Source organism: Vipera berus (genome assembly GCF_964194415.1).
Source record: "Vipera berus genome assembly, chromosome: 6".
In the NCBI taxonomy this organism is placed as follows: Eukaryota; Metazoa; Chordata; class Lepidosauria; order Squamata; family Viperidae; genus Vipera; species Vipera berus.
The window spans coordinates 3,793,349-3,937,527 of record NC_138208.1 but is presented as its reverse complement, the minus strand read 5'-3'; the positions used below and the strand labels follow the sequence as shown (position 1 = coordinate 3,937,527).

The window sequence follows — 144,179 nt, the reverse complement described above, 5'->3', positions numbered from 1 at the left end:
CACTTAACAACTGTCTCACTTAGCAACAAAAATGTTGGCCTGCATTTTGTGGTCATAGGCCAAGGACCAATGGGTACGTATGATCCTACTTCTTAGTCTGTTCCCTGTGGACACCAGTGTGTCTACAAAGACCTTTTCTGGTGTCCATAGAGAGCAAATTAGAGAATTGTAATTCAAAGTATTGTTATTACATTCCCTTAAATAAAACAAATTGCATTGAGGGCAATTCTATTGGTTGACCAGGCATTCTGTTTTAATGTCTTGGACAATAGTGTGTGTGTGTGTGTGTGTGTGTGTGTGTGTGTGTGTCTGTCTGTCTGTCTGTCTGTCTCTATCTATCTATCTATCTATCTATCTATCTATCTATCTATCTATCTATCTATATCTATCTCTACATCTATCTGTCTGTCTATCTATCTATCTGTCTATCTATCTATCTCTACATCTCTCTCTCTCTCTCTCTCTCTATATATATATATATATATAGAGAGAGAGAGAGAGAGAGAGAGATGTAGATGTAGATGTTGATGTAAGGGACGCGGTGGCTCAGTGGGTTAGGATGCTGAGCCTGTCGATCAGAAGGTCGGCAGTTTGGCGGGTCGAATCCCGAGTGCTGCGTAGCAGAGTGAGCGCCTGTTACTCATCCCAGCTTCTGCCAACCTAGCAGTTCAAAAGCACGTAAAAATGCAAGTAGAAAAATAGGGACCACTACGGTGGGAAGGTAACAGCGTTCCGTGCACCTTTGGTGCCTAGTTATGCCGACCACATGACCACGGAGACGTCCTCGGACAAGCGCTGGCTCTTCGGCTTTGAAATGGAGATAAGCACCGACCCCTAAAATCAGAAACGACTAGTATGCATGTGCGGGGGAACCTTTACCTTTATCTTAGATGTTGATGTATATAAATATAGATATATGTATACACATACACACACAATATATTCCACATCATGTTTCATTCAGTTGTTCAAGGCAGTGCACAATGCATTCCTTCCACTCCTTATTCCCAACAGGAAGAGACTCACTCTGGCTTTCCAAAAGTAAGTTGGAAAGATCATTTGTAAATAACCTTTAGCAGCTAGCACTCACCTGTAAAGTAGGCAGATAGAAACCTGAGATTACGCAGTGTAGGAAGTGGGACATAACATGGTTGCTGTCAGACAGCTAGACAGAACTATATACTAAATGATCAACTGCAAGCCCGGAGATTATGCCTTGCGTGCAGGACATTCAGACCTTAGCATCACTAGCTGTGGGAGAAAAACAGGCAGAGCTGGGAGACAGAGTGAAACAAGTCATCAGCCTAGTGTCCTTACGTTGTCACAAACAATCTAAGTCTAACTTCTCTTGAATTCTGTCGAGTCTTCTCTGGCACCAGTTTAGTATTGAACTTTAGTTGACTAGATACTTGTATGTAGGCTTGAATAAATCCTCTGTGCTGCAATTTATGCTTCTGATCCTTTGCGCCTGACACTGGCTGAACCATATTGAGATAATAAACACCAATTTTGGGAAGCCAGTCCCAAATTTTCATTGTCTGCTCAGCAAGTTCTATTACCTACCTTATTCTGTCAATACAGGAAATCAGAATATATACGAAATTCTGCTTGCCTTTTTAAACCATGTTTTGTGCCACTTTCACGCATAGCATTAAGCATTCTCTCGCATCATACGTGTTTAATGAAGAATGCGATAGGGACAAAATATTTCAGTACAGGTATTAGAATCAAATTAAATCAATGACGGCATAGAATCGATACACACTATTTTCAAAGGCTAAGGAAATGTAGATTCTGAAAACAGCATTTTCTAGACTGAGTTCTCATTCAGCCAGAAGAACACATTCATAGGGCTGGGTGAAAAATATTAGGATGGACAACCTTACACTAAATGTTCAATAGGACCGACAAAAAATTAACAGTTTCACACGGCATTTTTTTTAAGTCACCATAATACCACTGACCTCTATCTACATTATTCATAGCTTAATAGTAAAGCTTGAAAACTTGTTACTTTTTGAACTGCGTGGCTAAATTATTACTTATCGGTAACATCTCCACTATCTTGTTAATAATAACATTGTGGACTTTTTTACTTACAGTTTTTAACATTTTTATTGTAGTTTTTAACATTTAATATTTTAATACATTGCTCAATAGTAGTAACTGTGAGAGGGATCTTGGAGCCCTAGTGAACAATCACTTAAATATGAGCCAGCAGTGTGCTGCAGCTGCCAAAAAAGCCAACACAGTGCTCGGCTGCATTAACAGAGGGATAGAATCAAGATCACCCAAAGTGTTAATACCACTTTACAAGGCCTTGGTAAGGCCACACTTGGAATACTGCATCCAGTTTTGGTCACCACAATATAAAAAAGATGTTGAGACTCTAGAAAGAGTACAGAGAAGAGCAACAAAGATGATTAAGGGACTGGAGGCTAAAACATGCAAAGAATGGTTGCTGGAATTGGGTATGTCTAGTTTAATCAAGAGAAAGACCACAGGTGACATGATAGTAGTGCTCCTGTATCTCAGGGGCTGCCCCAAAGAAGAGGGAGTCAAGCTACTCTCCAAAGCACCTGAAGGCAGGACAAGAAGAAACGGATGGAAACTCACCAAGGAGAGAAGCAAACTAGAACTAAGGAGAAATTTCCTGACAGTGAGAACAACTAACCAGTGGAACAACCTGCCTCTGGAAGCGGTGAATGCTCCAACACTGGAAGTTTTTAAGAAGAGACTGGACAGCCATTTGTCTGAAATGGTATAGAGTTTCCTGTCTGAGCAGGGGGTTGGACTAGATGACCTCCAAGTTCCCTTCCAACTCTATTCCGTTCTGTTCTATTCTTCATTTCCCTATCCTATCCTATCCTATCCTATGCTATCCTATCCTATCCTATCCTATCCTATCCTATCCTATCCTATCCTATTATTTAGAATTATTTAAAAGTATAAATGACAGTAACTGATTCATCAAATTTATAACTAATGAACACCACATGTAAGTTCATTTTTTCTAGCACGGACCTAATTGTTAAGCATACGTTCATTTGATTTGTTTTATAAGCATTTCTCTTTACTGGTCTCTGTATAGTTCAAATCCAGGAGGTTTTAGTCACTTTTACTTTCCATTTTAATACGTTGTAATTCATTAGTGTTTCATCTCTCCTTTGGCCACAAACTGATTCACATTAAGAACAACTCCCCAATGGCTTGTTTCAATCTGCCTCTACTGAGATGCACGCTATTTTTTTCATCGTCTTGTACGCATTTTGTCATTTTCAAGATTCAGCATGGAAAAGGGGAACCTGTGATTTCCTTGGCTCTTATCAGACTGGCTGTTTCTTTCACTATCAAACAAGGATAAACGTTAGAGACGCTGACCTGGTTCGACCAACATCCAAGCCAATGCTTTTGGACTTGGCGTGTCATGTGAACCCAGGAACGACGAGCTGTGGTTTGTAGTTAGCAAGATGCACAAAGGGGATTTATTTTGCAACGGGACTTCATATGCCAAGACAGCAACTGAACCTGCCCAGAATCCAAGCATCCATGCCCTCTGCTCGTTTACCAAGCCATCACAGTTTACCTGCAACCTTGTTTAACTGCTGATTCCTACTCTGTCTTTAAACTACCCAGAGGAAGAATCAAAGGGGGGGGGGAAACTTACTATCTCACCTCCTTTTCATCCAGCTGTGATGGGAAAAAAATGTAAATGCTTAAAGCAGCTGATGACCGGAGGAATTTGCGCGTTTTCAATTACGTTTCTCTCTCTTTTGTAGCCCTTTCCTCCTCCCCCCAGCCCACCCACCCCCTGGTACTGTGACCTTTACTCAAGCACCAATCTCTGCCAAAGGGTGAATTTCTCACTGCAAGTTTAAGCCCTTATTTCAAGCCGTTGAAAAGCCACCTCTCTCTTCGTCGCGACAAGTTCGTGGGTCGGCGAGCTGGTGAAGAAATCCATTTTTTTCCACCCCTCCCCCTGGCCCAGGTTATTAGGGCAGAGGGCCCCAACCTTTGGGGCACCAGGGACCACCGGTTCTGTGGAGAGAGGTTTTTCCACGGTCCGGAGAGGGCGTGGTTTTGTGTGTTGCCTGCATCCCGCGGATGGGGCTTTGCTTGTTTGTGCGGACCGGATGCTGGCATACCGCGGCCCAGTACCAGTCCACAGACCGGGGATTGGGGACTGTTTGGGGTAGATCAGGGGTCTGTACCTTTGACAGCTTGAAGACCTGTGGATTTCAACTCTGGCTGGGGAATTCTGGGAGTTGAAGTCCACAGGTCTTCAAGCTGCCAAGATTGGAACACTCCGATACAGATGCAATCACAGTGTTAATCTGGGCAGCCCAATAATCAATATTTGAGCACGGGTGAAGAGTTAGACGCATGGCTTTCATTTTTTTTTTAGAATTTATGCCAAACCCAGCATCAGGAAAACATCCCAAATCCGCTCAAGAGCTTCCTTGTGTGCCCCCAAACCCTCCCCAAAACGTACGCAGCTTTGCCTCCACATCTTACACACACACACACACACACACACACACACACACACACACCGAAGATCTCCAGACACTAAGCCCCTTAGTTTTTCTGCCAATCAACGACTTCCCACCCCACAAACCAAGGATCTTTAACCTAGAAAAAGTCTCCGCTTAAACTAGCTGTCGTATTTCGCACTCAGTCCCCTGTTCACAAATACACCCACCCAAATCACCATCGGCCCGCGGAGGCTTTGTGCTTTGATGTCGGACAAGGAAGGAGAAAGTAGAGCTAAAAGCCTGGGGCGGATTCAGGAGGGGTAGTCTTCATCTTACGGCCACAAAACGGGCCCCCCAAATTTCGGTGAGAATGAAGTGAGAGTATGCTTAAGTGACTTTGGCCCCCTTTTACGACCTCTGTCGCTGTTAAGTGAATCCCTGCAGTCAATAAGTCAAGTAACCCGGTGTTTCCCCCCCACACACACACACACATTAACTTTTCTTGTTGTAAGGTCGTAAAAGGGGATCACGCGACCTCCCCCCAGGACGCTGCAACGGTCATAAATATGAACCAGTCGCCAAGCGTCTTGAATTTTGATTGTGTGATGGTGGGTTGCAACTGTGAAAAACGGTCGTAAGTCCCTTTTTGTTCAGTGCCGCCGTAACTTTGAGCGGTCACTAAATGAACGGTTGTAAGTCGAGGACTACCTGTAAGGAGGACCAAGCATGCCCACAGATGGAGCAAAGGTAGAGACAGCTTCCCCAAGGGCACAGCCACAGCTTTGCCCCTTTCTGAACTCAAGACTGTCTAGGCCAGGGGTGGGCAACCTTGGCTCTTTTATGACTGGTGGACTTAAAGATCCACTAAATGGCCGGTGATTTATATATGCATATATAAAGAATAGAATAGAATAGAATAGAATAGAATAGAATAGAATAGAATAGAATAGAATAGAATAGAATAGAATAGAATAGAATAGAATAGAATAGAATAGAATAGAAAATAGGAATAGAATAGAATAGAATAGAATAGAATAGAATAGAATAGAATAGAATAGAATAGAATAGAATAGAGGATGGGATGGGATGGGATGGGATAGAATAGAATAGAATAGAATAGAAAATATGGAATAGAATAGAATAGAATAGAATAGAATAGAATAGAATAGAATAGAATAGAATAGAAAATATGGAATAGAATAGAATAGAATAGAATAGAATAGAATAGAATAGAATAGAATAGAATAGAATAGAATAGAATAGAATAGAATAGAATAGAATAGAATAGAATAGGAAATACAGAATAGAATAGAATAGAATAGAATAGAATAGAATAGAATAGAATAGAATAGAATAGAATAGAAAATATGGAATAGAATAGAATAGAAAATATGGAATAGAATAGAATAGAATAGAATAGAATAGAATAGAATAGAATAGAATAGAATAGAATAGAATAGAATAGAATAGAATAGAAAATATAGAATAGAATAGAATAGAATAGAAAATATGGAATAGAATAGAATAGAATAGAATAGAATAGAATAGAATAGAATAGAATAGAATAGAATAGAATAGAATAGAATAGAATAGAAAATATAGAATAGAATAGAATAGAATAGAATAGAATAGAATAGAATAGAATAGAATAGAATAGAATAGAATATATAGAATAGAATAGAATAGAATAGAATAGAATAGAATAGAATAGAATAGAATAGAATAGAATAGAATAGAATAGAATAGAATAGAATAGAATAGAATAGAATACAAGGGACCTTGGAGGTCTTCTAGTCCAGCCCCCTGCTCAAGCAAGAGAACCTATACTATCTCAGGCAGCCTCTTTTTAAAGACCTCCCGTGATGAAGCACCTACAACTTCTGGTGACAAGCTGTTCCACTGATCAATTGTTCTCACTGGCAGGAAATTCCTCCTTCTATTCCAGGTTGCTTCTCTCCTTGATGAGTTTCTTGTCCCGCCTTCAGGCGCTTTGGAGAAGAGCTTGACCCCCCCTCTTCTTTGGGTCAACCCCTGAGATACTGGAAGACTGCTCTCCTGCCCCCCCTGTTTCTTCTGAGACGGGGGGAGGGGGGGAGAAACGTCTTCAAAAGAAAAACCAGAAAGTCCAGTTGCCTCCTGAAGACACACACAAAAAAAAGCGCCTTGGACCGGGAGGGCTGTGAACCTCCAGACACGTTCAGCAACCAACCCACAAGCTGGGAGAAGGAAGCCTTCCCCCTAAAAAAAGCATCTCTCAGTGGTTGGACTGGTCCCCTACCCTACCCCCCCACCCCTCCCTCCTCAGTCCTTGCTGGCTCCGGGATCCCTGACGCCTGGCATCTCTCGGCGCAGGGGTCCCCAAGCTCAGGTCCGCGGACCGGTCCGCACAAACCAAGAAAGCTCCATCTGCGGGGAAAGCGCGCGTCCTCCGGGTGGGCGGGAAAGCCCTCTCTTTGCACGGGGACCGGGGGTCCCGGCTGCCCCAAAAGGTTGGGGAGGAAGTGGGGGGGGGAGAACCTCCGTGTTAGCGCATTCCGACGGGCGAGGTCTTCCCTCCCCATCCTTTCCCCCCCCCCTTCGTTTCCCTCCTCCAGCTGCACACATACACAGAGAGAGAGAGAGAGAGAGAGAGAGAGAGAGAGAGACAGCCGCCCCCCACTCAACCGACCCCGGGACCGTCTGTACCCACCCACCCCCCCCCCCCGCGCCTTTACCGGAGCTGAGCTGCATCCAGGCGCAGATCTTGTAGACGGTGGCCGTGTTGCAGAAGAAGAAGAGGCTGAAGCAGAGGATGCAGGCGACGACCAGCGCCATGGAGAGGCCGATGAAGAAGGAGGCGGCTTTGAAGGCGCCCGACGGCAGGCTGGCGAAGTCGGCGAAGCTGCCCTGGCAGGTCAGCTCCCGGGAGACGCCGCTGCCGGTGCAGAAGTGGAAGAGGCCGAAGTAGCCCGCCTGCGGGGTCTCCACGCCGTCGCCGATCCAGTAGGGCTGGAAGAAGCAGACCACGTTGACGATGGCGAAGCAGATGGTGAAGATGGCCCACAGCACCCCGATGGCCCGCGAGTTCCGCACGTAGTTGGTGCGGTAGAGCTTGGCCGCCTCTTGGGGGGGCAGCAGACCCCCGGAGAGACCAGCCGACGAAGAGCAGGAGGAGGAAGAGGCCGGCAGCCCGCTCGGGACGGACGCCGCCGACGGGGCCCTGGACGCGCCGGGCATCCTGGCCGCCCTGAAACCCTTCCGACGACCAACGCGCGTCCAGCCAAGAAAGAGCCAGCCCGGGTTGCTCTGCCCAGCTTCAAGGCGGAGGAGGAGGAGGCATCGCCTGCGAGGAGGAGACCCGGGCGGGGACGGGCTGGTCCTCCCGGCTCGCTGCCCGGCGAGGGATGGAGGGATGGAGAGATGGAGGGAAGAAGGAAGGAGGGAGGGAGGAGGCGGCGGCGGCAGCAGCAGCAGCCCGCCGCCGAGTCCCGGCGCGGCACCAGCGCACCGAATGCTCCCCCTAGCGCAGCTCTGGAGCGGGCGAGCCCGGCTGACTCTCCGCTGCTGCGCAATCGCGTCGGGGGCTGGAAGGCGCGCGGGGGGGGGGGAGGAAGAGAGAGGGAGGGGGAATGAGAGAGGGGGGAGGAAGAGAGAGAAAGAGGGATTGAGAAAGAGAGGGGGGAGGAAGAGAGAGAAAGAGAGGGGGGAGGAAGAGAGAGAAAGAGAGGGATTGAGAAAGAGAGAGGGGGGAGGAAGAGAGAGAAAGAGGGATTGAGAAAGAGAGGGGGGAGGAAGAGAGAGAAAGAGAGGGGGGAGGAAGAGAGAGAAAGAGAGGGATTGAAAAAGAGAGAGGGGGGAGGAAGAGAGAGAAAGAGGGATTGAGAAAGAGAGGGGGGAGGAAGAGAGAGAAAGAGAGGGGGGAGGAAGAGAGAGAAAGAGAGGGATTGAAAAAGAGGGGGAGGAAGAGAGGGAAAGAGAGGGATTGAGAAAGAGAGGGGGAGGAAGAGAGAGAAAGAGAGGGATTGGGAAAGAAAGGGGAGGAAGAGAGAGAGAAAGAGAGGGATTGGGAAAGAGGGGGGAGGAAGAGAGAGAAAGAGAAAGAGGGATTGGGAAAGAAAGGGGGAGGAAGAGAGAGAAAGAGAAAGAGAAAGAGAGGGATTGAGAAAGAGAGGGGAAGGAAGAGAGAGAAAGAGAAAGAGAGGGATTGAGAAAGAGAGGGGGGAGGAAGAGAGAGAAAGAGGGATTGAGAAAGAGAGGGGGGAGGAAGAGAGAGAAAGAGAGGGGGGAGGAAGAGAGAGAAAGAGAGGGATTGAAAAAGAGGGGGAGGAAGAGAGGGAAAGAGAGGGATTGAGAAAGAGGGGGAGGAAGAGAGAGAAAGAGAGGGATTGGGAAAGAAAGGGGGAGGAAGAGAGAGAGAAAGAGAGGGATTGGGAAAGAGGGGGGAGGAAGAGAGAGAAAGAGAAAGAGGGATTGGGAAAGAAAGGGGAAGGAAGAGAGAGAAAGAGAAAGAGAGGGATTGGGAAAGAGGGGGGAGGAAGAGAGAGAAAGAGAAAGAGGGATTGGGAAAGAAAGGGGGAGGAAGAGAGAGAAAAAGAAAGAGAGGGATTGGGAAAGAGAGGGGGAGGAAGAGAGAGAAAGAGGGATTGGGAAAGAAAGGGGGAGGAAGAGAGAGAAAGAGAAAGAGAGGGATTGGGAAAGAAAGGGGGAGGAAGAGAGAGAAAGAGAGGGGGGAGGAAGAGAGAGAAAGAGAGGGATTGGGAAAGAGAGGGGGAGGAAGAGAGAGAAAGAGAAAGAGAGGGATTGAGAAAGAGAGGGGGGAGGAAGAGAGAACGAGAGAGGGAGGGAGGGAGAATGAGAGAGAGGGACTAGAGATAATGGGAGAGAGAATGAGAGAGAGAGTGAGAATGAGAGGGGGGAAGAAAAAGAATAAGAGAGTGAGAATGAGAGGGGGAAAGAGAGAATGAGAGAGGGACAGAGAGAAAGAATGAGAGAGAGAGAGAGCGCCGGCCCTGCACGCGAAAGAGACCCCCCCCAGCCGGAGCAGCCCGAGCAACAGTCGTGTGCGTGTGTGTGTGTGGGGGGGGGGGAAAGCACGCCTCTTGGACCCGCGCGATTGTGGGAGCAACAGGCGGACCCGTGTTGAGGAGGGCGGGGGAGAAAGGCGACGAACGGAGTTTCTTGGGTGGGGGGTGGGGTGGCGGGTTGAAAGCCGTCGGGAGTGGGACGCGTGTAAGAAGCGGCGCTGACCCGGGGCGCGGTAGCAGCTCTTTAAGGGCAGGTTTTGTCAAGCTTGGAAGATGGGGGGGGGGCATCAACTCCCAGAATTCCTCAGGCAGCGGGTGCAAGGTTTCCCAAACTTGGAAGAGGGGGGGGGGTTCAACTCCCAGAATCCCAGCCCTGGTTTAGTGAGTGCAATTTGCTACTCGGTCTGCAAGCAGGGTAACTGGTAGCCTTGGAAAGCGGGAAGGGTGCTTTTGTAGAGAGCAGAAGGGTCTCTGGGATAGGCTGGCGCTTGCCAGTCCTACGGAAGGAATTGCAAGATAACGTCTGAACTGCCACCAATACCAGCAATGGCCCCCCCCGTACGGATGCATGACGGTGGATGGCACCCTACTTCCCAATTTTGGCTGGCTTGATTCCCTACTATCCAAAGTTTGTTTGGGTGGGTTGACAAGGATGCCCCAAACTGACCTGCAAGCCCTTTTTTATCAACCGGGTTTGATACAGAGATCTAGGCCAGGGGTCTTCAAACTTGGCCCTTTTATGACTGGTGGACTTCAACTCCCAGGATTCCTCAGCCGGCGTGCCTGGCTGAGGAATTCTGAGAGGGGTCTTCAAACTCGACCCTTTTATGACTGGTGGACTTCAACTCCCAGAATTCCCCAGCCAGCGTGCCTGGCTGAGGAATTCTGGGAGGGGTCTTCAAACCGGGCCCCTTTTTTTTATTGAAAAGTTTTAAAATACATTTTATCTTTAACAATCCTCCCTACCCCTCCCCCCCCACTTCCCAGAGCTAAGTACAGGGTATAAAAACAAAGAACAATCATAAACATCCATATGCTACCAACAATAAATTCTTAAATCTATCACTCTCTAGCTCATATAAGATAACTACAGACAATACTAATATTTCATATAGGGGGAAAAAAGGAAATAGAAAGGAAGACTTATTCAAATGCTAAATGAAACTTTTTAGTCCCATATTTCTTCTGGATATATTCAATCCATTTTTTCCACTCCATAATATAGCGTTCTTGCGAATGATCTTTCAAATAAGCCGAAATCTTTGCCATTTCTGCCAGGTCAGAAACCTTTAAAGTCCATTCTTCTATAGTCGGCAGTTCCTCCTTCTTCCAATACTGACCTATTAAAAGTCTTGCTGCTGTAATTAAATTTAACATCAACTTAGTGTCCACAACAGTAGCATCTGTAATTATACCCAACAAAAAGAATTGCGGACAAAACTTTATCTTTTGCTTGAAGATCTTCTGCATATTCCACCAAATTTTTATCCAAAAAGCCTTGACCTTTTTACAAGTCCACCATATGTGAAAATATGTTGCATCTTCACCACCACACCTCCAGCATTTTGGCTGATAGCTCGGATACATACTTGCAAGCTTTTTAGGATCTAAATGCCATCTATAAAACATTTTATAAAAGTTCTCTCTTAGGTTTTGAGCTTGTGTAAATTTTACGTTCCTCACCCAGATCTTTTCCCACGTGTCCATTGTAATAACTTCTTGGATGTTCTGGGCCCATTTTATCATACAATCTTTAACCAGTTCTGTTTCTGAATCAATTTCTATCAATGCAAGATATATCCGTTTGATATGTGCTGGACCCTGATTTCTAATTTGCTTTATCAAATTTTCATCAGTCATTGCAAAACCAGTTTTCTGATCTTCTTTCCACCTGGCCCGTAACTGAGTATATTGAAACCAGGTTTGAACAATCTTCTCATCTCGCAAGAGATTATACGATTTTAAACACCATACACTTCTTTCCAAGCTTAAAATCTCCTTATACGTGTGTTGTGACTCAGGGCCAGCCTGTGGGTCCGACAGCCGGCTCCGATGTATCGGAGGACTCAGATGTGGGGGAGGAGGGAAACGAACCGGCTGATGATGATGATTTGGAGGCTTTGCAGAGCCCTCAGCCGGGGACCTCTTCTCAGCTGTGTGAGCCTGAGAGTGCGGAGGATGATGACCCACAGCTGGCCCTGTTCAAGGACGCCCGACGCAGGAGGCAGACGAGCAGGGACAAACAAAGAAAGACTATGGGACTCCTCGGGAGGAGGCACAGGGAGACCACGCCCTGAGCTCTCTATAAAAGAAGTGTTTGGGGAGGGGCTGGTTGCTGAAAGCAACCTTTTCCGCTTGAGAAGACAAGCTCTTGTGTTTTTGTTAACTGCGTAATTAAATCTTGGCAGAAGCCTTTTAGCCTTGGACGCTTTCCAGACTCTTCTTTTGATTAGGGGTGCGAGAAGAGGGCTGGTTCAGAACAACGTGGTCACGTCATGTTTGAAACCAACATTTATGTTTTCTATTGCGTGTTTTGGAATTGCCCACAATGGCATCTTACAGTCTAACTTGTATCTATACTTCTTCCAAACTCTCAACAATGCCTGTCTTAAAATATGCACTTTAAACACATTATCTACCTTCTTATCATACAACAAATATGCATGCCAGCCAAATAACAAGTCGTGGCCCTCAAGATTTAATAATCTCTCTTGTGTCAAATTAATCCAATCACTTATCCCTGCTAACTGACCTGCAAGCCCTTTTTTATCAACCGGGTTTGATACATAGATCTAGGCCAGGGGTCTTCAAACTTGGCCCTTTTATGACTGGTGGACTTCAACTCCCAGGATTCCTCAGCCGGCGTGCCTGGCTGAGGAATTCTGAGAGGGGTCTTCAAACTCGACCCTTTTATGACTGGTGGACTTCAACTCCCAGAATTCCCCAGCCAGCGTGCCTGGCTGAGGAATTCTGGGAGGGGTCTTCAAACCGGGCCCTTTTATGACTTGTGGACTTCGACTCCCAGGATTCCTCAGCCAGCGTGCCTGGCTGAGGAATTCTGAGAGGGGTCTTCAAACTCGACCCTTTTATGACTGGTGGACTTCAACTCCCAGAATTCCCCAGCCAGCGTGCCTGGCTGAGGAATTCTGGGAGGGGTCTTCAAACCGGGCCCCTTTTTTTTATTGAAAAGTTTTAAAATACATTTTATCTTTAACAATCCCCCCTCCCCCTCCCCTACCCATCCCTCCCTACCCCTCCCCCCCACTTCCCAGAGCTAAGTACAGGGTATAAAAACAAAGAACAATCATAAACATCCATATGCTACCAACAATAAATTCTTAAATCTATCACTCTCTAGCTCATATAAGATAACTACAGACAATACTAATATTTCATATAGGGGAAAAAAAGGAAATAGAAAGGAAGACTTATTCAAATGCTAAATGAAACTTTTTAGTCCCATATTTCTTCTGGATATATTCAATCCATTTTTTCCACTCCATAATATAGCGTTCTTGCGAATGATCTTTCAAATAAGCCGAAATCTTTGCCATTTCTGCCAGGTCAGAAACCTTTAAAGTCCATTCTTCTATAGTCGGCAGTTCCTCCTTCTTCCAATACTGACCTATTAAAAGTCTTGCTGCTGTAATTAAATTTAACATCAACTTAGTGTCCACAACAGTAGCATCTGTAATTATACCCAACAAAAAGAATTGCGGACAAAACTTTATCTTTTGCTTGAAGATCTTCTGCATATTCCACCAAATTTTTATCCAAAAAGCCTTGACCTTTTTACAAGTCCAACATATGTGAAAATATGTTGCATCTTCACCACCACACCTCCAGCATTTTGGCTGATAGCTCGGATACATACTTGCAAGCTTTTTAGGATCTAAATGCCATCTATAAAACATTTTATAAAAGTTCTCTCTTAGGTTTTGAGCTTGTGTAAATTTTACGTTCCTCACCCAGATCTTTTCCCACGTGTCCATTGTAATAACTTCTTGGATGTTCTGGGCCCATTTTATCATACAATCTTTAACCAGTTCTGTTTCTGAATCAATTTCTATCAATGCAAGATATATCCGTTTGATATGTGCTGGACCCTGATTTCTAATTTGCTTTATCAAATTTTCATCAGTCATTGCAAAACCAGTTTTCTGATCTTCTTTCCACCTGGCCCGTAACTGAGTATATTGAAACCAGGTTTGAACAATCTTCTCATCTCGCAAGAGATTATACGATTTTAAACACCATACACTTCTTTCCAAGCTTAAAATCTCCTTATACGTGGTCACGTCATGTTTGAAACCAACATTTATGTTTTCTATTGCGTGTTTTGGAATTGCCCACAATGGCATCTTACAGTCTAACTTGTATCTATACTTCTTCCAAACTCTCAACAATGCCTGTCTTAAAATATGCACTTTAAACACATTATCTACCTTCTTATCATACAACAAATATGCATGCCAGCCAAATAACAAGTCGTGGCCCTCAAGATTTAATAATCTCTCTTGTGTCAAATTAATCCAATCACTTATCCCTGCTAACTGACCTGCAAGCCCTTTTTTATCAACCGGGTTTGATACATAGATCTAGGCCAGGGGTCTTCAAACTTGGCCCTTTTATGACTGGTGGACTTCAACTCCCAGGATTCCTCAGCCGGCGTGCCTGGCTGAGGAATTCTGAGAGGGGTCTTCAAACTCGACCCTTTTATGACTGGTGGACTTCAACTCCCAGAATTCCCCAGCCAGCGTGCCTGGCTGAGGAATTCTGGGAGGGGTCTTCAAACCGGGCCCTTTTATGACTTGTGGACTTCGACTCCCAGGATTCCTCAGCCAGCGTGCCTGGCTGAGGAATTCTGAGAGGGGTCTTCAAACTCGACCCTTTTATGACTGGTGGACTTCAACTCCCAGAATTCCCCAGCCAGCATGCCTGGCTGAGGAATTCTGGGAGGGGTCTTCAAACCGGGCCCTTTTATGACTTGTAGATTTCGACTCCCAGGATTCCTCAGCCAGCCTGCCCGGATGAGGAATTCTGAGAGGGGTCTTCAAACTTGGCCCTTTTATGACTGGTGGACTTCGACTCCCAGAATTCCTCAGCCAGCGTGCCCGGCTGAGGAATTCTGGGAGGGGTCTTCAAACTCAGCCCTTTCATGACTGGTGGACTTCAACTCCCAGAATTCCTCAGCCAGCCTGCCCGGCTGAGGAATTTTGGGAGGGGTCTTCAAACCGGGCCCTTTTATGACTTGTGGATTTCGACTCCCAGAATTCCTCAGCCAGCGTGCTGAAGCCCACAAGTCATAAAAGGGCCGAGTTTGAAGACCCCCTGATCTAGGCAATTATCCAGTCATCCCATTGAGATAAAGCCAACTTAGGCCTAGGCCGCATCAAAAGAGGGATAATATCCAGGTGACGTGAAGTTCTGGTGCCACTTTATCCTTGGAATACTGTGTCTCCAGGCCACTGGCTCTCCTCCCCTTTTTGCCAGCCAAGCCAAAGGAATATATGGTAAGTTTTTTCCGGTCAGACCGGTCTGGTTGATGCACCTTGGCTTGGGCGCTCCATCACTGGAGGTTTTTAAGAAGAGATTAGACATTCACCTGTCTGAGACGGTATAGGTTCTCCTGCTTGATCAGGGGGCTGGACTAGAAGACCTCCAGGGTCCCTTCCAGCTCTATTTCTATTCTATATTCTATGTTTACCATCATCCAGATTGTCACCTCTGGCACAGAATCATTAGTTACAGAATGGACTTGGGTGTTCTCTGAGTGACATGTCCTGGACAGGTTTTTTTTCCCAGCAGGTTGATTGAAGGTTTGATGAAAGGGCGAGAAAAGAACTGGCCAGTAGCAAAGGATGGAATGAATGCGTGTTGTGTTGTTTTTTTTAAAATTTGCAATAAATAATCAGCAAAATTAAAAAGGGGTACGTCAGTAAGGCAAGGTTTGGCTTTGTGTGCATCATTTTTTTTTATTATTATTGTACTGACACAAAATCTGGCAGCCGTGGGCGGTGGAATGTCTCATGTCTGACAGTATAAAACACATCGGCTCTGCCAGGTAAGAGAGCAAAATAGAGCTCTGAAAATTATAAAGGGAACATAGAATAATTGAAATACGTTGCCTTGTTTCAATTTCTCCAGAATCCCTTCTATATGGGTGACATGGTGGCAGAATCCTTGGTCCTCCTTGTGCTTGGTTCATTATATTCTCTTTTACTTATTCACCTTAGTTCATTTTGAGCCTTCGCTTCCCTCGCTTCATCTTGGCAGGCTCGGGCTATTGGCTGATATTCTGCCTTAGTTATGTGCCCCTCTTTCCACTTTTTATACTTGTCCTTTTTATCTTTCAATTTATCAGAGAGTTCTTTATGCAGCCATGCTGGTTTCTTTGAAGAGCTGTTATTTTTCTTCGTTGTTGGTATTGTGACCAACATTTGTCTGAAAGGGTTAGGGTTAGGTTTAGGTCACCATGTAGTTGGAGAGCAAAATGGACATCGCCAACAAATTCGGAGTGCTTGGGTATGGTTAGGAGGGCACTGACTTTTCTAGGCTGCCCTATCTATGTTTCCTGGTAAAATACATGGGAAAATCCCATTGGAGGAAAATTCCACTTAGGGTTAGACTTAGGTCACCATGAACTCAGAGAGCAAAATGGACATTGCTAACAAATTCGGAGATCTTCGGTATGGTTAGGAGGGCACTGACTTTAATAGGTTGACCTATCTATGTTTCCTGGTAAAATACATGGGAAAATCCCATTGGACGAAAATTCCACTTAGGGTTTCCTGCCTGAGCAGGGGGTTGGACTAGATGACCTCCAAGGTCCCTTCCAACATTATTGTTGTTGTTGTTGTTTACAGTATTTTAAAAGCTTGCAGTCTTTCTTGTAATGGACGAGAGGCTTAAAATCAAGAATAAGTGATTGAGACATTCTGGATTACAAGCTTCGGAGACCCAGGTGAGCTGAACGTGTGAGCTTCTGGGATATTTCATCACGTAAAGAAGTACTTGGGGGCAGCGAGTGGAATTTTTTAAATTAAACCATTAAGGCCATCCTTCACGAATCATCTTTTCTCTAGTGCCCGGCTAATAATTAGTTATACCTGCCAAGACTCTTATTGCTTTCGCTAGCAACCATCATCTTCCCCTGCCAGAGCTGTCACTGAATGATGATCCTGTGCTGGAGGAATCTAATAGAACAAGTACCGTTTTTATTAATCTTTGGCTGATGTGGAAGGTGGAAAGTCCAGTGGATAACCTTGGGTGATGGGTGGATTGATTATGTGCTGTCATTTTTGAGAGACCACCTAGATAGATTTACTCCATAATGAGCTGTCCCCAGTGGTGGGATTCAGCCGGTTTGCACCACTTTGCCAGAACCGGTAGCTAATTTTTTGTTGCCCAGACCCACAATGGACTTCCGGAAGTGGCATCCACACAGAGAACCAGTTGTTCACATATTTGAATCCCACCACTGGATGGATGGATGGATGGATGGATGGATGGATGGATGGAGAGAGAGAGAGAGAGAGAGAGAGATTGATAGATAGATATAGATATAGATAGATAAGATAGAGATTAGATAGATAGATAGATAGATAGATAGATAGATAGATAGATAGATAGATAGATAGATAGATAGATAGATAGATAGATAGATAGATAGACAAGACAGACAGACAGACAGACAGACAGTGGTGGGATTCAGCCAGTTCGCACCACTTCGGCAGAACCAGTAGCTACTTTTTTGTTGCCCAGGCCCAGAATGGACTTCCGGAAGTGGCATCCATACACAGAACCGGTTGTTCACATATTTGAAACCCATCACTGGTTGTCCCCAACCTGGTCTTTCAGGTCTTCCAACGTTGCACCCATTGTCACTGTAGTTGATTCCATCCACCTTGCTGCTTGTTGTCCTCTTCTGCTGCTTCCTTCCACCATTCTCAACATTAGAGTCTTCTCTGGAGAGCTCTTAACAGAATAACAGCCTTGGAAGGGACCTTGGAGGTCTTCTAGCCCAACCCCCTGCTCAGGCAGGAAATCCTATACCATTTCAGACAAGTGGCTGGCCAGTCTCTTCTTAAAAAGAAGTGTTGGAGCATTCACCGCTTCCAGAGGCAGGTTGTTCCACTGGTTAATTGTTCTCACTGTCAGGAAATTTCTCCTTAGTTCTAGGTTGCTTCTCTCTTTGGATGGTTTCCACCCATTGCTTCTTGTCCTGCCTTCAGGTGCTTTGGAGAAGAGCTTGACTCCCTCTTCTTTGGGGCAGCCCCTGAGTTACTGGAACGCTGCTATCATGTCATCCCTAGTCCTTTTTTCAAAACTAGATTAGACATATCCAATTCCTGCAACCGTTCTTTGTACGTTTTAGCCCCAAGGCCACACAATCACCATTTGTGACTTTCCCAGCTGGCTTCTGACAAGCAAAGTCAACGGGAGGAAGGCAGATTTGCGTGACTCGCCACAATTCGTTTAACCACCGTGGCAAAAAGGTTGCAAAATTGGGCGGGAGCCACTTAACCCACAACCCCCTTGCTTCACAACAAACGTACGTTCTGAATTGCGGTGATAAGTCAAGGGCTAGGTCTCTAGGAAAAAAAATGGTTTTCAGTAAAGCGTGCGTTTATTCCTACAGGCGTGATCTTTGAAAAATAAAAAATAAAAAACCACAGAGGTCCAAAACAGGTAGCAATGGATTCAGGTTTCTTGAGGAAATCCTTCATGGCTTCCATTTCTTTCTTTTTTTTAAGAAAAAAACAACACCAAAGTTTCTGATTTAATTCATCTTATGCTGAGAATAAGATGTCAGGCTTCACGGGTAAAAACCCAGATATAATGGCCCAGTCGTCACAAGAAGCCAGGGTTTCTTGTAAACAAATAAGCCAGCCACCACACTTATTAACCCTGTTTAATCTTCCTGTCCCTATTTTAATTACAGGCTAGGCTAGGGGAAGAAATCAGATTTTCCCCCTTCACTTTAAGCAAACCAGGACTGCATTCATTGGATGCACTAAATCCCAAGCCATGGTTAATAAATCCGAAGGGTTATGTTTTCACCCGCTAAGCCAAAACAGTGTGGCTTGTGTTGGAAGAATGGATTTAGTAGGATGAGTTAACTGGGCAATTTCCTGTAAGGAAACCTGATCTAAAATGAAAAGAAGAAAGACTAAAAATAAAGGAGTTAGGAGGCTAAGGGTTTAAGAGAGACCCCCCCTCCCGTTATTCTTCTGCCTGTTATTCTGTTATTCTTCTGCCTGCTTTATTTGGTTTTATCCTGATCCTGTTTTGAACACGTTGCTCTTCCAGTCAGCTGCATATTCATGTATTCAATGCATGCAGACAGAAATATATTCGTTCTTCTGGGGCGCGATGGCTCAGGAATTAAAGATGGTGTTCTTCAGGCACTTACGGAAGGACAGGAGGATGGGTGAAGATCCCACCTCAGTGGGTACAATATATTTCTTTTCTTTTGTTCTTGTTAGTTGCGAAGTCGTGTCCGACCCATCGCGACCCCATGGACGACGTTCCTCCAGGCCTTCCTGTCCTCCACCATCTTCTCGAGTCCCTTTAAGCTCAGGCCTCCTGCTTCAGTGACTCCATCCAGCCACCTCGTTCTCTGTCGTCCCCTTCTTCTCTTGCCCTCAACCTTTCCCAGCATTAGGCTCTTCTCCAGTGAGTCCTTCCTTCTCATTAGGTGGCCGAAGGATTTGAGTTTCAACTTCAGGATCTGGCCTTCTAAAGAGCAGTCAGGGTTGATCTCCTCTAGGACTGACCGGTTTGATCGCCTTGCAGTCCAAGGGACTCGCAGGAGTCTTCTCCAGCACCATAGTTCAAAGGCCTAAATTCTTTGGTGCTCGGCCTTTCTTACGGTCCAACTTTCACTGCCATACATTGCAACTGGGAAGACCATGGCCTTGACTATACGCACTTTTGTTGGCAGGGTGATGTCTCTTGTCTTTACCATCTTCTTATTTTTCTTTCTTTTCTATTTTCTTTTTTCCCCCCTGCCCCTTCTATTTCCCCCCCCCCCTTAGCTTCTATTAATTTTTAATAAAACAACTATTCTCTTAGCGGACAATCAATTAAATATGAGCCAAGAGTTCCATTAACAGAGGGATTCAATCAAGATCACGTGAGGTACTAACACCACTCTATAAAGCCTTAGTAAGTCCACACCTAGAATTCTGCAACCAATTTTGGTCTCCACACCATAAAAAGGATGTTGAGGCTCTAGAAAAAGTGCAGAGAAGAGCAACAAAGATGATTAGGGGACTGGAGGCTAAAACATACGAAGAATGCTTACAGGAACTGGCATGGCTAGTCTAGTAAAGAGAAGGACCAGGGGAGACATGTTAGCAATCTTCCAATATTTGAGGGGCTGTCACAGAGAGGAGGGGGTCCACCTATTTTCCAAAGCACCCAAAGGCCAGACAGGGAACAATGGATGGAAACTGATCAAGGAGAGGTTCAACCTGGAAATAAGGAGAAACTTCCTGACAGTGAGAAAGAATCAACCAATAGAACAGACTGCCTTCAGATGTTGTGGGAATATTCTATTCTATTCTATTCTATTCTATTCTATTCTATTCTATTCTATTCTATTCTATTCTATTCTATTCTATTCTATTCTATTCTATTCTATTCTATTCTATTCTACTCTACTCTACTCTACTCTACTCTATTCTGTCCTTCAGATGTTGTGGGTGCTTCATCACTGGAGGCTTTCAAGAAGAGACGGGACTGTCATCTGTCAGAAATGGTGTAGGGACTCCTGCTTGGGTGGGGGGTTGGACTAGATGACCTACAAGGTACCTTCCAATCCTGTTATTCTATTCTATTCTATTTTAAAAAGTTGGAATACAGTTTGAAAACATTTGGATTCTAAAAGAATGTTTAAAAAGGCCTTTGGCCCTAAGAAAACAGCCAAGCTCTTAGTTCAAATCTCCTCTAAACTGATCTTACATGTATGTATGTATGTATGTATGTATGTATGTATGTATTTGTGTGTGTGTGTGTGTGTATTCCCCCAACTTGAAAAGTTGCGTAATGTAAAACTGAAATCGTTTGTTCTCCCTAATTAACTGTTTCTAAAAGCAGTTTCCCCTTTCCCATCATATAACTGATATAAGCTTCTTGATGTTAACAAGGTAGCTAGTTCCTGGCTGATGTAGGATCTAGTGGCAAGCCAATTAAAATGTGCCAACGTCTCTGTGTTCCATTTTAAAAAAAAAATACAGAGAGTAGGAGAAAAGTGGAACAACTCGTTGCTTCACTTCACAAAGGAGCAGTGAGGTTTCTGATAGCTGAGCTATATCCCTCTTCCCCCCCCCACCCCACCGTGCAGGTAGCTGAAGCATCACATCTATGTTTTTTTTTAAAATCATACTTGGTAACCACGTCCTTTTATGATCTTTGGGGGGGGAAATTAGCGGCAATCGAGGAACGGCGCAAACCGCTTCCGACGGTGCTGGGCAAACCAGCCCTTTGGCAATGCCTGAAAGATGTTTTTTTAAATTTATTTTAATTCCATTTATATCCCGCCCTTCTCCGAAGACTCAGGGTGGCTTACAAGCTTAGCAGTAGCCTTCATTCTATGTATATGCCTGCTTATTAGGGCTTTCACACACACCCCAAGCGGCATTATTACAAAGTCAGCTTAATTGCCCCCAACAATCTGGGTCCTCATTTTACCTACCTGGGAAGGATGGAAGGCTGAGTCAACCTTGAGCCTGGTGGGACTCGAACCTGCACTAATTGCAGGCAGCTGGTGTTACTTAAGGAGGCATTAGCCCACTGCTCCACAGCAGAAGACATTGTGATTTGGGATAAAATGTGAAACAGCCTCCTGACTGTGTGTGTGTCAGACGGTGGATACAATGCTATAGAGCGTAGAAGGCCGAAAGTCTTTGGGTTTCGCATTCGAGAAGGATTTTTCAATATTTTCGTTTGGGCTGCTGAGAACTTTCCTTGCTTTCTTGACGAGAGAAGGACCGTCAAAACCTTTTGGTCACCTGCAAGGAAGAATCTCAGCCAACGAATAAATGTCCTGCCTCAGAGTGTTGTTGAAGTTCCAACAGCTTTCACTACTACAGCCTTCAACTTCCTCCTCGTATTTCCCCCAAAATAACCACCCTGGGAGGTCACTTGGGCTGAGAGTGACTATTTTGGCTGTGGTTTGATCTTCAAGCCAACGAATAAATGTCCTGCCTCAGAGTGTTGTTGAAGTTCCAACAGCTTTCACTACTACAGCCTTCAACTTCCTCCTCGTATTTCCCCCAAAATAACCACCCTGGGAGGTCACTTGGGCTGAGAGTGACTATTTTGGCTGTGGTTTGATCTTCAAGCTTGTTTCAATATAGTTCAGTATAAAACCCCAGTGAGACCCACACCTGGAATACTGCAACCAATTCTGGTCACCATACTACAAAAAAAAGAGGTTGTGACCTTGGAAAAAGTTCAGAGAAGAGCGATTAAGATGATCCAAGGCCTGGAGACTAAAACATACAAAGAACGGCTGCGGGACTTGGGTTTGGCTAGTCTCAAGAAAAGAAGAAACAGGGGTGACTTGATAGCAGTGTTCCAGTATTTGAGGGGCTGCCACCAAGAAGAGGGGGTCACGTTATTCTCCAAGCTTCTGGAGGCAGGTTGTTCCACTGGTTAATTGTTCTAACTGTCAGGAAATTTCTCCTTCGATCTAGGTTGCTTCTCTCCTTGATGAGTTTCCATCTGTTGTTCCTTATCCTGCCTTTGGGTGCTTTGGAGAATAGCTTGACTTCATCTTCTTTGGGGCAACCCCTGAGATATTGGAAGACTGCTATCATGTCACCCATCGTCCTTCTCTTCATTAGACTAGACCTACCCAATTCCAGCAACCTTCGTTATATGTTTTAGGCTCCAGTCCCCTGATCATCTTTGTTGCTCTTCTCTGCCCTCTTTCTAGAATCTCAACATCTTTTTTACATCGTGGTGACCAAAACTGGATGCAGTTTTGGTCACCACGATGCACCACAAATTGCAGCAAACTGCCTCATCATGTTATAATTTGTACAGTTACACTGTTGGAAGAATCTTTTATTCTAACTCCTATTCAATATAACAAACCCATTCTTCGCCAATAGCCGTCCGAATCTCCGTTTTAAAAACATCCCAGTGAAGGAGACCACTCGGCTGAAGCTGTTCTACTCTGAAACAGCCCCTACCAGCAAAGATTTTTCACACACACCACACACACACACACACACACACACACATTTAATTCAGGTTTTTGCTTCCCTGCAAATTTGGGGCTAGTTCTGCCTTTTGTAGCAGTAGATGGCATAAATATGCAGATCTGTTTTCATATTTTCAGTAAAATGCATCAAATTCATGCCAGGACCTTGGAGAGCTCCATTCCTTAATGCACTCGTCAAAGGAGGGAGAATGACGTTCTAGCACAGTGATGGCGAACCTTTTAGAGACCGAGTGGGTGCCGGGTGGGGCATGGCCTGTTGGGTGGGCGTGGCCCATTGGGTGGGTGTGGCCCATTGGGTGGGTGTGGTTACGGCGGTAATGGCAGACTCGGTGGGACTAAAAAGTTCAATCAATCAGTTCCAACTTTGCGAGATCTTTGTTTCCCCCCCATGAGAGGTTGAAATTGATTGATTGATTGAACCTTTTTTTTTTCCACACACGGCGGCGGAGGCCTAAAGGTTTTATAAAACCCAGCTGAAGGCCTGGGACTGGGGCGATGGTGTGCGTGCACACAGAGTGGGCTCTGCGTGCCACCTGTGGCACCCGTGCCATAGGTTTGCCACCACGGCTCTAGCATCCTGCAGCAGACGTTGAAAAGATGGATTTAAGTGACCGAATTCATACGCTTCCTAGGCTAATGCCATGGATTTTCACGGGCTATAGAACAAGCCATGTGAGAAGTGGAACATTTTTAAAAAAACAACAACCCTTCCTTGCCACTGAGAAGGACTCTCTTGCCTCTGATCTAAAACACTGAGGACACATCCCGAAGATGCTTTTCCAGCAGGCAACTGGATTTCCTTTTTTTCTTTGAAGACGTTTCACTTCACATCCAAAAAGCTTCTTCGGCTCTGACTGGATGGTGGGAGCTGAAGAAGCTTCTTGCATGAGAAGCGAGACATCTTCCAAGAAAAACAAGACAGTCCATTTGCCTCCTGGAAAAGCACCTTTGGGCCAACCCAGACTTGGAGGACTGAGAATCCCCATAGACACCGAGGACACACCGACGTTCTCCAAACACGGCATCCTCTGGGTTTGACGTGAAATTGTTTGTGGCATGCTGTTTTATGCCACCAGGTAAAAGGGAATTGTTACTGAGATCCCAGCAAATGCGGCTGGATGAATTCCCGTATCACTCGTGCGAGGATTATTTTGTTGGAATGCAATGAATTGGTGGAGCATTTTTTCTTTTTCTTTTCTTTTTTTTAGCACAGCTAGGCATTTCAAAATGTCTCAGATGCTAAACTGATCCTCTTAGAAAGTCTGTCCCTGCCAACATTGAGATATTTTCTTTGTGTGTTGGGTTGACAGTGTCTGGCGGAAATCATGACTTCCAGAGTTGACAGCAAATCGTTTCGGACACTTTCCTGAATGTGGGGGAAGTGAGTATGGAGCTTTACGCAAAGCGTAAACTTCAGAATCAGAATAGAGATGGGAAGGGACCTTGGAGGTCTTCTAGACCAACCCCCTGCTCAAGCAGGAGAGCCTATACCAGGGTTCCCTAAACAAACAGGTTTCAGCCCGCTACTGGAGCGTGGCTGGTTCAGAAGTGGACCACATGGTTAGCTGGCCAGCACATGCGTGTGCAAGCAGGTCAACTCACATGAGTGGCAGGCCAGCGAGGGCACATATGCCCACTGCTTGCAAGGGCCAGTTCCCCTCCCCCCCCCAACTGGGCCGCAGAGCCATAAAGGTTGGGGACACCTGCCCTATACATTTTGAGACAAGTGGCTGTCCATTGTCTTCGTAAAAACCTCCGGTGATTTTATTTATTTATTTATTTTTATTTAGTTATATTTATATACCGCCCTATTCCCTGAGGACTCAGGGCGGTTTACAGGGAATTAAAAATCCAAAATACAAAAATTAAGAACCAAATTAAAAAATATTAAATTAACCCTGTAGTCAGTTAAAAAGAACCCCAAATTAAAAATTCCTCCTCAGTCTGGGCCCGAGAGCTCAAAGAGCCAGGTCTTCAGGCCCCGGCGGAATGATCGAAGGTTGGGGGCAGTTCTCGGCTCCACCGGCAGCTGGTTCCAGAGGGCAGGCGCTCCCACCGAGAAGGCCCTATCCCTGGGTGTCACCCGCCGGCAGTCTCTTACCGGCGGGACCCTGAGCAGACCCTCCCTGTGGGAGCGCACTGGGCGAAGGGCATTTGATGCCGGCAGCAGGTGTTCCCTCAAGTACCCCGGACCCAGGCCATGTAGGGCTTTATAGGTGATAACCAGATGAAGCCCCCACAACTTCTGAAGGCAAACCTTTCCACCTGTTGATTGTCCTCACTGTCATGAAGTTTCTCCTTAATTCCAGGTTGCTTCTCTCCTCGATCAGTTTCCATCCGTTGCTTCTTGTCCTGCCTTCAAGGTGCTTTGGAGAAGAGGTTGACCCCCCCCCCCACCGTCCTCTTCTTTGTGGCAGCCCCTCAAATACTGGAAGACTGCCATCATGTTCTCTTTTCTGTTTTTCTTCTTTTCATTCAAGGCTTTTCCTTCAAGACTTGGCATTTAACCATTCTTGCTCTTCAGGCTATGGATTATGTCTGTGCCGACTGCAATGAGAATATTACATTGCCCTTCTTTCTGTAGGAATTGTCAGGATTCCGTCTTAAATCCTTCTCAAATGAAAAGAAAAAACCCGCTAGGAGGATCAGGACATTCTCAAGAATCATATACTGAGAAAAATAATACATTTTTTTAAAAAAAATAATATAACGTAGAAAGGCTTTGATATGTGAACGTAATTTAAGAAATGCAATATTCTTCATTCATTTCCCTTTCTGCCTGCAGCTTCTAAAAGTAGAGTCTTCAGATGGCATCCTGAAGAATCAAGTAGAACTGAGTTTTGTAATTAGATTAATAGCCATACCGATAGCACTTAGACTTATATACCGCTTCACAGTGCTTTGCAGCCCTCTCTTTGAAACTCAACATTAAGAAAACCAAGATCATGGCATCCAGCCCTCTCAATTCCTGGCAAATAGATGGGGAAGAAATGGAGGTAGTGACAGATTTTATGTTCCTGGGCTCCAAGATCACTGCAGGTGGGGACTGTAGCCAAGAAATTAAAAGATGCTTGCTCCTGGGGAGGAAAGCCATGGCAAATCTAGACAGCACACTAAAAAGCAGAGACATCACCCTGCCAGCAAAAGTGCGTATAGTCAAGGCTATGGTCTTCCCACTTGCAATGTATGGCTGTGAAAGTTGGACCGTAACAAAGGCTGAGCACCAAAGAATTGAGGCCTTTGAACTATGGTGCTGGAGAAGACTCCTGCGAGTCCCTTGGACTGCAAGGCGATCAAACCGGTCAGTCCTAGAGGAGATCAACCCTGACTGCTCTTTAGAAGGCCAGATCCTGAAGTTGAAACTCAGATACTTTGGCCACCTTATGAGAAGGAAGGACTCACTGGAGAAGAGCCTCATGCTGGGAAAGATTGAGGGCAAGAGAAGAATGGGACGACAGAGAATGAGGTGGCTGGATGGAGTCACTGAAGCAGTAGGCGTGAGCTTAAAGGGACTCCAGAAGATGGTAGAAGGCAGGAAGGCCTGGAGGAACATTGTCCATGGGGTTGCGATGGGTCGGACACGACTTCGCAACTAACAACAACAACAACACAGCCCTCTCTAAGTGGTTTACAGAGTCAGCATGCTGCCCCCCCCCAACAATCTGGGTTCCTCGTCTTACTGACCTCAGAAGGATGCAAGGCTGAGTCAACCTTGAGTCCCATCAGGATCGAACTCCTGGCTGTGGACAGAATCAGCCTGCAATGCTACATTCTAAACACTGCACTGTTGAAAGAAAAATCTTCATCCAGGTCCAGTCCAAGCCAGGAATAAACAAAATGGAGACTGCTTTAGAAAGAAGCTTCTTGTTTATTTAGTTGCCAGAAACTTCAGTGACAGCAGCATGTTTCTGGGGTGGCTGACCACATATTTCTGGGAGTAGTGGGCTTTTATACCTTCTTGGGCTTTTGTGTTCGGAGTGGCTCCTGCGGCATGAACTTTGAGGCTTTGCATTTCCTGTGTCATGTACTTTGACCGGAGTCTGAGTGTGCCCTTTTTGTATTCTGATGGTGGTGGGTTAATCCTATTATGTCCTGAAGGTCATGTCCTGCTTTCCTGGGGCTGGGTCCGATGGCTATGTCCTGTGTTGGATGGGTGAGGGGTTGTTGGTTCTAGGGCTCTTTGTCTTTCTAATCCCATCAGCTCTAAGCTTCCTGGCTCTACTCTTTCTCAAAAGATTATCAAATCTGCATTTCTACAGGCCTGGCTTGCTGAGTTTCTGGCTGGGGCAGAGAGACTTGGGTGTGTGTGTGGGGTGTGTGTGTGTGTGCTGTCTTCCTACAGTGCCATCAGGGCTCATAATAATAGGGGGCATGCTGTAGGAGAAGAGCCGGCTGAGTTGAGGTGGGGTGGGGTTAAATGCGTCATTAGCCTAGAGTCATTACGTGGCCACAAATGGTCCAGCTCCTCTTGAATTCTGTTGACCCTTATCTGGCCCCATTTAAATACTGGACTTTAGTTGAGCAGATTCTCGTGTAAAGGCTTGAACATTAAATCTCTGAACTGCAATGTAAGGTATGGTTTGATCCTTTTCGCCTGACCCATGCCTCTCTGAAAACGAGAAGAGTATCAGCTCTGCTATAGGATAGAAACGGAGCATATTAATTGATGTGTATCCATATTGATCTTCTAGCAGGCCTGTCTGGTCTCCCACAGAACACGAGTCGATCCTAAACAGGATCCTCTGCCAGATTCTGTTCTAGCTCTGGAGATGTTTCTCAAGTGCAGGCAAAACTACATGTTATACTCACTCCGTGGCATGTGGTAGTTTCCAATTTTCATCAATTAAATAGAGACATGGGTGATTTGGAAAATTTATATGCTGGAGGGGGGGGCACAAGGCAGGGACAATATGCCAAGCAGATGTATTTGAGGATTCCTATTGTTTGTAACAGCATAAGAGGCATGCAAAGTATTTCGCTCTTCGATATAATCCCACAGGAATCATTCATCAACATACAGTTGCTATACTTTACGTATAAAAAGCGTAATGCATAATATGGTTCTGATAAATCAACGTAGAAATGCATCCTTGGACTGAAAGTTATATTCTAGAAAGGCTCAATTAATATAAAGTATGTTCTCCAGAAGTGGCATTAAAATGCTATCAAGCCTGGCAAAGCAGCTGAAGTTGTGTTTATCCTGACAGTAAAACATCCTAATTATATTAGCATATCCTGATTTATGGGACTAATAATATCAGCCACATTAAGTGCAACAAGAGACAGTTCAAGGCCTTTACTTGGATCAATCTGTCAAGATCAGGAAGGCGAGGAATTTTAGAAGACATTATGACTCCAATAATAAATATTGCCATCCGGGCTGGAGGGTTGATGTAAAACAAGGCACAGAAATTTAATCTGGAGGAAGATATAGAGTGGAATTGTAAAAAGGACAAAATTTTAGAATCAATATATGAAGTGCCTTTTTTTGCAAGAAAAAAGGTGCCAGAACTCACATCTTGTTAATCTTCTCTCTCTCTCTCTCTCTCTCTCTCTCTCTCTCTCTCTCTCTCTCTCTCTCTCTCTCTCTCTCTCTCTCTCCTCCCTCCCTCCCTCCCTCCCTCCCTCTCTCCCTCCCTCCCTCCCTCCCTATCTATCTTAACTTAATTTATTGTATTTAAGGCAAATGTTCATAGTAAATTCCAAACTTTTGTCCAATTCTCGTCTGGCAAATCTTCTCAACTCCTTTCTTTGCTCCTAGTATCTATGGTCAAATGTTGTCCTCTGAGTAACCACAGATCGACATACTTTGAAGGATCGAAAAGTCTCAGAAGGGGGTCTGACAAGTTTAATGAACAAAAGTGCTGGGCGTCCTTATTTTTGTGTGTTCTGTCATTGTGCCTGTTAATATTCTGGCCTTTTTATCAGCAGGACCGTTGGTTGAGACGTAATTAATATTTTTTTTTCATTTTTAAATTTGGGGTCACACTTTTACACTAAAAATTTTAAAAAAGATTTTCAATCCACCAACGATTTTTTAAAAAATAAATTATTTACCTTTCATACGTAGTCAATCCATGTACACACACCCACACACGTCAGTTGGGTAACAAAGAATAACGGTTGCCGCCTGCAGTAAGCACTCTGCACGCAACCACACAATCAATCACAAGCCGAGCAGTGCCACAAGCCGAGCAGCGCATGCACCATTTTAATAATAATAACAATAATAATAATTTAGATTTAGATTTAGATTTATTTGATTTTTATACCGCCCTTCTCCCGAAGGACTCAGGGCGGTGTACAGGGCAATAAATATCAAAAATACAAGATACAAAAGTTAAAAAACATTAAATAATTGTGCCCGATGCAGTACATTAGTTAAAATCAATGTTAAAACCCCAAACCCATCAGACCAGGCCGGCTTGTTCAAATAAATAAGTTTTCAGATCACGGCGGAAGGAGTGAAGGTCGGGCGCCATCCGGAGCTCAACCGGCAAGCGGTTCCATAGGTCTGGCGCACCCACAGAGAAGGCCCTCCCCCTGGGGGTCACCAGTCGACATTCTCTGACCGGTGGCACCCTGAGGAGGCCCTCTCTGTGGGAGCGCACTGGACGGAGGGAAGTTGACGCCGGCAGCAGGTGTTCCCGTAGGTAATCCGGACCCATGCCATGTAGGGCTTTATAGGTCATCATCATCATCATCATCATCATCATCATCATCATGCCCCGATGACAATGGGTATCACTGTTACACGTTTCATCTGAAATGCTGCGACCTGGCCATCGAAACTGCGCGATTATGGATGAAACATGTAACAGTGATACCCATTGTCATCGGGGCACTGGGAACTATGTCCAAAAACTTTGCAAAATACATCAAGAAATTGCAGCTTCCCGCAATAACTCCAGCAAAGCCAGAAAAAACTGCGCTACTCGGAACATCTTACATTTTAAGGAGATACCTGGTTGATACCTAGGATGCTGGCAGCAACCCGTATCAACCATCAGTGCCAGTCAACTTGAATGTTCAGTTGACTGAGGTTCATGTCTAATGAATAAAAGTTATATAATAATAATAATAGTGATGATGATAATAATAATAATATTCAGTGCTCAAACAAGAACGAGCATGAGGCTTGACCGTACCTTTCTCAGTGGAGGAAGAACAAACGGCGCTACCATATTACCGCGATCCAGTTTTAAACGTTCGGGATTCATTTTGCTAAGCAGATTAGCAGATGGTAACGGTAATTCAACGATACACAGAGCAATTAGTTTAGGATCAAGGAGCTATCCTGGGAAGGAGTGCTTCTTGCTAAAAGGAACAATTATGCAAACAGGTATAGATTTTGCAAGCTGTGGTCGAGATAATTTGCAAGCCGTGGTCAAAATAATCGAAAGCTAACATGCAACCTGCGCCTGAAGCAAAGTAGTAAATGAGTGGGTGGGATAACAAGACTCTGTGACTGGACAAAAGGCTTACCTGATTATTGGGGGTACCCTTGTAACACAGAAAAATGTCTATTCCCTTGAGGGAGACACGGACTCTCGAACAGAGCTCCTGTCAAAGCTTTCAAAATACAGACTTACAACAATCTGTTTAGTGACCGTTCAAAATTACAACGGCACTGGGGGGGGAAGCAACTTATTTCCCTTTTTTTCCACACTTATGACCATTTTAGCATCCCCACGGTCACGAGGTCAAACTTCAGACGCTCGGCCGCTGGGATGTATTTATGACGGTCGCAGCGGCCCCCCGGGGGTCACGCAATCCCCTTTGGTGACCTTTGGACAAGCAAAGTCAACGGGCACGTTCGATTCACTTAACAACCGGATTACTAACTTATCAACTGCAGGGATTTCCCGACAACGACAAAGGTTGTAAAACGGGGCAAAACACACTGAAATGTCTCCCCCAGCAGCAGAAATCTTGAGCGCAATTGTGGGGGGTGGGGTGGAGGACTTCCTGTATTCCACCAGGAAAGTAGAATTAATTGCTTCGCAAAAGCAGAAGACCCTTGTGTTTGTGGCAGACCTAAAGATGCATTTTTAACCGGGCAGCCTTTTAAATTCCGAGCTCTTCCTTACGACACAGAGTAAACAGAACTCTTGGCTTCGTAATTCCATCACCATTGGAACGATCCACTTTATCTCGGCCTGGCCCTTGCCTTCACCAGTCAGCTAATCAAAAGCACCTCACCCACAGCTAGCTCTGTTTGTGGCATTAGCAGCATACATATTAACCTGTTGGAGAGATTCAAAGCATAATTGTGCGGTGAGGTGACTCATACATCACACACACACACACACACACACACCCCGGAGTGGCAGCAGCACCAGATCCAATTCGTATTAATTAGATGGCCAAGCTTTCAAAAGCGCCTTTGGAGTAAGCCATCGGCACTGTTAATTCGCCCGTTCTCCGGCGGCCTTGTGGAGATAATCAAAAGAGATGGCTCTCTTCAATCTTTGCCCCCTTTTGCCTCCGAAAACACCTTTGCGCAGGCATTAGTTTAGAATAGCCTTGCTGAGGATTTTCCTGTTATGCTTAATAATTCTGGACGCAAGGTTGCTGTCGAAGAGATGGCAAAAAAACAACAACAACAACCCTCTAGAATCTGGGAAAGTACTTCACAACTAAAGTGCAATAAAGATGAGAAAACAGTAGCAAAGCAACAATTTATGAAACCAACTGAGATGACACACGTACCTGTTGTAGAGGAGGGTGGTAACAATCCAGGCTGTAGCCACAACCAATTCACACCAAAGGCATACAGGAAAAGCAGATTTTTTGATAGCCTTATTTAATTTTTTAATGTGTGCCAGAAAAAAAGTGACAATGAAGGTTATGTTATCCTATCCTATCCTATCCTGTCCTGTCCTGTCCTGTCCTGTCCTGTCCTGTCCTATCCTATCCTATCCTATCCTATCCTATCCTCCAATTTCTATTCTATTCTATTCTATTCTATTCTATTCTATTCTATTCTATTCTATTCTATTCTATTCTATTCTATTCTATTCTATTCTATTCTATTCTATTCTATTCTATTCTATTCTCTACTCTACTCTATTCTAAAAAAGGTAAAAGGTAACAGTTCCCCCGCACATGCGTGCTAGTCGTTTCCAACTCTAGGGGCTGGTGCTCATCTCCATTTCAAAGCCGAAGAGCCAGCGCTTGTCCGAGGACATCTCCGTGGTCATGTGGCTGGCATGACTAGATGCCAAAGGCGCACGGAACGCTGTTACCTTCCCACCGGAGTGGTCCCTATGTTTCTACTTGCATTTTTACGTGCTTTCGAACTGCTAGGTTGGCAGAAGCTGGGACGAGTAACAGGCGCTCACTCTGCTACGCGGCACTCGGGATTCGACCCGCCAAACTGCCGACCCTCTGATCAACAAGCTCAGCATCCTAACCCACTGAGCCATCGTGTCCCTACTTTACTCTACTCTACTCTACTCTATTCTGTTATCCTATCCTGTCCTGTCCTGGCTTGCCTTGCTTTACCTTACCTTACCTTATCTTGTGCATGAGGATGTTGAATCAAATGAATCTCTGGAGGAAGCATGTTCCATAGCATGATGGCCAGATTTCGTCTATAAATGTCATTTAATTCTCTAATAGGAAATTCAACACTGAAGTGATTGTTTTATTTTTTTATTATTTATTATTTAGCTCCGGGAGGTGTGATGAATACCAAAAAACGCTGAGTAACGAACGAATTTTTCCTAAAAGGAATAATGTAGTGAGGTACAAGGCAACCGACACGGACAAGTTCTAGCTGGTGCAATTCAGTACCGAACAAATGATGAGTAGCGGGGCAAAATTTTGCATCAAAAATGGGTTGAGTAGCAAATTTGATGAGTTTCAAAGCAGTTGACCCCTAAGGCACCACTGTATATGGAATAAGAGGATAAAACACTAACTAGCCTTTATTTATGTTCCTAGGTACGTGGTGGCTCAGTGGGTTAGGACGCTGAGCTTGTCAATCAGAAGGTCGGCAGTTTGGCGGGTCAAATCCCAAGTGCCGCATAACAGAGTGAGTGCCTGTTACTCATCCCAGCTTCTGCCAACCTAGCAGTTTGAAAGCACGTAAAAATGCAAATAGAAAAATAGGGACAACTACGGTGGGAAGGTAACAGCGTTCCGTGCGCCTTTGGCGTCTAGTCGTGCCGGTCACATGACCACGGAGACGTCCTCGGACAAGTGCTGGCTCTTCGGCTTTGAAACAGAGATGAGCACCGGCCCCTAGAGCTGGAAACGACTAGCACGCATGTGCAGGGGAAACTTTACTATTTATGTTCCTGGTCAGGATCAAATCAGTTAGTCACAAAAGATTATGAATAGGAAAAAAAAGTAATATGGGTAATCCTCTCTGATAAATTTAATATGGATTAATTAACACAAAGCAGTGGCGTAGCGTGGGGGGTGCAGGGGGGGCTGGCCACACCGGGCGCAACATCTGGGGGAGGCGCGCTCGCACTCGGGAGGGATGGAAGACGCGCCGAAGCGCCCTTCGCGCGGCTGGAGTCCCGCGGGGGGGATCCGGGGCTGAGGCGCACTCGGGGAAGCAGCAACTCACAACCAGCTACTCTTGGGGGACGGAGGCACAAAGCCGGCCAGACAGGGCTCGGAGCCATCCCAGACCACAGCTGCACTTCCACCTTTCCCAGGGCGGCCCCCGCAGACGGAGCGCAGTGCAGGGCACCAGCATGCCCCACTGCCAGAGAAGCGCCCGCCGGTGCGGCCCCGACTCCCTCACCCCGCGGCAGGTGGCGGCGGCGTAGCGGGGCTTGCGAAAAGCGGGGCGGTCGGCGGCGGCTGCTCCCGGCGCCGGGCAAGGGCAAGCAGGGCAAGGTCGCTCCTGCTCAAAAGCCAGAGTTCAGCGGCTGGCGAGGCGCTCGCGCGGGGCTCTCCCGGGGCTGGCGGGCCGAACGGGGACTGGCCTCCCCCTCTCCGCAGTAGAGCGGCCCCCGCGGTGGCGGCCCGGCGCACGTGGCTGAGGGGGCGGCGGTGGCGGGAGGGGGGTCAGAGGAGCGAGCCGAGCTCTCCCGGGGCAGCAGGTGCGGGCTGGTGCGGCTCCAGGCTCAGCCGCAGCTCCGGCCAAGGGCTGCCAAGCTCACGGGGCGTCGTGCCGGCCCCCTCCCTCACTCCCCGTGCCCGGATGCACCCCCGGCGGAAGCCCCGGCCAGCCGCGGTGCATGCCTGAGCGAGACGGGCAGCTGCGCTGGCGGGTCCCGCTCTCTTCCAGGCATCAGAGGTAAGAAAGGGACGGCGGCGCCCCCAGCCGCCCCCCCCCACCGGCTTCGAAGCGGAGGCTCCGCTGCGCCGCCCGCCTCCTGGCACGGCCTCAGGTCCCGGCGCTTCTGCCGCACGTGAGGGAGGGGACGCCGGGCCTTCCCCCTTTTCCCGGGGGAGGCGTGGGTGGGGGGTGCGGCGGACGCCCAGGATGCGGGGCTCCCTGCGGCAGACTCGAGTGCTAAAATCCACGGGTTAGGGGGCGCAAATTACTTGCCTTGCCCCGGGTGCTGACAACCCACGCTACGCCACTGACACAAAGAATATAAATCCTTCCATTCCCCAACATCCAGTCAGAGCTGAAGAAGCTTCTTGGATGAGAAGCGAAAAGTCTTCAAAGAAAAAAAAACAACAAAAAATTTGATTGCCTTTCGGAAAAAGCACCTTTGTGGAAACCATGACCTGGATTGATTGGAAATCTCCACAGAGACACCCACACAGATATTTTTTGAGCAGGCCACCGGTTAGAATTGGTCAGCCTCACAACTGAATAAATAAAATATCTCATGCCTTAGTCTCCTGGGCTTATTATTCTGCACTCCAGGTTTTTTTCCCTGTGCTTTGAGCAACACTGTTTACTCCCGAAAGGGAATAGCTTAATGGGAATGTATGCATGTTCTTTTTCTGTTAAGATCTGTTCAGGAGTAATTGCTAGGGAAAATACACAACAGGTTTTCAGATACAGACGCTAAGAATCCCCGGGAGAAGATATCTTACAGCTAGGTGACAAAACGTATCATAGCATTTGTTTTCTTTTTCATGCTTGGTAAAAATCATAAAGCTGGTCTAGTTGAGTTCATCCTTGTTTTTCCAGCCTAGACCCACAGAACCGTACATTGCTTTACAGTTTTTCATTTTTCATGATCTTAAAGAATTCATTTATGATGCCTTCCTAATTTTATTTATCACCCTCAGGAGGTTTCTTGACAAAAGGTGCTTTAGAATTGCAATTATGTTATGATGTGGGTATTATATTGCGGTATCGTGTGAAAAAAACTGTAGATGTCTGTCAGAGCATGCACAGTCTTATTGCGCTGAGATAACCCAGGAGTAAACACAGTAAACAGTGGTCTATATTAAATGGTGGTTTATCATACGCTATCTACCATATCGTACACCAGGAACGATATACATGCGTGTGTTAATACAGCAGTCTCGAACCCACAGCAATTACAGCAGGAAACAGAAGAGAAAACTCATCTGTGGAGCCTTCCCTTTTATACAAGGCTCCTAAAGAGACACAGACCCTGCTTGCTTTCAAAGAGCACAGACCCAGCTGGCTCTTAAAGGGACATAGACCCTTCTGAGTCATTCCCATCATTACACCATACAACTTACACCAGCTGGTTAGCTTCTAAATCATCACCTTGACAATGTCTGTTATTGAATTCTAACCTCTAGTGTGGTCAGAGCTATCAGGAGCGAAAGACCATGTAGCTATCATTTCGAATTAGCGCAAAACATAATATGGACCTCCAGTTAAATTTGCTTTTAAATTCCACTAGCTGGAAATAATGACCACTCAGGATCTGAATGATATGTGCAGCTGTGGGCAGCCTCAGACTTTGATTCAAGAGCCACACGGTAATGGCAGCCATACGCTAAGTTGCAGAATACACCCAGCATTTTGTCCAAACACGCTTTTGAACAAAATGCTTAGTTTAATTGAATTGAGGTGGGGGAGACGACTGATTTCAGGGACTGCCCCTCCCTGCAAAAACTGTCTATAGCCTCCATCAATCTCTACTGAAGTTCCCTCCCTGATGTAGGAGAGGGAGTGGAAGACCCTGGGGGGCAGAGTCAAATGAGGAATCAGCCTAGAATCTCTATGTAGTCACCAATGGCCTGAATCCAAACCCTCTTGAATTCTGTTAAAATTTATCTAGCACCCGTTTAGCGCTGTTAGTTGACTAGATCCCTGTGCCTAGGCCTGAGCAGTAAATCAGGTTAACTGGAACTCAAAGGAAGGACACTTGACACCCCTTCTTTAAAAAGCGCTGTTCTTTTCTCATGTCTTTTGTTCTCTCACTTTTCATTGTTGTCACTTTTTTCTTTCCTGTCTCCTCCTCAGCTGACGAGGAAGCCGTTTTTCCAAGCAGGACTGAGTCATCCCAGGGCGAACTGAAGTAGATCCCTAGCATCGGCTGATTACGACAAACCCTTTTAAATTTAGATTACTTTGGAACTGGAAGGAAGAGCGACGACAGAAAAAGCGACGAAGGCTTGTGCTTTGCAGGCGAGTCGGGAATTGTTATACTGACTTAGCTGATCTGAACAGCAAACGATATGGATTTGGGTAAGTCGTTCTGCCCAAACGAGATTGCTAGGGCGAATTGTTAATATTTGGGGATGTATTTAGCAGAAGGGCCTTCTGGTGGAACGAGAGCTCGGAAAGGCAGGAACTGTCGAAATACGACTTTTGAACACACAAACCCTGCCATAACACAGCAACTGGAGCCGAGTTTGTAATTCTGAATATCATTTGCTTATTGTTACAGACTGTCCTCCTTTGCAACATCCCCACGGCCATGTGATCAAAATTCAGACACTCAGCAACCGACTCGTATTTATGATGGTCACCGTGTCTTCCCGGGGGGGGGTCACGTGATCCCCATTTGCAACCATCTGACAAGCAAAGTCAGGGCGGGAAGCCAGATTCCCTTAACAACTGGGTTCCTAACTTAGCAACTGCAATGATTCGCTTCATACGTGCGGCGAGGAAATGGAGCAAAACTCACCCAACCACTTCTGTCTCTCACTTAGCAACAGAAATTCTGGTCCCAGGGCTGGCTGTAAGTTGAGGACTACATGTAGGCAAACGTTCCTTGGACATTTGCATTTCAACTTTGACAAGAAGGTCAAGATCTGTTGAATCTACTTCCCAGCCTAGACTTTCTGGGTAGAAAAACAGAAGGAGAATGAACAGGAAGTTAAAATCAAGATCAAGTGAGGTACTAATACCACTTTACAATGCCTTGGTAAGGCCACACCTGGAATACAGCATCCAGTTTTGGTCACCACGATGTAAAAAAGATGTCGAGACTCTAGAAAGGGTACAGAGAGGAGCAACAAAGATGATTGGGGGACTGGAGGCTAAAACATATAGGGAACGGTTGCTGGAATTGGGTATGTCTAGTTTAACGAAGAGAAGGGTGAGGGGTGACATGATAGCAGCGTTCCAATCTCTCAGGGGCTGCCCCAAAGAAGAGGGAGTCAAGCTGTTCTCCAAAGCGCCTGAAGGCAGGAGAAGAAGCAACGGATGGAAACTAACCAAGGAGAGAAGCAACCTGGAACTAAGGAGAAACTTCCTGACAGTGAGAACAATTAACCACTGGAACAACCTGCCTCCAGAAGCGGTGAATGGTCCAACACTGGAGGTTTTTAAGAAGAGACTGGACAGCCATTTGTCTGAAATGGTATAGGGTTTCCTGCTCATGCAGGGGGTTGGACTAGATGACCTCCAAGGTCCCTTCCAACTACTTCTTCTTCTTCTTCTTCTTCTTCTTCTTCTTCTTCTTCTTCTTCTTCTTATTATTATTATTATTATTATTATTATTATTATTATTATTATTATTATTATTTCATCCGTATCAGGGATAAAATGTGGATATTTTTTTTAAAGCTGCCTGGGATGCTTTTTAATGCCCGAACAAAAGCCACAAGTTTGAATGAAGTTTTTTTCCTTTCTACTGCCGTGTTTCTTTCATTGTACTTAAACCACGTGTAGCAAATCTTCCCAAACCTTTCCAGATTTGCCACCCGAAGGAAAAGGGAGGAGCTGGGAAATGTACAGCGCATGCGCAAAATGGACGCGCACACATGTGCAAACGGGCCACTAACACCCGTACACACGGAAAAACGGGCCGCTAGTGCTTGTGTGATGCTGGCGGTGGCGCTAGTGCCCCACACAGGTGCAAAGAAGGCCACTAGCACCTACGCGGCGGCACTGACGCGAGCAGGGAGGGTGTGTGCACAAACTCGCCAGCCATTCCCACGGACCGGTACTGGGGCACGGCCCACAGTTTGGGGACCCCCGATATATAGGCGCAGATTTGACGGTTCAGCGGTATTGGCCACATTTCCCGTGGCTCGATTATCTCTCTGCCAGAATGTGCCACTTAATTCATAGTAAAACATCTATTTTACATGTCTTCTCCAATGACAGCGTCTCTCAACACTTGTGGGTTGTTGTTGGTTTTTTTTTTGCCTGAAATTGCAAATCGGTGAGGACATTTGTTGCTAAGGGGTTTTTTGGTTTTTTTTGCAAGTCTGGAGAACAAAAGGAACCGTTCTTTGTCTCCGTAATTATTCCGCTGGCTCCTTGTTTCATATTCTTCCGACTTCCGTTGAATGAAAGAGGTGATGAAGGGATGAGTAACAGGGTAGGATTTTCAAGGTTTTTTCCCCCAGATCGTTATCACAACCTCACCGTTCCTAAAAGAAATTGAAGTGAATCTCAGGAAAGGGGGAACAAGCGGATTTGGGCTTCCTTCCTTCTATTTGGGCAAATAGATGGGGAAGAAATGGAGGTAGTGATAGATTTTATTTTCCTGGGCTCCAAGATCACTGCAGATGGGGACTGTAGCCAAGAAATTAAAAGACGCTTGCTCCTGGGGAGGAAAGCCATGGCAAATCTAGACAGCACACTAAAAAGCAGAGACATCGCCCTGCCAACAAAAGTGCGTATAGTCAAGGCTGTGGTCTTCCCAGTTGCAATGTATGGCAGTGAAAGTTGGACCGTAAGAAAGGCCGAGCGCCAAAGAATTGAAGCCTTTGAACTCTGGTGCTGGAGAAGACTCCTGCGAGTCCCTTGGGCTGCAAGGCAATCAAACCGGTCAGTCCTAGAGGAGATCAACCCTGACTGCTCTTTAGAAGGCCAGATCCTGAAGTTGAAGCTCAAATCCTTTGGCCACCTAATGAGAAGGAAGGACTCACTGGAGAAGAGCCTAATGCTGGGAAAGGTGGAGGGCAAGAGAAGAAGGGGACGACAGAGAATGAGGTGGCTGGACGGAGTCATTGAAGCAGTAGGCGTGAGCTTAAATGGACTCCAGAAGATGGTAGAGGACAGGAAGGCCTGGAGGAACGTTGTCCATAGGGTCGCGATGGTTTGGACACGACTTCGCAACTAACAACAACAACCAGCAGTGTCAACCGCTCAGACCTGACCAGGACTGTGGGTGCAGCCATTAAAACCTTCCTCCATTTCTTCTTGGGAAATTGTAAGGCAAGAGGCCGTGAATCTTTAAATGGATGCACAGCAATTCCAAGATCTCTGCTGGAACCTGTAAAAGAAATTGCTCTCCGATCCCATACGTCGAATTTTCTTCCCCCCCCTGTCCCCGCTGATAAAATATTTCTAACTCAGGGTTGAAATGAGAAGTCCTTGGCGCTCTCTGACTTTGCACGTTTTCTTGCAGACGTTTCATGACCTAACTAGGTAACATCTTCAGTGGCTAGAAGGGAGTGGGATTTGTGGAATGAATGAGGAGGAGGAGGAGGAGGAGGAGGAGGGAAAGGAGTGTGGGTCCTTGATGCTCTCGGAGCTTGCTGGTTTCCTGCAGACATCTCATCACCAAACTAGGTAACATCATCAGTGCTAGTAAGGGAATAGGGTTTCCTCTTATTTGTTCATACTATGGCTTGCCCTATTGTTGTTGGTGGGAGCAGTCTTAGTGTTCCTTGATTAGGCTATGGTTTACTGTTAGTTTGTCCATCAGCACTGCTAGTTCCCTGAATTGAGAATTGTTTACTTCTTTGCTTCTTTTCTCCCATCATTAATATTCAGTGACTGAGTCTGCTTTTCTGCCTTACGGTAGCAACAATGGGTCAGAGAGCAGAGACAGGATTGCCAGCGTAGCCTTCAGAAAACCAGTGAATGCATGTGTGTGTGTGTGTGTGTGTGTGTGTGTGTGTGTATTATATATACATATACATATACATATACATATACATATACATATACATATACATATACATATACATATACATATACATATACATATACATATACATATACATATACAAGGGACACAGTAGCTCAGTGGGTTAGGACGCTGAGCTTGTTGATCAGAAGGTCGGCAGTTTGGCGGGTCGAATCCCGAGTGCCGCGTAGCAGAGTGAGCGCCTGTTACTCGTCCCAGCTGCTGCCAACCTAGCGAAACCATGTAAAAATGCAAGTAGAAAAATAGGGACCGCTACGGTGGGAAGGGAACAGCATTCCGTGCGCCTTTGGCGTTTAGTCATGCCAGCCACATGACCATGGAGACGTCCTCAGACAAGCGATGGCTCTTCGGCTTTGAAACAGAGATGAGCACTGGCCCCTAGAGTTGGAAACGACTAGCACGCATGTGCGGGGGAACCTTTACCTTTACCTATATATACACATATACATATATACATACAGATAGATATAGATATACATATAGATACACACACACACACACACACACACACACACACACACTGGTTTCCTGAAGGCAACACTGGCAATCCTGCTACATACAAATGATACGTATATGTATATATGTATATGCGCATCATGTATTATGCTGGGGAAAAAAGCTGGGTGTTACAGGTTTGTTCTGCTGGAGAGGAGAATCTCAGAACAGATGCAACAAAAGCACTACTCACAACAGGGAGTAGCAATGGAGCTGCGCATACGCACGTGCGCTGCCACTTACACACACACCCCTTTCCCCCCAAGCCATGCTGGCCCGCCAAGGTAGTAAGGTTGGGGACCACAGCACTAGGACGCCAAGATCCCTACTCTGTACCTGTGCCATTGTTGTTTTTCTTGCCTAAGTTTAAAACCTTACTTTTAGCTATGTTGCCTTTCAAAGAGACTGAAGGCAGAGTCTCTTTGAAATGATAATTTTTGGGAGCTATACTCCCCCTTCGAGCCAGCTAATGGGCTATTTATGAGGCAATCTGTCAACTAACCCGTCACCAGCTTTCCTCTGTTACCTTCTTGCCCACCCTAATTTTCCCCCGGAAAATTTCTAGCTTGGCCCTGCTTTGCACAGTCACCCTGTCCTCGTTATATCTTTTTCCTTCTCCCGTGGAAGAGTCGAAAACCTCTTTCAAGTAGGTGTAAATGCATTTTAGTCTTTCTTCGTAGCATTTAGTGTTGTGATGATGGCACTTCAAAACTGACAATTGAGATTGCAGCCAAGCCTCGAGCAAAGAGTGGACTACGGAAGTTAAGAGTTAACGTGTACTTAGAGGAAACTCTCTGTAATTTGAGTCCATCAGTTAAGTCTAGCAATTTACGGGAGGCTATTATTGCCAGCTATAAATTCCCACGAATTACTGCTCATTTAGAAATCAAAAGAATGAGGTGTTTTTATATGCTTTATGTTTATTCACTCTTGGGTAAATCAATCCAGGCTTGTAAGCTTCGCTTCTTTCTCAGAGAAATTAAAATAGATGTGTAAATTTTGGGCTGAACTCAGATTCGCTGACGTACTAATCCTTTTATTGTCAAAATTTGTTTGTTTTCTCTTCTTGTCAGAACTGCATAGTGAAATGAATTGCCAGGAAATTCTCAATAGACAAAATAAGATACTCTTTGAAAACAGATCAGTTCAGTTCACGTCATCTATTATCACAAGGTGCAATGAGGGCTATTGGCGTAAGGGTAACCCGAACAACGTTTACAGCTTGGGAAGCCATTGAGGGGAAATGAGGAAGTTTATTTATTTTTTCTTTAATCTTTTTTCCCCTCTTTAACGATCATGTAATCCATGGCATCAGGGTGGAGCCTGAACAACTGAATGGAGCTTGAGCATTTGCTGGCCAGATTCCCTTTCTGATGCCTACACGGAGTTCACAGCAGACAATACCTCATTGTGCCCAGAGAGAGAAATATCTGCCGCTAGCTAGGATTGAACTCACCGACTCCTGGTTTAATCTTCTTTATTATTTCAAAAATCAACAAAAACCTGAACAATTTCCTTTCTGGCATTTGTTCTCCTTTATACTGCCAGCTCCACTCCATGCAGACAAAATTCTGGAGATATATTTCCCTACTCCAGGAGAGATAGAAAGCAGTTAGCTGGTGAAACTACTATCCAGAGCAAACAAACAGCCAGCAGCAACTGGCTGTATTCCCAACTCCAGGCAAAAATAGCAATTTGAATGTATATATTTCCCTCTCAAGGAACTTTGGAAACATACCACCGCTTGCAAGTGGAACAGTTGCAAGCGAACAGAGCTGTCTCGGACTGAATGGGATAAGTTGGTGTGGCTGTTGTTCCCCCGCCTCTCCCCCCCCCCCCCGGTCGGAGGCTGAATCTGCTGAGGAAGAGGAGCTGGAACTGGATCCCACAGAGATTGAGGGGGAGGCGTCGTTGGCTTCAGAGAAATATAGGGAGGAGAAGGCCGAGGTAGGCCAAGGCCTTTCAGGATTGGGATGGCTGGAAGGCAGAGAGGAACAGGGCCAGGATGAACATGAGTGACAGGCGATGAGCAAGGACCAACCCCTCCAGACCCTCAAGCACAGAGAGTGGAGAGAAGGAGGGAACAAGGCAGGCAGCCCCGACTACTCGGGAGGAGAGCACCCCACCGCTGTACACAAGGCACATCTGGGGACTGAGACTTAAGGAGACGCTGTGGGGAGGGGCATTTGCCGGGAACAAACGCTGAATTGTTGGAGGTTTGTGTGCCGTTGCCGACGTTGGAAACAACTCTCTGATCTGATCTGGTCACCACAATGTAAAAAAAGATGCTGAGACTCTGGAAAGAGGGCAGAGAAGAGCAACAAAGATGATGAGGGGGTTGGAAGCTCAAACATACAAAGAACGGTTGCTGGAATTGGGCAGGTCTAGTTTAATGAAGAGAAGGATGAGGGGTGACATGATAGCAGCGTTCCAATATCTCAGGGGCTGCCCCAAAGAAGAGGCAGTCAAGCTATTCTCCAAAGCGCCCGAAGGCAGGACAAGAAGCAACTAATGAAGGAGAGAAGCAACCTAGAACTAAGGAGAAACTTCCTGACAGTTAGAACAATTAACCAGTGGAACTACTCGTCTCCAGAAGCTGTGAATGCTGCAACAATGGAAGTTTTTAAGAAGAGACTGGACAGACATTTGAAATGGTATAGGGTTTCCTGCCTGAGCAGGGGGTTGGACTAGATGACCTTCAAGGTCCCTTCCAACTCTATTATTATCATTATTATCATTATTATTATTATCATTATTATTATTATTATTATTATTATTATTATTATTATTATTATTAGTAGTAGTAGTAGTAGTAGTAGTAGTATCTCCTGTTCTATGTTGTGCTTTCTACTTGTAAACTCTTAAACTCTGTCCATTGGACTGGCTGACAACCTTGATTTGGTGTTCCAAACCACAGATTGATTTTTTTAAATATGTTTTATTGATTTTTAACATAGACCTTAATATTTGGTAAACAGCGTGTTGTCTGGGTTGGTGTTTAAAAACCAATCAATAACAATTCGTTTCTATAATTCTGTACTTCACATAATAGCTTTACTTGATTTCCTCTTCTTCCAATAATATTCTCTTTTGCCAACCTTAAATTAATACAGTTCTTATTTAAATAAATGACAATGAAATATGGACATTTCTCTCGCGTTTCTGCAAACAATAACCACGTCGATACAAAACTGCTTTTCATTGATCATCTTAATTGCCTCATCATAAATCCTGTTTACAAAATTCTTATTTAAATTTGTTTTCAGGTTGAATTTTGGCTTCTCTTCTGAAACTACTCAGGCAGGCTTGTTTTTCCACAGACTCGTTAGATTTGGATGTAATGTTCCTTTCCTTGTTATCTGCTTGGCCTTGAGTAAATTGCTGTTCTAATCTAGCCACCATGTCGAAAACCTGAAAGAGGACTGCTTGTTCCATACAAACACTTTTTCCTGCTTGAGAGAGTGAAAAACTTTTGAAACAACTTGCAGCCAGATGCTGCTGAAGGTGTGTGTGTGTGTGTGTGTGTGTGTGTGTGTGTTGTTACTTGTTCGGGGACTTGCCAGAAACGTGGGAGCATTTGGGGAACATTTGGAGCAATAAAGGGGCAGTTTGAACTGCCAGCTGACTATTGTTGAAGAAAAAGTCTTCATTGCAGTTCAGTCCAAGCCGGGAATAAACAACATGGTGACTGCTTTAGGAAGAAGGTTGCAGATTATTGAAGAGGAGAGCCAGACAGGAAGATGGCTGTGGAAGAAAAATAGAGAGAGAGCACATGTAGAGAGTGGGTTTTTATACCTTCTTGAGCCTTTTGTTTGGAGTTGTTTCTGTGGCATGAACTTTGACCTGAGTCTGAGTGTGCCTTTCTGGTATTCTGATGGTGCTGGGTTAATCCTATTGTGTCCCAAAGGTCAAATCCTGCTTTCCTGGGGCTGTGGCTGATGACTCTTAGATTTTTGGTGTGTGGGGTTGATGATTCTAGGGATCTTTCTTCCTAATCCCATTTTCCTGACTCCAGTCTTTCTGACAAGATTATCACATCTGTAATTCTAAAGACTTGGTTCCTGTTTGGGACAGAGAGACTTGGGGGTGGGGTTGGTTTCTGCTTTTAAAATCCTGCCTTTTAAATATTTCCGAAAATATTTCTTTCTCGGGGTGGTGGTGGAATGACTTCCCACACTGCGTTGCCTCTGCGCCGTGCCTTGGGTCATCACAGTGCCCAACTCACTGCAGGCAGCTTGCCACGGCCAGCTTGCTGAGGGACAATTCAACAATTCAATTATTTTAATTTCTGCCGTCCACATTTCATTTTGTCCCTCCTTTTTAAAATTATTCTATCCCACCATTTCTTTGGTATTGACGTAGCTCTTGTCCTGCGGCGGTTGTGTCAAGTTGTCCTGCAGCGAGTTGACTGTGGCAAGGTGGCTGTGCCGAGTTGGTTGCGCTAAGTTGTCCAACACCCGTCTCGGGTGACCTCTCCTCCTCTAGACTAACTTGCTACTCTGCCTAGGTCACCAACCCTACTCGTGGTACCATAATGCTGCCCCTGCATGCAGTGGTGGGATTCAGCCGGTTCGCACCAGTTCGGCAGAACCGGAAGCTAATTTTTTGTTGCCGAGGCCCAGAACGGATGAGGCCTCCCCAGCCTAGAATGGCCCACCGGAGGTGCATTGATACCACTTCCGGAATTCGTTCTAGGCCTCGGAGGCCCAGGCCCGCATCCAATAAGAGAACCGGTTGTTCAGGTATTTGAATCCCACCACTGCCATTGCTGTGTCCTGAGGTCATGTGATCCCCTTTTGCGACCTTGTGACAAGAAAAGACAACAGAGAAACCAGGTTCACTTAACAGCTGGGTTACGAACTTACCAACTGCAGTGATTCACTTAACAGCTCTGGCAAGAAAGCTCATAAAATGGGGCAAAACTAACAACTGTCTCGCTTAGCAACAGAAAATTTTGGGCTCCGTTGTGGTCATTAAGTTGAGGACCACCTGTATTGTACACAAGGAATTTGTGTAGTTATTTTGTGACTCCAGTCATACACAACGTTTTCCCAATAGCTGGGATTTACAGACCTGTGCGTTTTCTCTCCTTTTCCTTTGAGAAGCTTACAAAGCAATGATTTATTTATTTTTTTTGGCCTCTTTGTACGCTTGTTGGTTTTTGTTCCCGATCTTCACTTTGGGTGAGTTTTATTTTAACAACGAAAAGAAAAGAAAAAAAAAAGAATCCAAGGCTTATTGCATTTCAGTCTTTTTACTTTTTTGCAAATGGATGATATTAAAATAGTCTCTCCTCTTACGATCCTGTCTCAGTACATTTTTTAAAACTTACATCTCAACGGGTGAACTTAATTAAAGAAATAGGATGTGCAGAAATTGATTCAGGTGTCTTTGATTCAGGTTTTACTGTTCCTCCAAGTATTGAACAGTGTCTTCTTATAATATAGACAGATGCTCTAATAACTGACCTCCGTATAATTCACGTTCGGCTCGCAAGGTTACAACTATAACGTGAACGTCTGGATAAAAGTTATCTGATATAATATTAACTTGCATTAATATAAGAGAGCCCAGAAGCTTTGAAAACAACATCTATATTTTTTTAGAGATAAAAGAATCTTTGAAGAATATCATCCAGCCACATGATTCTATAGGAATTACATTAATGTACAATTTATATAACCTTTTTCCCCAATTAGAGCCTCTCTCTCTCTTTTGCTTTCCAGACAGATCCTAAAAACAAGTGAGTTCAGCTAGTCATATTTGCAGAGATAATTCCCTCGGCGTATCAATTGGGGGGGAGGGCTATTTGATGGCACCAATATAATTTCTAGCTTTTTGCTAGGTAAAGGTAAAGGTTCCCCCACATATGTGTGCTAGTCGTTTCCGACTCTAGGGGCCGGTGCTCATCTCCGTTTCAAAGCCGAACAGCCAGCGTTTGTCCGAGGAAGTCTCCGTGGTCATGTGGCTGGCATGACTAGACACCAAAGTGCTGTTACCTTCCCACCGTAGTGGTCCCTATTTTTCTACTTGCATTTTTACGTGCTTTCGAACTGCTAGGTTGGCAGAAGCTGGGACGAGTAACAGGCGCTCACTCTGCTACGCGGCACTCGGGATTCGACCCGCCAAACTGCCGACCTTCTGGTCGACAAGCTCAGCGTCCTAACCCACTGAGCCACCGCGTCCCTTTTTAAGATGCTATGTAACCTAAAATATATATTTTAGTGAATACCCCAACGTTGATGTATATTGAGAGATGGATGTTACAGATGTATGAAAACATCAGAAATATGCTATGACCATGCTGCCACGCTACCAAGGATAATGAAGGCAGATCTTCTTGAATATTATATCCACATATTTTATTCTGCACAAGCAGAGGGGAAAATTTACAATACACCAAAGCTACGCTTCGAGGGATGGTGATGCCGAATTCTTGCCCTGTTTGAAGCATCCATTTCAATTGGGGTTTTTTTCCAAATTAGAAATGAATGGATGGCATATCTTCAGTCTTTTTCCGTCGCTGCCCGGTTCAAAATTTTAGGGCGAAGTTTGACATCAAAGGAGGGGCAAAAGTGAAATAATTTTTATACAGGGTCAAGCTACTGGATTTTACTTTTTTTTTTAGAGAAGTGCTAAAGGAAGAGGCAGGGGAGAACAGCTTAAAAAGTATATCAGCACTCAGCATCAATATCATATTTCTAAGAAAGGCAAGCAGCTCCTACGGGGTTGGGGAAGATTTGCTGATTGCACATCTGACCCGAATGATCCGCCTGCTTTACTCCATCAATCTTCCTGACTTACGAGCTTGGCTGCCGTTGGTTTGATCAACAGATATAGGTCTCCATTCATTCCCCGGTCCATCTTTGTACTAGCTGTGAAATATCACGAACCAGACACCTTGGCCAACCGGAGGAAGACTGAAGACTTTGATGATTATCAAGATGTACAGCCGGCTGGTGTGAGCAGCTGCACTATCTCAAGCTTGCAGGAATTCAATTTTTTTCCACCACCCCCCCCTCGCCTCGTTTCCGTAAAACATCCCAGATTTATAAGGTCTACACTAACTTCCTATTATTTCTGACGCTGGTTTTTTCGCTGCTTCCCCAAAAGATCTGAGTGTGTAAATGTCTATGGAGATTCTCAGTCATCCAGGTCGTAGTTTCCCCAAAGGTGCTTTTTTTCAGGAGGAAACGGGACTTCCTTGTTTTTCTTTGAAGACGTTTCGCTTCTCATCCAAGAAGCTTCTTCAGCTCCGACTGGATGATGGGGAGTGGAAGGATTTATACTCCTTGCAGAGAGCTGGTCATTTGCATCCTTTTTGAGAGTTGTTGAGGCCACTTGGAGGTTTACCTGTGTCCTCAGGGTCACCTGAGTGGCGCAAATTCAGCAATTCCAAGAAGACTCCACACCCGTTTTCACTATTCTGGCATCTAAACAAACTCAACATCAGAGATGCAACAAGGTTAAATCTCTTCTTCCAAATCCTTTCAGCTTCTGTGCAATCAGATTTATAGGATAATATGTAACGGGGTCCTCCAGTTAATGCCGATTGCCACTGAGGAATTATATATATAAAGCACGGGAGTCATGGAACATGACCTACATCAAAATAATCATAATCATAATCATAGAGTTGGAAGGGACCTTGGAGGTCTTCTGGTCCAAACCCCTGCTCAGGCAGGAAACCCTGTATCATTTCAGACAAATGGCTGTCCAGTCTCTTCTTAAAAACTTCCCGTGTTGGAGCATCCACAGCTTCTGGAGGCAGGCTGTTCCACTGGTTAATTGCTCTCACTGTCAGGAAATTTCTCCTTACTTCTAGGTGTGGAGACAGAATGAGTACAGAGAAGAGCAACAAAGATGACTGATGAAACACATCAGTGTAAATAAAGGTAAAGGTAAAGGTTCCCCCGCACATGCATGCTAGTCGTTTCCGACCCTGGGGGCCGGTGCTCATCTCCGTTTCAAAGCCGAAGAGCCAGCGCTTGTCCGAGGACGTCTCCGTGGTCATGTGGCCAGCATGACTAGACGCCAAAGGCGCATGGGACGCTGTTACCTTCCCACCGTAGTGGTCCCTATTTTTCTACTTTCATTTTTACGTGCTTTCGAACTGCTAGGTTGGCAGAAGCTGGGACGCTCACTCTGTTACGCGGCACTCGGGATTCGACCCGCCAAACTGCTGACCATCTCATCTACAAGCTCAGCGTCCTAACCCACTGAGCCACTGCGTCCCTGTTTCAGTGTAAATAGGACATGCTAATATCTGTTATACCAGCAGAACTCTGTTGATCTAGCAGCCAAAATCAGGATTGTAAAGAACAAAAGTCATGTAGCTGGAAACAATTCCACATTTGAACAAATCCATCTGTCATTTAAAATGAGATTCCTAAAACCACTCAGGTCTTAAATTACTTAAATACACAACTAGCTGTTTGCAGATGAAAACAGACAGGCATTTCTCTTTTGTTCTGATTGTCTTGTGTGGTTATAGGCTTCCTCATTTTATTTTAATTAATGTTGTCTGTTCTCATTGATAAGCCAACTATTTTGCAATTTTATTTCATTTTATTTAAATAAACATGATTTACTGACTCTAATTTCCCCTTTTATCTATTTTGAAATTTCGCCTTTATGGAGGGACACCAGTTAGAAAAGAAGATACATTTTGATATTATACATTTATTAAATGTTTGTGCTGCCCATCTCCCTTACATGGCTTGCAAGTTATAAAACAAATAAAATATGAAAATATTAAAGGATTGAAATCACACAGATTAAAATATTATAAAAAGGATATCATTTAAGGATTTTTCATTTTATTTAAATATCGTTCTTTGTACAGCTGGACGTTTTTCAAAATACAGTGCCTCAGAAAAGCCTCAAAGAAATGGCTTTGCCTTTCTGCAGCAACTTTATTCTGGACCAGGAAAAACATCTCACGGGGAAAACCAATTAAATTGTGAAATGGAAGAAATGGGAAATTACACCATGGAATATTCAAAAAAAAATTCAAACTTCACATCTTTGTTGAGAACTTCCCGAGAATTCTTGGCAATATTCTACTTTATTCATGTGAAAATGGAATCAATTTTTTTCAAAACAACACACTACTTCGGTCAGCAGATTGTACAAAAATAACCATCATGGTTTCCTTTCTTTGCGGCTCTCCTGCAAAGCTACAGAGAATGTCTATGCAGTAACAATAATATTCTTAAAATAATGCCCTGGTGTTAATTCTTCACACTCTTAACCAGAAGGTATTACCTTCTAAATATTCTGCTATAGGGCAAAGAATTTAAGTCCAAGGGCTACTCTCCAGGGGATTCGTCCCTATTTCACCTTTGCAACAGGAAATGTTGAAATTGTTGTTGTTGTTAGCTGCAAAGTCGTGTCCGACCCATCGTGACCCTATGGACAATGTTCCTCCAGGACTTCCTGTCCTCTACCATCTTCTGGAGTCCATTTAAGCTCACGCCTACTGCTTCAGTGACTCCATCCAGCCACCTCGTTCTCTGTCGTCCCCTTCTTCTCTTGCCCTCAACCTTTCCCAGCATTAGGCTCTTCTCCAGTGAGTCCTTCTTTCTCATTAGGTGGCCAAAGTGAGTTTTAGCTTCAGGATCTGGCCTTCTAAAGGGCAGTCAGGGTTGATCTCCTCTAGGACTGACCAGTTTGATCACCTTGTAGTCCAAGGGACTCGCAGGAGTCTTCTCCAGCACCACAGTCCAAAGGCCTCCATTCTTTGGCCCTCAGCCTATGGTCCAACTTTCACTGCCATACATTGCAACTGGGAAGACCAGGGCCTTGACTATACACACTTTTGTTGACAGGGTGATGTTGAAATGAAAACCTTTATTTTGCTAATAACTGGATCTGCCTAAAGGTATCATCGGGAGAGTCTATGGATATGACTACTGCCTGGTATGTCGGCAATTAATATGAGATTGCATTCTGCCCTACATGCTTGTTTTGGTGCGTGAATTCATCCACAATTTTGTTGATGCACGAAAAGTAGGTTTTATGGATGTGTGCCTGCACGAAAACCCTGTCCGTCTATCCTGCATGGCTTTCCTAATCCAGAAATTATTTTCTTCCATTTCCCTGTTCTGAGCAAGATGGATTATTTAATTCACAACCCTCAAACGTTATTGGGTGATATTCTTAGGGGGAATGAGACTTTTGCTCAATTCTCAGCATCTTTCTCCCCCACCCCTCCCCTCTCTAGCCCTGTGCGGATCAGAATGAAATTCTCATTTGCAGGGTGACAAACGCAGAACAATTTCGCTTCTTTGATGGTTTTTATTCCAGGCACTGCAAATACTCAATTTCTGTCACAATTGCCCTCTCCCACCAATATAAAACCAGAAAGTGAACAGGTGCTATTCCCCATTGGGGAGAATAATAAGCACCACCTTAATGTTTTTTAATTTTTGTATTGATGTTTTAAACACCTTGTAAACCGCCCTGAGTCCTACGGGGAAAAGGGCGGTATATAAATCTAATAAAATCTAAATCTAAATCTAAAATTACACAACACCCTCAACAACAAAGCCACTTGTGGCAAGGCAACGCGCCGGCGGAGAGCTTTTATACCCAACCGGTCCTCCCACCCCTCCCCCCCGAGATCAACGCGCACTCCTATTGGGAAGCCTGTCTGAGTGACGGCGGAGCGGTTCAATCAAGCTCTTTTATGACGTAGCTCTCGCGCTGTGGGAGAAGCTTTGGCGTTTTCGTCTTGCTTTTTCCCGCACTTTTAGCGGCGGCGGCGGCGGCGGCGGTAGGTTTCTGAGGCGTGGCGGGAAGAGGCAAATTCAGCCCCTTTTCGATCCTGGCGGGGCCTTTCGGGGAGCGTCGCCTGGCTTTGCGCGGTCGGCTTTGCCGCCCAGGTGGCCGCCGCCATCTCCCAAGTAGCGGTGAGGAAACTATGGCAACTTTGCCACCTGTGGACTTCAACTCCCAGGATTCCTTGAGCCGCTGTGGCTTAGCCTGGCTGGCTGAGGGATTCTGGGAGTTGAAGTCCACAAGTCGTAAAGTGGCCTCAGTTTTCCTGCCTCGGCCTCGCAGCCTTTCTGCTTCCATCCTCCAAATCTCTCGGGGTGATGGAGGGAGGAAGGCCTGGCTTGGGGCTGCCCTAACCCCCCCCTCCTCCTCGACCCTTCCTAGAAAGGCCTACGAGCCTGGCGCTGGTATTGGTTATGTATTCAAGATGGACTGTGATTAATATTTATATGTTATTTATATGTAAGGGTGTAGGTTTATACATAGGTTGTACTTAGCATGTTTAAATGTGTGTTATGTATGTTTACACTTTGAGAGCAAGCAACTCAATTTCATTTTTAATGTGTGCCAATGTGCCCACGGTAAAAAAAAGACAAAGGTCTGTCCTATCTATCTATCTATCTATCTATCTATCTATCTATCTATCTATCTATCTCTATCTATCTATCTATCTATCTATCTATCTATCTATCTATCTATCTCTCATCTCATCAATCATATCGCTATAATATCTCTGGTATCTATCGTATCTCCATCATCTCTATCATCTCTATCTACATCTATCTATAATCATACCTCTACCTATATGTATCATAACTATCTACATCTATCTATAATCAATCATATCTCTATCTACCTATGATATCTATCATATCTCTTATCATATCTCTATCTACATCTATCAATCTATCATATCTGATATTTTATCATCTATATATCATATCTCATATTTATTATATATCATTTATGTCAACTATGTCTATCGATAGATTTATATCTATTCATCTATCCATCCATCCATCATCTATGTCTATCTTCTATCTGTCTGTCTATCTCGGTGTGCAAACGAAAGGTCAGGTGTAAGTTTTAGCTTCTCCAGCCTGGGTGTCTCTAGATCTTGTCAGATTACAGGTAGTCCTCCACTTACAACAGTTCATTTAGTGACCGAAGTTATAACGGGACTGAAAAAACTGAGTTGGGATTGGTTTTTCACACTTCTGATCGTTACAGCATCCCCATGGTCATGTGATCAAAATTCAGACGCTTGACAACTGACTCATATTTATGACGGTTGCAGTGTCATGTGATGCCCTTTTGCAACCTTCTGACCAGCAAAGTCAATGGAGGAATCCAGATTCATTTAACAACCGTGTTAACTAACTTAACAACTGCAGTGATTCACTTAACAACTGTGGTAAGAAAGATCCTAAAATGGGGCAAAATTAACTTAAATGTTTTGCTTAGTGACATAAATTTGGGGCTCAGTTGTGGTCGTAAATTGAGGATTACCTGTAGCACAGAAGGAGCCATCCATCCCCCAGTTAGCTGAACTTAATTTTCATTAGAAAAAATTGGCTTAAGTTTTAACTTAATCTATCATGATAATTTCTCTCCCACTATTCCTGGTTAACTTAGCTTTTGAATTTGAGCAGCACACTGAAGTATATACCAGCTTTAGATTATACGTTTGCACAACATATCAATCTAAAATAAGACTTGATTATTATCTTTAAGACAAGGATAGTTTTCTTCTTTTCACCATCCAGAATTTACAATGAGCAATCACTGTAGTGATCACTTATTTTTAATAAAATGTCAAGATGGTAGCCGTACTTACATCTCTTATAATTAAGAGTTAAAAAAATTAATGTAATCTTACATTCAATAAGCATCAAATGTTCCTTTCATCTTTGTTGTCATACTCTATATCCCTACAAGAAAATTTGAAAGTATTTTATGTGTAATGTAAGCAATTAAATATGTATTAAATAAGCCATTTGGCAGAGAAGAATAGAATTCTTAATTTATGAAGGACAGGCAAATAATATAATAGTGCTAATATCAATATTAAATAGCATGGAGGAAGTACTAAATTTCTGAATTTATCCTAGTATGTATGTATGTATGTATGTATGTATGTATGTATGTATTTAACGGATTCTGTGCTGCCTTGATCATAGTGAATTTAGGCAATATACAGAACAGGATTAAAACATGAAAAAATACGGTTTTACTATATTATCTTCAGTACACTAATAACTACCATCATCAATATATATAGTGAAAACCACATTTTTTACTTTAATTTTTAAGAACAAAAAATCACATTAAGAATTTTTTCCTCCTTAAATTTTTCATCTGCTTTCTTCTTGAAGAAATTATATGTTTTTAAACAAGACTGCCCAGTTGCGGTAATATATTCTAGGCTAGGATGTCATTCTGATCGGCCTGTTGGATTATGGTGAATGTGTTATGCAGATTTTGAAATGTGAATCAAGTGTAGCTCACATAATTGTGAGTAAGCCGATCTTGTAAATGTAGCCTTGTTGAATATATATTTAAAGTGCATTAATTGCAGTACTACAGCCTACTTGTTCTTTTTGTACAATACAGTTGTACAAAAACTATGCATTTCTATTAGCCTGTTAGATTACTTACCTTGTGTATACTGGACATATAATTAATAATATAGGGGAGAAAAAAATCTGGTTTTCTGGATTTTCATTGTAGTTACCCTGGTGTAGAGGTCAGAAAATCTTGGTGAGGTCCTGTTCTGCTTTGCCTCAATCTGGCTAATGTTATACAAGTAGCCCTCGACTTAACAACAGTTCATTTACTGAGTGTTCAAAGTTACAGCGTCACTGCAAAAAAATGATTTAGGACCATTTTTCACAGTTGCCGCCATTGCAGCATCCCCAGGGTCACGTGATCTCAAAATTTGGACGCTTGGCAACTGACTCATATAGACAGCGTCCCTAGGGGGGTCACGTGATCTCCTTTTGCGACTTTCCGCCCAGCAAAGTCGACGGGGGAAGCCAGAGTCGCTTAACAGCCCTGTTACTAATTTAACTACTGCAGTGATTTGTTTAGCAACCGTGGCGAGGAATGTCGTCAGATGGGGCAAAACTCACTTAACAACGGTCTCACTTAGCAACGGAAATTTTGGGTTCGGTTGTGGTGGCAAGTTGAGGACTGCCTGTGTTTATGGAGTACTTCGACCATCCCCTCCAAATATTGAGCTAGAAGTGAACGCCTCAGGTGGCCGTAATGCTTTGTTATTTTTAATAAAACAGGTTGTATGTAGCCTGATTGAAAATAATGTCACTTAGTACATAGCCAATATGTTCTGTTTCGTTTCTCAGGTCTTCCTTCATTCTTGAAGCTGCCTGTAAGACGGAGCCACCGAAAGACGCTAAAATGTCAGCTTTGAAACACCCAGAGTATCCCGAAGCAAAATTGCTTCAACTGGAAAACATGATACCCTGTCGAGAAGCTCAAGCATCCACTTTATTGTCAATATTTGGAGAGGTGCCCCTTTTTATATATATATATATAAATATGTATGTATGTATGTATACTTATATACCCTTTTTCTGATAAGATGCTGGGTCTCGTTTTTTGACTTTGAGGCCTCATGTTTCGTATTGTAAAAGGAAGGGTCATTTTTAAGATGCTTTCAACCCCTCACATCTGGGACGAAAAACATCAGTTTAAACTTTTCACTTTCCAGGAAGCTCGTGTAAAAGAAGGGTGGTTATTATGAGGGGTTTTTTGTTTTTAGGGTTGTTATGAGTATTTGGTGGGGTGCGGCCACACACCTCTTGTTTAGCTCTTTACCGGAACTGCCGTTGTCTCTTTACACGAGATTTCGTTTTTCTGCCCCCCGTCAAAAGAATTAACAAGGAACGGACTTGTTACTGGGATTGAAATTGAAGATGTATTATTTTGAAACAATTACGTGTGAGTGAGGTACACGGTGAGGTCTCCTTCTGTCTGCTTAGAGCAATGGGCAGGAAGTGAGAATAAGCAGAGGCAATGCTGTCCCAAAGGTGTTTTTCAGAAAGCAAACTGCATTTTCTTGCGATTCCCCCCCCCCTAATGTTTCACTTTTTATCCAAGAAGCTTCTTGGATGGGAAGGGAAACGTTAGGGAAGAACCCCAAGGAAGTCCAGTTGCCTTTTGAAAAGCACCTTGAGACAGCCTTGACCTGGATGACTGACTGAGAATCGCCATAGAGAGAGAGACCGTGCCTTTCAAAAGGTGCCTTTGAAGATGGCACCTTGAAGACGAGGTTTGGGAAGATCCACTTGCCTGCCAACGTTTAACTATTTGTGATGTTAACGTTCTGGGTTCCTTTTTTCCCCCCCTTCCTTCTCAAGGTCCTTTATTTATTTATTTATTTTATTTATTTTAATTCCATTTATATCCCGCCCTTCTCCGAAGACTCAGGGCGGCTTACAAGCTTAGCAGTAGCCTTCATTCTATGTATATGCCTGCTTGTTAGGGCTTTCACACACACACACACCAAGCGGCATTATTACAAAGTCAGCTTAATTGCCCCCAACAATCTGGGTCCTCATTTTACCTACCTGGGAAGGATGGAAGGCTGAGTCAACCTTGAGCCTGGTGGGATGCGAACCTGCACTAATTGCAGGCAGCTGGTGTTACTTAAGGAGGCATTAGCCCGCTGCTCCACCAAGCCTCATTCAGTTTTTGTTTTCACTTTTTCTCTCTGTTTGTCTGTCTGTGTCTGTCTGTCTGTCTATCTGTGTCTCTCTTTGTACGTCGCTTGTCTTTCCGTCTCTGTATGTCTCTTGTGTCTCTCTTTCTTTCTGCCTGTGTCTCCTTCTCACTTTGCTGTGGCTGTCAAAAATTTGCATTTCTCTGTAGGTATATTTGGTGAGAAAGAGCCATTGGTGCATGCATTTGGAGAATCCATTTTATACAGAAGTAATTACAGTCAATTATTAGTAGTTTTCCCCCCTGACCTTGCCTTAATTTGACCATATGGATAGTGTAGCGATTTTGGAGTTTCGATGCTGACTTCAGGCCATTAATGTTTTTGAACCTTATTCCTTAGTATTTGATGTAATAGGAATGCTTTTGCCCTGAGAAAAGGTAGCTGCTGCATTTTTAAGCAAGATCAATCATTGTTCAGCTAATGTTAAAAAAATGAGTCAAAGTCCTCAAAACCATTTAAACAAAGGATAGGGTATGCTTAAAGTAAAAAACAAACAAACAACCTTCCTAAATATGTATGTATATATTATTTCCTAGCGCCAACATTTTAGCTTTCCAGCCCTTTTCATATATGGACACACATCCAGTGGAAAGACTTATGTGGTGCAGACCCTTCTAAAAATCTTGGAGGTAAGACTGATCTACTTTTATCAGTTTTCTGTTTAAAAAAATAAAAGGATTTTGAAGAAAACCGGAAATGTTATTTTTTTTGTTGCTTCCTTTAAGCAGGGATTCACATTTGATATAGAGAAACATCTTAACATTCTTTATGTTAAGTGGGATTGTCCAGAAACATTTTGGCAGGATGTGGCCAAAGCATAAAAATAATCCAGAAAACCACAGTTCTATTTGTTTCTATTTGGGTGAAGGTGAGTAGGGCAAATGGCCAGCAAATTAACAATTTTCTGCAGCTGCCATTTAGCCAAGTGTCAGTAATTGTGAATTGCGATCCATCTATGCTCAAAATGAGGACCCAGATTGTTGGGGGCAATAAGCTGACTGTAAAAATGCCGCTTGGGGGGGGGGGCTGAAAGCCCTAATAAGCAGGTATATACATAGAATGAAGGCTATTGCTAAGCACATTGATTTGTGCTTCTTAGATTGTAAGCCGCCCTGAGTCTTCGGAGAAGGGCGGGATATAAATGGGATTTTAAAAAAATGTATACTTCCTTGTCCTTAGAAAGAAAGAGTTGTATTTAGAAAAAGGGCAAGCCAAATAAATAGTGTTTATTGTTTACTTTTTTTTACCAGTAGACTCATCAAGTTTCTGATTTTTGTCACATCCTAGTCTGAATTCCCACCGTGGGTCTTCTCGGATGCATTGATGCTATGTTGAATTTTCCCCAGCTCTTATTTATAACGGTGGTTGAATGTGATTAATTTGTTATCTTTTTTCACCGTGTCTTTTTGTACATAACTGCATGCATTGCATATTGCTATCAATTTACAGTAAGTCATTATATTCAAGGTGCTGGTAATGACCTATAAAGCCCTAAATGGCTTGGGTCCAGACTATCTAAGGGAACACCTGCTGCCAGCATCATCTTCCCATCGTCCTGTGCGCCCCCACAGGGAGGGCCTTCTCAGGGTACCGCCGGTTAATGAATGCCGGCGGGTTATTCCCAGGGGAAGGGCGTTCTCTGTGGGTGCGCCTGCCCTATGGAACCAACTACCCACAGAACTTAGGACTGCCCCCGACCTTCGCTCATTTCGCCGGGACCTGAAAACTTGGCTCTTCGATCTGTTTGGTCCAGACTGTGGGGTTGTTAATTTAACTGGGTTTTAGATTTACTCTTGGGGCTTGAATTTAATTTAATTGTTTTAATTGTTTTTAATTTTTTGTATTCATGGTTTTAACTGCCCTGTAAACCGCCCTGAGTCCTACGGGAATAGGGCAGTATACAAATCCAATAAAATAAAATAAATAAAATAAATAAATATTGGGTGGCTGGTTTTGGGTAGCAGTTTGAAAGCATGCAAATTTATTTATTTATTTATTTATTTATTTATTTATTTATTTATTTATTTATTTATTTATTTATTTATTCGGTTTATATACCGCCCTATTCCCAAAGGACTCAGGGCGGTTTACAAGGCAAAATTTAAAAACAATCCAATATAAAATTAAAGTAAATTAAAATAAATTAAATTAAGTCTAGCCACAAAAATTAAATCACAATTTAAAAACATTAAACCCCTCAGTCCAGACCAGATAGCTCAAAGAGCCAGGTATCAATAGGTACCACTTTGGTGGGAAGGTAACAGCACCTTGTGATGGTCACATGACGGCGGGAATGTCTTCGGACAGAGACATGGCCTTGAAACAGAGATGAGCATTGCCCCCCTATAGTTGGCAATGACTAGCGAAGTAAAATCCACAGAGACTCCTTTTTTTTTTTACTTTTATGTAAAGTAAAATACATTTTACCGTATATTGATTGATATATATCAATCCCAATCGTTAAGTACTTAGCAATGAAATGCATTTTAAAGCAGGGCAGTGAGCTGTGCTGAAAATTTGTAAATCTGAATGGGACTTACTTTATATAAGCTGAGAATTTTAGGTTGCAAAATACACTCCCAAAAATTGCAGACCAGAGGTTAGATTTTTTTTAAAAAAAGCCTGTCACAGCCTTAAAATTGCATGGTCTTATAAATGATAAGGTAACAATTTGCAGTTTCTCACCTGTCACTGTGTTTTAAAATTCAGATGTCAGCTTAATTATACATGACACATTTTTCCTGGTACTTCGGTTGTAATTTCTAGAGTTGGCTTGTACATCGATGGACCTATAATATTCATGATTATATATGGTGTTCTCAGGATGGCATGACCATGCAGCCTTCACTTCTGATTTTAGTTCTTTAGTGATTTTTTTTTACAAATCAACTGTAATCAGCGAGTTAACATATCTTTTGAGTCTTAGACGTTGCTTTCTTATTGTTTCCTTACTTTGTAAACAATCCCAAGTTAGGTTTGCTGTGGAGGCCCTTGTAATAATAAACAGAAGAAAACCTGTATTTGTCTTCTCTCTTTTCAGCTTCCCCATGTGTTTGTGAATTGTGCCGAATGTTTCACTTCCAGATTACTTCTGGAAGAAATATTGAGACAGTTGCAATGCCTCTCCATCCAAGAAGAAAATCCTTCCTTTGTATCCTGCGACACATTCAATGATTTCGTGCGTTTATTTAAAAAGGCGGCCTTGACACCCGATCTGCAGAATCAGACGATATATGTTGTAAGTAGCTATTTCACACTGCGATATATTCAGATAAAAATGCATGAATGTTTTGCACAGGAAGCATGCCTACTGTTGTTGCCTTGCAATTGGCTGAGCTCAATTGTTTTGTTATATAGTTAGTTAACAATAATAGGAAGAATATTGTTGCCCTACAGGGTGTCCCACGCTGCTAATAAAATGTAATTAGCTCTAACGTGAAAAGTAAAAACACAGCTTACCTGAAATGCACAGTTCCTTTTTCTTACACATTGAGCCGTGTAGTTCTGAGGACGTCACTTTTTATTTAAGGAAAAATATTTCTTATTTACAGAAATCGAAGCCCCCCCCCTCAAAAAAATGAAAAATGTGTCGTGAGGTTTTACTGATCTGTTCCAGGGAAGAAACTGTGAATAATAAAGCTGGTTTTAGAGAGACGTTTGTTTATTTTATTTTAATAAGGTTATTGATCATTCTCATATCTGAAGTTACTTGAAAGTAGATGATAAAGAGCATTAAATTGGTGATCGTTTTGCATCGGGCAAATTGTTAATAAATCAGAAGAATTAAGAGCGAAATTAGAACTTTCCACTCAGCTGTGCAGGAAAACAGACCCCCGAATAGGAGCAGAACAAATTTGTGTGAATTAACCTGCAATGTGTGGATTTGTGATGGGGCAACTTAAATGAAGATTGATGACAGTCCGTGTGTTTTGGTAGCACAAATGGGCAAAACGTAATTAATTCTGTTTTGTTCCATTGGTGAATAATTAACATATTTCAGCCTGGTTAACTCGGGGAAAATGAAGATAAATGAACGGTCTCTTTCAGTGGGTTTCTGAACGCTTCTTAGATCCAAGCACAGGTACGGAGCAATCATGATTTAGCAGGAGGGTCCAACTGACTCATTCTCCCCCAGAGATCGATGCCGTCAATAAAACTTTGTTTACGACTATCGTGAGAACAGCGTGTCCTTCACGGCTTTACCCACAAGTGTTTCAAATTGTAATTTGCAATTTAGATAAGTGTTAATGTATAAGAACAGATTTTATGTTCCTGGGCTCCAAGATCACCGCAGACGGGGACTGCAGCCAAGAAATTAAAAGACCCTTGCTCCTGGGGAGGAAAGCCATGGCAAATCTAGACAGCACACTAAAAAGCAGAGACTTCACCCTGCCAACAGAAGTGTGTATAGTCAAGGCCATGGTCTTCCCAGTTGCAATGTATGGCTGTGAAAGTTGGACCGTAAGAAAGGCTGAGGGTCAAAGAATTGAGGCCTTTGAACTGTGGTGCTGGAGGAGACTCCTGCGAGTCCCTTGGACTGCAAGGCGATGAAACCGGTCAGTCCTAGAGGAGATCAACCCTGACTGCTCTTTAGAAGGCCAGATCCTGAAGCTAAAACTCAAATACTTTGGCCACCTAATGAGAAGGAAGGACTCACTGGAGAAGAGCCTAATGCTGGGAAAGATTGAGGGCAAGAGAAGAAGGGGACGACAGAGAACGAGGTGGCTGGATGGAGTCACTGAAGCAGGAGGCATGAGCTTAAATGGACTCCAGAAGATGGTAGAGGACAGGAAGGCCTGGAGGAACGTTGTCCATGGGGTCGCGATGGGTCTCGACACGACTTCGCAACTAACAATGTATAAGAACTAACGTAACAGGAATTGGGAAAAGCCACTTCAACTCACAGGATTTCTGCTTGCCATGTGGCATTTTCGTCATCTGATATTACTTAAGCCGCTGTGACTTTGGGAAGGTGCTCCAAATTTTGTATCGTACTGTGACCGAGTTCCCCCTCCGAAGGTTTCCTGGGTCCCTGCATGAAATGCATCATCCTTAGGGCACTGCTGTCCAATGGGCAAAGCAGCAAGATGTCCAGCCAAAGCTTTAGCCGCCCCAGTAGCTGCTCAGGCATAATTTAACATTATTCCTCGTTTTACTCATCCCTCCTACTGTGCGTTTTTAAAAGAATTCACTGCTCTGACATTTAATATTATGACACATATTTTATATGCTATGTCTGTGAATTTTTATATGTTCTGTATTCTGTTACAGTAGAACAGGGGTAGGCAACCTTGGCTCTTTTATGACTCGTGGACTTCAACTCCCAGAATTCCTGAGCCAGCCAGGCTGAGGGGAAAGGGAGAGGTTTCCAAGCTGAGCCATGCTGGCTGAGGAATTCTGGGAGTTGAAGTCCACGAGTCATAAAAGAGCCAAGGTTGCCTACCCCTGGACTAGGCCTAGGCCACTTTATGACTCGTGGACTTCAACTCCCAGAATTCCTGAGCCAGCCAGGCTGAGGGGAAAGGGAGAGGTTTCCAAGCTGAGCCATGCCGGATGAGGAATTCTGGGAGTTGAAGTCCACGAGTCATAAAAGAGCCAAGGTTGCCTACCCCTGGACTAGGCCTAGGCCACTTTATGACTCGTGGACTTCAACTCCCAGAATTCCTGAGCCAGCCAGGCTGAGGGGAAAGGGAGAGGTTTCCAAGCTGAGCCATGCCGGATGAGGAATTCTGGGAGTTGAAGTCCACGAGTCATAAAAGAGCCAAGGTTGCTTACCCCTGCAATGATACATATGGAGGAGGTAGTTCTTGACTGACAACAGTTCATTTAGTTCAAAGTTACAACGGCACTAGAAAAAGTGACCATTTTTCACACTTATGACCATTTCAGCATCTCTATCGTTGTGATCCAAATTCAGACACTTGGCAGCTGACCCATGTTTATGACGGTTGCTGTGTCCTGGGGTCACGTGATCCCCTTTTGCAAACTTCTGACAAGCTAAGTCAATGGGGAAGCCAGATTCACTTAACAACCGTGTTGCTAACTTAACACCTGCGTGATTCACTTAACAACTGTGGCAAGGAAGGTCGTAAAATACAAACGTTGCACCCCTTACTGAGATAACTTATTGAAAGATTACATTCTGGAATTTGTTTATTTAGTGTATGGAAACCTAACATTTTTTTTGTATTCAGCAAGGGCATTTTTGGAAAATTGATTTCAAAGTTCTGCATAGCCCAGCCTCATCAGAAATAAAATATGGTTTTCTTTCCCTATCTTTTTACGAAATCCAGTGCTTTAAAAATTAAACGGCCAATTGGTATAATTTTAAAAGTAATAGAACCTATTTCAATATAGATATAGGAATTTAGTAACTATTAGAAGACAATTAAGCTTTGTATCGATCACTTCCTACCTAACTTTATTTCTTTAAAGCAAAATATAATGTTTTATTTAATTTATTTAAAATATTTATTTATATAGCTGCCCATCTTTCAACCAACTCTGGGTGGCTTCCAATGAAAGATTAAAACATATTTTAGTTGCTTTTAGGGAGATTAAATAAGTTAACTGAAATACTTGGACTTTTTAACCAATTGTGCCTGCTTGAGGGGAAAAAAAACATTTTTCTTAGGAAAATGTAATTTGAGGAACTCTTAGAGAAAGTTTGTATTGGTAAATATACTTGAGTAGTAGAAACAGAACCTTCAAATTATTATTTTTGTGTAACATCTTTTTTTGTTTACAGGTTTTGGATAAAGCAGAACAGCTGCGTGAGCTGGAAGGAAATATTCTGCCAGGTTTTCTTAGACTGCAAGAATTGGTAAGGAAATTAGCCTCATTTCATTATTTAAGAATGAAATCTCCGGTATATCCTGACTGATTTAATGAGTATATTTCTAAAAATTAAAAGTGGCAGGTCTAGGTGATCTGAATAAATTTTATGAAGTTATTTTTGTGAGTTAACAGGACAATTTTAATGTGAAACAGCTTTTTTTGCTAGCAAAATTTGATCAATTGTGTGTCTTTGAGTTTAACTACTGTTATTTATTTTATTAACTTGTTTTTTGTGTTGCCATTTGTGATGTATCAACAATTTGAAAAGTTATGTGGCTAAATTTACAGGATAATTTTCTTAATACCCAAAGTAGCCGAGTGAGCCAGCAATTTTGTTTGAAGTTTTAGTTAATTCACAACTTTACTTCCCATAAGAAGTGTTGCTCTTAAGATCAGTATAAATTTTGCAAAAATGGGGAAGAGAGAGAGAAAGATAAATAGCTCAGGTGATTTATTTATTTTTTTTACATTAAAATTTGATATTTTTTTTAATTTATTTTTTTGCTATTTTATTTTTCATGCTACTGACGTTCCTCTTGATGCAGAAGTTACTTTGCATTTACAAACATGGAAGGATCCATGTGAAAATTTAATCACTTCTTGCATTTTTTATGTGGTCCTGGACTGTCTGTAATGTAATATACATATGTACTGTACGTAAAAAGGAAATTCTTGTTCTGTGCATGACTCTTATCCAAGGATATTTTTCAGTGTATTAAGGGCAAGCAGAAGCTGTTTTACCAGCTAACAAACATCATGGTATGTAAATACGTCAGTAGAGATGAAAGAGGTTCAGAGGACCTAAGTAAGCTAGATTTTAACAAAATGGAAGAATTAGAGGATAACAGCTATTTGTTAACTTTGTACTTAAAGTAACAAGTCAGGATGATGGTAAGGAACACGTGCGAACAGTTGGAAGGCAAGAAAACGATTGTTTCATTTTTACTTCAAGATTGCCTTTTGCTTCCCCCCCCCCTCTGGAATTAAAACTGTAAATCTACAATGAGCTGCAGTATAGAAATGCTGATTTGGGCAGCCCTTCCTTAGGCTTGCTGGCAAATGACATTCGAGAACCTGGTTAAAACGTGCGTCTTTGGTTTTTTCAAGGTGTGCATTAATCTTTGTAGCAAAGCAAAGAGTCACTTTTGACACTTCCATGTGTTTCCATTGCAACCATCTGATGTAATACTTTCGAGTTCAAGGAGAAGAAATGTGTTTGTTTTGGATTAAGGGCATTTGGAGCAGTTCAAATGGATTAGAGAGGCATATTGCGCGATTGCAATCTCTTTCCAGTGGGTGGAGGCTAATAAACGTGTGTGTGTGTGTGGGGGGGAAATTAGTTGTTCTGATGCTTATTTAATTTGTAAATTCACATAGCATAGCTGCTCATCCGGCATAAATGATCCTGGGCAACCTGCAGACTTAACACCACAACATTTGTTCCAATTTTCTATGCCCAAGTGAAGATTTTCCAACGGTGGTTTCACAGCGGCATCTTTCACGGCCTTTGGGAATGTAATAATTTTCAATCTCAATACTGCATTAATCCGATTCCCCGTCGCCCACCGGGATTACCTGGGGACGCCCTGGAATTCTCTGTCCGGTACAATAGGAGTCAGCCATCGACTTTGACCGTGAGGAAGGATTTTAAAAACAAACAAAAAAGCATTGTCGTTGGTCTACCGTGTTTGTTTGCATTCTTGTGTTCGGTTTTTTTTAAAATTAAAATAATATTTTAATTCCGTTTAAACATAGTTTCACCATCTGTACATTTTTATATGTTTTAACCTGCGGTGGAAACTAACCAAGGAGAGAAGCAACCTAGAACTAAGGAGAAATATCCTGACAGTCAGGACAATTAACCAGTGGAACAACCTGCCTCCAGAAGCGGTGAATGCTCCATCATTGGAGGCTTTTGAAAAGAGAGTGGACAGTCACTTGTCCGAGGCGGTATAGGTCCTCTTGCCTGAGCAGGGGGGTTGGACTAGAAGATCTCCAAGGTCCCTTCCAACTTTGCTGTTCGGCTATTTTGAGTTTCGTAGATTTTTAAACAGTCTGTTGTCTGAAGCGTTTTGAGGCTACGGATCAGCCCTTCTGATATTAATAAAAACCAGAATAAACGTCTTGGGGTACAAATATCGACAGCCGTTTTTTCCTGAGGGAGGAAGCGTGAAACTGTTTCTCTTCCAATTGCCTGGATCAAAAAGGAGGGGAATAAAATCTAATCGATGCATGAAGGTCTTTAGATCGAAATTTTAATTTGTCCCTGGTAATTTAAGGAGGCAGAATTTCGGATAACAGCGAAGCTTCAGAGATCAGGAACATGTGGGATTTTTGCTCTTTTTTCTACTCTCCTTCCATCATCACCCCCTACGTGGGTATTTCTCTTCTTTTTTTTTTCTTTCCCAACGCTTCATTGCAGGGCTTATTTTTAGCATTCCTTTTGCATTAAAATAAAAATTCTAGAATGCACAAAAGCTCAAGTCAGGAGGAGGAATCCCTTGTCTGTACCTGGCTTTTCCCTCGTGAGGAAACGGCTAGCACAGGGTTAGGCAACCTTGGCTCTTTTATGACTCATGGACTTCAACTCCAGGAATTCCTGAGCCAGCCACGCTGAGGGGAAAGGGAGAGGTTTCCAAGCTGAGCCATGCTGGCTCAGGAATTCTGGGAGTTGAAGTCCACGAGTCATAAAAGAGCCAAGGTTGCCTACCCCTGCCCTAGTCCCAGGCCACTTTATGACTCATGGACTTCAAGTCCCAGAATTCCTGAGCCAGCCACGCTGAGGGGAAAGGGAGAGGTTTCCAAGCTGAGCCATGCTGGCTCAGGAATTCTGGGAGTTGAAGTCCACGAGTCATAAAAGAGCCAAGGTTGCCTACCCCTGCCCTAGTCCCAGGCCACTTTATGACTCATGGACTTCAAGTCCCAGAATTCCTGAGCCAGCCACGCTGAGGGGAAAGGGAGAGGTTTCCAAGCTGAGCCATGCTGGCTCAGGAATTCTGGGAGTTGAAGTCCACGTGAGGCAGGCCATAAGGAAAAATATAAATAATACATATGGATGCTGTATGTCATAAATGTGAGGTAGGACACAACAGTGAGGCATAGACAATAATGCGTGTATTAGTTAGAAGAAGAAGAACAAGGAAATGGAAAATGTCAAACCACAAGTTCACCTGTGGGTCACATCTAATAAGCTAGCACACAGTTCAGTTGCAGCTAACCACATATGTCTCACTTGTAGCTAACCACATACATGGTACAGGAAACCTAGATGCTAGCAAAGAGACAGGTTTGCAAAACAATTTAGCAATGCAAAGGGGGGGCTAGAAATGAGCTAGAAGGGGGCCTGTAATTCATGTAACCAATCAGAATTAATAATTTACATTTCCGTGTTCTGTGACTTTTGAAGACTATAAATGTACCTGCTTGTTTCCTGGAAAGTTGTTCAGACATTGCCTTTGCTTTCTAATCTGAACCTTTTGCGTGCAAAATAAAACAAACTTCTTTTGATTCCGAGGTCTGAGTCTCTTAATTCTGCAACATTTTCTGGCACCCAGAGATGGGACTTGGAGCGATATTTCGCTGAGGACGGCACGGACCACCTGGGGCCCCGCCGGGGTCGTCCTGTCTTCCTTTAGCCGGCACGGACGATTTCTCCGAAAGGAGGCGGAGGACTCTGTGGGGGCGCCTGGTGGACACCCGACCGATCCAAGAACCCGCACGGAATCAAAATAAGTCATCCACAACCAGAACTTGACGTCTGAGGGAGAAGACGCCTGCAGGCAAGTATATTGAAAAAAGGGTAGTCCCACTCGTTTAAAAAAAAAGTGGATGAAATAGTCCCATTTGTTGTAAAACGTAGGGACTATAGACCCACTAAGAGTGGAAGAGGGGGCCTGATCACCCCCCTGGGTCCAGGATCAGCGCGTCCTAATGTGACCCTAGAGATAGTGTTGTGTGGGTGGTTAAGCCATTGCAGTTCCTGTTGGTGACCGTTGGAACGTCCGGCACCACAGGTCAGTGGCAGTGTCTTAGAAAATGGGTGGTAGAGGAAGTGTCCCTCGGACACCTCTTCAATGTATGCTGAAGAATTTCAAGAAAGGTTTTAGTGGAGATTATGGTCACCCAGATCAATATCAATAGTGGCAAATAGTAGTAAAGGAGAATCCTGAATGGCTCTGCAAATGCTGAGTAGAATTCCTGCGGGTCTGTGTGGCACGAATGAATAGAAATATTAGATGTCAAGGGGGAAAAAAAAGGGTCAGATTGAAACCATACCTGTTTCAAAAACTGATCCCTATGAAGAAGATGCGCCCCTCCCCCATGTCCCTGTGTATCACCCTGTGCCTCAAGTCCCACCACCAGTGGTTCCAGTCCAGCAGCCAGTGGTGAGTCCAGTTCAACCCGCAGATGTTGATAATGACATTAATAAAGTTCAAGGGATAGGAGCCCAAGGAACTCACCAAGAAATCCTATTAAAAGCACTAGTGCATTTTGCTCAAAATATGGAAGTTTTAAAAATTGGCTATGTCAAGCACTAAACATATAGGTTAATAAAAGAAATTTATGTGCCTGATGGATCCCAGGCAGTATATAGTCCATTTTTGTTAGAGGAGTGTGGAGGTAGTGTTTGTGTGTCTGTGTTGTGTCTAATAATAATAATTAAGTGTCTGTGTTGTGTCTAATAATAATAATTAATAAAAAGGCCTTATTAAAAAAAAACAACCAACAAACAAGGGAGCTCATTGGCTTCTGAACAGCTCCTTGTAATTATAATATTAGTTATTGATTTGTCAGAAGAAAGTATGAAATGAAATATCTGTATGTGAAATTGTTTATGCAAGCAGTTTGAATGGAAATGAATGTGTGGATATGATAATCCTCTGTGTGTGTGTGAGAGAGAGTTTCTCCCCCACCACAGACTGTGAAAGAAGCAGTAAACTGCAGAATTTCTTTTGTTTGTTTATTAAAAAGTGAAATGAAAAAGCAATATAAGTGTTTGCATGAAAAGTCTCATGGAAGATGTGTGAGAGAATTCATGGAAATGCATGTGAAGAAGAGAAAACTATTTTGTTAGTGGTGAGATTTTTGTGTAATTCTTCTTTTTCTGTCTTCTCATCTTTGCTGGTTGTGTTGCTTTAAGAGCAAGAGAGACAGAAAGGAAAAGGGGGGTCTAATCTTTTTAACTATTTTTTTCGGTTTAGAATTCTGGTTTGAGGAAGCTGGGATGGATGTGAAATTTAATGTTTTAACCTACTTAATGGAAATTTGTTTCCATCTGAATGGAATCTGATTAAATTGGAATTTGACTAAATTTATATTAAGAGCGAAGAGTTGATATACAGTTTGATACAAAACTATTTCAGTAACTCACAATATCTTATTAATCTTGTTTATTTTATTTATTTTGCTGGAGTTGCGTTTTGTTGTCATTTTATTTTTATTTTTTTAATGTTTTTATGCCTGTGTGTGGGACACACTGATAGAAAACAATACCTAAGAGAATTGAAGGAATTGTAATTCAACCCTTGTTTAAAACGAAGAAGTTGAGAAAAAGTTTGGGATTATAAATGAGTTACTGTATATTGTTTTGAGTGAAGATTTATGTGCAAACAAACTCAACCAGAGTTTGGTGAGGATTGCTTTGTTGCTCTTTACTAAGCAATTTGTTTGTGAATACAGACAAAGGAATGGCTACAGGAAGAGGTTCTTTACCCAGGAGTGGGGAAAAGAAAAGAAAAAAAGAGAAAATAGAGACTGAGGCCAATTTCAAGAAATAGTTGAGGCCATAGGGTTGGCAGCAGCTGAACAATGGACTGAAAACTGAAGGGGACCAGAGTTAAGTCAAGCCCCCCCCCCTGAACCCTTGGTCCGAATGAAGATAGGGGACAATAATGTGACCTTTCTAGTAGATACAGGGGCATCTAGATCTGTAGTTACTAAGTTATTGGCTCCCTTTTCTACTGATGTCATAAATGTGCAAGGAGTTGATGGCTCCGTTAATCGTCATTCTTTTTTGAAGCCCCTGAGATGTTCCCTAAATGGATGGGACATTGAACATCAATTCTTATATATGCCTGAGTATCCTATTCCTTTGCTGGGGTGAGACCTGCTATGAAAAATGGGAGAGACATTGTCATTTGAAGAAGACAGAATGGCACTTGTAATGAAGTACCTTCCAGATGAGATGTGGCGAATGATGGTGGCCCAAGAGGTTCAAGTCCCCGATACGTGGCAGGAATTTGGAGTGTTCCAAGTATGGGCAGAAGATAATCCTCCAGGTTATGCAGCCCAGCATGCACCACTAGTCATCCAAGTGAAGCCTCTGGCAGTGCCTATTCGTCTCCGGCAGAGAAGCTACCCTCGCCCCATTGCATACTGAATTTTGCCCTGCTAGCCAAACCACTCTATGAGTCCACAAAGGGGGGAGAAAAGGAGCCTTTTGTTTTGAGACTTTAAAATCAGTTTTATCTCAAGCTCCTGTCACAGGACTTCCCAATCTGGAGAAACCTTTTAATTTGTATGTGGACTCAAAGAGTAATGTGGCTATTGGAGTCCTGACTCAAGAAAAGGGAAGTTGGCAACAGCCCATAGCTTATCTGTCAAAACAACTTTATGGAGTTTCAAAAGGATGGCCACACTGTCTAAAAATTCTAGCAGCCACAGCCCTCCTAATAGAGGAAGCTAATAAATTGACATTTGGACAACCAACCACAATTTATACAAGCCATGCAATCCGAGGGATATTAGAGACAAAGGGACACTTATGGATGACTAATTCCAGAATTTATAAGTATCAGGCCCTTCTTATCCACAACCCTCAAGTGACCCTGAAACAAACAAATGGTCTGAATCCGGCCACTTTGCTGCCAATACCAGGTCCTGAGGTTGAACATAATTGTATGCAAGTCATAGAAAGTCAATTCTCATGCAGACCTGATTTAACTGATGTGCCAATGAAAAATGTGGACTATAACTGGTTTACAGACGGATCCAGTTTTGTCTCAGCGGGCGAACGCTATGCTGGTTATGCAATAGTCTCTCTTGACGAAGTTGTAGAAAGTGGACCACTCCCCAAAGGCACAAGTGCTCAGGCAGCAGAACTATGGGCTCTAATACGGGCACTGGAGAGGGCACAGGATGAAAGTATTAATATTTGGACAGATTCTGAATATGCATTCCTCACATTACATGTACATGCTGCACTCTATAGAGAGAGAGGACTCTTGACAGGAGCAGGAAGAGAAATTAAACATCCTCTTTTGATTGAAAGACTCATCAAAGCTGTGCAGGGACCTAAAAGAGTAGTGTCGTGCACTGTAAAGGACATCAAAAGGGACAAAATGATGTAGCCCGAGGAAATACAGCAGCTGATGAAGCAAGGTTATCAGCAACTCGAGATAGCCAACCCTACCCTGACATGACAGCTTGTGTAGCATTAGAAATGCCAAGAGGACTGAGCCCTAAATATTCCAAAGCTGAGGAATTACAGGCAAGTGTAGACTTGCAAGGACACAAACAGGGAGAGTGGTACATACTCCCAGATGGAAGGATTTTTGTCCCTGAGAATTTAACCTGGCCAGTAGTAAAAGAAGCTCAGCTAACTACTTACATGGGGAAGAGTGCACTAACTGAAGCCCTCCGTCGTATTGTGTACATTAATCGCCTTCACTTGCTGTGTGCCCATGCAACCAAGAGATGTAATACCTGTGCCCAGGTTAATCCAAAACAAGGACCTACTCTTCCGCCAGGAAGCCAGCCTAAGGGATATCACCCCATGGATTCTTTAGTTGTTGATTTTACAGAAATGCCAAAATGTGGACTATATAAAGCAATGCTAGTTATGGTGTGTAATTATACTGGGTGGCCTGAATGTTTCCTTACCAAGACAAAGCATGCATGAGAAGTGGCTAGAATTTTACTCAAGACAGAATAGAGGAAAAGGTGACTAAGGTGTGCCTTGAAACTTGCCTTAAATGGGTGGATGCATTGCCACTAGCACTTTGGTCTGTGAGATGCACCCTTCAAAAGGGAATTAGGCTATCTCCTTATGAAATGATGTTTGGAAGACCTCCCCCTCATGAGTACTAATTTGAAAAATCATGTAGGGAACTTAAGTCAAATAGGGACTTCATGGGTGAGTCAAATGGTGGGAGAGTTAAATAAGCAAATACAAGAAATCCAACACTATTGTGTGTCCCTAAGCCCACCATTTCTGAGTACTCCCAGTCATAATATCCAAGTGGGAGACAAAGTATGGGTAAAACACTGGAAAGGGGAAAACTTGAAACCTAGATGGAAAGGCCCGTATATTGTGGTCATGTGTTCTCCCCTAGAAGTAAAAGCGTTAGAATCCAAGTCTTGGATTCACTGGACTTGAGTTAAGCCCGCAGCTGATGACTGTTGGGAGGCAGAGCAGGACGAGACCCGTCCTCTAGTGCTACACTTGAAGAACCGCCCCCTATAGCTGCCCTACCGGCAATGGGCAGGCAACATACGGGGGCAGAAGAGGCCCTACTGGTGTCACTCCGGAAGCTGACCCTCTACGTACGGCTGAAAACAAGGAGAAAAACAAGTGTTAATGTGTTAGGGATGGTTTGTGTGGTGTAGGTTGGACCTATCTCGAGAAATGGTAGTCCGACAATATATAGTCATAGGTGTAATGTGTCTGGCATTAGTGATCTTAATTATTTTGATTGTAACCTGCTGCATTGGAAACCTTTTCTTCTGGAATCACCCCACACCCAAAGTAACAAGTGTTGCACCTAAAATCACTAAGTGTGACTAAGGAAAGTGTGTATCTTCTGTGGACACTTATGTTTGAAACACCCTGGGAGTGGGTTCTTTGGAGTCTGTTGGGAGTCTTGGGATTGTGGATACTAAATTTAGCAAATAAGACTAGGCTTTGTGATTCATCCAATACTGATACTGTCCTTTCCCAAATTCCACCTAATCCCCTCCATCCTCCGGGCGTGGTAACCTTGTAATTGTAATTATTCCCCTTGTTGTGACTGTGAGTGTGGAATAGAAATAATAGAAAATGACATTGACCTATTTCAGGTTGTCAACCATGAATCTCCTATGGCTATGGATACTATTTACAAGTGGCCTATTGGGTAAGAAAGCCATGGATGGTAGTCCCAAATGTTGTGAGAATGGTCAGACAGTTCCTTTCACCCTAGAGGAAGGCTCAGGGGCTGTTGAAGAACCTGAAGGGACAAGTAAAGCCCAGGCTTTGGGGCCACTGGAGATACTCGGCAAAGAGGGACCGGAGCAAACCCACTCCTGGTCTTATTTCCCAGTGGGGAGTGCACCCCAGGCCAACCCCAGCTCCTAAACCTAAGCGTGTTATTCCTAGACTAAAACCAGGTTTGGAGCAATGAGTATAATCATAGATTTCATGCCTTTTCCATGAGTATGGCAGTGTGTTTGGAAGAGGATGGAGTCTTTTTCTTGTGTGGAGAAAATGTGTATGTATGTTTGCCTACTACTTAGACTGGAACTTGTACTCTGGTACACCTCTTCCCAAAGATGGGTGTTGTTAATGGGGAACAAGCCCTCCCTGTTCCTCTCATAGGACATGTGCAAAAAAAAGAGTACCTCTAGTGATACCCTTGTTACCTATCCGAGGAATAGGCACTGCAGTTGGAACAGGTGTGGGAGGCTTAGCCCATTCTACAACCCAGTTTAAACAGCTTTCTGAGGAATTTCAACAAGGCTAACTCAGATTGCTGGGACCTTGGTCGAAGTACAAGACCAAATAGATTCCTTGGCAGAAGTAGTCTTGCAGAACAGGCAGGCCCTAGACCTCCTGACAGCTGAAAAAGGTGGCTTGTGTCTCTTTTTAGGAGAAGAATGCTGCTTTTACATGAATAAATCAGGAATGGTCAGAGAAGTGGCAAAGGATCTGCAAGACAGAGCGTCCAGGATTAGCCAGAGACTCCAGGGAACTGACCAATGGTTCTCATGGTTACCAGGAACCGCATGGGTCAAGCAAGTGCTGTTCCTATTGCTCCGTGGAGTAGCGGGGTTAGCCTTCATCCCGTGTGTAATTCCCTTAATGAGGCAATTGGCTGTGAGATCAATGAAAGAGATAAGGATCGAAAAGGAATTGATTATGCTCGAGGGATCTTTGGAAAATGGATACACACCTGGGATTCCAAGGGAAAGAAGGGATCCGGATGGTGGAATATATGTGCGGTTTGGACCGTGGGGCTTAGAGAGAGTGCCTGAGGAGGATGAAGTCTAACTCATGGAATACTTCTTTCTCTCTCTGCTTGTCGCTATCTATCTCTATCTTGATAAGTGTCAGTTCAAAGTGTTGGTCTGTTATACTGTTCACCTATCCTAATATACAATGGTTTTGATCTTTGCTTGCTGGGGAAACTGGAATTGCTTGCCGAAATAAAGGAATATCATGGAAGGTGAGACTCCTTGTCCAAATGGAAATTGAGTCTCAACAGGGGGGAATGAGGCAGGCCATAAGGAAAAATATAAATAATACATATGGATGCTGTATGTCATAAATGTGAGGTAGGACACAACAGTGAGGCATAGACAATAATGCGTGTATTAGTTAGAAGAAGAAGAACAAGGAAATGGAAAATGTCAAACCACAAGTTCACCTGTGGGTCACATCTAATAAGCTAGCACACAGTTCAGTTGCAGCTAACCACATATGTCTCACTTGTAGCTAACCACATACATGGTACAGGAAACCTAGATGCTAGCAAAGAGACAGGTTTGCAAAACAATTTAGCAATGCAAAGGGGGGGCTAGAAATGAGCTAGAAGGGGGCCTGTAATTCATGTAACCAATCAGAATTAATAATTTACATTTCCGTGTTCTGTGACTTTTGAAGACTATAAATGTACCTGCTTGTTTCCTGGAAAGTTGTTCAGACATTGCCTTTGCTTTCTAATCTGAACCTTTTGCGCGCAAAATAAAACAAACTTCTTTTGATTCCGAGGTCTGAGTCTCTTAATTCTGCAACACACGAGTCATAAAAGAGCCAAGGTTGCCTACCCCTGCCCTAGTCCCAGGCCACTTTATGACTCATGGACTTCAAGTCCCAGAATTCCTGAGCCAGCCACGCTGAGGGGAAAGGGAGAGGTTTCCAAGCTGAGCCATGCTGGCTCAGGAATTCTGGGAGTTGAAGACCACGAGTCATAAAAGAGCCAAGGTTGCCTACCCCTGCCCTAGTCCCAGGCCACTTTATGACTCATGGACTTCAAGTCCCAGAATTCCTGAGCCAGCCACGCTGAGGGGAAAGGGAGAGGTTTCCAAGCTGAGCCAAGCTGGCTCAGGAATTCTGGGAGTTGAAGTCCACCAGTCATAAAAGAGCCAAGGTTGCCTACTCCTGGCCTAGGCCTAGGCCGCTTTATGACTCGTGGACTTCAACTCCCAGAATTCCTCAGCCAGCCACGCTGAGGGAAAAGGGAGAGGTTTCCAAGCTGAGCCATGCCGGCTCAGGAATTCTGGGAGTTGAAGTCCATGAGTCATAAAAAAGCCAAGGTTGCCTACCCCTGCGCTAGTGGTATAGAACAGAATGTCTGGAGGAGCTCAAACTTCATTGAGGAAAGCCTGTTTTAACTCAGAAGCTCATTTCCATTTTGTTCTGATGTTCCACATTGTGCTTTTCTGATATATAGTGACTCCTCATTATCTCATAGCTTCTAGCAAGATGTGAGGCGACCAGCTTTCCTTGAAAACTAGGCCCCGAATATAAAAATAACATCAAAGTTTTTAACTGTTGTAAAAACATACTAGAGATGAATAAAATGCACAGGATCACAGAAGAGGAAATTAGCTTGGAAATAAAATAATACGGCTGCTTCGAGCCCCTAACAGTTTTAATGACTTAAGTATTATTATTTTTTTCAAATGCAATCAATTTATCCTCCCTAATAATTAAGATGTGTATCTCTGGAAATCTCAAGTGTCATAGTGCAGAAAAACAGAATCCTGAAACCTATTTTTTAATTATTATTATTATTTAAATGTGCTAGCGGCTTGATTAAGCTATTTAAGGGCTTCTCATTATGCAAATCGTTTTAAGTAAAATGCTGAATCGGATTAATTTCTTTCCGCTTTTTTTTTGTAAAACCTGAACTCTTCTGTGATGAAACATATAACTACAAGGTTATTTTTTACTTTCTCTCTCCTATAACATCGCTCACTTACAGACGGAGAGGAACGTGACTGTGGTTCTCCTTAGTGAAATTATATGGGAACTTCTTCGTCCAAGCACGGGATGCCTTGAGCCGCTGCCTTTATATTTTCCAGATTACAGCATAGGTAAGGACAAAAATAAGTAAACATACTGTGCATCACTTTATTAGTATGTCTATCAAAGAACGAATAATTGTGACGTCTAAATCTTATTTCTATGAACTAGACCAGGGGTAAGCAAACCTGGCTCTTTCATGACTCGTGGACTTCAACTCCCAGAATTCCTCAGCCAGCCATGCTGAGGGGAAAGGGAGAGGTTTCCAAGCTAAGCCATGCTGGCTGAAGAATTCTGGGAGTTGAAGTCCACAAGTCATGAAGGGGCCATAGTTCCCCCATGCTGGCTGAGGAATTCTGGGAGTTGAAGTCCGCGAGTCATAAAAGAGCCAAGGTTGCCTACTCCTGGCCTAGACACATGAGGCTCAGTCTTTAGGTGCTGGATGGTGGGGATGGTTAGGAGCTAAGACACACACACACACACACACACACCGACACACCTGTCAAGGGACTGTAGATAGTCCTTAACTTACAACAGTTTGTTTAGTGACCGTTCGAAGTTATAATGGCAATGAAAAAAGTGACATGATGGTTTTTCACACTTTCGACCATTGCAGCCACCCCAGGGTCACGTGATAAAAATTCAGACGCTTGGCAACTAGCGTGTACTTCTGACGGTTGCAGCGTCCCGAGCTCATGCGATCCCCTTTTGCGACCTTCCGACAAGCAAAGTCAGTGGGGAAGGCGCCTTCACTTGAACAGCCCTGTCGCTAATTTAACGACTGCAGTGATTCACTTAGTAATTGTGGCCAGATAGGTCATAAAATGGGGCAAAGCTCATTTAACAGACGTCTCACTTGGCAACCGAAATTTTGGCCTCGACCGTGGTCGTAAGCCGAGGACTAGCTGTACAGCTAGGTTTCTTAAAGGCGGTCCTTGGTGAGTGACCACTCGTTCAGTGACTGTTCGAGCTTACGACCGCAAGCGAACGAGTGGCACTTAAAACCAGCTCTGGCTATCGTAAGTGTCCCACAACGCATAGTTTGCTTCCTCCAAGCAAAGTCAACGGGAAAGCTAGTAGGAAGACTAAAGTTGGGATCCACGTGAGGTCCTTGCTTAAGGACCAGCAGTAATTTGCGTAACAGGGACTGCTCAACCGCAGCGCGGGTCATTTGACATTGTGTTTCTCTTAGCCACGGAAATTCTGGCCGTCTGCTGTCTTCCTCTTTTCCTCCTCCTGTTCTCGAATACTATCTATCCAGTCCAGTGATTCTCAGCCTGTGGTCCGTGGATCCCTGGGGGGGCTGCCGATATCGTCCCGGGGGGTGTCTGTGAAGACCTGGGGGAAAAAAAGTTATGATTTAAATCTTGAGTTAAGTCTTGGGGGTCCGTGGCCAGAAAAGGTATTTAAAAGGGGTCTGCGGTAAAGAAACGGTTGAGAACCACCGATCTCGTTCATGTTGGTCATTATGGCACGTTTGATTTTCTAGTATATTTAGCTGCCAGCCAAATTCCCAACATTATTCCAGCCAGAATCCTCTGTGATCTTTTTATGATGTCCTCCTTTCGGCCCGCTGGCCTTACCTTCCCCCTCCAATGAAAACGGGTTTCTCTTCCCAGAAAATTATCAGCAAAGTGAATGCAGACATAGCACAGGCGGTCCTCGACTTACAACAGTGGGTTTCGTGACCGTTCAAAGTTAACAATGGCACTGAAAAAAAAGCCTGACTTACGACCGTTTTTCACAGTTACGAACTTTGCAGCATCCCCGTGATCAAAATTCAGACGCTTTTGGCAACCGGTTCATAATTTACGACCGTGGCTGTGTCCCAAGGCCATGGGGGTCACCTTTTGTGACCTTCTGACCAGCAAAATCAACGGGGAAGCCAGATTCACTTAATAGCCGTGTTACTAACTTAGCAACTGCAGTGATTCACTTAACAACCGAGGCAAGAAAGGTCATAAAATGGAGCAAACTCCGCTTAACAAATATTTCATTGAATGGAAATTGTGGTCGTAAGTCAAGACTGCCTGTATCTCAGAAGTTTTAATGGTGGGTATGGTGGCAAGCAGTATATTAATTAGAAGCATCTTTATTTTCCACTAATCAGTCATCACTCTCAGAATGACGTAGTAAGAAAAACATAAAACACATAGTGTAAAATACAAATATGAGATAATAATAATAATAATAATAATAATAATAATAATAATAATAATAATAATAATAATAATAATAATAATAATAATAATATAATTTCTATACCGCCCTTCTCCCGAAGGACTCAGGGCGGAGTACAGGGCAATAAATACAATAAAAAATACAATGTACAAATTTAAGAAAGAATTAAATAATGTAGCCCAATTACAATAAAAATTAATAAGATTAATATTAAAATACCCCACACCCATCAGACCAGGCCGGCTTGTTCAAATAAGTAAGTTTTAAGTAAGATAATCAACAAATAATGTTAACTTGCCTGACAGTTGATAATCACTGTATAAATGAACAAGGACCCTAAGGGACATATTAACAAAATGTTTGCCTGATGTTGTAAAAAAGGTAGTTTCATTGCTTGAGGCTTAGGAGATTGCTTTGATCATTCTGGGAATCTTGATAGAAAAGAAGGAATTGTGGTAGATGCTTTCTTCAAAGAGAATTGTATCTGCAAGGAAATTGAAAGCACGATACGATGATTTTAATTAAGAAGACTTGGGTTGCCTGTCTTTGCCTTCATAATTAGAATGTTACCTGATAAATGAGAGCGAGCTGAATAGCTAAAAGGAAATACTTTTTTTTTTTTTTGCAAAATGGCTGGAGCTGTAACAGCAGGTTTCTTGGTCTTATTGTATATAAAAATATTGTTCTGTGTGATGTCTCCTGAATTTTACTACTGAAAGCAATGCAGTAAGTCACTCTATGAGCTTTAATGGAAAACCGTGCTTTTGTTTTTAATTCAAATAGGACATCTGCAGAAGATTCTGTCCCATGACCATCCTCCAGAATATTCGTTTGATTTTTATGCTGCATATATCAATATTCTCCTTGGAGTCTTCTATCCAGTCTGCAGGGACTTGAAGGAGCTCCAGCATCTGGTGAGAGATCTCTTTGGCGTTCTTCAAAGATAAGATAAGATAAGATAAGATAATCTTTATTATCACTTCTTTCTGTGAACACACTGGCATACATTAAAAAAATGAAATGCTGAGGCCCACTCTCCAAAGACCTTAAAGATCCACTAAATGGCCTGTGATTTATATATGCATATATGAATAGAATAGAATAGAATAGAATAGAATAGAGGATAGGACAGAACAGAACAGAACAGAATAGAATAGAATAGAATAGAATAGAATAGAATAGAATAGAATAGAATAGAATAGAATAGAATAGAATAGAATAGAATAGAATAATAGAATAGAATATAGGACAGGACAGGATAGAAGAGAAGAGAAAAGAGAAGCTGGAAGGGACCTTGGAGGTCTTCTAGTCCAGCCCCCTGCTCCAGCAGGAGAACCTACACCATTTCAGCTGACTCAGGAATTCTGGGAGTTGAAGTCCATGAGTCGTAAAAGAGCCGAGGTTGCCTACCCCTGGTCTAGTCTCTTCTTAAAAATCTCCAGTGATGGAGCGCCCACAATTTCTGGTGGCAAGCCGTTCCACTTGTTGATTGTCCTCACTGTCAGGAAGTTTCTCCTTAATTAAAGGTGGCTTCTCTCCTTGATCAGCTTCCAACCATTGTTTCTCGTCCTTCCCTCTGGTGCTCTGGTGAATAACCCCCTCCTCTTCTTTGTGGCAGCCCCTCAAATACTGGAACGCTGCTATCATGTCTCCCCTATTTCTTCTTTTCTCTAGACTAGCCAAACCCAAGTCCCGCAGCCGTTCTTCGTACGTTTTGGTCTCCAGATCTTTTAAGTTCCAAATGATACCAAATAAACTTTGCCCTCTTATCTTACAGGCTGCGCTTAATTTTTCCAAATATTGTGAACCTGTGGTCCAAGGCGAGGGTGAGTATTTTACTTCCAGTTTTGCCTTGTCATAGATAACACATATGTTGATCGGTGCAGTGGCCTAGAGGTGAAGATGCTCACCTCCCACTCAGAAGGTTGAGAGTTCAATCCTAGGCAGTGGCAGATGTTTCTCTATCAGGGCTTGAAGAGGAAATATCTGCTGCGAACTCCGCATGGGCGTCAGGAAGGGCATCCGGCCAGTAAACACTCAGCTCCACTCAGTCATCTCGACTCCACCCCGATAAAAGGGATTAAAGGGTCCCCCAAAGGGAAAAAATAATAGATACACACATGCTAGTTCAATAGGAGACAAGAATTACACCAGAAAGTAGAGAACACGAAGCTATGTGGGAAATATCTCAGAAGTAAGTAGTGGCAAACAGTTTCCATATTTTGGGCCATAAAACTCCATGGAAATGTCACCGAGAGTCAAACTAGACTGAAATGATTGTTTACCTACACACACACACACACACACACACACACACACACACAAATATATTCTATTGATTTTTTTAAAAAAACATGAATCACTTAATAATTGGTGAACAGTGTGTTGTCTGGGTTACATTTGTAAAACAATCATTAACAATTTCTATAATCCATATTCCACATAATAATTGTAGTTGATTTCCTCTTTCCCCAAAATATCTTCCTTTTGCAAACATGTGAGTTAATACAATTCTTATTGTTTTGATAAAACAACAATTGAATATGTAATTCCCCCCCCAATATTCCTAAAAATAATCATCACATCGTTATAATATTTCATTTCTATTCAGTCATTCTGGTTGCCTTATCATAGATCCTGTTACAATCCTTATTTTAGTTTATTTCTCCCACCAAATTCTAGATATTCTCACTGGTGAAGATTTTCTCAAAAATTAATTACATTTACGTTTACAAATTTACAAAATCTTGTTTTTTTCCGTATAAGCCATCTCACACTTTTTTACATTTCTTAAGAAATAGATAAAATGATGAAAAAAAGAAAAGAGAGGAAAAGAAACATAAGAAATAACATATTACTTAAAATATATGTCCCTCCAAGGCTAATAGATATTTACTTCCTCAATTTCTTCTTCTTTTTAGCCACAATTAAGAATATATTTAATCTTTAAACATTCCATTTTTTAACTTAATACTTAATATGTGGGAAGTAGAATGCCCCTGGGAAATAGACTGCTATCCTTCTTATTCCAGATCTTAAATATGACCCCTGTACTATTGAAATGTAGCCATTTTGCTGCCAAGTTTGCCATTACGGTCTCTGACCGGTGAGCGTGGGAGATTCGCGTGGATCACTTGCTTGCCCACCTGTGAGAAAGCCATGAAAAAAAAAATTTCCAAGTAAAATCACGGACAGACTTTTTTTTATTTTACAGCTCATCTTTCCTGCTTGGAAAGTTCTGTGGGTTCGAGCTTGACGTTTCCTGTGTTAGAAATTGCTGGACAAAGTGGGACCGGTTGGGTCACCATTTCAGAAATATTTCCTTACCTAAACAGCGAAGCGGAACGATCGCGGGCAGGCAAAAAGGCATTAGCAGCAGAGATGACTTGACTATCCTGTTGGTTTCCAGATTGATTTTCTTACGGGAAGCTGGTGGAAACAACAATAATGTGATTGGCTGATCGCCGCAGTACCGAAACAGCCAAACCTTTGCCAAATTTCAATCCTGTGGGGCCTGGGTTTTGAACACATTTAAATTAGCCCATTGGAGGCAAGTTGATTCAAAAATTGTTGACCTACCGCAGCGGTCCCCAACCTTTCCGGCCTTGGCAGATGGACGGGGAGCGAAAGGGCAAATGGAGTTCTGTGTGAGTGGCAGGTGCGTGCGCTCGTGCAAATGGAGCACGTCTCCATCGCTCACACAAGTGGAGCTGCACGCGCTCCCTCGCACGCTGCTTGTGTGACCCAGTTCCGAACGGGCCGTGACTATGGGCCACAACCCGGGGTTGGGGACCCCCCTAGATTCAAAAGTTACTGAAAATAATTTGTCCACGTTGGCTAGATATTCTGGAGCTTCCAAGACAGAATGCATGGAGTCAAGAGAAAAGATGAATAAAACGGGCGGTAACTGTTATATAGCTGGAGGCTTTTGAGGGATAAACCCTGATTAAGTTGTCTTTCCACGGTACAGCGAATGAACGCGACACACGCCGGCTGTGGAAAAATATTGAATCCCATCTGAAGAAAGCGATGCAAACAGTTTATCTTCGAGAAATATCAAGGTAACTGCTTCTCTTCCTTCTCTGTTTTTTGTTTTTTACAGCAACCTCGAACTATCTATGTTGTTGTTAGCTGCGAAGTCGTGTCTGACCCCTCGCGACCCCATGGATGACGTTCCTCCAGGCCTTCCTGTCCTCTACCATCTTCTGGAGTCCATTTAGGCTCACGCCTCCTGCTTCAGTGACTCCATCCAGCCACCTCGTTCTCTGTCGTCCCCTTCTTCTCTTGCCCTCAATCTTCCCCAGCATGAGGCTCTTCTCCAGTGAGTCCTTCCTTCTCATGAGGTGGCCAAAGTCTTTGAGTTTCCGCTTCAGGATCTGGCCTTCCAAAGAGCAGTCAGGGTTGATCTCCTCTAGGACTGACCGGTTTGATCGCCTTGCAGTCCAAGGGACTCGCAGGAGTCTTCTCCAGCACCAGAGTTCAAAGGCCTCAATTCTTTGACCCTCAGCCTTTTTTACGGTCCAGCTTTCACAGCCATACATTGCAACTGGGAAGACCAGGGCCTTGACTATACACACTTTTGTTGGCAGGGTGATGTCTCTGCTTTTTAGTGTGATGTCTAGGTTTGCCATGGCTTTCCTCCCCAGGAGCAAGCCTCTTTTATACCTTTCCCAATCATTACGGGTGTCCCTATCTTTTTTTAAACTCTGCCTAATATGGGTAAGAGTTTTATGTTTTTTTACTAATGAAAAAAATGCAGTTATTCAAGTGGTACCGAAGACAGGGAGGTATGGAAAGTTTCTCGTATGGCTTTGCTATTAAAAGCAGTCGCAGATAAGGGCAAAGTACAGATGAATAATGTTTTGTCTCATTCTTCTGTTGGATTATTCAGCAACACATTTCAAAGGGGTCTTTTAATTAACATCTGTTGCTAACACTTCCTGATATAATTTCTTGTATTTACCTTATGCTGAATCCAGTAAGGATCACACGTAATTTTGAATAATAAATGTTGATCTTAGTTTAGGTGCTGAAATGTGTGAGTGTGACTGATAAATTTCATTTGGTCTTTTTTTTTCCTCCCTTCTTTGATTCACATCTAGTATTGATATAATTTGTACGGTTAATTAGCAAAACTGTTTCTGATTCCCTGCTGGACTTGTATATTTTGAGATAGTTGGGAAAGGTATAAAAGACGCTTGCTCCTGGGGAGGAAAGCCATGGCAAACCTAGACAGCACACTAAAAAGCAGAGACGTCACCCTGCCAACAAAAGTGCGTATAGTCAAGGCCATGGTCTTCCCAGTTGCAATGTATGGCTGTGAAAGTTGGACCCTAAGAAAGGCTGAGCGCCAAAGAATTGAGGCCTTTGAACTATGGTGCTGGAGAAGACTCCTGCGAGTCCCTTGGACTGCAAGGCGATTAAACCGGTCAGTCCTAGAGGAGATCAACCCTGACTGCTCTTTAGAAGGCCAGATCCTGAAGCTGAAACTCAAATCCTTTGGCCACCTAATGAGAAGGAAGGACTCACTGGAGAAGAGCCTGGGAAAGGTTGAGGGCAAGAGAAGAAGGGGACGACAGAGAGTGAGGTGGCTGGATGGAGTCACCGAAGCAGTAGGTGTGAGCCTAAATAGACTCCAGAAGATGGTAGAGGGCAGGAAGGCCTGGAGGAACGTTGTCCACGGGGTCGCGATGGGTCGGAGACGACTTTGCAACTAACAACAACAACGAGGGAAAGGTAGCTGCTGTATGTGTGGATGAAATTTTCTGTTTTGTACCTAGGGCAAAAGCATCACAAGCATCACAAAGGAACATTTTTACAAAATGTTTAAAGTTACACCTGGTTTTGTCTCCATTTGTCAAGCTGTCTGTTCAGTAGAATAATCTCGTATCGTGCCTGTTGTAGATGTACTGTTAAACAATTTTAACTGCCTTACTGCTTCAATCCCAAAGAATCCCAAATGTATCCTCTTTTAAAAGTGAAACATAAAAAAAACAAACCCTTGCCTTTCGCCGCGGCAAACGCAGGGCTTTTAAATGGCTGCCTACCTTGTCTTTTCAGCTCCCAATGGGAACGATTACAGCAAGATAATGGAGAAACTGGACAAGTAAAAGGTACGTGTAGCAACAATAGCTTGGCTGTGTAAATTATTGATGACAAAGAGAGCCTTACAACTCAGAGCAAATCAGCCACCGTTACCGAGCAAGCATGTATAAGTATACCAGCATCTTTAAATAAAAAAATAAAATAAATCCAATGAAAAACAAATAAAAAAAAAATCTTAAGCTGTCGGCAAGAACCTTTAAATTGATTTTTTTTTTTAACGTGAGCTTTTAAGTTGTCAGATTCAATATTTCTTTGTTTGACTGTTTCCCCCTCACCCACCCCCCAGGACTTTCAGCTCATGCTCATGTAGAACTGCCATATTACTCCAAGTTTCTTCTGATAGCAGCTTACCTCGCCTCTTACAATCCTGCCAGGACAGATAAAAGATTCTTTGTGAAGGTAATTAGAGGTTGGTTGTTTTGGTCTTTAAAATGTTGCAGATTCAAATAAGCTACCTAAAGGGGGGAAAAATGAGAAAAAAGGGGAAGTGCGAAAAGCAATGCAGTTCGGAAAAGAACGGGAGAAAAGATAAAAGAAGCAACATCTGATCTCCTTTGCAGAATTTGGACAGAGAGGACCACTGGTCTGAAAGAGGCCATTTACCGTATTTATCGGCGTATAACACGCACCGGCGTATAACACGCACCTCATTTTAAAAAGGAAATTTCAGGAAAAAAACGTAAATTATATCGGCGTATAACACGCACACATCATTTGCCCCCTGTTTTCAGGAAGAAAAAGTGCGTGTTATACGACGATAAATACGGTATGTCAAAGTTGAACAGCCCTCTGTCAACTGATGTGACACCATCCATCACCTGTCCTCAGTTAACTTGACTTTTTCCTGGGCTTTTGGCTGGCAGACTCTATCCCCCCTATCCAGAATATGGATAGAGAGGATAATAGAGTCTGCCAGCCAAAAGCCCAGAAAAATTCAAATTTAACTGAGGATGTAAAAGCAAGCAACTATTTCTAGTAGAAATAAATTTAAATTAAGGCCAGACAGACATTTGGATTTAAAAAATAAATTGGATGGGAAAGACTTACCTCAATAACTTTTTGACCTGACCTGCTGGCTTCCCGGTTGACTCAAATGGCAGTCCTGTGATTGCAGGGCTCTTGGCAACAAGTCATCAGTGTGGTCAGGTTGCTAAGCACCCAGGTCACACAATCCTGTGACTACAAAGGTGCTGGGGCAGCCGGAACGCTTGAGAACCAGTTCTAGCCACGATTAGTTCAGCACCATCCTGGCTGTAGGTTGATAGCAGGCATTCCAAGCTGGAAGCTCTATTGCTTTTTATTGTTACCTCAATAGTTAATGGAAGAAAAATAAAATGAATTATAGTTGAATTAGGCACGCGAAAATACACTGATTCTCCAACGTCTTCTAGCCAGAGGCCAGTTCCGTAAACATCTGCCTGATAACTAATTTCTTCTTTTTGTTTGCAGCATCATGGGAAAATTAGGAAGGTAAACTTTCAGAAGAAACACGAAAAGGTATTTTTAGCTTTGTGTTTCTGATCCATATAAAATTTTGTGCGCTCTGTGTGTGTGTGTGTGTGTGTGTGTGTGTGTGTGTGTGTGTGTGTGTGTGTATATATATATGTATGTATGTATGTATGTATGTATGTGTGTATGAATATATATGTGAGTTTGTGTGTGTATGTATGTATATGTAGATAGATAGATAGATAGATAGATAGATAGATAGATAGATAGATAGATAGATAGATAGATAGATAGATAGATGATAGATAGATAGATAGATAGAATTGTTTAAGGTACAGATGATAAGTATGAAAAGGGTAAATTCGGAAGAATTTAAGCAAATGAAGAGTGCCCCACTTAGAAATGATGTTTCTCTTAAGAGTACAATAGAGAGAGTCCTCTATTTATGACCGGTTGCTTAACTACCTTTTAACATTACAGACTTCAAAAAAAAGCCAGTTACGACTTGAACTTACAACTGCTGTCTCCTCCCCACCCCCCACCCCGTGTTAATGTGATCACATTTTGGGCACCTGGCAACCACGTTGCACTTAACTGGTTGTAGCCTTCTGTGGTCACGTGAGCCCAATGTGTGACTTTTGCCAGGTTCCGGCAAAAAAAACCCGTCCATTCAGGAGAGTGGATTTGCTTCATGACCATGCGGTTTTCTTTTTACGACCCTTGTAAAAATGGTCCTAAAAGCAAGTCTGGATGCGGTGCCTAGATTCAATATGTTTTTAAGGTGCTTTTAATATACGTATTGGACTTGCCCAGAGTTGTCTTGGACTTAGGAAACCTTAAGAAATTGAAATAATAATAATAATTCATAACCATCACTATGTATCTGAACTATGACACTAAATTCATTAAAGCTTATTTCTATGTGCATGTGGGTTTTGGCAGCTGAAGTAGTCAAGTTAACAAAATTAATTCTGCAAGATTCCAAGCAAGTGCCATTAACTATTTCTTTTTTTAAAAAAATAAAAACAGACCAGCAACCATCTTCTGGGGCCAAAGCCCTTCCCACTGGACAGATTGCTAGCCATACTCTACAGCATTGTGGACAGCCGAATCCCTCCGACTGCAAATATATTTTCCCAGGTGAGTGAAACTGTCCTGTCTTTAGAGCCTTGACCCAAATTTCAGACCTCGTTTTCTTATTTAGGAAATAATCACGAACTTTTTACCGCCAATGTTACAGTTGCAGGTATTCTCCAACTTACCGCAGTTCCTTTAGTGACAGTGCAAAAGTTAACAACAGCATTGGAAAAAGCCTAGCCTACAGGCAATCCTTGGTCATTCTTGGTTAATGACTGCTCTGTTTAACAACCATTCAGAGCTAAGATGGCCCTGAAAAACTAACTATTATCAGGCATGAACAATTCAGGCTAGTTACTTTATTGTGTTGAGCCTATAATGCAGGAATTTCCCCAGTCTGGCAGCCTGTGCCTGGTAACAATTAGATAACAATTCAATAGATTTATTTAACTTACATGCAGAGCACATCATGAGAAAGGCAGGGCTAGATGAATCAAAAGTTGGAATTAAGATTGCCGGGAGAAATATCAACAATCTAAGATATGCAGATGATACCACTCTAATGGCAGAAAGTGAAGAAGAACTAAAGAGCCTCTTGTTGCGGGTGAAGAAGGAGACTGCAAAAGTTGGGTTGAAACTTAACATTAAGAAAACCAAGATCATGACATCCGGCCCTCTCAATTCCTGGCAAATAGATGGGGAAGAAATGGAGGTAGTGACAGATTTTATTTTCCTGGGCTCCAAGATCACTGCAGATGGGGACTGCAGCCAAGAAATTAAAAGACGCTTGCTCCTGGGGAGGAAAGCCATGGCAAATCTAGACAGCACACTAAAAAGCAGAGACATCACCCTGCCAACAAAAGTGCATATAGTCAAGGCTGTGGTCTTCCCAGTTGCAATGTATGGCTGTGAAAGTTGGACCATAAGAAAGGTCGAGCGCCAAAGAATTGAGGCCTTTGAACTGTGGTGCTGGAGAAGACTCCTGCGAGTCCCTTGGACTGCAAGGCGATCAAACCGGTCAGTCCTAGAGAAGATCAACCCTGGCTCTTTAGAAGGCCAGATCCTGAAGTTGAAGCTCAAAATACTTTGGCCACCTGATGAGAAGGAAGGACTCACTGGAGAAGAGCCTCATGCTGGGAAAGGTTGAGGGCAAGAGAAGAAGGGGACGACAGAGAATGAAGTGGCTGGATGGAGTCACTGAAGCAGGAGGTGTGAGCTTAAATGGACTCCAGAAGATGGTAGAGGACAGGAAGGCCTGGAGGAACGTTGTCCATGTGGTTGCGAGGGGTCGGACACAACTTCGCAACTAACAACAATCAATAGATTTACAGAGAGTCAGCCGTGGCCTTGTTGTAGTTGCGCAGTGACTCCAGACTAGCCATTTGTAGGTTTCACACTTGGCTTCTGGCAAGCAGAGTAAATGGAGAAGAAGGCAATAAAAAAGCAAGTTGCAGTCATGTGATATCTCACTTACTGACCAAGGTGATTGCACTTAATAAAAATGGCCAAAGTAACATAAGTGACCCAGGCAGAGACTCATGATTTTTCATTTAAGAAGTGCATGCTTCTTCTTTGCCTCCCAAATGTACGTGTGGCTTATTCTGCAATGATTTGATTTTTATCATGTGAATGTGCACTAGATGGCACTGTATCCTCACGAATAAAAACCCACTTAGGGCAATTTTATAAAATAAAATGAAAATTGTAACAAACAGGAGTTGGGGGAAACTAACTGCTCATGGGATATAAAAAAATATCCCCTTTTTAATATCTCCCATAAAGGGACAGTTGAATATTCGACCTACTTAATTGAACGATGAATATATGAATACACACTACAGCTACAATTTTCTGTACAGTTAATATGGCTTTGCTTTTATTTATATAAAGCAACTTTTGTGGATAAGTAAAATGGCTCTGTCCTTTTCAAATTTGTTCGCTCATTCTGCTTTCTCACATCGTCAACTTTTTGTAAGTGCCTTTCTTCTTTCATTTTGAGCTTTTGGTGGTCTTCCTAGTTTGCGCATCAATCTGAAGTCCGGAAAAGCGGAATTCTGTTAACGTTGGAATGACGAGAAATAGCAGTCGGCTGCTTCCAACTCAGCAATTATTTTAGGTCCATTGGAAACACAAGGGTTTGACTTTGGGGTCAAAAATAAAAGGCTAAGATCACAGTTCATCTATTATCAGAGCTTTAAAGAGTAATTTAAAGTGACATAACCAGTTTGGGTATCTTTAAGCTGAAGAAGATAATCTTCCTTCCATTTCTTTGTTTGATGATTAACATACAATGCTCAGCTTGAAATCACCAGTCTGTAATTAGTTTTTTTTTTGATTGCCCTCTTCCTGGGATCTTCTGATTGATTGAAGAAACCCGTGTGTTTTATTTGGACAACGTGGAAATAGGAAAGCCTGCTTCTCAAATAGGTGAACACAGCCCTGAACACTTTCAAAGCTAAATGATAACTGTCTTTGTTGTGTTGGGAGTCATTGCAGAATAACAGAAATACAGAGTTGGAAGGGACCTTGGTTGTTTTCTAGTCCAACCCTTAAGCAGGACAGGGCTTTTCAACCAGTGGTACGGGTACCACCTGTGGTACATTGGCACCTGGCAGGTGGTACGCAACCATCCTAGAAAAGGTAGCGTGGGAGGGGAATGAGCTGAACCGGTGGCAGCACCGCACAAGCCTGAGCGAGAGGCGGCTGGAGCTGCAGGGCTGTCAGGGCTCAGCGGAAGTGCCAGGATCAGTGCCAGGCTCCAGCTGGAGCTCGGCGCTGATCCCGGCGCTTCTGCTGAGCCCAATAGAAGCGCCGATCAGCTGGAACGTTGCAGCATCTCCTGGGTCTTGTGATTTACATACAGATACTTGGCAACTGATTCATATTTATGATGGTCATAGTGTCCCAGGGTCATGTGAAGTGACCAAAACCTGCTGCAACCACCCAGCAGATGGGGGGGGAATAAAAACCAACCCCCCCACTCCACACCCGCTGCCAATCCTCAACAGAAATGCTCACAACAACGAAAACCTCAGACGAGGAGGAAGAGCGCCGCCAGGCGGGCGGGCAGGTGTCTTGCTCGGTTGTGGCTTGGGGGGGGCACTTTTTTCAGTACCATTGTAACTTCAAACAGTGACTAAGTGAACTGTTGTAAGTTGAGGACTACCTGTACTTCATCACTTTTTTCCTTTTTGGGGGGAGGGGTCATCGAGTTTTTGACACCTTGCTAGGCGACTGGTGGTACTCGGATGTTGCCATATCCTAAAAGTGGTACAATGGGTGAAAAGGTTGAAAAGCCCTGAAGTAGGAGACCCTATAGCATTCCAGACCAATGGATTGTCCAATCTCTTCTTCGAAGTCTTCAGTGAGGGAGCATCCACAACTTCTGGAGGCAAGGAGTTCCACTGGTTAATTGTTCTGTCAGGAAATTTCTCCTTAGGTCTAGGTTGCTTCTCTCCTTGATTCGTTTCCATCCGTTGCTTCTTATCCTGCCTTCTGGTGCTTTGGAGAAGAGCTTGACTGCCTCTTCTTTGGGGCAGTCCCTCAGATATTAGAACACTTCTATCATGTCACTCCTAGTCCTTTTAATTAGACAAGGTAAAGGTTCCCCCCCCCCGCACATGCGTGCTAGTCGTTTCCAACTCTAGGGGCCAGTGCTCATCTCTGTTTCAAAGCTGAAGAGCCAGCGCTTGTCCAAGGACGTCTCCGTGGTCATGTGGCCGGCAGGACTAGACGCCAAAGGCGCACAGAATGCTGTTACCTTCCCACCCGAGTGGTCCCTATTTTTCTACTTGCATTTTTACGTGCTTTCAAACTGCTAGGTTGGCAGAAGCTGGGACGAGTAACGCGCTCACTCTGCTATACGCACTCGGGATTCGACCCGCCAAACTGCTGACCTTCTGATCGACAAGCTTAGCGTCCTAACCCACTGAGCCACCGCGTCCCTAACTTAATTAGACTAGACATACCTAATTCCTGTCCTTCAACCTTTCTTCATATGCTTTAGCCTCTAGTTTCTTAATCATCTTTGTTGCTCTTCTCTGCAATCTTTCCAGAGTCTCAGCATCTTTTTTACGGTATACCGTGGTGACCCAAACTGGATGCAATATGCCAAGTGCAGTCTTACCAAAACATTACCAAGTGTTGTACAACGGTAGCCCTTATTTCTTTGTCACAATACCTGTGTAGAACAACTTAATTTTTACAGTGTTTCAGACCGTACACCAGATGGCACTTTTATCAAAGAATTCTTTCAGACAGCTTCTTTCATGACCTGACACTTATTAAAATCTTTTCAAAAGCCAAGGCTCCATTCAAGGACTTGAAATGGAGCGTAACAAAGTGTGCACAACGCATGTTATCATTTCCCATGAGATTATAGCAAGGGAAATAAAAAATGGGAGGACAAAGCAGTAGCACGTATGTTCATTACCTTGAGTTACTTAGAAAGTAATAAAGGTGGGATTTTTAAAAAGTCTAATAAATAAAATCAATAAAAACTGGGCTTGACTATGCTACCGCTAATTGGATATCAAGAAAAATTTCCTAATAGTAAGTAAGACTTACTATTTAGGACTTCTTCAGTATGGTGGATTCTTCTGCTCTGGAAGTACAGTATTTGAGAAGAAATTGGATAGTCAAGGCATGGACTAGATCCGTGGTGGCAAACCTATGGCACGCGTGCCACAGGTGGCACGCAGAGCCCTCTCTGTGGGCACGCGCACCGTCCCAGTCCTAGGCCTTCATCTGGGTTTTATAAAACCTTTTCACTTTAGGCCGCCGCCGCTGTGTGCAAAAAAAAAAAGGTTCAATCAATCAATTAATTTCAACTTCTCGCGGGGAAAAAAAAAAGATCTCGCAAAGTTGGAATTGATTGATTGAACTTTTTAGTCCCACCCAGTCTGCTGTTACCACCGCAGCCACGCCCACCCAAAGGGCCACACCCACCCAAAGGGCCACGCCCACCCGGCACCCGACGATACATAAGTGGGTTTTGGGTTGCAGTTTGGCCACTCGGCCTCTAAAAGGTTCGCCATCAGTGGACTAGATAATCTCTAAAGTTCTTTTTCCTCTGAACTTATGGGATTATCACAGAGTTTCTCAGAGGTTCATTTCTGTTGCACATCCTTCTCCCTCTACTGAAATATAGGGGTACGGTCTATTGTGCCCAATCGCCATCCTATTAGGCTGGGGGACATGGAATATTTCAATCAATAAGGTGAACCTTCCAGGCGTGCCTTTGTGATATTGTGTCTCTTGCATGCCTGCACATGCTTTTACACGCGCCACGCCCAATATTTAATTGCCCAGGTATAACGCGGGTTTGAGATACACCCGTCCCGTTAGATGTCAGCTGGTCAGGCCTGGACAACTAGTAGCTCTTGAAATTCAGTCTAGATACCTTAATATCTGCATGGCAGCGGCAGCATAGTGCTTAGAACGCAGGATTGCTGGAAAACTGCCCACTGCCAGGAGTTCGATCCTGACCGGCTCAAGGTTGACTCAGCAGCCTTCCATCCTTCCGAGGTCGGTAAAATGAGGACCCAGATGGTTGGGGGGCAAAAGGCTGACTCTAAACCGCTTAGAGAGGGCTGTAAAGCACTGTGAAGCGGTATATAAGTCTCAGCGCTGTTGCTATTGTTTGATTCAGATTATCAGCTGGAAGGAACAGAAGGGAAAGCGCTGGTAAAAAATGAAGTTTTTTTTTCTTTGTTCTTACTCTCAGTGGGGGGAAAAAACCTCCCCCCCCCAAAAGACCCATTTTTCCCCCCTTTCCTTTCTTTTCTCTCTTTCAGAATAGTTGACAAATCAACCTGAGAGGAGTTTCATACCCTTTCCGGGTAGTCCTTGACTTACGACCACAGTGCAGCCCAAAATTTCTGTCGCTAAGCAGGACGGTTCTTAAGTGAATTTTGCCTCATTTTATGACCCCCCCCCCTCGTGCCGCAGTCGTCGAGTGAATCACCGCAGCTGTTAAGTCCGTAACGCGGCGGTTAAGTGAATCTGGCTTCCCCGTTGCCTTTGCTTGTCAGGAGGTCGCAAAAGGGAATCGGGTGACCGCCCCCTCCCCCACTAGGACAGCGCGACCGTCATAAATATGAGTCAGTCGCCGAGCATCTGAATTTTGATCACAAACTACTGCTAAGTTTGTAATCTGCCCTGAGTCTTCGGAGAAGGGCGGGATATAAATGGAATTAAAAAAAAACACCATGACCACGGGTTGTAAGTGTGGGCAATTGGCCGTAAGTCATTTTTTTTTCAGTGCCGTTGTAACTTTGAACGGTCACTGAATGAAATGTGGTAAGTCGAGGACTTCCTGTGTGAACTTCACTTTTCTATTATTTTCTGTTGGGCAGTAAGCAGCCTCTGTTCCTCCTGATGGCCAAGCATGGACCCTGGCAGCATATAATTTCTCTTTAGTGCCACGTTCTAGTTTTTATGTTCTAACCTCCGAAAATCCGTTTTTTTTCTTTGAAATTGGAGAGGAGGAGGAGGAATACTATTCAAAAGTAGTTTTTCGTCTCCTCGGTTTTTAATTTAATAATAATAATTTAATAATTTAATTTGTATACCGCCCTTCTCCCGAAGGACTCGGGGCGGTGAACAGGGCAATACATAATAAAAAACAGGATACAAAAATTAAAAAAGTAATTAAACAACAATGCCCGTAATAAATTAATACATATTTATTTATTTATTTATTTATTTATTTTAATTCCATTTATATCCCGCCCTTCTCCGAAGACTCATATTAAGAGTTAAAACCGATTTATAAAACCCAACCCCATCCCATCAGACTTGTTCAAGGGTTTTAATGCAGAATACGGCCTGCCGCTTAAGACTTAACTCCTCAGAGCAACTCTACAGCAATAACTGTTTTTGACCTCTGCTATTGCTTTGCATTTGAAAGGAGTTTTTTTTTATTGAGGTAAATATTGTGTTGCAACCAACCTGCAGAGCAAGAGACTGTTAACTTGTAAGAAATGCAGACCAGACTTGAATCTGTTTTTGCTGTGTATCCTAGGAAATACTTAATTTTGTTGCCAAGCCGGTCTTCATTACATTGCAACAGAGAATAATATCAGGTAGAAAAATGTTGGTTTGCCCATATAGATCGGATGCATTTCATTCACTTTAAAATTCTCATTTGAATAAGCTTTTTTTTTGTTTGAGCGGCAGTTTAATTAGCAATTTTGCATGCTTTGCTAATTCTCCCAATCTTATAAAAAAGATGATCTTAAAATGTCTGCACCCCATTTTCGTCTAAGGGAAACTGTCTTTGTGACTCAGACGTTTAGATTGGTAAAGCTCCGTGCACGTATTTAAAACTATTTTTAATAGGCCATTTTAATACAATTAAAAATTGTATGATGACCAACGTGCAAGCCATGTTTGTTATATATTTTGGCTACTAAAAATGTGCATTAGATACATTGTGAGGATCCTTGCCTGCAATATTTTATCGCTCTGATCTTATAGCAAGCACGTAACATTTACATTTCCCTTGAATAGTATTTTGTTTACGATTGGTGCTGCCTGTCCCAGTGGAGAGGCATAAAGGAGTTTAGGATTCCCATTCCTGATTATTCTACTTGATTGGTAACTCTTTTATTTTTTCCCCTATTTTGGCTGAAGAGAAGTCCTCTTATAAAGTAAATTTCATCTCCTAACATTCAAGTGTTAAGCGTAAAAACAATTCACATTCAGCTTTTTCTAATAAACTTTTTTTTCATATTTCAAGATTCTAAATCGTCGAGAAGCAGTGTAACAATTTATATTCTCATTGTTGGGCAGTAAATGATTTCACATCATTTTTTTTCTGCAAGTAAATTTTTCTTTCTAGCAGCGTATGTACATATTTCTGATTTCAGGTGGAATTGCTTCATCCTAAACGAATGGGATTCCCAACCTTATTATTTCTGTATGTCTTAATCTGCTCTGTGCTGAATTTTTGATCTTTATAAACCAGGTTTTTTTCTCCTGCTTTGTGGATACATCCATTAGATCAGGGGTGTCAAACTGCTGGCCCACGGGCCGGATGCATCACGAAACTGCGCCCACCCCATTGCCGGCAATGGGGAAAAAGCTCTTGATACGTCGCATGACGTCACGTGATGTCATGAGTTTGACATGTCTGCCTTAGATGGTCTTATCTTTTAGATCATAGCAATCTTAACATGAATGTTAAATGCACTAAACTTCAATTTTTCAGCACGGAAACGAAGCAATGTCTTAACGACAATCTTCCCTCCTATCTTTAACGAAGCTCAGTTTTTAGTTTTGTCAAAGATCCTTGAGTGACACCTACTGTACACTGAATTTTAAGGCTCAAATCCATATAAGCATACTCAAAAGAGTTTCGTATGTTTCCCTAGTTAAATTGTGAGGCTCATTCGTTTTTGAGAATTCTGTTAGATATCTCCTAATGAATTAGTTGTTAATCTAAGTAATTGCTAGGGAAGAGGAAACAGCTACTAAGATGATGTTGTTGACTAGGAGATTCAACACATGTTTATACTCAAAACCAAGCTTCTCAAATAATTTCTCGGCAAATTGGGCCGTGAGGATAACTTGGAATTTACTGAGATGCATTAAAGGCAGACCGGACAATGTTTAACAGAAGAAAAGAAGTTGGAATGGATCTCGCTCAGGAAGAAAACCCTATACCAGATTTCCTCAACATTTCCAGCTTTGTGGACCGACTGGGGGCAGAGGGGATGGTACCGTGTGAGCGGCTGACAAGTGCACGCACGCGTAGATCCACTTGCGCAAGCAGCGTGCATGTGAACTGCCGCTCACATTAATGGAGCGAGTGAGGATGCGCCTGTGCGTGCTCGCCAGCCGTGTCTGCGGCCCGATCGCAAACCCCTCACAGCCCACTAGTGGGCTGTAGCCCACAGGTTGGGGACCTCTGCCCTATACCATTTCAGACAAATGGCTGTCCGGTCTCTTCTTGAAAACTTCCAGTGTTGGAGCATTCACACCTTCTGGAGGCAGGTTGTTCGACTGGTTAATTGTTCTCACTGCCAGGAAGTTTCTCCTTAGTTCTAGGTTGCTTCACATCTTGATTAGTTTCCATCCGTTGCTTCTTGTCAGGTGCTTTGGAGAAGGGGTCCCCAACCCCCGGGCCGTGGACCAGCACCGGGCCGCGGCATGCTAGCAACCGGTCCGCATGAACAAGCAAAGCCCCATCCGCGGGATGCAGGCAGTGCACAAAACTACACACTCTTCGGTCCGTGGAAGAACTTATCTCCACGGAACCGGTCCCTGGTGCCCGAAAGGTGGGGGAACCTCTGCTTTGGGGGATAGGTTGACCCCCCCTTTTTTGTGGCAGCCCCTCAAATATTGGAAGACTGCTATCATGCCAGACCTTGAAAATGAACAAATAACCAGGAAGTGAAAATGGCTACAGACATTGTAGCAAAAAAAAAAAAAAGCCATGGGTTAATCATGTTTCAGAGTGGCTCTCATTCGTTCATTCATTTCCATTTCTAGAGCCACCCATCTCAGTTAGCGACTCTGAACAGCTTACAATTCAAAATGATTTTTTTAGCCTTTATTCTTTCCCATTCCAATCCTGTTTTTTTTAACCCTAATCCTAACTTTTAGTGCGTCTTCCTTTTTGCTTTTTTTTTTCTTTTTGCTACATCTGCTTTTTTTCTATAAAAAAAAATTGCAGGTTGATATTTTTATGTGTGCGAAAGTTATGATGAGCTTTAATTGCCCAAACACTTCTATATGCAAATAGAAAGTTAATTAATTATGTAAATGGGACACCTATTTTTACAGGCAGTTAAGCTAACCATTAATTAAAATAATATTCAACTAAAATTTGCCCTTATGCAGCTTTTTGGCGTGAGCAGGGGCTTTTGTAGACTCTGCACGCATGCAGGCACGTGTGTCATATCACATGCCTTTGTTGAGGGATGGCCTGGAATTTTTTATTTTTAGGATGGATAAAAATTAAGACAGTGGGGTTGTTGCACAACATTTTTCTCTGCCTCCCATTTTTTTTGGGGGGGGGGGTTTACTCTTCTTCTTTGGGAAGGGTAATTTTAAATTAAGTGGCATTATCCCTTTCAGTAAATTAACCCAGTTTAAAGCTGGCCTAGCCTACCTAGCCTATCCTAAATCAGGATGCAGAGGGCTAGACGCTTTCTAGATTAGACACTGATTTGTCCACAGGTGGTGCTTGACTTACAATAATTCATTTAGCGACCGTTCAGAGTTACAACGGTACTGGAAAAAAGCGACCTATGACTGTTGCGACATCTCCATAATCGGGTGATCAAAATTCAGCTGCTTAGCAACCAATTCCCCTTTTTTTGACGGTTGCTGTGTCCCAGAGTCCTCTGAATCCTCTTTTGTGCCTTTCTGATGAGCAAAATCAATGGGAAAGGCAAAATTCGCTTAATGACCACGTTACACTAACTTAACAACTGTGGCAAGAAAAGTTGTAGACTGGGCAAAACTCACTTAACTGTCTCGCTTATCCACAATAATTTGGGGCTTAATTGTGGTCATGAATTGAGGACTACCTGTATTTTGTATGAAGATCTATAGATGAGCCTCTTATAATTTAGGATTCTCCAAATATTTCTGACATATCAGAGCCTAATTCTGTCATTTCTAGCCAATTTGGCTACTGTGGCCCTAAAAAATAGATAGTCTGAAAAATCCTACGATAATCGATTTGCATACCACATAGTCAGTGGTGGGATTCAGCCAGTTCGGCAGAACCGGTAGCTAATTTTTTGTCGCCCAGGCAAAGAACGGACTTCCGGAAGCGGCATCCATACACAGAGAACCGGTTATTCACATATTTTTATCCCACCATTGCACAAATTATATATTTTTGTGGTACAAGTCTTGGTAAATTTTTCTCTGTGATTATGTAGGGTTGCAGTAGCCTGACTTGTAAATATTATTTGAGACTATCATTACAGCTAATAAGAAAGTCACTTGTCTTTGGAACTGAAATGGATTTTTTAAAAAACCGTTAAATAATTTTGCATTGCTTGTGGGACCTCCCCAATGTGCTGAATTTCTGTGAAATAGTTGAAACTGTTTTTCAGAGTTGTCAATTGCTTAACTTATAGAAAAAAGGAAATTTTATATCTGTTTTAGAGAAATACATATTAAAAGATCAGTTCATTATTATTATTATTTTGCACTTATAGCCAGCCTTAAAGGAGTTCTATATACAAAGTAACCTTGGTGTTGGTTTTTCTTTTTGAAAAAAGCAAGTCCATTTGATATATCTTAATACATCTTATTAAGGCTATAATAAACTGCTTTTCACAGATGCTATAAATTATTTTCCAAATGGATTTCAGTTCCATTTTTCTTTATACAAAATAAGTGTGATCCCCACAAGGAATGCCCAAACCTTTGTACTTTCTATGATTTCAGTGGGGTTTCTGCAATGAATCAATCCTACGTTAGGCAAAACATTGCTATGTTTTTAATAGAGAAGTAGGCCAGTCCTTGAAACATTTTCAGAAAACTGTAAGAGAATTTTGTATGTTGGATATTTTTTAAAAAAAATAATAAAACTTTTAAGGTGACAACAGCACTACAAGCGTCAACTGCTCTAATAAATTACTGGAATGGAAACCATTTAAATCAATTAAAAGCAGAACAAAATTCTCTTCTGTTTCTGACACAAAACATATTTCATGGAAATCTTGCTCTTGATAAGTTGCTCATAAAAATCTGCCCTTGACAGAATGAATTTGCACCAATTTGTTCAAGCCTAAGTGTGCCGTATATGTCAGGGGAGTTAAAAAGCCATGATGAAAAAGGAAGTTTTAAAAGCCCCTAATTTTCTCGTTATTTCTCAAAACTTTTCACTCATGACAAATATGGCAAGAACATTCAAGTTAGAAGTGGGAACGGTGGAGAAAACACAGCATGATAGCTTCGGTTAGCACTTCAGTATGAAATATGGCACTTTGCAAGAACCTGCTGTTGCACTAAAGGAAAAATGAGCAGGCTGTACTTTTTATAGCAAATTACTGATAAAATAGAATCAAGCCTTGTTATTAGTGTGAACAAAAAGAAGAAAAGAGAAAAAACGCCATATTTTCCTCTTAAAAAGCTTTTAAAAAGAGTAAAGGTGATAAGCAATCTCTAATAAGTCACATTTCATTTTAATTGATTTAAAAACATATTTCCTTCTGGTGATGAAAGCGTTTCCCCCCCCCCTCCCCCTTCATTCCATTTAATAAATACGGGCATTTATGAATATCGGTTTGCTTTTTTTAAAAAAAAAAACTTTGCTGAATAAGGTGAAGGAGTGTTTGGCATGTGTTTAAATCCAGCCAAATTCTGAAAAATTCCTGGTCTGTAGTTTTTTTTTAAAAAAACAAACGTGTAATTGAAATGTTTTCATCCGTTAAATGTGGCAAGTGCCCGATAATTGGAGAATAGTAGAAATAGAAATAATAGATTGTGAGAGACAACGCAATGATTAAATTCAGGTGAATTTCTGTCTTAACTCTATAGAAACGTAGTGCAGTGTTCAAAAGAGCCGCTTGCTCATTAAAGATGTGTTTTGAAGTCTAAGAAACTTCTGGAAGTTTCCCTAACACACACACACACACACACACAGAGTTTTCAAGTTTGAGGCGTTTCAAATTAAAAGTGTGTTGCGCAGGGCAAGTGAAATTGTTCCAATGAAAGTCAGTGTTTGTAACGTCGGGTATTAGTTCAGTCTGGATATTTGCCTTTAAACTGAACGTGTTCGTGCAGCTTTATGAGAGGAAATTACAGGCAGTCCTCGACTTCCGGCCACAACTGAGCTCCAAATTTCTGTCGCTAAGCGAGACAATTGTTAAGTGAAATTTGCCCCATCATATGACTTTTCCTGCCACGTTAAGTTTTGATCATGGGGACCAGGGGGGATGCTGCAACGGTTGTTAGTGTGGGGAAAAGGTACATAAGTCAGCTTTTCCAGTGCTGTTGTAACTTTGAGAATTCATTAAAAGTTGTAAGTGGAGGACGACCTGTAGAACACGGAGTGGAATCTTTCACGTGTTGTTTTTTTTTTAGAGTTTATCTGAAGGACAGCTATTTGTCAGTCTCCAAAGCTACAAAGGGAAAACCTCTTCGGCACAGATCTGGAAAGCTTATGCCTAATAGACAGAATCTTGCCAGATTAAAATTATAATCTTCTAACCTAAGAGATGCACACCTGAGGAAGAAGAAATAGGGGAGACAGGATAGCAGTCTTCCAGTATTTGGGGGGGGGGCTGCCACAAGGCAGAGGGGGCCAGGTTGTTCACCAGAGCACCAGAGGGAAGGAGGAGAAACAATGGTTGGAAACTGATCAAGGAGAGAAGCCACCTTACTTAAGGAGAAATTTCCTGACAGTGAGGACAATCAACAAGTGGAACCGCTTGCCACCAGAAATCCTGGGCGCTCCATCACTGGAGATTTTTAAGAAGAGACTGGACAGTCACCAGTCTGAGATGGCATAGGTTCACCTGTTGGAGTAGGGAGCTGGACTAGAAGACCTCCAAGGTCACTTCCAACTTCTGTTCTGTTCTGTTCTGTCCTGTCCTATTCTATTGGCTCGAGGTTAGGGTTAAGCAAATTCACTTAACAACCGGGTTGCCAACTTATCATCTGCAGTGAATCACTTCCCAACTGAAGCAAGACAGGTCACAAAAGGGGGCAAAACTCAATTAACAAGTGTCTCACTTAAACACAGAAATTTTGGGCGGTTTTTAAGCCGAGGACCACCTGTAGTGCTGTACTGTAATTGTTACTGAAAAAGCCTGAAATTGCAGATTATTCCTGTCAAAGTGGGAAGATAGACCAGTCAGCCTTGTGAAGGCTAGAGCCCTAATTGTCCATTGGTCATTGTTTCCCACTAGCTTACGGCACCCTGTGAAGACCCAGCAATAGAGGGGTCTAGGACAACTCATTGCAGCTAACCTGCCATGGCCAACTCGCCATGGCCAACTCACCACAGCCAATCTGCCATGGCCAACTCAACTTGGCCAACTTGCTATAGCCAACTCAACACGGCCAACTTGCCATGGCCAACTCAACGTGGCCAACTTGCCATGGCCAACTCAACGCGGCCAACTTGCCATGGCCAACTCAACGCAGCCAATTCATCTCTGTCAACTCGCCACAGGATAGCTTGCTGTGGGACAATTTAACATGAAATAACTGTACTCTAGAGTAGACCCAATCCTCTCTTAATAGTATTAGTAATATTATTAGCAATATTAATATTGTCATTAATATTATAGTTATCTCCCACTGAGTTGTCCCACGTCAAGTTGGCCGTGGCGAGTTGGCCGTGGCGAGTTGTCCCATTTTGGCAACAGAGACAGGGTGAAATGACCCACTCTACTTGTAAAGACTGATATATTCAGAAATCGGAACACAATTCAACAATGGCTCCGAGTAAACATGGTACTATAGAAGAATTAGCAGCGGGCACAGCAATGTTTATGGTGGCACCATTTGTGCCAGCTGAAAAAGAGGTGGATAGCACCCTTACAATAGTGAGCAAAAGGACTGGTATTGAGGACACATCAGCATGTTAGCTTTTTTTTATAATTTTGAAAAATTTGCTTTTAATTAGACAAGCTTCTGTGTCTTTTCCCATTTGGATCATTTAATTGCTTAAATCAGAAGTGCCCAAAAGGGACCGGTTCCATAGAGAGAGGTTTTTCCGCGGACCGGTGTGTGTGTGTGTGCGCGCGTGCGCGTGCGTGGTTTTGTGTGCTTCCTGCATCCTGCAGATGTGGTTTTGCTTGTTAGTGCGGACAGGTTACTGGCATGCCGCGGCCTGGTACTGGTCCATGGGCTGGGGGGGTTGGGGACCCCTGGCTTAAATTATAAATTATCATTTTACAAAGTGTTAACTACGGTTGGTTTTCTCTTTATTTTAAGCCTTTCATTCTCCAGCTGTTTTTCTACTTCTTAAAGCGATTTGAAAATAGGATATTCCTACGGAGGCCTGCCGACATTTTTTTATATGAAGCAAATCCAGCTGAAACTTGTTACTTCTCCCCATTTTAAAAGAATTTGGTTGTACACAAGCTCCTATTGTTTGAAGATAAATAATTGGCATGTAGACAAGAACAAAGACCATAATAGCACATCTGCTTTTATGCAAAGATTTATTAAGTGGTAATGGTGCAACTTTTCTGAATAGCTGTTCTGTACAAAGCAAGCTGGGAGAGAGAGAGAAAAAAAGTCCTTGAAATGCCAGTTGTGCCGGAACAGTGTTTTCCCTAAACTGCTCTTAGGGATTTTAATTTGCATGCTTATTTTATTTTATTTTGCAGGCACCTGGCGCGTGCACACGCACACACACACACCCTAAATAAAATTAAATATAAATGTTCGGTTTCTAAAATGAAATGAAATCTTATTCCTTGAATTCCTTTTGAGTCACTTGGTTGAGTTGGGCGGCTTTAGAAGTCAAATGGGAGGGGAAGGAAGGAAGGAAGGAAGGAAGGAAAGTTTTGTATATCAAAAAGCACGAGGGAATGGGGATTTCTAAAAAAAAACCAAACCCTACGGCTCATAAATTTTATTTATTTACATTCCACTGCAATTCTGCAACTTACCCGAGATGCAGAAAATTAAAAATCTCTACGATTTAAAACAACAATAAACTAAATCATAAAATTAAAAGACCAAGTAGTCTTAACAATGAAAATAGCAAAACTTGAAAGTACGGCATAAATTCAGAGCCTTTATAACTTTGCCCTCCCTGTCTTCCTCTGCCCCTGTCCTTGCTGTAAGGCACAAAGCTCCAACCTTCAGGAATTAATGGAGACAGATAGACCTGACTTTCAAAAATGAAGTTTTGAAGTCTGGCAGTTTGGGAAGTAATGAAATGAATGGGTTTAGATTAATTGGAAACCACATGATTACATGTATTATAGCCACTTAAACCTCATTTAAGTAATTACGACCACATATATTATAACTTTGTGACTTGAGGAGAATACAGTATTAATAATTTATGGCAAAAGTTGACTTTTCTCGTACCCTGGGAGTTTCTGTAACTGTTCACCTGTATAATAATTAAAAACCAAACTTTTGTTACATTTTCCCTGTAGTTCTCACACAATAAGATGTATCTTCTATAATTAACATTTCTTAAAGGTCACGCTATTTCAGCTTCTCAACTGATTCATCTTACTCTTTAAAAGACTCTTCTCCAGAATATTTATTATAGGTTGCGTGTCTGTGATTCAGAGTACAGTAACTTATTTTTTTTCCCCCAGTTTTGTAAGCTATTTAAAATGTTATCAAAGTTTGGTTTGATTCGTGACTTAAAGAATTAAGGGGAAATCTAGACTAGATATAGTTCCAGCGACTTCAGAGTTTGAAATTTCAGTCAGCGATATATTTCACATAGCTTTATCAGGCAATTGAATCCATGCATCTTTCTCACTTTTGACATTTTCAGTCCTTCTCTTCCTTGAATTATTAACTTAACAAATACAAATAGCCTAAGTTTTTATCTTCATTAATTTCAAATAAAATATGTCTTCCCTGAGTTTTTACCACTTTCTGGATTGCTGTGAGAAAAGAAAAACGGCAAGCCTACTCTGAGGATAAGTCAACATTGCAGGTTGAGGGCTGAGGCCGTTAGAAATTATGATTGCTTCCATATCCGAAAGTTATTTTCCATGTAGAATTAATTTTCCCCCCCCTTAAGCCTAGTCATTGCAGCTCAAGCTGAAGAAAAACCTTGATTTAGCCCTGTGTCCTCCAAATTTATGGAATTACACTTTAATAGAATCAAGATCACATGATCTTGGAATATTGCGTCCAGTTTTGGTCACCGCGACATAAAAAAGAGGTAGAGATTGTGGAAACGGTACAGAGAAAAGCAACAAAAATGATTAGGGGATTTGAGGCTAAAACATGATGTACGGTTGAGGCAACTGGGTATGTCTCGTCTAAGGACTAGGGGTGACGTAGGTGGTCAACCTATTCTTCAAAGGACCTGAAGGCAGGGCAAGAATAGATGGAAACTAATCAAGGAGATTAGGACTCACTGGAGAAGAGCCTCATGCTGGGAAAGATTGAGGGCAAGAGAAGAACGGGACGACAGAGAATGAGGTGGCTGGATGGAGTCACCGAAGCAGTAGGCGTGAGCCTAAATGGACTCCAGAAGATGGTAGAGGACAGGAAGGCCTGGAGGAACGTTGTCCATGGGGTTGCGATGGGTCGGACACGACTTCGCAGCTAACAACAACAGCAACAAAATCAAGGAGAGCCAGTGGAAACAATTAACCAGTGGAACAACCTGCCTCCAGAAGTTGTGGGTGCTGCATCACCGGAGGCATTTAAGAAGAGATTGGACAACCATTTGTCTGCAATGGTATAGAGTTTCGCTTTTGAGCAGAAGGTTGGACTAGAAGAGGGATGCTACAACTGTTGGGTGAAAAAAAGGTCATAAGTCCCCTTTTCCCGTGCTGTGGTTACTTTGATCGGTCCCTCAACGATAGATAACATATATTGTCATTTTTTATTTATTTTTTACTGTGGGCACAACAGCACACCCGAATTTTTGTTGCTTGCTGGCAAAACGTACCCATACATAACACACATTTAAACATACTGTAAACAAGACGTATAGACCTACACCCTTACGTATAAGTAACATGTAAATATTAATCACTGCCCATCTTGAATACGTAACAACGGAGGGACGTTGCAGGTTGAACGGTTGTTAAGTTGAGGACTGCCCGTACATGACAGCTTATTGATTTGAACGTTAACCGTAGAGGTGGGATTCTGCCCTTAGACTTTTGCAACCCACGTTTTGCTAACAAAGAGGAGGGGACCCTAAAGCGAAGGTTGAGATGAAGACAGCGCTCAGATCCTTGGTTACGACGGGAAGGTCCAGACAGAAGCTTCCCCATTGTGTCCCAATAAAGCTCTTGAATGAACTTCTTTTTATAGCCGCTAAACGCATGCAAGTTTTGTGTCTTCGGCCACCTGCCAACTTAGCACCTGCTCTATTCTGATCTCCTCCAGTTGGAACAATGTGTACTTCCGGGCTGAGTGTTGATTCTTGATGATATTTAGTTTAGCCTCACTCTATACGGCCGGTGATCTTCCTGGCCATCTCATATTTTGCAGAGCCCAGGTGTCTTAATTAAAACTCATCGGCTCTCTAATAAGCCGCAGAGACCTGTTTCCAGCCCGTTAAAAAAGGGCAGTTAAAACAATGGAGGAGAAACACCTAAAAACGGAACATGGCTTCGCTTCTCCGGCTGTGTTTAATAGCTTTTTTTAAAAAAAATAATAATTAAAAAAAATCAGCTGCTGGGAGGGTGTCTCGGCAAATATTGTAAAGAAAAATGGAAAGACCGGGCAAAAATTATAGTCCGCGTTTGGAAAACATAAATGCTTCTGATTCAAGGAGAGCATGGCATGCTATAAATATGTGCGAAAAGGGTAGAGCTGGCGTATCATAAGTATATACTTTTATCTCAGGCTTCTGTGATGTCATGTGGCATAAATTGGTAAAATGAGCTTCACAGTTCAGTGGCAGAGGCTAATTTATGCAAATTCTCCTCAGAATTGGTTATTAACCTTGATCCTCATTTCCTGTGTTCTACATTAAGTCTTGCTTTGATTCGGTAATTATATTCCATGGTTAATCAACCTCACTCTTATTTTTTTTTTAAAAAAAATAATCATTTGGCTGGTCGTCATATAACATGATGTTGGGAAATCGGGTATTGTTAAGCCCTGGTGACTATTTTTAAAAAAATAATAGATTTTTTCCCCCATAAATGGGAATGGACTTTTTCCCCCCATCCAAAACATCTAAGAGAAGTAAAAAATGAAAACAATAAGCAAATAAAAACTCCATAAAGTCATAAGTGCCCATTCTAAGCCAAATTACAGCACAGAATCAGTAAAATATAATGCTATAATCCCTCATCAGATATAGGTAGTCCTTGTTTAGTAGCCACAATTGGGACAGGCTATTCATTCATTAAATGAAGCAGTCCTTAAATGAAACAGCGACTGTCCTTATGATCTTACTTCAGCTTTCCTCTGCTTTACAGACCTGGGGGGGGGGTCATAAATGTGAGGATTGGTTGCAATTCCCTGTCACAACTGCGAACAATTGTTGTTCAAAGCAGACACTAAATGAGGAATATTTGTAATTATAGTCAATAAAACACTCACTGGTTGTTTATGTGGGTAAAGCCAAAGAGAAGGTAACCTGGCTAAGTTCTTAAACTTTATTCCAAAATAAGAATTTTACTGGGAGGCAGAAATTAATTTGTCTTTAAGAAGACCAGCTGGCATAGAGAGACTTGACTTTTGATAATGGTTGTATTTTAAAAAATTAGCAGAGTGACCCAAAATTTCTGTTGCTAAGTGAGACATTTGTTAAGGGAATTCTGCCTCATTTCACGACCTTTCTTGCCACCGCCGTTAAGCGAAGCACTGCATTTGTTAAGTTAGTAAACACAGTTGTTAAGCGAATCTGGCTTCCCCCGTTGACTTTGCTTGCCAGAAGGTCGCGAAAGGGGATCACGTGACCCCGGGGCGCTGCGACCGTCGTAAATACGAGTCGAGTTATCAAGCGTCTGAATTTTGATCACGTGACCATGGTCGTAAGTGTGGGAAACGGTCATAAGTCACTTTTTTCAGTGCCGTTGTAACTTCGCACAGTCAGTAAAAGAACTGTTGTAAGTCGCGGACTAACTGCATATCGTCATTTCTTCCTTTTTCAAAAGAATCATCCATCCATTTATTTATTCGTCCAATCCAGAGCCTTGACTGTTGTAAGGGGACGTCCAATCAGGTCCAGTGGGAGGGGCTGTTGTGGGTCTTTTCATCCAATGGGAGAGAACCTTTCTCTGACATCATACTTTCCCTTTGAAACATCCTCTCCCCTTGTGCCCCTCCCTCCTCCCCGTCCTCCTCTTCCTCTCCCCCCCCCCACACGTTGACATTGGACCAGATTCCACTGTCTTTCCAGAAATCTCTTAAAATAAATAAATAAAATAAAATCTGGTTTTGTCAGCAGGCTTAGAGATCGCACGGAAAAAGAGAAAAATACGCAATTTTTTGTTGGCGTAAATTTTAGCTTTTGTGGGGGGGGGGCTCGACCTGAAGGCAGGCGTCTTAACATTCAGCCTGTATATTTTTATTAGCCTTTTTTTAAAAAAAAAAATTTCACTTGTAAACCTGGGAAACAATTAAAACAAGGTATTTCCTGTAACGGTGTTGTTCTTCAAAAAGTTACGATTTAAAACGTTAAAAAAAAACCCGATCAGAGTTTTGCCTGGTTGAAAACGTGCTGGGGGGGGGGCGTTTGAAAGTAACGCAAAAAAATAAATAAATCTCATCTTTGGTCAACTCTGATGTTTATTTTGGAACTCCAGTATTTTGGAACTTCCTGCCGGCTTGATTTGTTTTGTGTGTTGTTGTTTTTTTTAAAAAATGTGCTGAATCAAGTTTAGTACGGTATATTTGATATCGAAGCCCTTTATTGAAAATACGTGAGATCTTGCTAGGCTCGGCTATTGCAGCAAATTATAGCATTGTAGAACTGGTCTCCTCAGAGCGGATGGATGGAGGGATGGATGAAGCTTTTGTTTTTTTTTTTAATGCTAGCCCAAATTGACAGACCAGAGAATTTACTCTGTGAAGTTAATTCTGGAGCTTAGTTATATGTAGAAATTTCTGGGTGGGTTTTCTGCCCACATCTTGCCTTACCTTCTGACAATGTGGCCATTTAAAAGCCTTACAGCTCGCACAAAATACAAAGATGAAATGGGATAAGTGTATCTATTTTGGGAGGAAAAGATAAAAAAAACAGTGGTCTTCTCTTCAAGTCAGGTGTGACTTCATCAACACGCTTCTTGGCAACAAAAGCCTAAATTCAAACACTGAGCTAAAATCAGTCAAAATTGCACCCGTTTGTGCTTATAATGGTCTAATTGAGATGAAAAAGTTACAGCAAACAGCCATTTCAACACAAGCTTTTTGCTCACGTATTGTCTCTTTAAACTCCGGCATCCAAATTAAGTAAAAATATTTCCAGCTCCATTTTGTACTTTACAATATTTACAGGTGCCTGCAAAATTACTATTAGGAAATCTTTTTTTTTTATTTACTAGGGCTTCAGGGATTTAAATTTGAATTGGCTGCGTCTCTGCCACATATTTCTTTCTGATATTTTATAGTCAGCAACTATATAAAAATGTATATATAAGCACAGCTGGATCCCAGACGTGTAAGGAAGTGCTAGACCAAAGCTTTAGTGAATATTCATAAGTATGTACTTTGCATGAATTTTGTTGGCATTTCATGAAAAAAAAAATCTGTATAAACACATCAGGAAGTGCAAAAACCAAAGTAACATTTAAACAATGTGATTAAGCCAAAAGGGGGAAAGTGGGACCCAGATAAGAATTTCAAGGCTGCATTCCTGAAGGATTTGGTTTATTACAGTCATAATTCATTGAGGACAAATATTCTTTTTGCCACGATGGGCCTTTTCACTTCATCCACAGAATGTGGGGCACGAGATTTATGTAGTAAAGCACATTACTGTGTGCTGGGTCAGCATCTCATTGAAAAAAATTTTTTTTTAACTTGTAGCTTCTTTGGGGCTATAGATCACTGATAGGTTATAATGAACACAGGGGGGACAGTATTTTAAATGAGGAGCCTGTATTGCACCTGTTACATCAAGGCAGACAATTTTTTCTTTAAAAGAAACACAACCCAGTTCAGCTCACTGTTTTAAAGTAAGTTTCTCATTGTGTGGGAAATCCAGCAATGGGATAGCTTTAACTCTTTAAATGTGCTAGTGCATAACTTAATACAGGCAGTCCTCAACTTGATCTGAGTAAGGTTTTAAAACTTTATTCCCAAATAAGATAGTATCAAGATCATGTGAAGTGTTATTGCCACTTTATAACGCCATTGGTAAGGCCACACGTGGTATACTGCATCCAGTTTTGGTCACCACGATGTAAAAAAGATGTTGAATGTTCAGAGAAGAGCAACAAAGATGATCAGGGAACTGGAGGCTAAAACATATAAGGAACGGTTGCTGGAATTGGTTTATGTCTAATTTAACGAAGAGAAAGATGAGGGGGGACATGATAGCAGCCTTCCAGTATCTCAGGGGCTGCCCCAAAGAAGAGGGAGTCAAGCTCTTCTCCAAAGCGCCTGAAAGCAGGACAAGAAGCAACGGATGGAAACTAACCAAGGAGAGAAGCAACCTGGAACTAAGAATAAATTTCCTGACAGTGGGAACAATTAACCAGTGGAACAACCTGCCTCCAGAAGCTGTGAACACTGGAAGTTTTTAAGAAGAGATAGGACAACCGTTCGTCTGAAATGGTTCAGGGTTTCCTGCCTGAGCAGGGGGTTGGACTAGATGACCTCCAAGGTCCCTTCCAACTCTGTTACTGTGTTGTATCGGATGCGAAATTATACAGCAGCTTTTTATCACCTAAAGACGCACTCACAAAGGAAAGAGGGGAGTGATCTAAAATTCCAAATTTTTAGAAGATTCTCAGCATGGCCAAAGATGGAGCAATTTGTCTCCTTTCTCAACTTTTCCCCCCAGCCTGTTGCTTTAGCATAAGCCAGGATTCACTGCCCCGTGGCTTCATTTTTCATTCTCCAAATTTCCTCTCGGTTTTGTTATTCATGGTGGGTCCCTCGTCAAATCATATTCCATTCTTGCAAAACATCTGTTCGCTTTTCTCTTCCATCCCCCTTTTTTTTTTCTTCTCCTTCATCTTGGCTATTCTCAGCAACCTTGGTTGAAACCCCAGTCAGGCTGTACGATACAATCTGAGTGACTTAACCCTGTTGCATCAAAGCACATTTTATCTCTCTACCAGAATTCCTTGGCTTACTAGACAAACGAAAAGTGTGAAACCCAAACTCTGGAGATGATAGTGGATTTTGGAATGTTAGACAACACGGTATCCCCAGTAGAGAGTTTCACGTTTCTGGGGTCTTGTCATCTTCCCAGACTTGAAATGGACACCTAACATTGGATCCATCGTTAAAAAAAGCCCAACGAAGAATGTTCCTCCTGCTTCAACTCGGAAAACTCCAAGACTGGCCAAGGAGCTGCTGAGACAGTTCTACGGAGGAATTATTGAATCTTTCATTTACACCTCTACAACTGTCTGGTTTGGCAACCAAATAAGACAGACGCAGACTTCAACGGATAGTTAGAAGTGTAAAAACGAAACAAAAAAACCTATTGCTGCCAGCCTGCCTTCCATTGACCTGTATGCTTGTTGTTAGTTGTGAAGTCGTGTCCGACCCATCGCGACCCCATGGACAACGTTCCTCCAGGCCTTCCTGTCCTCTACCATTTTCTGGAGTCCATTTAGGCTCACGCCTACTGCTTCAGTGACTCCGTCCAGCCACCTCGTTCTCTGTCGTCCCCTTCTTCTCTTGCCCTCAACCTTTCCCAGCATTAGGCTCTTCTCCAATGAGTCCTTCCTTCTCATTAGGTGGCCAAAGGATTTGAGTTTCAACTTCAGGATCTGGCCTTCTAAAGAGCAGTCAGGGTTGATCTCCTCTAGGACTGACCGGTTTGATCGCCTTGCAGTCCAAGGGACTCGCAGGAGTCTTCTCCAGCACCATAGTCCAAAGGCCTCAATTCTTTGGCGCTCAGCCTTTTTTATGGTCCAACTTTCACAGCCATACATTGCAACTGGGAAGACCAGGGCCTTGACTATACGCACTTTTGTTGACAGGGTGATACATTCCAGGTTCTTATAGAGAAAAAATGACCTGTATACTGCTATGGGTCAGAAGGAGGGCTGAGAAAAATATCTACAGACCCCTCACATCCTGGACATAATTTTAACTTCTCCCCTCAGCACACTGCTTCTAGGGCATTGCACATCAGAACAACTAGACACAAGGAGAGTTTTTTCCCCTCCCATGCCATCACTCTGCTAAACACCAAATTTCCCAACAGTTACGTCCAAGGATGTAGGCTGTATGGCTGCTACCCTTCTCATCTTTCCGATTCCCTTCTACTATTGGTACCTTAAGATTATATTACTTAGTTGTTTGTTCTTTGTATGTACTCACCGAGAGCCCATGCACGGGAGACAATTTCCTCGTGTGTTTAATCACACCTGGCCAATAAAGAACTGTGTATCGTATTGTCAGTGGAATTGACAATAAATGCTGGACTCTCAAGTTGAGATGAAGAATCCATTGGGCGTAGTTGTGCTATCTTAGCATCACAAATAATTATTACACAGTGAACTGTGCTTAATGGGGGCGCGGGCAACAATGGCTTAGCAGTCAAAGACGCTGAGCTTGTCAGCTGGAACAGGGGTCCCCAACCCCCGGTCCGTGGACCGGTATCGGGCCGCGGCATTCCAGCAACCGATCCGCACAAACAAGCAAAGCCCCATCCACGGAATGCAGGCTGCGCACAAAACCACGTTGCTGGCTGAGGAATTCTGGGAGTTGAAGTCCACAAGTCATAAAAGGGCCAAGTTTGAAGACCCCTGCTTTAAACTGTGCTTGGTTAATAGTGTATTGGCTTAATAGTAACAGCAACGTAGTGCTGATGGGCATAGTATTTTTTTTTCAGGCAGCAGAATACTAATAAGGCTTGCTCCATCATTGCTGCAAAAGTCATGTAGACTTGTGACGTGCAGTAATCGTAATAAGCATCACTGGCTAGATGATCCCTTGCTATGTATTCACAGACCTATAGAACCCATAGCTTTCCTTAAGGTGCCAGCTTTTATTATGGCTTCATTTGAAAACTACTCAAGGTTATGTAAACTCCCCATGACATTTCTTCCTAGGGGATTGTGCAATGCCTATTACATTGATGAAAGCTTCACTTTTGGATGGAAAGCTCCCTTCCTTCCTTCCTTCCTTCCTTCCTTCCTTCCTTCCTTCCTTCCTTCCTTCCTTCCTTCCTTCCTTCCTTCCCTCCTCCTCCATCATCCATAATTCTGCAGGTACTAATTTGCACAAGTGGTGTTGAACAGAAGTGCTATGGGCGTCCTCTCCTTCATGGGAAGAAATTGGGATGTCAGACAATGGAGCGTGAGTGGCTTTTCAGCAGGCATTCATTAGAGACGCACGCTTGCCGTGTGAAGTATTCCAAGTGCACGCTCTGTGTGTGTGTGTGTGTGTGTGTACTTAAAAAGATGCAGAGGTTAATCTGCTATTAATATTTCATGGCTGATTAGTACAAGTGGGACCCAAAGCTTTACATCAGGGAGGTGATTATTGCTTCGGAAGTGTCTGCTGTTTTGTCTAAAATCCTTCAGCACAAAATTTATCCCTTGCCTGTGTGCCTTTGCTCCTGCTGTGTGTAACAGGGTTGTTGGCTCTACTCATTCGCACGATTACCAAGTGTTACCGTATGCAGCTATTGTTTCCTAGGGCTGGGCAGGTTGAATGAGAAGTAAAAGGTAAAGGTTCCCCCGCACATGCGTGCTAGTCGTTTCCAACTCTAGGGGCCGGTGCTCATCTCCGTTTCAAAGCCGAAGAGCCAGCGCTTGTCCGAGGACGTCTCCGTGGTCATGTGGCCGGCATGACTAGACGCCAAAGGCGCACGCAACGCTGTTACCTTCCCACCGGAGTGGTCCCTATTTTTCTACTTGCATTTTTACGTGCTTTCGAACTGCTAGGTTGGCAGAAGCTGGGACGAGTAACAGGCGCTCACTCAGTTACGCAGCACTCGGGATTCGACCCGCCAAACTGCCGACCTTCTGATCGACAAGCTCAGCGTCCTAACCCACTGAGCCACCCCCACTGAGCCACAGCGTCCCTTGTATGATAGGGTTCAAATATGATTAAAACGCACAGAGCCCAAACATTTGACGGTTTGTCCTTCTTTTTTATCATCTGAACTTTCCCCCTTGCCTGGAAAGATAAATCCATTTCTAGACAATGTAACACCTTATCCCTTAGTTGCTTTTTTTTTTTGACTGCAACTAGTGGGTTTCTCAAAGTTGCAGTCCCAATACATAATTTGCACCACCAGCACTTTGGAAGTTGATATACGCAGATAAGAAGCATACCTGGGAAAGTAAGCAGAATCAGTGCATATAAAATTAATATGGGACTGTTGCATAGGGCTCTTGACCTTATTGCTAACTGCATAAAGTGTTCTCAGTGTCCAGTGATTCACTTAACAACCGTGGCAAAAAAAAAGGTCATAAAATTGGGCCAAACTCTACAGGCGCTTTGCTTAACAAGGCAAATTGTCAACTCTCTTGTGCTTGTAATTCGAGGCGTGTATTGTTATTTATTATAAATCTAGCAACGGACCTTTTGGTGGTGGTGTGTTTTATTATACTGTTGCTGTTATGGATCTTTCACCTTGGATTATGCTATCGTCGTTATACTAGAACTTCCAAATTCCCCTTAAAGATGAGCGAACTGAAAAGGCTGAGTTGAAATAATGTTATATCTAATATTACTTAGCTTTCTAAGCTAAGCACCAAAGGGCTTCTGGATTGAGGGGGTTAGCCGGTGACATCGCCCTTGCTAATGGATAATGACATTTTATAGTTTAGCCTGTACAGTCTCTTCTCCTGTGGTACCTGAAATTAAATAGCTTTTAAAAAATTGGGTGAAATTGCCCTTCATCTCATAAGCTAGCTGTCATGGTTCCGATAGACGAAACCCATCAAAAGCTTACCGGTTGAGCTCCGGACGGCTCCCGACCTTCGCTCCTTCCGACGTGATCTAAAAACTTATTTATTTGAACAATCCGGCCTGGTCTGATGGGTTTGGGGTTTTAACATTGATTTTAACTAATTTATTGCATCGGGCACAATTATTTAATGTTTTTTTTAACTTTTGTATCTTGTATTTTTTGATATTTATTGCCCTGTACACCGCCCTGAGTCCTTCGGGAGAAGGGCGGTATAAAAATCAAATAAATCAAATCAAATCAAAAGGACTTTGAGGCAAGAATTCTTCCTCAAAGAACATTTATTCAGGAAACAAAGTATCGGCACTGCATAGTTGAACCCAAAAACTAAATTCTCTTCCCCCGGATGCAAAGTAACAAAGCACAATTCCCACCCTCAGTAAACTGTCATCAAGCTTATAAAACACAATTAGCTTAAAGTGGGGGATTTCTCCTCAGCCCGCCAAAACGTTATCAGCTTAAGCATTATTATTATTATTATTATTATTATTATTATTATTATTATTATTATTATTATTATTATTATTATTATTATTATTATGGCTACACTTGAATTCTAAAAGCATGTTAAAGCATGTTAAAGGAGAAGAGAAAATGGCTGCCTTTTCATCAGTTAGCAGGAACATCCAATGTTAAGCAGCAACGATGACACTAGCATTTCAAATTGACTAGTTTGGGCAAACTCTCAATCTGTTCTAGAAACATTAAGAAATAATCAGCTTTAGCCTCTGGAAGTACAGTTTCAAACTTCAGCTCCCAACCGTGTTGTGAATTCAGCTTCCCACGAAATAGTGTTTTAAAATGTTATGCCTATTTGAAAAATTAAGCCACCAGCTCATTTTGAATTATGGATTGCCGTTTGTAATTAAACCTTCATACCACGTGACAGTGAGCGAGATCGGATCAATATCCTTTCAGCACTTAATTATCCTAATCCTTTAAAATAGACAGCAATTAGCACCTGCCTTTCACACTCCTTCAAAAAAAAAAATACCAAAGCTGTAATACATCAAGCAGGGATTGGCATTAAGGTAATTTTTTTGTTTTGAAATGTGTTAACGAAGACCTAATATTGTGGAGCAGTTCTAATTTTCTGTAGCCCACTAATTGTGCTAGTGATGTCAAAAATTACAAAAAATTGACGGTGCAGTTCTTTAGAGATGAATCACTACATTGGCTTAGAGTCTAATTGGAAATGCTTGAAGGAACCATATTCTGAATTTGAATTTGAATGTGAAAAAGGATGTGTCTTCACCCACTAAAGGGAGTATCCGAATAGAATCTTCCTGTCTTCGGCGGGAAAGATATTCTCCTACATTCAGATAATAGGCCTCTGCATTTATTAATACTCCTTTCTTAGCAAACACTTGTTTGTAGAAAGTAATAGAATTAACAGAATTGGAAGGGACCGTGGAGGTCTTCTCTAGGCCATTCCCCTGCTCAAGCAGAAAACCCTATACCAGGGGTCTTCAAACTTGACCCTTCTATGACTTGTGGACTTCAACTTCCAGAATTCCTCAGCCAGGCACGCTGGCTGAGGGATTCTGGGAGTTGAAGTCTACAAGTCATAAAAGGGCCACGTTTGAAGACCCCTGCTCTATACCATTTCAGACAAATGGTTGTCCAGTCCCTTCTTAAAAGCCTCCAGTCTTGGAGCATCCATAACATCTGGAGGCAAGCAGTTCCACTGGCTGATTGTGCTCCCTGTCAGGAAATTTCTCCTTAGTTCCTACATTGCTTCCCTCTTTATTCAGTTTCCATCCGTTGCTTCTTGCCCTGCCTTCAGGCGTTTGGGAGAATAGCTTGACTCCCTCTTCTTTGGGGCAGCCCCCTCGAATATCGGAAGACTGCGATCACGCCACCCCTGGTCCTTCTGTTCATCGGATCAGCCATGCCTAGTTCCTGCAACCGTTCTTCATGTCTTTTAGCCATTGTCTCTCTTCTCTGCACTCTTTCCGGAGTCTCAACATCTTTTTTTTATATATATTGTGGTGGTCAAAATTAGATGCAGTGTTTCAAGTGTGGTGTTACGAAGGTATTGTAAAGCGATAATATCACTTAATGTGATCTTGATTCTATCCTCTTTATGCCAGGGGTGTTCAAACTTGGCCCTTTTTTGACTTGTGGACTTCAACTCTCAGAATTCCTCAGCCAAGGCACACTGGCTGAGGGATTCTGGGAGTTGAAGTCCACAAGTCACAAAAGGGCCAAGTGTGAAGACCCATGCCTAAGTGCAAACCCCGCTTCTTTGTATCTTGAATTGTAGGTAGCTTGGGCTAGATAGGTAGTTCATGAATTAAGAACATTTCGCTTAGTGACCATCCCGAAGTCACAGCGGCACTGAAAAATATGACTTATGACTCATGCCTAAGGCAGGACTAGAACTCCCAGTCTCCTGGTGTTTGGCCCAAAGTCAGCCCCAGCTGGCTTTCGTGCCTGAGGCGGGACTAGAAGTCCCAGTCTCCCAGTTTTTAGCCTGGTGCTTTAACTACTTAGACTAAATCGGCTCCCTGCAGTCCTTTCAATAGTGATTGTGAGAACAAAAAAGCCACACACACCCCATTTTTTTCACTGTTTTTAAAGAAATAGCTTTCTCTTTCATTTCACTCCCCTAGAAACCTAGCACGTTTTTTCTTATTGCATAGAGGAGTTTTTAATTCTGCATAATTGGTGCAAGCCCATTGAACGTAATACCACGAGGCTAGTTTTATGGGCATTTTGTCTAAAATGAGTTTTCAAACTGACACCTGGGGCTCAGAGTGCCATTACAATCCAGGGCTTTGAACATCTGTACGAATCTGGCAGCAGTGGGTTTTTTGGACCGGCTTTGCCAAAAGAATTTAATTTTAATTAAATTGTTCATTTTAAGCTTCCCTTCTAAGAACAAAGTCAAGCAAATCAACGAAACCACTCAGCGATGGCCATGTGGCAGACTCTGCTGACAGTTCAGAATATTTCAGTTATACTCTGGATAAAAAGTAATTTACAAAGTAAAACGTAACAAAGACAAGAACACAATGGCAGCGATTGTGATCTATTGGCAGTTCTGTATGTCTTAAAAATTTGGTAGAAAGGTAAGTTAACATTCTAAGCAAAACCTCGCTGTAAATGATGACAAGGCAAGCAAATATTATACAGTATAGCTTTCTTGAAAGGTGAATACCTATTGAGCAATTATCTGCGCAGTGTGATCCAGAATATGTGTGTGTGTGCGCTCGCGCGCGCACACATGCACAGACAGACACTAGCATAAAAACTAAATTTTACAGGTCTTTCCTAAACATCCAAAATGAAGAAGATTAGCAGTTTTGCTTGAAGGAAGGGATTGTGTCATTGGAACAGAAATACGAAGGAGAAAAAAGACCGTTCAGTTAGCATCCATCTATGAATTGCTCAAGCTTTTATTGTTCAAAGAATTAGGAAATTCAAATCTGGTGGCCAAGGATCCGGCTTACTCCGATCAGCAACCTTGTATTGTCTTTAGTTTCGCACTCAAACCTTTCGCTCTACAGTGGCTTGTTATTCTTAAAGCATTAATCAGAAATTTATTATCCGGCCTGACACCATTTTAAATTTATAGCCAGAAGACAGAGGCAGCAATTTTACAGTGCTGACCTTCTGTTCCATTTTACCACATTTTAGGAAGAGCCTCGGAAATTGATGACATTTTGTTGTTAAGGCAGAGCTGGCGCATTTGTAAGGCAAGGGCAAGGCCGTCTGTTGAATTCCGCATCCTCCATATTATTTAGATGGGTCCAACTCCAAGTCCTCCAAATTGGTGTGTTTGCGCGAGCTTTTATGAGCCTCGTGTCATTCCCACTGTGGAATATGAGCCATTTTCATTGGTGGTTTCCGAGCATAGGAGGCCAGCTGCCAGCGTACCCTGGAAAATATGATTAGCCAATAATGGTACACTCGGGTCTAAAAAAGCAGTTGCAATAACATATTAGGCCCATTATGCTTCACCATTGGCTGAATGAGGATTTATCTAAATGAAGAGCAATTTTCCTCCTTAACGCAGAGGTTCACAAAATTTGGGAGGCAGAGAATAAAATATCTGCCTACGGTTTCAGAATGGCATCCATTTCTGTCTTGCGTTTCTAAAGCACTAGTCCAAAATTATTTCGATACACAGAGAGAGAGAGGAGAGAATAGAATAGAATAGAATTAGAATTAGAATTAGAAATTAGAATAGAATAGAATAGAATTAGAAATGAACAGAATAGAATAGAATAGAATAGAATAGAATAGAATAGAATAGAATAGAATAGAATAGAATAGAATTAGAAATTAGAATAGAACAGAATTAGAAATATAGAACAGAATTAGAAATAAAGAACAGTAGAATAGAATTAGAAATATAGAATAGAATTAGAAATTAGAATAAAAGAGAATAGAATTAGAAATGAACAGAATAGAGTAGGATAGAGTAGAATAGAATTATAAATATAGAATAGAATTAGAAATTAGAATAGAACAGAATTAGAAATATAGAATAGAATTAGAAATTAGAATAGAACAGAATTAGAAATATAGAATAGAATTAGAAATAAAGAACAGAATAGAATAGATATGGAATAGAATAGAATTATAAATATAGAATAGAATTAGAATAGAACAGAATTAGAAATATAGAACAGAATAGAATAGATATGGAATAGAATAGAATTATAAATATAGAATAGAATTAGAATAGAATAGAATTAGAAATATAGAATAGAATTATAAATATAGAATAGAATTAGAAATTAGAATAAAAGAGAATAGAATTAGAAATGAACAGAATAGAGTAGGATAGAGTAGAATAGAATTATAAATATAGAATAGAATTAGAAATTAGAATAGAACAGAATTATAAATATAGAATAGAATTAGAAATTAGAATAGAACAGAATTAGAAATATAGAACAGAATTAGAAATATAGAATAGAATTAGAAATAAAGAACAGAGTAGAGTAGAATAGAATCGAATTAGAAATATAGAACAGAATTAGAAATAAAGAACAGAAGAGAAGAGAAGAGGTATGCAACCTGAAAGCAATTAATTGCTACAATATGGCTGCCAGCCATACTTCCACAGAATTTTCTGTAATTTGGCTACAGTGTTCCCTTACTAGACAAAGTCACTGGGTCTAATTCTTAAAATATATACTGTAGGTAAACTTAGATAATATGGAATAATATAGATCATTGTTTCCACGAGACCCGTAGGAAGTTTTGTTTATAAGGGAGGTTTTTGTTTGATGCTGTAGAATAAATTATTTTTTCTATCCAGACGAATAATAACATTTTCAGGTGATAAAATTGTAGGGTGCTGGAAAAGATAATATGATGTGGCATGATATGATGCTGCTGTCATGCAAGCACAGGTAATCCTTGACTTACAACAGCTCGTTTAGTGACTGTTCAAAGTTACAACGGCACTGAAAAACGGGACTTACGACTGTTTTTCAAAGTTTACGGCCTTTGCAGCATTCCCACGATCATGTGATCAAAATTCAAAGCCGGGCAACTGGTTCATACTTATGACTATGATTTATGCTTCCCACAAGCAAAGTCAGCGGGGAAGCCCGATTAACAACCGGGTTACTCACTTCTCAAGTTCAGTGATACTCTTACCAACTCTTTGCAAGAAAGCTTGTAAAATGGAGTAAAACTCACTTAGCAACGGAAATGTTGGGCTCAACTGTGGTCCCAAGTCAAGGACTATCTGTAGACGGCAATCGTGCCGTCTTTGCAGTAAGACCAGCGTGGGTGGGGGGAAAAAAAGCCAAACCAACTCACCTTTCTCTCCATTTTTAGATTACTTCTCTTGTAACGCTGCAACTGTTAACCTTGGTTGGTCACGACGATCAGTTTAACGGACCAAGATACAAATGTGCAGTCTCCCTGGATTTCATCAGAGCTATTTCAAGGTAAACTCTGTCGCTGTCTTCTAATATTACAGGCACATATATTTTTTTTACATAAGGGAAAAAAGAAAAGCCAAAGATGCTTTTTCCAACAGGCAACTGGATTTCCTTTGTTTTTTCGTTTGAAGACATTTCGCTTCTCATCCCAGAAGCTTCTTCAGCTCTGACCGCATACTGGGGGGAATGGAAAGATTTATACTCCTTGCAGAGAGCTGGTCATTTGCATTATTTTAGAGCAGGGGTGTCAAACTCAATTTCATTGAGGGCCGCATCAGCATTGCGGTTGCCCTCAGGGGGCCGGGTGGGTGTGGCCAGGGTGGGTGTGGCCTACTGGGTGGGCGTGGCTAGAGTGCGTATGGCCTACTGGGTGGGCGTGGCCAGCTCTACATCGTTCGCATCAAGGGTGCCTATGGGGTCCTGGGCAGGAGTGGGACAGATCTGAGGGTCTCTGGCAGAAGGAGGGTCTCTGGGCCAGGGCCAAGGCAGTGGGGGCCGTTCCCTCACTGTTTCCAGGATGGCTTCGCGGGCCGCATGAAACCACTTCGCGGGCCGGATCCGGCCCCCGGGCCTTGTGTTTGACATGTCTGTTTTAGAGAGTCGTTGAGGCCTCCTGGAGGTTTGTCTGAGGTGTCACCTGAATAGTGCAAATAGGTGTGGAGCCTTCATGGAACTGTTGAAAGGACTGCATTGTAGACAGGAAATAGATGATGTTGGATTCCCCCTGTGTTGAGAGGGGGGCTGTTCGGTTTTGACTAGATGGCCTCTTGGATCCCCCTTTCAAACCAGCGGTCCTCTCGGTCCGAAATGTGGACTTTGCTGTCTTGGAAAGAGCGGCCTTGGTCTTTCAAGTGCAGATGGACTCCTGACTCTTGTCCTGTTGGGTTTGCTCTCCTACGTTGTGTCCTGCGTTCGTGAAGTGGTTGCTTCAATTTCTGTTGCTAAGTGAGACAAAGTGAATTTTGCCCCATTTTAACAGCCTCCCTTGCCACGGTTGTTAAGTGAATCACTGCATTTGTTAAGTTAGCATGACAGTTGTCAAGTCAGACTGGCTTTCCCCATTGACCTGGCTTGTCAAAAGGTTGCAGAAGGGGATCACGGGACACCCGGACGCTGCGTCCGTCATAAATAGGAGTCAATTGCCACGCGACTGAATTCTGATCCGGTGTCCCTGGGGATGCTGCCTTGGATCGTAAGAGTGAAAAATGGTCAGGAATCCCTTTTTTTTTCCTGTGCCGTCGTAACTGAATGGTGACTAACTGGACTGTTGTAAGTCGAGGACTACATGTTCTCAGTTTTTCATCCTTTTTTAAAAAAATAACTTATTTATCTCCAAAGTTAAGATACAAAACGGGGATGGGGAAAAGAGAAAAAAACAAGCAAACAAACATCAAGCTTTTCGTGCTTTTGATTTGGCTCTGAACCTATTTTGATTTGGCAATGGGCAGGAGTACAATCTGTACAGCTAAGGCTTGAGTTGTCCACTGCATTTGTTCCTGAAAATGTTGGGTCTTCCCTTGATGACACGTGCAGTAGTTACATCCAGTGAAACAATTACAGTGTTTGAACAGGATACAATATGACACTGCCTTTGAAAAATGTTTAGAAACTACATCAGGTCCAAAAACTTAGAACGAAATTAAGTGATTCCCTTCTTAGAATTCTTTTAGTGGTCCATTGAAAAACACTTACAAAGATAGAGGTAGGTAGGTAGGTAGGTAGGTAGATGGATAGATAGATAGATAGATAGATAGATAGATAGATAGATAGATAGATAGATAGATAGATAGATAGATAGATAGATAGATGATAGATAGATAGATAGATAGATAGATAGATAGATAGATAGATAGATAGATAGATAGATAGATAGATAGATAGTGTCAGGACCTACCTCAATCCACATCTTAGGAAATAAGAACTCTTGGATGCAAGTTTAGTCCAAAAGGAAAATGTTTACTAGGATGGAATCGATTGTGGGAATACAAGATGGAATCTGACGAAAGTTACATTTCAATCCTATATAAACCATTCCCATTTCAGCCCCTCCCCTCATCCATTTGGTCAGGCTGTCGTCAGTTGCTAGGTGTCAGGTCCTTCCATGGGAAAGGGAACTCTCCTTGGTTTTATGGTTATTGCTTTCCTTTTCAGTTGTAAATGAAGATGGGATCCAGACCTGTCTGTCCCCCACCCTTCCCCCGTTAAAACATCCCCTGTTGTTTGAAAATCACTTTAGTAACCATCCTCTCCCCCCCCCCCTCGGAGAGATGGCAGAAGCCCCAGAAATAGCACGTTGTTCTACCTATACAATTATGAAATGTGATATAAATGGATTCTGACAGATAGATAGATAGATAGATAGATAGATAGATAGATAGATAGATAGATAGATAGATGATAGATAGATAGATAGATAGATAGATGATAGATAGATAGATAGATAGATAGATAGATAGATAGATAGATAGATAGATAGGTGTATGTATGTGGATAGATAGATGGATAGATAGATAGATAGATAGATAGATAGATAGATAGATAGATAGATAGATAGATAGATAGATAGATATGGATGGATAGATAGATAGGATAGATATGGATGGATAGATAGATAGATAGGTGGGTGTATGTATGGATAGATAGATAGATAGATAGATAGATAGATAGATAGATAGATAGATAGATAGATAGATAGATAGATATGGATGGATGGATAGATAGTGGGTGTATGTATGTGGATAGATAGAGATAGATAGATAGATAGATAGATAGATAGATAGATAGATAGATAGATAGATAGATAGATAGATAGATAGATATACAGACAGATAGATTGAATGGATGGATAGACAGACAGACAAATAGATATGGATGGATAGATAGATAAATAGGTGGGTGTATGTATGTGGATAGATAGATAGATAGATAGATAGATAGATAGATAGATGTGGATAGATAGATAGATAGATAGATAGATAGATAGATAGATAGATAGATAGATAGATAGATAGATAGATAGATAGATAGATGTGGATGGATAGATAGATAGATAGATAGATATAGATAGATAGATAGATAGATAGATAGATAGATAGATAGATAGATAGATAGATAGATAGATAGATAGATATGGATGGATGGATAGATAGTGGGTGTATGTATGTGGATAGATAGAGATAGATAGATAGATAGATAGATAGATAGATAGATAGATAGATAGATAGATAGATATACAGACAGATAGATTGAATGGATGGATAGACAGACAGACAAATAGATATGGATGGATAGATAGATAAATAGGTGGGTGTATGTATGTGGATAGATAGATAGATAGATAGATAGATAGATAGATAGATAGATGTGGATAGATAGATAGATAGATAGATAGATAGATAGATAGATAGATAGATAGATAGATAGATAGATGTGGATGGATAGATAGATAGATAGATAGATAGATAGATAGATAGATATAGATAGATAGATAGATAGATAGATAGATAGATAGATAGATAGATAGATGATAGATAGATGGATAGATAGATAGAATGGATGGATGGATAGATAGATAGATAGATAGATAGATGATAGATAGATAGATAGATAGATAGATAGATAGATAGATAGATAGATAGATAGATAGATAGATAGATGATAGATGGATAGAATGGATGGATAGATAGACTGACTCATACAGATGGAGAGTGAGAGAAAGAGAGTGAGAGATAAGAATCGGGCACTGAAAAAAGTGATTTATGACCATTTTTCACACTTACGACCATTGCAGCATCCATCCCCAGGGTCACTTGTTCAAAATGCAGACGCTTGGCCACTGACTCATATTTATGACGGTGGCTGCGTCCCGGGGTCACGTGATCCCTTTTTGCAGCCTTCTGACAAGCACAGTCAACGGGGGAAGATGGAATCACTTAACCACCGCGTTACTAACTTAACAACGACAGCGATTCCCTTAACAACCGTGGCAAGGAAGGTAAAATGGGCAAACTTCAATTAATAACTGTCTTGCTTAGCAACAGAAATTTTATGCAGGTAATCCTCGACTGACGACCAATTGTGGTCGTAAGTCGAGAACTACCTGTACGTTGTTAGAAGCAGTTTACTTTTAGAAGCCTGCTTATTTTTAGGATTTTAGGGTTAGGGTCCCCTCACTCAGAGACGTGGTAGAAAAGTCAGGGTCTGTTTGGTTGCTACTCATGGAGATTGAGATTAGCTGCTAAGAGAGCCCAAGTTTGTGTCTGCACTATTTTTGTCCTGGCAGACAAAATATTTCCTTATTCCAGTAAATATTTAGCCTTTCAGCAGGTGTCCTGTTATTTCATTTTAATGCTTTCTTTATAGCCGAAGTGTTATTTATGCTTTTATACTTGTGAATTTGATTTGTTCTTTTTTTCCCCCCTCCTACTGTTTTTAATGTTCCTTTTCGTAGCTGTTTTGAGCTTACTTTCAGTGGGAAAACAATAAATAAAATCTCTAAACTTGCTGATGTTTAAACGATCAGACTTTTGCCTGGTCTGGCATAACAGCATTCGCAGTCAGGAAAAAACATTACTTCATCTCTCTCTCTCTTTTTTTTTTCCCCTAAATCGACAGTTTTGAAGTTCGGGCAATATTCATTCTAAGCATTTTTGAGAAATCCCAAGTTAAGAAGTCGTGTTATTTTCAGCTGGCCTGTGAATTTTTTTCCTTAAAGGCTATCTTTATACGAAGCACAGTGCGGCTGTGCACACTTTGAACACGATTCAGAAATAGTGCTAAAGATTCTCCCAAACAGCCTTTTTTTTAAAACAACAACAACAACAACCGGAAATCATTTTAGCCCTGCCTCTCTTTTTTTTTCAGCCTTCCTGGTAAACTAAAATGAAAAGCATTCACTTCAAGCACTGACCCTTTAAAACAACTACATCTTTCTTGAAGCTCATATGGAAGCCTGAAAAAAGAGAGGCTGCTTTAATGAACGGAGAGCCGGTAGCTTCTGCCTTAAACGATATTCTTACCACGTCTTAAAAAGGTCACCAGTTGTTGTTCTTTTTGTAGGCAGCCAGATGTTTTAGATTAAATAATGCGTTACGACAACCTATTGCTTTGTCAAGGAAACAGTGTTACGGCTCTTTAATCTAGGCTTTACATCTTGCCCATGTTAATGGCATTCAGTTTTTATGAATAATGCCACTAATCGAGTAAATTTCATAACTGTCACTTCAGCTGCAAGCATATTAGAAGCTTTCATGTTTTGTATAATTCCGTAGTCACGAATTACTTTCTAAACGTGGCCTTAACAACGATGCCGAAACTGGAACAGATTGCCTTGAAAAGCAGAGATAATTTAATAGTTAAAATTACAATTTCTTGCTCTTTTTACAATGATATACACTTGTGGAAAAAACCCTTTCCTTTTTGGATTTCTTCATTTTTTGTATAGAAATAAGGAAGCCTCGGCATTGAATCTTAATACCAAAGATCAAAATTAATTTCAGAAGAAGGGTGGGGGGGGGGGAGAAGGAATATTTTTACGCTTCTAAGGCATCATTCTTTATTCTAACAAAGCAGAAAAATACATTCCGAGTATTCTTGGATTGTTCAAGTTTCATTAAATGGCAGGGGTTAACCACAGCTAAGAATGGAAGAATGCGGATTGCAAATTAATGCATATGAAGGAGTTATGCCATACATAATGCTAGAACAGGTGGTTTGGAAGAAGACCAGAATGTTCAATAGCGGACACAATTGCTGTTTTGCATCTCCAAATAGTGAGCTGTATTTACTAGCTTTTTTTAAAAAAAAAATCTTTTTTAATCTGGAGCTAAAATTTTTATTTGGCTTAAATTGCGGGTAATTTTTTGTATCTGAAAATCTGTGCAACTAGAAAACGTCATTCCTAATATGCTTCTGAATAAGTTATACATCAGCAGGAATGCTTTCCTTCCTTCCTTCCTTCCTTCCTTCCTTCCTTCCTTCCTTCCTTCCTTCCTTCCTTCCTTCCTTCCTTCCTTCCTTCCTTCCTTCCTTCCCTCCCTCCCTCCCTCCCTCCCTCCCTCCCTCCCTCTCATACATGGCATATACATATTAGCATATCTGTCACTCAGTAAGCTAAAATAATAAACTTGGCACATCATTCCTCTGATTAGCATTCCTATCATCTTTTCAAAGAGAGAAAATGACTTACAAAATCAAACTATGTCCTACCTGAAACATTTCCAAATTTCTTTCTACTGAAAGGCACCATATAGTTTTGAGAGGGGGAAAAAAGTTAGTTTAAGAACAAGGCAATTTTATCTTTAGAATTCATAGGGAAGAAAGAAAACTAAAAGCAATCAAAACCCACATAAATATGACTGCTTAAAGCAGACAAAGGCATCCTATACCTGAAGCACGTTTTATAAGGGCAGAACAAATCCGCTGTTTACTTTTTTCCCCCCAGCATTTAAGTTGCATCCAATTTCTTTGTCAACCTGCAGTTTAAAACAAATGATAGACCTAAATAGAAAATGTACATGGACTTTTATACAGTATTTTGCATATATATATATATATATATATATATATATATATCCTCAGAAAACACACACACACACACATTTATGTCTTTGCTACATATCATTCCCGAAACATGATTTTAGGCAACTTTTGCCTTGAGAATTGTATGATGGACTTTCCCTAAAGTATACTGTTGAAAAACCTTAAAGTTCCAATTGGCATCCTATTTTTTATTTTTATTTTTAAAAATGCATCCCAAGTAAATTTCTTCTCTTATCTTTAGTCTCTTCTCACCAGTATAATGATATAACGAGGTGTTGGAAGAAAATCTTAAGGCTTAGTTCCTACAAGGGGAGATTGGAGTCAGGTGCTGTTTTCCAGTATTTTAAAGCTGCATCGAAAACAATTAGCATCTCACTGATAAGTCAATATTTATTTATTGCCGTAAACTATAATCGCGTACAACAGATGAAACAACAAATACACGGCGCAACTAAAAAAAAAAAAAAGCAGGAAGGCATAGCTAATTGTCTTCTAATATTACCTTCTTTCAGAGCTTAAATATACTTACAGTTTCCATCCAGTCATCTTGAAGTGGGCCTGGAAAGAAATCTCAAGTTGGATTAAGATCGGTCTTACCCTCATGAGAGCAGAATCTTTTGTTATTTGCACGACTGGTTGCATTCCCTTAGCACTCCCAAATTGGAAGGGGTGGGGGATGAGGAGATGAAAGCTCTGGATCTGTTATCCAGATCAGAGGGATGGAAGAGGCTTTAGAGGTCTTCTAGTCCAGCCCCCTGCTCAAAGCAAGAAACCTTACCCCCTCTGGATCGAACGGCTGTCCAGTCTTTTCTTGAAAACCTCCAGCGATGGAGCGCCCGGGAGGCAAGCTATTCCATGGATTCATGGTTCTCACCGCCAGGAAATTGAACAAGCTTCCACCATATTTTTAGTATAACAAAAAAAACCTTCCATCTGTATTTTGGAAATTCGTCCACATCCATGGGTGGGATCGAAAGCCAATTGCCCAGTTGGAAGTAGCCCAGAACAATTTCCCAAGAATTGTTTTTGGGTCTTCCCCAAATTATTTCTGCTGCTTTTCTAAAAAATGAAGGTTAAGCTATCTGGATGGTCTTAAAATCTACCTTGCACTTTTAAGGTCCTGGGGAAAAAACCCTGAAAGTCTTCAAAAACCTACCGATCTTCTATACCAGGGTTGTCAAACTCAATTTCATTGAGGGCCGCATCAGCATTGTGGTTGCCCTCAGGGGGCCGGGTGGGTATGGCCAGGGTGGGCGTGGCCTACTGGGTGGGCGTGGCTAGAGTGCGTATGGCCTACTGGGTGGGCGTGGCCAGCTCTACATCGTTCGCATCAAGGGTGCCTATGGGGGCCCGGGCAGGAGTGGGACAGATCTGAGGGTCTCTGGCAGAAGGAGGGTCTCTGGGCCAGGGCCAAGGCAGTGGGGGCCGTTCCCTCACTGTGTCCAGGATGGCTTCGCGGGCCACATGAAACCACTTCGCGGGCCGGATCCGGCCCCCGGGCCTTGTGTTTGACATGTCTGCTTTAGGAAATAAAAGCAGTCCTCTCTTCTCTATGACAGTCTTTTAAGGGCTGGAAGACGGCTGTCGTGACCGGTGTGGGGGCCCAGTGGTTAGAACGCAGTATTTCCAAGCTAATGCTGCGGACTGTTGGCTGCCAGCAGTTCAAATCTCACTGGCTCCAGGTTGACTCAGCACCTCCACCCTTCCGAGGTCGGTAAAAACGAGGTCCCAGATCGTTGGGGGCCGTAGGCTGACTCTGTGGACCATTTAGAGAGGGTCTGTAAAGCACTGTGAAGCGGTGCATAAGTCTAAGTGCTAGTACTAAGTGGGAAGGAAGGAAGGAAGGAAGGAAGGAAGGAAGGAAGGAAGGAAGGGAGGGCAAGCCATGGTAGCGCAGTGGTTAGAATGCAGTATTGCAAGCAGACTCTGCCCACTGCCAGGAGTTCGATCCTGACCGGCTTAAGATTGACTCAGCCTTCCGTCCTTCCTAGGTCAGTAAAAGGAGGACCCAGATTGTTGTGGGCAAAAAGCTGACTCTGAACCACTTAGAGAGGGCTCTGAAGCACAACGAAGCGGTATATAAGTCTAAGTGCTGTTGCTATTGCTATCTAAGCGGTGCAGTGAATAGAATACAGTATTGCCGGTTAACTCTGCCCACGGTCTGGAGTTCGATCCTGACCATCTCAAGGTTGACTCGGCCTTCCATCCTTCCGAGGTCGGTAAAAGGAGGACCCAGATTGTTGGCAGCAAGAGGCTGACGCAGTAAACCCCTTAGAGAGGGCTCTGAAGCACAACGAAGCGGTATAAAAGTCTAAGTGCTGTTGCTATTGCTATCTAAGCAGCGCAGTGGTTGGAACGCAGTATTGCCGGCGAACTCTGCCCACCGTCAGGAGTTCAATCCTGATTGGCTCGAGGTTGACTCCGCCTTCCATCCTTCCGAGGTTTCAGTCTTTTTAATACATAGGAATCGGAACTCAATCAGAATTGATTGAATTACGGTTTTTAGTCGTTTCAGTCGAGGACATTCACAGGAGGAGGATGTTCTATGTTACAATCAAGGTCACGTGAAGTGCTAACGTCGCTTTACAAAGCCTTAGTAAGACCTTACTTAGAATACTCCGTCTAGTTCTGGCCACCCTGTTGTAAAAAAAGAGGTCGAGACTCTGGAAAGAGCGCAGAAAAGAGCAGCAAAGAGGATCAGAGGGCTGAAGGCTACCTGAAGAACGGTCGCAGGAACCGGGTATGTCTAATCTAGCGAAAAGAAGGGAGACACGATAGCAGTCTTCCAGTATTTGACGGGCAGCCACAAGGAAAGGGAGGGGGGGACTCAACCTATTTTCCAAAGCAGCAGAAGGCAGGGCAAGAAACAACGGGTGGAAAATAATGAAGGAGAAAAGCAACTTAGAACTAGAAATTCCAGTGGAACCACTTGCCTCCGGAGAAGTTGTGGGTGCTCCATCACTGGAGGCTTTTAAGAAGAGACCGGACCGTTCCACTTGTCTGGAACGGCATAGAGAACGGGGCTGGACTAGAAGACTTCTCCGCTTGAGAAGGACTAGAAGACTTCTCTGCTTGAGAAGGGGGCTGGACTAGAAGACCTCCAAGGTCCCTTCCAGCTCTGTTACTCTCTTAAAGGGGCAAAAGACTTGACGACCCATTGTCTTGATGTTTGCAGGACCGTAAACTTTGACGTCACCAACTATTTATATGACTTTTTGTGAAGAGCGCACGGACGCCTGGGATGGCGACCGAGGCGAACCCCGTCGCTTGTACCCCGTCGTTTAGCCATCCAGGAAGGGGAGACGGCCGGCTCGCCGGGATTTGCCCAAAGCAGGTGCCGACTCAGCGTGGGATAAGAACAAAAGCCTCTCCTTGGCCCGGATGGATCTGTGCAGGGAAGGCTTTCCCCGATACCCTGGCGTATTTGGAGCAAACGTGTTAATTACAAACAGCAGGGACTAAGCCCAATCTGTTCCCCTCTTAATTATTTCATTGCAGCATCGAGATTGCCTGAAACCCATTTGACAGAGATGCTATTTTGTGCTGTGAGTGCTCTTGTGTCCCCCGCGCTTGGAACGTGGCGGCAGGCTCCTACGCCCAAGCTTTTCACTTCCTCTCCGTGGGAGGGGCCGCGTTTGTCTGTCACAGCCTCACTTAAAGGAGTTTGGAATAGCAGACACAATAAATACAGTCAACCTGGTGGATGCTTTTCTTTCCTTCCTAGAGCTTAGCCTAGTGACCGTGCCTGATTTTCTTTAAGATAGATAGATAGATAGATAGATGATAGATAGATAGATAGATAGATAGATAGATAGATAGATAGATAGATAGATAGATAGATAGACAGACAGACAGACAGACAGACAGACAGACAGACAGACAGACAGACAGACAGATAGATAGATAGATAGATGGATGTTAAATGTTTGTTAAGCATTCAGAATACACTTGCTTAGTCCCAGACACGGGACAAATCTTATTTCCTGTTTCAGCCTAGCCCAAGGCCATCTTACAGGCAGTAGCCACAGCAGTGGCAGCTCATATTTGTGTAAATTTTTTGGCTTGCTAACAAAGAATAAAGGGAGACCGATATGATCATTTCAAACTTATTTGTTCTCATCAGTATGATATAGATACATATAGATAGATATAGATAATAGATATAGATATAGATATAAGATAGATATAGAGATATAGATAATAGATAGATATAGATATAAGATAGATAGATAGGTAGATAGATAGATAGATAGATAGATAGATAGATAGATAGATAGATAGATAGATAGATAGATAGATAGATAGATAGATAGATTTAAAATCTGCTAAAACCACTGATCTCCGGGACGAAAAAACCTTTATTAATAACTAAGCTTTCGTCAAACCACAGATTTTAAAGGATCATACCTGGGACTCAAGTTTTTAGAACTATTAAAGAGATATAGATATAGATACAGATTACTTTTCGCCAAATGCCTAGGGTTTACAGCTGCTAAGCCTATTTTATGATCAGTGGGAGCAGGCCCTGCCCCTTAGTAGCACTGATGATGTTACCTAGTTTGGGTAATGAAACATCTGTGAGACAAGCGCTGAGCTCGGAGACTATCCAGGATCCCTTAAGCATATTGACATTCTGAGACAAGAGTTGACTTTTGTAGAGGTAAGGTAAGTATTTCCTTGTCTAAAAATACATGGAAATGTTAGGGGCTGTGCCGTGTTTGAGACAGGAAGGAGGCAGCCAGCCCTGCAGCCTCCTGCCAGAATTTTCCTGAAATCTTCCCCCCTTCAAAGACTTCTGTTGGGAGTTCCGGGGTATCCAGCTATGGCCGCTCTCCTCGGTTAGAGCGGGGTGTCTCCAAACTGGGCAACTTTAGGACTTGTGGACTTCAGCTCCCAGAATTGGCTTGTCCATGAGTGACTTCCGTCGTTTCTTTTTAGCCAGGGCGACCGTACCCAAACAGCCTTGGAGCACGGGATTGCTACCTTTGCAGGTCAAACCTTGGCGTAACCCACAAGAGGTGTCGTTTTGAGTTTTATTTTTAAAGCAAGGAAGGGGGATCCCGAAAGGGCGTGTTCACTTCGGGCAGACAGTACGGCAGGGAGCCGCGTTCCCGAAAAGCAGCCCGCTGGAATCTTTTTAGCAGTCTTGAGCACAAACGGAGGAAGAGGAAAAAGGGTTAGGTAAGACCGGAGCAGGGACAAAACCGCACAGCCTCGAGGATACAAAACCAAAAGACGAACGGTTGAATGAATGAACCGTTTATTGTCAAAGTACAACCATGTATACACTGAGATTGGCTGAGCCTCCCTTGGTGCCCCCAGCCCCCAACTCACATTGACACAAACCCTCATCTTATCACACCATGTGAGCTTGTCCTGCCAAGTTTACTTTATTGGTTTGTTCTGCCCGCTCCGGCTCTTGAGTGGATAAGACAGAAAAAAAGATAAGATAGATAGATATGGATGGATGGATAGAGAGATGGATGGATGGACACAGATAAGCAGGCATATACATAGAATGAAGGCTACTGCTAAGCTTGTAAGCCGCCCTGAGTCTTCGGAGAAGGGCGGGATATAAATGGAATTAAAATAAAAATAAATAATAGATAATGAGATACTGTAAACATAATATAGATAATGATATAGATAATAATGAGATGTAGACACAGACTGATGATAGATTAATCTTCCAATGATGAATATCTAAATGATCGATTTACCTGAACAGGCATAGACGGCTTTTTTGCTGTTATTTTCTTGTAACCGCTTTTAGACTATTTTTTACATTGGGGAGTACATCTTGAAATGAAAACAAAAATGGCTGCAAGGGGGCTAAAGAGACTCTTGCTACGGAGACTTATCCCTAAAATGAAGGCATCCAGGATACAAAATGACCTGTAATTGCTCATCCTCCAGACTTAATTAAATCTGTGACAACTTGGCAATAAAGTTATAGCGCCAATAGAGGCTCCTCAGATTTTAAGCTGTCATATTTTTTTAATTATATATCCAGAAAGGCAACAGACTCGAAAGAATAATGGTTACCATTACAAATAGTGGTCCTTAGCTTACGGAAAATGATGACTCTTGAAGCGATAATCTTGAAGGTGCCGTCCCTACCTTATTCAGCCTTTAACGTCTAAGTCCTCACGGCCACAGTTGAGCCCAACATTTCTGTTTGCTAAGCGCGACAGGTGCTAAATGAGTTTGGCCCGCTTTTTATGACTTTTCTCGCCAGGGCTGTGAAGTGAACCGCTGCTCTTGTGAAGTCAGTCTGGCTTCCCCATTGACTTTACTTCTCCGAAGGCCGCAAAAGGGGGACACTGGGACCGTCACAAATAGGAACCAGTTGCCAAACCTCTCAATTTTGATCACATGACCACGGGGATGCCGTGAGGGTCATAACTCTGAAAACCGGTCGTCAAGTCACTTTTTTTCCAGTGCCGTTGTAACTATAAACGGTCACTAAACCAAGTTCTGTACTACTAATAATAAAGTTGGTATTTTAGCCCAACCCCCTGCTCAGGCAGGAAACCCTATACCATTTCTGACAAGTGGCTGTCCAGTCTCTTCTTAAAAACTTCCAGTGTTGGAGCATTCACCGCTTCTGGAGGCAGGTTGTTCCACTGGTTAATTGTCCTCACTGTTAGGAACTTTCTCCTTAATTCCAGGTTGCTTCTCTCCTTGATTCGTTTCCATCCGTTGCTTCTTGTCCTGCCTTCTGGCGCTTTGGAGAATAGCTTGACTCCCTCTTCTTTGGGGCAGCCCCTGAGAGATTGGAAGACTGCTATCATTCCCCCCTCGTCGTTCTCTTCATTAAGCTAGACCTACCCAGTTCCAGCAACCGTTCTTTATATGTTATATATTGTGTATTATCTTCCAATATCTCAGGGGCTGCCCCAAAGAAGAGGGGAGGTCAACCTATTCCCCAAAGCCCCTGAAGGTAGGAGAAGAAGCAACGGATGGAAACTAATCAAGGAGAGAAGCAACCTAGAACTAAGGAGAAACTTCCTGACAGAACAATTAACCAGTGGAACTACCTGCCTCCAGAAGTGGTGAATGCTCCAACACTAGAGGTTTTTAAGAAGAGACTGGACAGCCATTTGCCTGAAATGGTATAGGGTTTCCTGCCTGAGCAGGGGGTTGGACTAGATGACCTCCAAGGTCCCTTCCAACTACTACTACTACTACTACTTCTTCTTCTTCTTCTTCTTCTTCTTCTTCTTCTTCTTCTTATTATTATTATTATTATTATTATTATTATTATTATTATTATTATTATTAACTTCCTGACAGTGAGGACAATTAACCAGTGGAACAACCTGCCTCCAGAAGCGGTGAACGCTCCAACACTGGACGTTTTTAAGAATCGACTGGACAGCCACTTGTCTGAAATGGCATAGGGCAGTGATGGCGAACCTTTTAGAGACTGAGTGCCCAAACTGCAACCCCAAACCCACTTATGTATCATCGGGTGCCGGGTGGGTGTGGCCCTTTGGGTGGGCGTGGCTGCCGTGGTAACGGCAGGCGGTGGGACTAAAAAGTTCAATCAATCAATTCCAACTTTGCGAGAACTTTTTTCCCCCCCGCGAGAAGTTGAAATTGATTGATTGATTGAACCTTTATTTTTTGTACACGGCGGAGGCCTAAAGCGAAAAGGTTTTAGAAAGACCATCTGAAGGCCTAGGACTGGGGCGACAGCACGCGTGCCCACAGAGAGGGCTCGGCGTGCCACCTGTGGCACCCGTGCCATAGGTTCGCCACCACAGGCATAGGATTTCCTGCCTGAGCAGGGGGTTGGACTAGAAGACCTCCCAGGTCCCTTCCAACTCTGTTGTTATCTCTCTCTCCTGGCATCCCAGGAGACGGCATCTCTCGTTAGTCATGTTCTTGAGGTCTTGCCTCACAGCAGCCAACCTTGCTGCTGAGCTCCTGGTCCCTCCAAATTGCATCGAAAGCTCAGCCTTGCACAGACGAGATGAACAGCAACACAGACTTGAGTTCCCTTAATTCCTTTCGATCGAGCGAACTCAAGTTCCTCCTGGAGAAGACTGGGTGGAGAACGTGGAGAGTGCTCTTCAAATATTTAAAAGGATGTAGCACGGGAGAAGGTCTAAGGGGCATCCACCGTTCCAGCGGAATGGAATAATGTGTTTAATTTGCAAGAGAAAAGGATTCCAACTGAATTCAAACACCTTCCTGGCAACAGGATCAGTTCAAGAAGGACCAAATTACTCCGAGCCCAGGAAACGCACCCCCCCCCTTGCAGTGGATGTATTTTTGTGTTGAGTTGGGAGTTGGATTCAGTGGCCTCCGTGGCCCTTTCCAATTCTACAGCTGTTAAGATTCAAAATTACTTCTTTTATCTTGTACTTTTTTAGGAGGCTAACTTCAGTGGCCCCCAAATGGCCTCTTCCAACTTACCCCGTCCGTGGAAAGTTGCAGTTTCCTGGAAGGTGGCCTTCACCGATCTCTCAATCTTTTAACAACAAGGATCTCTTCTCGGTTCTAATTTTTAAGACGCACATTTTTAAAATGGCGGTGATGAATAGCATAGAGCTGGAAGGGGCCTTGGAGGTCTTCTAGTCCAGCCCCCCCCCCCCCGTTTAAGCAGGAGAACCTACACCATCTCAGACAAGTGACTGTCTGAGTCTCTTCTAAAAAACCTCCAGTGATGGAGCACCCACAACTTCTGGAGGCAAGGAGTTCCACTGGTTAATTGTTCTCCCTGTCAGGAAATTTCTCCTTAGTTCCAGGTTGCTTCTCTCCTTGATTAGATTCCATCCGTTGCTTCTTGTCCTGCCTTCTGGCGCTTTGGAGAATAGCTTGACTCCCTCTTCTTTGGGGCAGCCCCTGAAATATTGGAAGACTTCTATCATGTCATCCCTCGTCCTTCTCATCATTAAACTAGACATTCCCAATTCCAACAACTGTTCCTTGTATGTTTTATCCTCCAGTCCCCTAATCATCTTTGTTGCTCTTCTCTGCAGTCTTTCCAGAGTAAGAGTAAGATTAACAAACTTTGGTCCAGTTGCCATGATTTAACCATTTTAGAGATGCATCTTCCGATCTTGCCTTGCTCCTTTGAGTTTCTCTACGCTCAGCTTCGATGGGGTCCAGTCTCCGTGTCCTTTGGCGGCCTGGTTTCCTTTTATTGCTAATTCTTCCAAACCTAACTGCTTTTTCCAGTGAATTCCCCCACACGACCGTGGCCAAAAGAAGTGAGATACAATTTTGTGATTTTATTTCGCATGACATCCTTTCTAATTCCCATCGATAATTATGACTTCCGATGTAACCGGGGTTCGATTCTGCTTCGGTCGGCTTTCTAATCTTCTTCTAAAACATTCGTGAGTAATTTTGCTTCCTACCCTTGTAAGTCAGATCCTTCATTATTTCTGGTTGAAAAGCAGCTGAGTGGGGAGTTTGCAGTGTACCCCTCCCAAGAGACACCATAGGTCCATCTTGATACATAACTATAGCACACCAAATGGGACTAGCACAACTCACAATAATGCATTTATAAATCCGCGAGGTTCACCCTCTAAACAACTGTCTGGCGAGGTTTGATAAGTCGAAACTGCCGCGATCATTGTCTTCCCGTCTTCGCGGAGGAACTGCCTCTCGTGATTCATGCACAGGAGGAGGAATAATCCCGTTATCCATCATCGGAAGATAAATAAGCCACAGCAGGCATTCATATGGCTCGCCATGATATGCGGGAGCTTAGATTGCCAGGGACGGTGGCACCCAATTCATAATCCTGGCCTAAATGGCTGCTAAAGTTAATAGAGAGCCCGATCAAAGGGAGGTCACAGTAGGCACCGCTGTTGTGTCTGTAGCTGCAGAGACTCAGTCATTTTTCAAATAAATTGGCATTTAAACAAAACAAAATAAAATAAAATTATTCAAAAGTTTAAAATGCAAAATCCAAGAGAGAGAGAGAGAGAGGAATAAAAAACGAACAGAGACAAAACAGGACTAGACAAAAAAATGTGATTTTTTTTTTTAAAAAGGCAACACATATCCCCTCCCCCCCCGCTGAACACTGACGGATCTGTTGCAATAATAGCTGTCCCCCCCCTTTGCAAAACAGGCTTTACAAAATTTGCAAGCTTCTGGTGTCCTTGAATTACAGCCATTCATTTAACGACTGTTCAAAGTTACAACGGCACTGGGGGGGGGAAAGGGACGTATGACAATTTTGCACGCTTAAGACCATCGTAGCGTCCCCGTGGTCTCGTGATTTACATGAGGATGCTTGACGACTGATTCACATTTACGACGGTTTGCAGTGTCCCGGGGTCACGTGATCCTCTTTTGCGACAAGCAGAGCCAACGGGGGGGGGGGGGCAGCAAGCCAGATTCACTTAACAACCGTGTTACTAATTTAACGACGGCAGCGATTCACTTAAGCAACCTGTCCAAAAAGGAGTCATAAAGTGGGACAAAACCGGCTTTAAAAAATTTCTCCCTTAACAACGTAAATGTTGGGCTCCTTTCTGGTCGTATGTCGAAGACTACCTGTATTTTCAACAAAGACCTTGGAAATGAGATGCAATCATCGGGAAAGTTCCCAGTTAAAAACCTAAGGAAATGTTTCATTATTAAGAACCAAAGAAAGGTATTTTTATCCTGGGTCGATCGGAGATAATGATCGGGGTGGTTACTACATGTGGAAACTGTGTAGATTTTCTACGAGTAAAACACCATAACAGACCGTTAACAGAACGTTTTGATCTTTTATCTTTGCCGTTGTTTAACTTGTTAACTTTTTTTTTCTTCTTTCCTATATGCAGTGTATGCCAGGTCAAATAAATGAGTTGCAAATAAATGTAGAAGCTTGTTGTTGTTGTTAGCTGCGAAGTCGTGTCCGACCCATCGCGACCCTATGGACAACATTCCTCCAGGCCTTCCTGTCCTCTACCATCTTCTGGAGTCCATAGAAGCTTATAAATGGACATTTTTAACGGCTTGGGGAAAAGGTTTGGGCATTTTAAAGCGGGAGGGCCCTTAAAAGGCGGCACGCCAAGCCAACTTAGTTACATAGCAGATTGGCAGGAAGGAATTCCTGCAAAAGGATTAAGATATTCCGGGTTAATACTCTGGGTTAAAACTCTGATGCAGTTCCATTTTTTTTTTAAAGCCGTGCAATTTGATTAACGCCAGCCACCTCCTTGTAACCAAGGTGTAATGGCAGCCAGGCAGATTTTGACTTTTCCTTCACTGCCTCTTCTGCAGTTCAGCCGGCAATTTATGGATATTACCGGTGGAGGCTTGAGGGGAACAAAAATACATCTTTTTGAATGGTGCTGATGTAGGTAAGGATTTTAATGCCGAGCTGAGTGTGTAATTTTGATTGATTGATATCCCAACCCTGGGCTGTTGGGAGGTTGCATTTTATTTGTCTGGCGTGGGCAGGAACATATGTTCGTATTGTATTGCATTAGTCTTACATCAACACCTTCTGCTACCTTTTTTGGAAGACTGGTTGGTGAAAAATAGGGACAGCAACTGGATAGCAGAATACCAGAGTTGGAAGGGACCTTGGAGATCTTCTAGTCCAACCCGCTCCTCAGGCAGGAGATCCTATACCATTTCAGACAAATGATGGTCCAATCTCTTCTTGAAATCCTCCAGTGATGGAGCATTCACAACTTCTGAAGGCAGGTTGTTCCACTGGTTGATTGTTCTCACTCTCAGGGAATTTGTCCTTCATTCTAGGTTGGTTTTCTTTAAAGGAGTCCATTATTCTTGCATCATAGAATAGAATAGAATTAGAATTAGAATTAGAATTAGAATTAGAATTAGAATTAGAATTAGAATAGAACAGAATAGAAATAGAGAATAGAGAATAGAATTAGAATAGGATAGAACAGAACAGAATAAAATAGAACAGAATTAGAATAGAATAGAACAGTAGAATTAGAATAGAACAAAATAGAATAGAAATAGAGAATAGAACATAATAGAATTAGAATTAGAATAGAATAGAATAGAACAGAACAGAACAGAATAGAAATAGAGAATAGAACAGAATAGAATTAGAATAGAATAGAATAGAATAGAATAGAATAGAATAGAATAGAATAGAATAGAATAGAATAGAATAGAATAGAAATACAGAATGGAATGGAACAGAACAGAACAGAATTAGAATAGAATAGAACAGTAGAATTAGAATAGAACAGAATAGAATACAAATAGAGAATAGAACAGAATAGAATAGAATAGAATAGAATTAGAATTAGAATAGAATAGAAATAGAGAATAGAACAGAATAGAATTAGAATAGAACAGAACAGAATAAAATAGAATAGAACAGAACAGAATTAGAATAGAACAGAACAGAATAGAAATAGAGAATAGAACAGAATAGAATTAGAACAGAACAGAACAGAATAGAAATAGAATAGAATAGAAATAGAGAATAGAACAGAATAGAATTAGAATTAGAATAGAACAGAACAGAACAGAACAGAATAGAAATAGAGAATAGAACAGAATAGAATTAGAACAGAACAGAATAGAATAGAAATAGAATAGAATAGAATAGAATAGAATAGAACAGAATAGAAATAGAGAATAGAACAGAACAGAATTAGAACAGAACAGAATAGAATAGAATAGAAATAGAATAGAATAGAATAGAACAGAACAGAATAGAAATAGAGAATAGAACAGAATAGAATTAGAACAGAACAGAATCGAAATAGAATAGAATAGAATAGAATAGAATAGAAATAGAGAATAGAACAGAATAGAATTAGAACAGAACAGAACAGAATAGAATAGAATAGAACAGAACAGAATAGAATTAGAATAGAACAGAAGAGAAGAGAACAGAATGGAATGGAACAGAACAGAATTAGAATTAGAATAGAATAGAACAGAACAGAATAGAAATAGAGAATAGAACAGAATAGAATTAGAACAGAACAGAATAGAATAGAATAGAATAGAACAGAATAGAATTAGAATAGAACAGAAGAGAAGAGAACAGAATGGAATGGAACAGAACAGAATTAGAATAGAATAGAACAGAATAGAAATAGACAGGGCTTTTTTTCACATAGAACGCTCAGAACGGAGTTCCGGCACCTTTTTTGGATGGAACCTTGTAGGCTAAGCAAGGCAGGTTGTATGATATGTGTGAGTTCCGGCACCTTTTTCTTTTACAAAAAAAGCACTGGAAATAGAGAATAGAACAGAATAGAACAGAATGTAGAATAGAATAGAATAGAAATACAGAATGGAATGGAATTGCCTACTCAAAATGAAACACATACATGACACACACCTAAACATACTATATACACACACTATATAACACACCCCTACATATACATATCAAATACTGTCCCTCTTGAATATATAACGGAAGGAGGAAGCTTGGGAGTTCACCAGGTTAATGCTGTATGGAACGAAAACTATGGCTGAATCTGGATGTTATAATACTTGTATTCTTAAAAATACTAAATGAAACCAAAAAACGATGTTTTGTTTTTTAAAAAATGCAGTACATACCTTTGGGCGGTTGTGCATTCTCACTGATTTCATGGATGAGATATTTATTTGAAATGCTAGTGTTAATCCAAAGATGAACACAAGATGTAAGCTTTGTTTATTTTAGGATTACTAATTACCTCGCTGATATGAGCCAGACATTTCTCTCCTTGAAATTGGTTGAATATTGGTTGAAAGAATAACTGAAAATCTAATCCAGCCGGCATTACCAGTAGCCCTAAAAATCAGCTGTTCTTTCCCAGAAATTTCGCTCTCAAAAAAAATCAATCCACAGCGTAAGAATTTTTTGGTGTGTTTTATTTTCCTATCTATGAATCATAAACTTTACAAAGGAAGTGGCCTGGGTTCTGTTTAACTCATGAATCAATAGGTCTTTTGCATCCTTGAACTGCAATGTCAACAGTTGAATGGTTGCTTAAAGGGTCTCAAATATTATAGATAAATTCTGGTTTATATTTCATATCTCTGTCAGCGCTTAGCATACAGTGTACCTATTTTTCAAGAATATCGACTTGATTTAATACCTGTAATTTTTCAATGCACTTTCCGGAGATATACAAACATGAATGTAATCAATTTAAAACGGTGGATGTACAAGATCAAACATCATTCTTACGGAATGGCAATTCCAAGAGAGTGGTGGAATTTTAAAATAAAATTAAGCCTCTTTCAGATGTAACGTTGGAACATTTGATCAGCTATTTTGATTGGCATTACACGTGCCACCTATTTTAAGATCGTTTTGGAATGCTGGATGAAATTCTTACCAACGCATTAGCAAAATGTAACTGATTTTATGATTTCCAAGCACAGACTGACTTCTTCCCTAATTCTATTGTATATATTAAATAGACTCAAGCTCTTCTTCACAAGAACCATGCAAAATAAGCACCGTTTGCAATTCAAATGAATCTCTTTAAGAACTTAAGGTGGAAAATACCCAGCCTGCCAGAAAAACGCGAAGCTTCGGTACGAAAATTGCGCCCGGAAGTTATCGACCCATTTCAAATTAAAAAATCAAAAAGAGCCATTAAAAAAAGGAAGCAGGTTCTCTTCAGCACAGATGCCTCGACATTTATTCGTTCCCAGAAGAAAGCAATACTCAGATTTGAGGACTTTCAGCTAACAGCTCATAAATTAACAGGCCCTTTCTCACTTTCTGAATTAATAGCAGCTTCTAACCCTTTCTACAGCGCCAGACTGGGAGAACGTGTAATTTACAAACATTGAATCAATATGGCTGTTCAACTGAATAAACACAACGTGTTGGGTGACTCCGCCGAAGAGCCGTTGCAGCTTGTTGTCCATTCTTCAGTTTGTCTAGAAAGGTTTTATTGGTGTTTGTAGAACTGATTTATGATTCAGTTCCTCCTCGAAACTTTACAAAATCAATAGCGATGTGGGGGGGAAGGAAATATAATGTTACTCAGGACAGGTAATCCTCAACCTTGAGCCTTGGTGGAGCAGTGGGCTAATGCCTCCTTAAGTAACACCAGCTGCCTGCAATTAGTGCAGGTTCGAGTCCCACCAGGCTCAAGGTTGACTCAGCCTTCCATCCTTCCCAGGTAGGTAAAATGAGGACCCAGATTGTTGGGGGCAATTAAGCTGACTTTGTAAATTTAACTGGGTTTTAGATTTACTCTTGGGGCTTGAATTTAATTTAATTGTTTTAATTGTTTTTAACTTTTTGTATTCATGGTTTTAACTGCCCTGTAAACCGCCCTGAGTCCTACAGAAATAGGGCGGTATACAAATCCAATAAAATAAATAAATAAATAAATAATGCCGCTTGGGGGGGGGGGAAAGCCCTAATAAGCAGGCATATACATAGGATGAAGGCTATTGCTAAGCACATTGGTTTGTGCTTAAATTGTAAGCCGCCCTGAGTCTTCGGAGAAGGGCGGGATATAAATGGGATTTAAAAAAAAAAACACCTACGGACTACAATTCAGCTCAAAATTTCCATCGCTAAACCCAGGCAGTTGTTAAGTGAGTTTTGCCCCATTGTGCAACCTTCCTTGCCACTGCAATTGTGAAGTTAGCAACACTGGCTTGCCTTTGCATGTCAGAAGGGGATCACGTGACCCCGGGACACCGCAGTGGTCATAAAGAGATGCCAAACGTTTGAATTTTGATCACACGATCGTTGGGGATGCTGCAAGGGTCGTAAGTGTGAAAAACGATCACGAGTCATTTTTTCCCAGTGCCTTTGGAACTTTGAAAGGTCACTAAATGAACGATTGTAAGTCAAGGACTGCCTCTATACGGTTAAGTAAGGATTAACGGTGATGGAACTAAATAGCAACTGTGTTGGCTGGTGGCAGCATAGATTTTCCTGTCGTTGAAGTTGGCAAATGTATTGTCTGCTGGACGCCCAGATTCCAAGAAACAGTTTTGCTGTGTCTTCTTTTTGTATAGATTTTATTAGTTTTTATAGAGTTAGAAATAAGGTGTGGTCAGGGATAGGGTTGGGATTTGGGTTAAGGTTAGGATTAGGGTTGGGGTTGGGGTTAGGGTTTTTCCAAATAACATTCTCAATATTTAGCAAACAGCATAATGTCTGGGTACATGTGTTTAACAAACAATAATAGATATACAGTAGTTAATTATTATAAACAATATGTTAATCACTCAGTAGCCCTCTTCTTGCTAATATATATTCAAAATTATATATCACATTCCTTTCTCTCTAACCCGTTTTTCTAGCCATTGATAGAAATGATCCCATGTTTTAAAGTCTTTGTTCTCTTTTATCTGTAAAGTCAATCTTATCCATTTCTGCACACTCTAGAATTTTCTTAATTAGTAATTCTTCAGCTGGTAAGTTTTCATTTTTCCAATGTTGGGCAAATACAATCCTTGCTGCTGTTAGTACGTGTAGTGTTAAGTATCTGCAATCTTTCTCGTAACGAGCTCCGATTATTCCTAACAAAAACAATTCTGGTTTAAAGTCTATTTGGTTTTTTTAGTCATTTTCTCCAACCATAAATGTATTTTAACCCAAAAAGGTTTTGCTGTGTCTTCTTAAAACAACCGATTCTCCAAAGCACCTGAAGGCAGAACAAGAAACAATGGTTGGAAACTGATCAAGGAGAGAAGCAACCTGGAATTAAGGAGAAACTTCCTAACAGTGAGGACAATTTAACCAGTGGAACAGCTTTGCCTTCAGATGTTGTGGGTCCTTCATCAATGGAGGTCGTTAAGAAGAGACTGGACAACCATTTGTCCGAAATGGTATAAGGCAGGGGTAGGCAACCTTGGCTCTTTTAGGACCTGTGGACTTCAACTCCCAGAATTCCCGAGCCAGCTAAATCAGGTTGGGGACCCCTGATTGAGTTTCTGAAGATTTTGTTACCAGACTAGGCCACATCATCCAAAAAGATTATCTTGTCCTGTTTTCCTTAGCTTATAAATGAAAATAGGACAGGGAAATCCTACACCGATGGCGTTACCTAGTCTGGTAACGAAACGTTCAGAAGCCAAATTGAAACAAACGTGGAGAGCAAACCACTGCCAAAATCTAAAACCCGAGCTACGAGTATTTTCTATTATTTCAAAATATATATTCCCCCCCCCCCCGAAGCTGCAGTCTCTCCTCACCGTGGACAGATTTTGTTTTTGACATCAGCAAAGGACAGTCTTTTCTCTGACGCCCCCATCTCTGGTCAGGTGCCCACCTTGTTGCAAGGTGGGATTGTAAGATTTTTCTATTCTCCCTGGCGTTGCGCACCTCGGGATGCTGCTGTCTGGCCCGCAAGGTAGGATTCTGTTTTGCTCTGAAGAGTTTTCCTTTCATTGCATTTTATGTGGCACGTAATCTATTTTTAATGTTGTCTATTGCCTGAGGAAGCTTTGCGTGGCAGGCTGACTATAAATATTTTAAAGAAACAAAGAAATAGTAACACAGTGGCTCTATTTTCTCTTCCTTTTTTCCTTTTTTTTTGCATAAAAAGAGTTAACGCAAGAAGCCATGAACACAAGATTCGGAGTTTCAAGCCTTTGTTCTAAATTGATGACATATCGGGCATGGACAAATCAAATCACAAAGGGCGGCTTTCCCTGAAACACAAAACAACCGGGAACTAAGGAGAAACTTCCTGACAGTGAGAACAATTAGCCAGTGGAACTACCTGCCTCCAGAAGCGGTGAATGCTCCAATACTGGAAGTTTTTAAGAAGAGACTGGACAGCCATTTGTCTGAAATGGCATAGGGTTTCCTGCCTGAGCAGGGGGTTGGACTAGATGACCTCCAAGGTCCCTTCCAACTTTTTTCTTATTATTATTATAACATTATTATAACATCCCCACTGACTTTGCTTGTTGGGTTGTGGTGTCCCCTTTTGCAACCTTCTGACAAGCACATTCAATGGGGAAGCCCTATTCACTTAACAACCCCTTGTAACTTACTTAACAACTGCAGCGATTCGCTTCACAAACTGGGGCGAGAAAAGTTGTGAAACGGGGCAAAACTGACTGAACAAATGTCTCGCTTAGCGGCCGAAATTATAGGCTCATTGGCGATCATAAACCGAGGGCTACCTGTGACGCGTGTAACATTTTAAGCAGCCTAATAAGATCCAGTTCCCCATCAAAAGAGTTGTGGGAACTTGCAAATTAAGCGATGTTTAAAAAGGGTTGAAGGAACTTAACTTGGTGGCGCAGTGGGCTAATGCCTCCTTAAGTAACACCAGCTGCCTGCAATTAGTGCAGGTTCGCGTCCCACCAGGCTCAAGGTTGACTCAGCCTTCCATCCTTCCCAGGTAGGTAAAATGAGGACCCAGATTGTTGGGGGCAATTAAGCTGACTTTGTAATAATGCCGCTTGGGGGGCCCAAAAGCCCTAATAAGCAGGCATACACATAGAATGAAGGCTATTGCTAAGCACATTGGTTTGTGCTTAAATTGTAAGCTGCCCTGAGTCTTCGGAGAAGGGCGGGATATAAATGGGATTAAAATAAATAAAATAAACTTACTGGACCAGATCAGAGGGTCCGTTGGATCTCGCAGATATTTTGGGGGAAGTTGACAAGATGGATGAGAAAATGAGAGATCTGCGGAGACTCAGATAATATATAGCTATTAAGGATCAAAAGAATACCAGTCAGGCAGGTTGTATATCTTTTAACTGCCTTTGATAATCTTACCTTCCACAAATTGGTCTAAGCAGCTTCTGTAATTGCCCGGATAATCCATCACTGTATCCTGTAGAAATAAATTAAAGAATTAAATTTAATGCTGTTCATACAAACAAGTGCATTTCCTTTAATTCGGAATCCCTTCCCCTGAAATGATTTCAGATCTGCTATTATACAGTCTGCTCGCCCTGCTCACGAGGTCTGCATTTGAGGATTTGTTGGGGTTTTGCAGGAGATGGTGGCGAAATGTATCACTGCTAAAAATTTGGCTTGTTGCATTGATCCTGAAGGACGGTGGAGTACATGTGTCTTCAGTCTTGCAATGAACATCATCCTTAGAAGGACCATTTTTGACCTTCAAATGGAATAGAATAGAATAGAATAGAATAGAATAGAATAGAATAGAATAGAATAGAATAGAATAGAATAGAATAGAATAGAATAGAATAGAATAGAATAGAATAGAATAGGAGTAGAGTAAATGAAATGGAATAGAGAATAGAATAGAATAGAATAGAATAGAATA

At 42.5% G+C, this 144,179-nt stretch overlaps 2 protein-coding genes across 6 annotated transcripts in view; one reads left to right on the top strand and one right to left on the bottom strand.

Moving 5' to 3' along the window:
* LHFPL3 (LHFPL tetraspan subfamily member 3) overlaps positions 1–7,691 on the bottom strand; it is a gene marked incomplete at both ends in the record, with an annotated part of 153,624 nt that extends 145,933 nt beyond the window's left edge. The window contains one exon of the mRNA XM_081331889.1: positions 7,190–7,691. Within this exon, the coding sequence (XP_081188015.1) occupies positions 7,190–7,691 (502 nt within the window). The remainder of the gene's footprint in view (positions 1–7,189) is intronic.
* A 43,431-nt stretch (positions 7,692–51,122) lies between these two features.
* Positions 51,123–141,579, top strand: ORC5 (origin recognition complex subunit 5). Of its 5 annotated transcripts, XR_014026946.1 has the most exons (16): positions 52,459–52,643; positions 54,592–54,757; positions 56,507–56,599; positions 59,011–59,208; positions 62,719–62,793; positions 74,990–75,101; positions 77,995–78,125; positions 78,989–79,037; positions 81,182–81,272; positions 83,272–83,324; positions 83,603–83,715; positions 84,766–84,813; positions 85,795–85,905; positions 118,346–118,458; positions 128,168–128,326; positions 128,491–129,090. XR_014026946.1 is itself a non-coding variant. In XM_081331324.1 (15 exons), exons 2-15 carry the CDS (start codon positions 54,647–54,649, stop codon positions 128,211–128,213), a joined length of 1,344 nt encoding a protein of 447 aa, XP_081187450.1. In that variant the 5' UTR covers positions 51,123–51,227; positions 54,592–54,646; the 3' UTR covers positions 128,214–129,090. The 5 variants fall into 5 exon arrangements, 4 of the variants coding, with proteins under 4 accessions (XP_081187450.1, XP_081187451.1, XP_081187449.1 ...); XM_081331324.1 differs by lacking the exon at positions 52,459–52,643 and adding an exon at positions 51,123–51,227 and having other exon boundaries at positions 128,168–129,090; XM_081331325.1 differs by lacking the exons at positions 128,168–128,326; positions 128,491–129,090 and adding an exon at positions 141,528–141,579.
* The last annotated feature ends 2,600 nt before the right edge of the window (positions 141,580–144,179 follow it).

Bases quoted from the DNA above. Each gene is read 5' to 3' on its own strand.
- ORC5 (XM_081331325.1), top strand. From the start codon at position 54,647: ATGTCAGCTTTGAAACACCCAGAGTATCCCGAAGCAAAATTGCTTCAA. The intron at 54,758-56,506 runs GTGCCCCTTTTT...ATTATTTCCTAG, and splicing joins TATTGTCAATATTTGGAGAG to CGCCAACATTTTAGCTTTCC. The intron at 84,814-85,794 runs GTATTTTTAGCT...AAATAAAAACAG, and splicing joins TTCAGAAGAAACACGAAAAG to ACCAGCAACCATCTTCTGGG.